Consider the following 126,161-nt stretch of genomic DNA (forward strand, 5'->3'; position numbering starts at 1 on the left):
AGTGTCGTAACTGTATGTCTGAAATCCCTCGCTCTTTAACCTTTGCTGTCAGCATTAACGTTATTGAAACCCTCCACCAAGACTACCGTGGAGAAGGTCAAGGGAATGTAACAGCACGTGCGCCACCCCTGAAATGCTTGGTGGTATTCAACTGCAGGGCTGTAACAATCACGTGACCTCTCCGCTGGCAACGCAAGTTTTTGGCAAGTCGCACGCCCTTGGACGCACATCCATTTGAAAGCTATTGCAGTGCCGAGAACATTTGGGGTTATGTTTAAGGGTAAAGAAGGTAGAATTGACCCTCAGGTTGCTGTTTAGGTTTAACTCAGATCAAGACTGGTTCGGTCTAGCCATACCCTCTCACCGACGGGAGTTTGGCTTTGTCGATAGACCCCTATCTATTCCTATGGGATGATCATTATGTCTTAAAAGATTACCATATTGTCATGGAATGTTAGGGGAATAAATGACACTAGTAAAAGGAAAGTGATCTTTGATAACATGAAAAAAATATCAGTCTCTAATATTATTGTCATGCAAGGTGAGGGAAAGACTAAATGCACAACCATGGGAAGAGGGGGAGGAAGCCCAAACAATAGGGAAAGGGAGAGTGGAGACCCCTAGGCAGATCTGACAACACCCTGACTCCCATAACGTCCCTAAATAGGCTCCTTTCCTATCGCCGAGCAGGAAACCTAATCCCTGACTGCCCCTAGTGCTAGGCCCTAGGTAGGGAGGGAACGGGGTGATCACTAGTCAGCCCCCACTGCAACTAAAGACAAATAGATAAACAGACAAGGGAAACACTTAGCGTGAGAAGACACCAGAGCGATCACACCAACTATCCTCCAAGGGAACTCCAAGAAGGCACTAGACGACTACTAGTACTTCAAGCCTGGACAGAGGAAAATAGAGCTATCACAGGCGACTCTCTGGAGAGACTGAAGGTATTTAAACATCCAGCAAGGGTGTGTCAATTAGCAGCAGAAGGTGGAGGTCACTGCTAGATCCTAGAAGGAGAAGGATATCACTACACTACAGAGATGAAAAGATCAAGAAAGTGCCTGCAGAGTCAAGCGCAGTGACCTTCTACACTTGGAACCAGAATGACAGTCTGTCACACCTGACACACCCGTGACAATTATTCCTTCAGGAGACACATGCGACGGTACAAAATATGCATCTACTAACCCTGCCTGGATGGGTTTGAGTCATTGAGCAACATTTTCCACCTATTCACGTGGAGTTAGTATCATAATCCACTGTACAATTCCTTTTCAATGTATAGATAAGGAAGTAGATAAAGAAGAATGTTACATTTGCCTATTAGGGAAATTAATTAATACCTTAATCCTTATCACCGAGGTTTATATTCCCCCTCCCTCCAAATATACTATCATTCGCTAGTAGGGCAGCTGGTTGCCCCCTAATGTTAATGGGAGACTTCAATAAGATGGTATATTTCTCACTAGATTGTCTACGAGCTTAACTAGGGCATAGGAGGGACCTTTCTTGAGTGGCTTATTAATTAAGGAAGTCAACAGTGTCAAGACGTCCTCTAAAGCATTTGAGAGGATCCTAGTGGAAGAAGTACAGCAGGCAGAGATCCAATACATACAAAACCCCTCAGATTCCTCTAATAAGAGACTACAAGACTCCCAAAATAAATTAAAACAAAATGTAATTACAACGGCGGATAATAAACAATTCTTTACGAGACAGACCTATTATGAGGCGAGGGAGAGAGCGGGCCATATGTTGGCTATGATAACTAAGGCACAACAAAAACCCTTATACAGTGGTGTGAAAAAGTGTTTGCCCCCTTCCTAATTTCTTATTCTATTGCATGTTTTTGCCACACTTACATGTTTCAGATCACAAAACAAATTTAAATATTAGACAAGGATAACTGTCACGGGTGTGTCGCCACGAAGATCGTCACGATTACACAGCCTGACTTCTCGCAGCTGACTTTTTGGTGCTTTGTGTTTTTCGGCAGTGAGGGAGTTAATTCTCTCTCTCTCTCTGTGCTAGACGAGGTCCAGCCTCGCCCAGCTGCAATCCATGCTGCTGTAGTGAGACTCCTTCAAATGCCTGCTGGTCTGTTAGGGAAGTGTCGGTGAAAGCATTTCATGCAGACTAACAGAGCGGATCGTGGTATTTGGAGTTTCAGAGATAAGTGTATTCGGAGAGTTTTTTCCCTTCCTCGCTTTATCATTTATCTCCTTTCCCGTTGGTGTTCCCTCTGTTGTAGTTGTGTAGTTTTTGTATGCAAGGTGGTTTTGGTTTTTCCCTTGTACTGTCTCGTTCGTCTAAGTACTGTGTGTGGGCATATTATTACTTGTCCCCTTTTGTTGTGATCGGGGTCCTTCTCAGGACTAGATTACTTAGGTGCAGGGATCCTCAGGAGGTAGGGGTTACGCTGGCGGCCTGGACCTCTGTACCTTTAACAGTACCTCCAGGTTGAGGGATTAGTCAGGGCCCCAGCTTAGGGTCAGCTTAGGCCCCCTACCTCCAGTATACAGAGATAGCGTGACATTTTCACCGACCACTTAGTTTTTCTCCAGCTACCATGGATCCAGTAGCCGGTCTAGCTCGGCAGTTGCAGAGTTTGTCCATGGAGCTGGCGGACGTTAGGTCCAAGGTTTTGTATCCTCAGGAGCAAGCCGGACCAGAACCTAAAGTGGCTCTCCCTGACAGGTTCACTGGGGGGGCGGGACAAGTTTTTTGTTTTCCGGGAGGCATGCAAGTTGTACTTTCGGCTGCGGCCTCGGTCATCGGGGAGTGAAGAACAAAGGGTGGGAATTGTCATCTCGCTCCTACAAGGGGACCCACAATCTTGGGCGTTCTCTCTTCCCCCGGGCTCCCCGGCTCTCCAGTCAGTGGATAGGTTTTTCGCTGCTCTGGGACTCGTATATGATGACCCAGATCGGATCTCCCTTGCTGAGTCTAAGTTACGTAGGATCCAGCAGGGAGATCGTCCGGCAGAGGAATTCTGTTCGGAGTTCCGTAGGTGGGCCACGGACACCCAGTGGAATGACCCGGCTCTTAGGAGCCAGTTTTGTCAAGGTTTATCCGACAAATTACAGGATGTGTTGGCACAGTATGACTCTCCCGCGTCACTGGAAGCCGCTATGGCCCTTGCTATTCGCGTTGACAGACGGCTTCGGGAGAGGTGCGGGATAACTCTACCCCCGGTGATGACTCCACCTCCTACAAGGTCCCCTCATATGGTGGTTCCCCTGGTCAGTCCAGAGGAGCCTATGCAATTAGCAGGGACATCATTTCAGGGGAGGGGACCGGTGGTGCGCCATAAGACAGGAAGGTGTTTCTTCTGCGGGAGAAAGGGACATTTTATTGGGGGGTGTCCATCCCGTCCCTTGCAGAGTGAAGAGTCGTCGGAAAACTGTTGATCCCAGGTTGTGTGGTGGACGGCAATCTGGGAGTAGGTATTTCGTCCCTAGGTTCGTCTCAGTTTCTCGTACCGGCGGAGGTGGTGGTGGGTACGAGAACTGAGAGGATATCTGTTCTTCTGGATAGTGGGGCCGGGGCTAATCTGGTTGATGCTCGGTTTGCCCGGGTTCAAGGTATGCGATTGAGTGAGTTGGCTAAACCCATCCCCATATTCTCGATCGATGCCAGGCCTCTCGGTCAGGGAAGTTTTTTGCAAGCTGTGCATGACATAAAACTTCAAGTGGGGGCGATACATAAAGAACTGTTGTCTTGCTACGTGTTGGAGGGTCTTCCCACTCCTATAGTGTTGGGCCTTCCTTGGTTAACTAAGCATAACCCGGTTATTAATTGGCAAACCAGAGAGATAAGCCAATGGAGTAAATTCTGTAATAAAAACTGCATGAACACGGTCATCGGTGCGGTTACTCCTTGGGTCTTACCTCCATTTCTGGCGGACTTTGAGGATGTATTCTCGGAGAAAGGGTGTCAGGAACTACCTCCTCATCGCGAGTATGACTGTTCTGTAAAACTGCTCCCTGAGGCCAAGTTACCTAAAGCTAGGTTGTATAACCTTTCTGGTCCTGAGAGGCAGGCCATGAGGGATTATATTTCTGAAAGTCTGGCTAAGGGGCATATTAGACCTTCATCTTCACCGGTGGCCGTGGGTTTCTTCTTTGTGAAGAAGAAAGATGGAGGCCTACGCCCTTGCCTGGATTTCCGTGAACTTAATCGGATTACGGTCCGAGACCCGTATCCGCTCCCACTTATTCCCGATCTCTTTAATCAGATCGTGGGCGCCAAATGGTTCTCTAAGTTGGATCTCAGGGGGGCGTACAATCTGATTAGGATGAAGGAGGGGGATGAGTGGAAGACGGCGTTTAACACTCCGGAGGGGCATTATGAGAACCTTGTCATGTCATTCGGTCTGACTAATGCCCCGGCGGTGTTCCAACACTTTGTTAATGACATTTTTCGCCGCCTGGTGGGACAGTTTGTTGTCATATATCTGGATGATATCTTAATTTACTCGCCGGATCTGGTGTCTCATCAGGAGCACGTTAGGCAGGTGTTACAGATCTTGCGGGATAATAAACTGTATGCCAAATGGGAAATGTGTGTGTTCGTCGTACAGGAACTCCAGTTTTTAGGCTTCCTGGTTTCAGCGTCCGGTTTTCGTATGGACCCTGGGAAAGTGCGGGCAGTTCTTGAGTGGGATCGGCCAGAGAATCTTAAGGCACTACAACGTTTCCTGGGGTTTGCTAATTATTACCGGACGTTCATTCGTAATTTCTCGTCCATGGTTAAGCCTCTCACAGACATGACTAAAAAGGGGACGGATTTTTCTAGGTGGTCTGACAAGGCTTGTCAAGCATTCTCCTCCTTGAAAAAATGTTTTGCCTCGGCACCCATACTCATTCAACCGGATGCGTCACAGCCATTCATTGTAGAGGTAGACGCTTCCGAGGTAGGGGTGGGAGCAGTATTGTCACAAGGTTCGTCCCCTGGTAAGTGGCATCCGTGCGCCTTTTTCTCTAAAAAATTGTCGTCCGCTGAGAGGAATTACGATGTCGGCAATAGGGAACTCTTGGCCATTAAGTTAGCTTTTGAGGAGTGGCGCCATTTTTTGGAGGGGGCAGTCCATCCGGTCACCGTCATCACCAATCACAAGAACCTGCTATATCTGGAGTCCGCGAAACGTCTGAATCCCAGACAAGCTAGGTGGTCATTGTTTTTTACCAGGTTTAATTTTGTCGTTACATATCGTCCTGGGTCAAAAAATGTAAAGGCGGATGCCTTATCTCGTAGTTTCCCTGGGGCCGGGAATACGGACGACCCGATTCCTATCCTTCAGGAGGGGGTGGTGGTTTCGGCAGTATGCTCTGAGCTGGAGGAGGAGCTATTGGAGGCTCAGGGGGACGCCCCTGTTGGACCTCCGGGGAGACTGTTTGTTCCAGATCAGTTGCGACAAAAGGTGATCGAGGCACACCATAACTCAGTTTTTGCAGGACACCCGGGGAGTAGAGCAACTGTGGATCTCCTCTCGCGTCGGTTTTGGTGGCCTAACTTACATAAGGAGGTGGTAACTTTTGTCGCGTCCTGTGGGGTTTGTGCGCGCTCTAAGACCTCACATACCCGTCCGTCTGGGGCCCTCTTACCTTTGAAGATCCCGGAGCGTCCTTGGACTCATCTGTCTATGGACTTTATTACGGACCTCCCTCCGTCTTCGGGTAAAACGGTCATACTCGTTGTAGTGGACAGGTTCAGCAAGATGGCACATTTTATCGCTCTTCCGGCTCTCCCTAATGCTAAAACTCTTGCGCAGGTGTTCATTGGGGAGATTGTGAGGCTTCACGGGGTACCCTCCGAGGTGGTGTCTGATCGGGGGTCTCAGTTTGTGTCCAAGTTCTGGAAGGCGTTTTGTGCACGGCGGGGTATGCATTTGTCGTTCTCATCGGCTTTTCATCCTCAGACCAATGGTCAGACGGAACGTATGAACCAGAGCTTGGAGACATATCTCCGGTGTTTTGTGTCAGAGAACCAGGAGGACTGGGCTTCTTTCTTACCTCTGGCAGAGTTTGCTCTTAATAATAGGCGGAGCGAGTCCACTGGTAAGTCCCCGTTTTTTGGGGCATATGGTTTTCACCCCCAGTTTTGTACTTTCAGTAGGGGGGGCTCTTCGGGGGTTCCTGAGGAGGAACGATTTTCCTCATCACTCGCTTCAGTATGGAGAGGGGTGCTGAAGAATCTGAATACTATGGGGAACCGATACAAACGTATGGCTGATAGGAGGAGAGTGTCTGGTCCGGACCTAAGTGTGAACGATCGGGTATGGTTGTCTACCAGGAATATAAAACTTAAGGTTCCCTCCTGGAAACTGGGTCCCAGGTTCATCGGGCCGTACAGAATCAGTTCTATTATTAATCCGGTGGCATTCCGTCTTGACCTCCCCCCTACGTTTAAAATTCACAACGTGTTCCACAGATCGTTGCTTAAGAGGTATGTGGCGCCGGTGGTACCGTCACCTTTACCTCCCCCTCCAGTGGTGGTCAAGGGTAACTTGGAGTTCCAGGTATCGAGGGTCATCGATTCACGCTTTAATCGCCGGTCCCTTCAGTACCTGGTTCATTGGAAAGGGTATGGTCCTGAGGAGAGGATGTGGGTTCCTGCGTCGGATATTAACGCAGACCGATTAGTTCGGGCCTTCCACACGACTCACCCGGATAAACCTGGCCCTGAGGGTCCGGAGGCCCCTCGTAGAAGGGGGGGTACTGTCACGGGTGTGTCGCCACGAAGATCGTCACGATTACACAGCCTGACTTCTCGCAGCTGACTTTTTGGTGCTTTGTGTTTTTCGGCAGTGAGGGAGTTAATTCTCTCTCTCTCTGTGCTAGACGAGGTCCAGCCTCGCCCAGCTGCAATCAATGCTGCTGTAGTGAGACTCCTTCAAATGCCTGCTGGTCTGTTAGGGAAGTGTCGGTGAAAGCATTTCATGCAGACTAACAGAGCGGATCGTGGTATTTGGAGTTTCAGAGATAAGTGTATTCGGAGAGTTTTTTCCCTTCCGCGCTTTATCATTTATCTCCTTTCCCGTTGGTGTTCCCTCTGTTGTAGTTGTGTAGTTTTTGTATGCAAGGTGGTTTTGGTTTTTCCCTTGTACTGTCTCGTTCGTCTAAGTACTGTGTGTGGGCATATTATTACTTGTCCCCTTTTGTTGTGATCAGGGTCCTTCTCAGGACTAGATTACTTAGGTGCAGGGATCCTCAGGAGGTAGGGGTTACGCTGGCGGCCTGGACCTCTGTACCTTTAACAGTACCTCCAGGTTGAGGGATTAGTCAGGGCCCCAGCTTAGGGTCAGCTTAGGCCCCCTACCTCCAGTATACAGAGATAGCGTGACAATAACACAAAGATAATCATTTTATCACACAGGGCCCTGTAGGTTTGGATTTCTTTTTCCCTTAATAATAAAGACCTTTATTTAAAAACTGCATTTTGTGTTTACTTGTGTTATCTTTGTCTAATATTACATTTTTTTGTGATCTGAAACATTTAAGTGTGACAAACATGCAAAAGAATAAGAAATCACGAAGGAGGCAAACACTTTTTCACACCACTGTATGTTGGCACCATAAGAGGCCCATCTGGGGAAGTGCTAACCTCACCTCCGGATATACTCAGTGTTTATGAGGCTCTATGCCTCTCTATACACCTCTAAGACACGATCTACAATTGAAGAACTTGATGGTTTTCTCTGCCCCCCAAAATGTCACAAACAGATTCTCTATTTTTACATGGCCCTCTTTCACTGGAAGATTCTTTGTGTTATGTTCTGCAACTAAGAACTAAGGAATAGGAGGGAAAAGCTGTCCCTGCACTCAGCAGACTCAGCATAAACCCTACGCTGGGGTGGGTGTCCTATTCCTAGTGAATAGCCCCACCAACACTCCTGCACTGAACTCAAACGAAGACCTGAAGGAAGGGCAAAGGGTGTCCCTAAAAGATCTAAGGACTGGGAGCAAAAACAGGAGACCTCCTAAAAGAAAGGTTAGTTGCAGAAACGAAGATTAAAGGAAACAAAACTGGTGGAACAAGAAGTCAGATCACAAAAATAGAATGTATTCATGGGTATGTAAACACGTCTCACATCGAAAAACCCATTTAAAAGATAACTTTTAATAGATTGCGTTAAAATAATGTCTTACAACTCACAAAAGACACCAAATACCATAGAAACAGACACAAGTAAAATGTGATCCATCCACTGGCAAACGACAGATATATCACTTATTATAAAGCAGTTTGAGGCACACATGCAGATGACACAGAGAACCACTAACAAAATATCTCTCAATCAAAATCCGTCCACCTCTACCAGTGATAGATCACAGACATAAAAATACCACCAGGAATACCATCAGTAGATAATGCTGGTATGTTGTGGCTCCAAACATAAATCAAGTAACAGATAGCATAGCAGCTATATATACACGATACTTAAGCACACCGATTGTGCGGAATATTCATATTTATATTTATATCTAATCTCTTGCCAGGAGTATAGATAAATACTTCCCCGACTGAAATACGGTGCCAAATAATTTCCCACATATGTTACAATAAGAGATTACATACAGACACAGTAAGGGTTACCCAGCTACTTTCATCAATCATTGGAATACGTAGCCAGAAGCTGATAAAGGTTGCACATGGGTCCCTTCTACCATTCACATTAAACTACTAGATTTGCCCAAGCAGTTTGCCATACAGTTAGGGTGCAAGATTTTCAACTTATCTCAGTATGTGGGAATCCTGCCTCCCCTATCAGTCGTGGGGTTCCACAATCCTCAACGCATTTCCCCATATCGTTTTAGGTTCATCAGGAGGAAAAATTAGAAAAAGTTTGATGAGGTGTCCTGCCGATAGCCTGCAGTCCATTTAATTCTGTCCCTCTCCCTCTTAATATATCCACCTCTACAGGTGTATTTAATTAGAGTCCACTCCCCCAAACACAAAGGTAAGTATCCCCCCGTTGATATCAATCGCGTGCTTATCCTTCCCTCCTCTAGTGCGCATGTCTGTAAACCCGACATCCACTAGAGGTACTTTGGGTGTACTGCGCAAGCGCGAGTGCCGTGTCTGACGTCAGGCATTCAAACACGCCTCCACTCCAGAGGAATTCACGGGATAGCCGCACACAGTGAAGTCCGCGCATGCGCACCCGTCCACAAAGATAAAGCGGACGGAGAACACTGCGCAGGTGCCCCAGCGTGGTGCAGCCACACATAATGGATCGAGGCACCCCCACAGACGTTGGATTAAGGGGAACAGTTGATTACCACCCCAGCATTATATCACAAAGGTCTATGGTGTGTGTGTGTACCAACCGATATTCAATTCTAAAAGGCAGGCAGAAAATAAGGGGAATTAATTCCAGCAGTTCCAAAAGCCGCATAGCAGGAAAAGGGGGATAAATCATGCATTCCATTAATTTATATAAAGGGGAATATATGTGGGAACAGGAGGGTTAAAGAGGGCATGTACTGGGTGTCTGAGTTATAATAGAACCTCTGATATAGACAGTGATAAACAATAAACTTATCCACGATAGTCAAAATAGAATTATACATTTAACCATGCTGGCTGGTGGTAGTAGTCCCTATCAATCAAATAAAGCAGCAATAATTCTGTTGTTCATTAAGACCATTCGGAGTCAAAGCGCCCAATCTAAAAATCCATTGGCATTCTTTTTGGAGTAACAACCTGTTCCAATCACCCCCCCTCTCATTTTTTCGGATCACCTCTATAACACAGAAGGAGACCGCATTTACGTTATAGAGGTGATCCGAAAAAGAATGCCAATGGATTTTTAGATTGGGCACTCCAGGCACTCCTCGTTTCATGGTACAGTGGGATCACTAATCACGCTCACGCCAGTCAGTCCGGGCTCGAGCGTAACACGGACTACTACAACCAGTCTCTGAATCAGTCCTGTCTGAGTCTCCGTGTCAGTAACCGTTCTGCAGTGTATCCTGAACCTAGTACTCTGACTGGAGCCAGAGTCTGTGTAAGCAAACCGTTCTGCAGAGGATCCAGAACCTGTTAGTCTGAATGGAGCCCTAGTCCCTTCTGTGTCTGCGTACCTGACCCCTAGAGTCAGCAGCTGCCTTATCGGGGACTGCTTTGGAGTGGTACCTGGCAGCTACCTGCAGCAAAGCCTGTCTCCGCCATCAGGAGATCTAGTGAACACCTGGTAGCCACTTAACTACGCCCCTCCTAGGTAAGCCCGACCCCGTGGCAAAGTGGGTCCACGAACCACGTGCGTCACCTGTATGCGTAATATCCTCCCGCAGCTATTAGAGATTTTTAATAATGCACTACACTAGGGTAGATCACCACCATCCATGAATGAGGCCACCATTGTAGTGATGCCAAAAGAAGGGAAAGACTTGCTACTTCTGGAATCCTATCACCCTATCTCACTTCTCACCATTGACATTAAGATCCTAGCAAAATTACAAGCTAATAGAATTAATTAAGTGATAACGTCTATCCTCCATCAATACCAGGCCGGCTTTATGCCGAACATGTCAACGGCGGTTAATATCCGCAGACTATTTCTAAATAATTTATCTTGGATTAAACATCGGTACTCAGCACCTCCCAGGCTAGGATTCGGGTTAGCAATCTTATTTCAGGATCTTTCACTCTGCAGAGAGGCACGAGACAGAGGTGCCCTTTGTCCGCGGTGCTGTTTGCGGCGATCCATGTTTCCACAGTAATCCAGGTCTTCTCACACTGGAAACATCAAGAAAAAATTGCATTGTATGGAGACGATGTGCTTCTTTTTTTTGACAACTGGCCGGTATCACTGGCAACAGCCATGGACATTATTAACAAATATGGCTTGCTGTCTGGTCTTTCTGTTAACTGTAGCAAATCGGTACCTAATATAATGGGAAAGAAACCCCCCAATGAGTTGGTAGCTGCAGGACAACTTATTTAAATACTTGGGCATAATAGTGAGTGAAGACATTTCGGACTACGAATCCCTCAACATTGACCACCTCAGACTAAAATAAGGGCCTGGTGTAAACTACCTCTATCGGTGGTGGGAAGGGCCAATTCAATTAAGATGATCTTTATGCCACAGATGCTTTTTTTTCTACATAATGCACAAATATGGCTTCCTCTATGGATTTTTTACAAAATAGACAGCATTTTTAAAAGAATACAACTTGAGACCCTTCAGAGGCCCAAAGAGGATGGAGGCCTGGCCAGTGGCCACCCCAGATCCTCTGATGTATTTCCTCTTCTCTCGATTGTAGTTTGGCCTGTGCGTTCTCAAATGCCAGGATTAAATTTCAGTCCTAGCCAAGCCCTGGCTGTAATACTATAAGATCAGCAGAATACGGGGTGTGCACACTTCATTTCAGGGTAAATTATGAAATCAAGAGACAGATAAAAAGAGAAGAGGTGGCTCATAAGTGGGGAAAGAAGCAGATTTCTCTAATAAGATATATTATAGCATTTCTAATATTCGCTTGTACTTTTGATTTATACTAAGTTGTGAACATAGCAGTGGCCATGTAACTACCTTATTAGTGTACTAGATGGTGGCCCGATTCTAACGCATCGGGTATTCTAGAATATGTATGCGGCCGACCGGGCGCAATCAGCAGAACGTTGTTTAAATTTGCCGCCAAAGTCGCTGATTGGTCGCGGCCGGCGACCGCGACCAATCAGCAGAGCGTTTTTTAAATTTGGCGCCAATAATGCTGATTGGTCCAATCAGCAGAGCGGTGTTTAAACTTGGTGCCAATCTTGCTGATTGTTCCCGGCCGGCGGCCGCGACCAATCAGCAGAGCTTGTTTAAATTTGGCGCCAATCTCGCTGATTGGTCCAATCAGCAGAGCGGTGTTTAAACTTGGCGCTAATCTTGCTGATTGTTCCCGGCCGGCGGCCGCGACCAATCAGCAGAGCTTGTTTAAATTTGGCGCCAATCTCGCTGATTGTGTTGTTTAAATTTGGCGCCAATCTCGCTGATTGGTCGCGGCTGGCGGCCGCGAACAATCAGCAGAGCGTTGTTTAAATTTGGCGCCAATCTCGCTGATTGGTCGCGGTCGGCTGGCAGCCGCGACCAATCAGCAGAGCGTTGTTTAAATTTGGCGCCAATCTCGCTGATTGTGTTGTTTAAATTTGGCTCCAAAATCGCAGATTGGTCGCGGCTGGCGGCCACGACCAATCAGCAGAGCGTTGTTTAAATTTTGCGCCAATCTCGCTGATTGGTCGCGGCTGGCGGCCACCACCAATCAGCAGAGCGGTGTTTAAATTTGGCGCCAATCTCGCTGATTGGTCGCGGTCGGCTGGCAGCCGCGACCAATCAGCAGAGCGTTGTTTAAATTTGGTGCCAATCTCGCTGATTGGTCGCGGCTGGCGGCCGCGACCAATCAGCAGAGCGGGGTTTAAATTTGGCGCCAATACTGCTGATTGGTCGCGGCTGGCGGCCGCGACCAATCAGCAGAGCGGTGTTTAAATTTGGCACCAAAATCACTGATTGGTCACGGCCGGCCACCGCGACCAATCAGCAGAGAATGGTTTAAATTTGGCGCCAATAATGCTGATTGGTCGCGGCCAGCGACCGCGACCAATCAGCAGAGCGGCGTTTAAATTTGCCGCCCATATCGCTGATGACCTCGCGCCGGTCATCTCCCTGCTGCATCGCCGCTGACCTCCGTCCCGCAGATGAGCCGCTAACGGCCGCCATCTTTTTTCAGAAATCCCGCGTTGCTGATTGGCCGCTGCCGGACCAATGAGCGATGCGGGATTTCCAGGACAGACAGACAGAAAGACAGACAGACGGGATAAGACGATTATATATATAGATTCTTAGATAACAGAGTTAGGGTCTCCTATTCAGGACCCTCATATAATAGTCAGAGATGAGAGCGGCTGTAACCAGTCGTGTGTAACCAGTGTGACTGGCCATTATATCACTGGACAATGCTTCTTGTCTCATCCTAAAGATCACTGAATGTAAATTCAGAGCTCTGACAGTGATAAATGATCCCCTCGTCCCTCTGATTGGTGCTACTATCACTCAGTGTAATTCCAGCCATATAATAGAGTCCAGTGCGGGACCCTCAAATCCCCCGACTGAGTCCTAAGAGGAGGACGACTGAGCAGCATTTGACTGTAAGTAATATTATTTTCTCCTTTGTCTATCACTGTCCTTATCAGCCTAGATTGCTATTGTCGACTTCTCTCACTGCTATGGTTGGGCACTGTATAAGGGGCATTGTACAGTAGGCACTGTATATAGGGCATGGTATAGCTGGCTCTGTGCATGGGTACAGATATGGTGGTGAGTGCATGATAAGGTCATACATCACTGATTGATAATCTCTGAAGATGTGGTATGATGTCTCCTTGGCTGTATGCTCTCCTCAGAATTACGCTCCCCTCCCCCAATATCTGCTACTGCTCGTGCTGTGTGGTATTCCATATTTTTGTATTATTGTGGCCTATAGGTGCAGTGATGTGCAAATAAGAAAGGGGCTTTCACGGGGATACTGCAACAGAGTGGAGTCAGACAATTGCAGCATCTGGTGACACATACACCTGCGGTAGTTAGAACGGCTTCAACGTCCTATTAGCAGTTTTGGCTTTCTTTGCTCTGTTTCTGCAAGGGTTAAACTGCTTAGTTGGACTCCTGGAGTACTCGGTCTTATTGTATGAGCTGTTCAGAGTTGGTTACTCCCTGCAGGTGTAAGAACCCTCCTCCTTGCTTCTTTCTTTGCCAGTGATAGCTTACCACTTCCTGGTTTGGAGTTAAAGGAGAGTCCAGAGTTAGGAGCAGATGGTTGGAGTAGTTTTTCAGGAGATTTCTGTGTGTATTCGGTTTGTGTGCGTTCCTCCTTATCCTTTTCCCATTTGGTTCATCCCACCTACTCTTCCCTTATTTCCCACAGTTTTGTGAGTGTATATTTATGATTGTGATTTTCCTTTATCCCTGTCTGTTTTCCCCTTTCTGTCTGGTTTGTGTTATTCCATACACTTCTGTCCCATTCCTCCCTGGGTGGGGGAGGAAACAGATAGGCATTCAATCGGTTCTTCTCTAGGATCTGCTCATTCGATTCTTCACTTGGGTCTAGTCATTCTGTAATAGTGAGGAAGGGTGTAACCTTCCCCTGGGACTGAAGTAGTTAGAATTACATATCCCCGTAGTTAGGCACTCTCTGAATTGCTATTAGGTCAAGTTACGGTGTTAATTTCAGTGACGCAGTCAGTAGAGTAAGGGGGAAACATAGTGACAGTGATAGACATTGGGCATGTCTAGAGGTTAGATATAATTCCTTGTGGGGCTGCAGTACTTTTTATCAGCCACAAGATGCCACTGCTGGGCATAGTTGTCAGTGAGAGGCAAGGCAGTTGCTAAGCAGATGGCTTAGTGGGTGGAGCCTCTGGGTGTGCTAAAAATAGCTGCAGACGTTATTTTTGAGTTCAGTTGAAGCCCTGTCAGGGATGTGACAGGAACTCTTACGTGTGGACGTCCAGGGAAATTGGCTGCTAGGGTAGATGGGGGCTCTCTACCCTCAGACAGTGAATCCGTAGTGTGAATATCTCCTCCCGCAGGAGTCCCATTAGCCGGCCGGAGAAACTCAACGGAGGTATTGAGGACCCGGGGCACTTATAGTCTGCAGGTAGCAGAGGAAAATAGGACTCCAGGATAAGCCGTGAGGGAGATAAAGGATCTGGGCACACTGTCGCTGGTGAGGAACCGTCTCTTAGGCTAAGGAATAGAAACAGAGAGCTTCACTTAAAGAGGGCACCAGGGCTGAAGATGATTTTAGCACCTGTATGGGAGACAAGAACCTGTTGGGCCTTATCCAATATACCAGGCTGTAAATATTGTAATTACTCCTTTCCCCCAAGTAAAACCCCAGTTATGGTTAATAACTTTGTCTCCTCTGAAATTATTACTGCCCTGGCCCAGAAGAGAAATGTCTGGAGACAGCTGCGACCGGATGGTGTGAAGTAAGTGAAGAATGTCACATGCACAGCCACACATCAGAGGAAGGACACAAATTGTCTGTAAGGTGCCAAAGTGAGCAAGGGCCACAACTCGCCCACGACTACCTCGCTGGGGCACCTTACATTTTGGTTCTTGTCTGGTCACTCGAGTCTGGTCATTCATAATGGTGGCTATAACCCAACCTCGCTGCACCATGCGTCTGTCCTGCTACAGATTCAAGTGCCAACTCCTCAACTTGACTGCCCTCCTGGGACTTTTAAAATTACTAACTGCGCCACAGCTATCACCTGACCTGGTTTCTCCTCCAATCTCTTTCCCAAGGGAACATGCATTTCAATCTTCAGTTCCTGCTGATGTTCTCTGCTTTCCCTTTTCCTATCATCTTTGATCAGCAGACACTCTGTTAGACATAAACAATGTGAGCCTTCTCACTTTTCCATCTCCTTACAAAGACATCACTAAAAGTTGGCAAGTATGATTGTAACATACCTGGCGGCGTCCTTGCATAGTGGTCCATCTCCCACTGTGCAAGAGCGCGCACTTGATCTCCAGTCCAGACTGCCACTCTGGCGTCTTTCCATGTTGTCTGCTTTGCTCTTGCTGTTTAGGGCGACGCCCGCTGAACTTCCTGTTTCTTGTAGCTGCTGCTGACACTCCCCTGATGCGTCCTCAGCCTATTGCTGTCTGTCACCTGGTATTTAACCCAGCTCCTCCTTGGAATCCTTGCCTGAGCATCTTGTTCTGTCAGTTGGCTTCTTGTCACTGATGTGCCAGGTCCTGTCTATGTTTCCTGCCTTGCGGTATCAGTTCCCGTGTTTGAACTGTGTCCTGTCTGTGTACTCTAGCCAGCTGTCTGTCTGCCTTCCTGAGGCTGTATTTCCAGGCCTGTCAGAACACGCTCCTAGCCTGTTCGTCTCACCCTCTGGGGGGCGCATACCCAGACTCGCTCCTGTATTTGTTGCAGTACAGTTCTTGTCTGAACTGTCTCCTAGCTTCCTACCTGCTTGTCTTTATGTCTGTTTGTTCCCTTTTTCTGCAGTGTCTGAACCAGCACTTGGCTTTACCTAGGCTCGTTCCTGCATTTTGTTGCAGTAACTGTTCTTGTCTGAACTGTCTCCTAGCTTCTTACCTGTTTTGTCTTTATGTCCGTTTGTTCCCTTTTTGTGCAGTGTCTGAACCAGCACTTGGCTTTACCTAGGCTCGTTCCTGCATTTTGTTGCAGTAACTGTTCTTGTCTGAACTGTCTCCAAGCAGCTTCTTACCTGTTTTTATGTCCGTTCGCTCCCTTTTTCTGTAGAGTCTGAACCTGCACCTAACTTCTACTCGTTGTCATTGTACTTCCGTTTGAGAGTTGGAGTCCTTTCGCTACTTCTTTGCAAGTACCTTGTGTGTATCTGGTTCTGCCTTTCTTTTCCAGTCTGTTCCGTGTGAACAGAGCTCTGTCCCCTTTGCTTTGTCTTTGTTTACCTCTACGGCGATTTATCTCAGCCCTGTCCACCGTGTCTGCGGTTTCGCTCTGCTCAGCCTTGTCCACCGCGTCTGCGGTTTCGCTCTGCTCAGCCTTGTCCACCGCGTCTGCGGTTTCGCTCTGCTCAGCCATGTCCACCGCGTCTGCGGTTTCGCTCTGCTCAGTCCTGTCCACCACGTCTGCGGTTTCGCTTTGCTCAGCCTTGTCCACCGTGTCTGCGGTTTTGCTCTGCTCAGCCTTGTCCACCGCGTCTGCGGTTTTGATCTGCTCAGCCTTGTCCACCGCGTTTGCGGTTTCGCTCTGCTCAGCTTTGTCTACAGCGTCTGTGGTTTCGCTCTGCTCAGCCTTGTCTACCGCGTCTGCGGTTTCGCTCTGCTCAGCTTTGTCTACAGCGTCTGTGGTTTCGCTCTGCTCAGCCTTGTCTACCGCGTCTGCGGTTTCGCTCTGCTCAGCCTTGTCTACCGCGTCTGCGGTTTCGATCTGCTCAGCCTTGTCTACCACATCTGCGGTTTCGTTCTGCTCAGCCTTGTCTACCGCGTCTGCGGTTTCGCTCTGCTCAGCCTTGTCCACCGCGTCTGCGGTTTCGCTCTGCTCAGCCTTGTCCACCGCGTCTGCGGTTTCGCTCTGCTCAGCCATGTCCACCGCGTCTGCGGTTTCGCTCTGCTCAGTCCTGTCCACCACGTCTGCGGTTTCGCTTTGCTCAGCCTTGTCCACCGTGTCTGCGGTTTTGCTCTGCTCAGCCTTGTCCACCGCGTCTGCGGTTTTGATCTGCTCAGCCTTGTCCACCGCGTTTGCGGTTTCGCTCTGCTCAGCTTTGTCTACAGCGTCTGTGGTTTCGCTCTGCTCAGCCTTGTCTACCGCGTCTGCGGTTTCGCTCTGCTCAGCTTTGTCTACAGCGTCTGTGGTTTCGCTCTGCTCAGCCTTGTCTACCGCGTCTGCGGTTTCGCTCTGCTCAGCCTTGTCTACCGCGTCTGCGGTTTCGATCTGCTCAGCCTTGTCTACCACATCTGCGGTTTCGTTCTGCTCAGCCTTGTCTACCGCGTCTGCGGTTTCGCTCTGCTCAACCTTGTCCACCGCGTCTGCGGTTTCGCTCTGCTCAGCCTTGTCCACCGCGTCTGCGGTTTCGCTCTGCTCAGCCATGTCCACCGCGTCTGCGGTTTCGCTCTGCTCAGCCCTGTCCACCACGTCTGCGGTTTCGCTTTGCTCAGCCTTGTCCACCGTGTCTGCGGTTTTGCTCTGCTCAGCCTTGTCCACCGCGTCTGCGGTTTTGATCTGCTCAGCCTTGTCCACCGCGTTTGCGGTTTCGCTCTGCTCAGCTTTGTCTACAGCGTCTGTGGTTTCGCTCTGCTCAGCCTTGTCTACCGCGTCTGCGGTTTCGCTCTGCTCAGCCTTGTCTACCGCGTCTGCGGTTTCGATCTGCTCAGCCTTGTCTACCACATCTGCGGTTTCGTTCTGCTCAGCCTTGTCTACCGCGTCTGCGGTTTCGCTCTGCTCAGCCTTGTCTACCGCGTCTGCGGTTTCGATCTGCTCAGCCTTGTCTACCACATCTGCGGTTTCGTTCTGCTCAGCCTTGTCTACCGCGTCTGCGGTTTCGCTCTGCTCAGCCTTGTCTACCGTGTCTGCGGTTTCGCTCTGTTCAGCCTTGTCTACCACGTCTGTGGTTTCGCTCTGCTCAGCTTTGTCTACCGCGTCTGCGGTTTCACTTTGCTCAACCCTGTCCACCGCGTCTGCGGTTTCGCTTTGCTCAGCCTTGTCCACCGCGTCTGCGGTTTTGCTCTGCTCAGCCTTGTCCACCGCATCTGCGGTTTTGCTGTGCTCAACCTTGTCCACCGCGTTTGCGGTTTCGCTCTGCTCAGCTTTGTCTACCACGTCTGCGGTTTCGCTCTGCTCAGCCTTGTCTACCGCATCTGCGGTTTCGCTCTGCTCAGCTTTGTCTACCGCGTCTGCGGTTTCGCTCTGCTCAGCCTTGTCTACAGCGTCTGCGGTTTCGCTCTGCTCAGCCTTGTCTACCGCGTCTGCGGTTTCGCTCTGCTCAGCCTTGTCTACCGCGTCTGCGGTTTCGCTCTGCTCAGCCTTGTCTACCGCGTCTGCGGTTTCGCTCTGCTCAGCCTTGTCTACCGCGTCTGCGGTTTTGCTCTGCTCAGCTTTGTCTACCGCGTCTGCGGTTTTGCTTTGCTCAGCCCTGTCCACCGCGTCTGCGGTTTTGCTCTGCTCAGCCTTGTCCACCGCGTCTGCGGTTTTGCTCTGCTCAGCCTTGTCCACCGCGTCTGTGGTTTTGCTCTGCTCAGTTTTGTCCACCGCGTCTGCGGTTTCGCTCTGTTCAGCCTTGTCTACAGCACCTGCGGTTTTGCTTTACTCTGTTTGATTACCGCATCTGCGGCTCTGAACTCGTCTCCCAGTCTGTACTGGACCCTACCCAGCCTGCGCTCTAGCCTGCCTGTTCCTGTATTCCCCGGTGTGGGTCAACAGCCGTGTCCGGAGTCTGACCTGGAGTAGACCCTGGTCGTTGCTCGGTTCCTCCCTGGTGCACTGGCGTCGTATGCCGTCGTGCAACCTTGGTCGGATCGAGCAGATACTTAGTTACTCCCCTCCAGGCACTCTCCGGTTCATGGCACAGTGGAACCACTAAACACGCACACGCCAGTCAGTCCGGGCGTGTGCATCACAGCATGCTCAGGCCATGGTTCCCGTTGAGCCCCACAGCCTTTGCCCTCTGAGACCTTTTTCAGCGAATACTTGCATCTGGAAGAAATATATTTATTTATTTATTTTTTTGCTATAAGCTGAGTTCCAGGCGAATTACGCACCCGTCCAGATGGAGCTTTCTGCACTCGTTCCTATGGATCCGCCACGGTACTATGGGGATCCAAGACTGAGTCGTGCATTTGTGGAGCAATGCATGCTACACTTCAAGTTCTACCCTCTTTGTTTTCCCACCGATCGGGTTAAGGTGGAATTCATGATGTCTTACCTTGCGGGTGATGCCTTGAAGTGGATCACCCCCCTATGGGATGCACAGGATCCTATCGTCCTGGACATAATGGCCTTCCTGGTGGCCTTTCTAATGGTCTTCGATGAGCCTAACCCGAAGGCTCCTGCTGAAACTTCACTTCCTAATATCCCGGAGCAGCCCCGATGGGTAATGTGTGTGGGTAGCGCACTAGTCCTCCTGCCCGATGAGACTACTGCCCACCCAGAATCCACACAGGATGACTACGCTCTCCGGAATACTTCTCCCAACCTCAAGAGGCAGACCAGACGTGCTAGGCGTAGAGGCAAGCCGTCATGCCAGGGTCTGTCCTCCCAAAGACCTCCTGACCCCAACCTTGAAGTCCCTGCTGAAGCTTCACTTCCCAGTATCCCGGAGCAGCCCCGATGGGTAATGTGCGTGGGTAGCGCACCAGTTCTCCTGCCCGAAGAGACTGCTGCCCACCCAGAATCCACACAGTAGGACTTCCTGCACCCGGTATCTAATGCCTCGCCCGCTTCGTCCAGTGAGTCCGACCTAGTGTACTCCGAAGCAGAGGTTACCCCCGAGTCTCTACACCCCTCCGACCAGGCAGAGGACCTCCAGTTGTCTCCTGAAACCTTCAGGGTGCTACCTGGTAGCGAATGGACAGAGACTTTCCTATACTCGGTACCTGATGCTTCGTCCAGTGAGTCCAACCTAGTGTACTCCGAAGCAGAGGTTACCCCCGAGTCTCTATACTCCTCTGGCCTGGCGGATGACCTCCAGTTGTCTCCTGAACCCTTCGGGGTGCTACCTGGTAGCGAATGGACAGAGACTTTCCTATACTCTGTACCTGATGCCTCACCTGCTTCGTTCAGTGAGTCCGACCTTGTGTACTCTGAAGCAGAGGTTATCCCTGAGTCTCTGCATTCCTCCGACCCGGCGGAGGACCTCCAGTTGTTTCCTGAATCCTCCGGGGTACCACCAGATAACAAAGGGACAGTGACTTTTCTACACCTTGTACCTGATAACTCGCCTATTTCATCCTGTGAACTTGACAAGATGTACCCCGAAGCAGAGGTTACCTCTGAGTCTCTGCAGCCCTCCAACCCAGCGGAGAACTTCCAGTTGTCTCCTCAACCTTTTGGGGTGCTACCTGATAATAAGTGGAGAGAGACTTCCTTGTGTGCTGTTCCTGGTACTCCACCCGTTTCGTCTGGTGCTGAGGATGGCTGGATAGGAGGTAGCATCCTAGCTACCCTGATGAGACCAGTTTTGTTTTTTCCTGTGGACAGTAGAAGTAATCTCCTTGAGGAGAAGGATTGGCCCTCAAATTCCCTGCGGAAGATTCTGGCAGGCCTGAAGAAGAGGGGGCGTAAGGGGGGGTACTGTAACATACCTGGCGGCGTCCTTGCATAGTGGTCCATCTCCCACTGTGCAAGAGCGCACACTTGATCTCCAGTCCAGACTGCCACTCTGGCGTCTTTCCATGTTGTCTGCTTTGCTTTGCTCTTGCTGTTTAGGGTGATGCCCGCTGAACTTCCTGTTTCTTGTAGCTGCTGCTGCCACTCCCCTGATGAGTCCTCAGCCTATTGCTGTCTGTCACCTGGTATGTACCCCAGCTCCTTCTTGTAATCCCTGCCTGAGCATCTTGTTCTGTCAGTTGGCTTCTTGTCACTGATGTGCCAGGTCCTGTCTATGTTTCCTGCCTTGCGGTATCAGTTCCCGTGTCTGAACTGTATCCTGTCTGTGTACTCTAGCCAGCTGTCTGTCTGCCTTCCTGAGGCTGTATTTCCAGGCCTGTCAGAACACGCTCCTAGCCTGTTCGTCTCGCCCTCTGGGGGCCGCATACCCAGACTCGCTCCTGTATTTGTTGCAGTACAGTTCCTGTCTGAACTATCTCCTAGCTTCCTACCTGTTTTGTCTTTATGTCCGTTTGTTCCCTTTTTCTGCAGTGTCTGAACCAGCACTTGGCTTTACCAAGGCTCGTTCCTGCATTTTGTTGCAGTAACTGTTCTTGTCTGAACTGTCTCCTAACTTCTTACCTGTTTTGTCTTTATGTCCGTTTGTTCCCTTTTTCTGCAGTGTCTGAACCAGCACTTGGCTTTACCTAGGCTCGTTCCTGCATTTTCTTACCTGTTTTTATGTCCGTTTGCTCCCTTTTTCTGTAGAGTCTGAACCTGCACCTAACTTCTACTCGTTGTCATTGTACTTCCGTTTGTGAGTTGGAGTCCTTTCGCTACTTCTTTGCAAGTACCTTGTGTGTATCTGGTTCTGCCTTTCTTTTCCAGTCAGTCCCGTGTGAACAGAGCTCTGTCCCCTTTGCTTTGTCTTTGTTTACCTCTTCGGCGATTTATCTCAGCCCGTCCACCGCGTCTGCGATTTCGCTCTGCTCAGCCTTGTCCACCGCGTCTGCGGTTTCGCTCTGCTCAGCCCTGTCCACTGCGTCTGCGGTTTCGCTCTGCTCAGCCCTGTCCACCGCGTCTGCGGTTTCGCTTTGCTCAGCCTTGTCCACCGCGTCTGCGTTTTGCTAAGTAAACTACAGGCATTGTCATGTTTGGGCTGCTGCACTGATTAAAATTATACCTGAGGTGAAGAATTCTGTTTTTGTGTAATCAGAGTTTGCAGTTTTTGAGTTAATGAGATTCTTGTGCTTCCGGGCTGGACTGTAGGCAGGGTCTTATCCTGGTGCTTTAGGCAAGAACAGCAAGAATAGACATGTCCACAGGCTGCCCTGAAGCACAAGTATGTTCCTCATCATACAGACAGCCAGAGACAGAGAGACAGCCAGAGCCAGAGAGACTGCCAGAGCCAGAGAGATAGCCAAAGCCAGATATACAGCCAGAGACAGAGAGACAGCCAGTACAGCAGCCCCAACATTACACTGCCTGTAGTTTACTTAGCAAAATCCTGCTGACAGGTTCACTTTAAGAGAAATTGATGACTTCCTTTACTGTAAATAGGAAATTCTCTTTTAGTGATGTGCATCCTGACTTGAAAAAGAGTGAAATGATTTATCTAAAATAATTCCGGTGGAATGAACCATGGAGAAAATTGGGAGAAAGCAGAAAGGTCAATTATGTCATCAATAAAGGTCAAATATGACCGTGATATATGAGAACATGAAAATGAGACGCAGAACTACAATGTCCTGCTGATTTACAACACTGACTGCCAGTGTCAGAAAATATCATTACTCATCTGTCCACTAGGGGCGCTGTTGTTAATTCTGTGTTCCTGGATGATGCTAGAGCAGGGGTCTCAAACTCAACTGGGTATATGGGCCGCACACGGAAAAACATTTAATTTGGGGGGCCACATTATTTGCATGACAAAGTGACATTTTTAGTGATACCATTTTATTTTCTATACACCTTTTGAACTGGTCCTCATCTTGCAGACATGGTCTCCCATCCAGGTCCCCCATATTGCAGACATGGTCTCCCATCCAGGTCCCCCCATATTGCAGACATGGTCCCCATATTGCAGACATGGTCTCCCATCCAGGTCCCTCATATTGCAGACATGGTCCCCCATATTGCAGACATGGTCCCCCATATTGCAGACATGGTCTCGCATCCAGGTCCCCCCATATTGCAGACATGGTCCCCATATTACAGACATGGTCTCCCATCCAGGTCCCCCATATTGCAGACATGGTCCCCCATATTGCAGACATGGTCTCCCATCCAGGTCCCCCATATTGCAGACATGGTCCCCCATATTGCAGACATGGTCTCCCATTATGGTCCCCCATATTGCAGACATGGTCCCCCATATTGCAGACATGGTCCCCCATATTGCAGACATGGTCCCCCATCCAGGTCCCCCATATTGCAGACATGGTGCACCATATTGCAGACATGGTCCCCATATTGCAGACATGGTCTCCCATCCAGGTCCCCCATATTGCAGACATGGTCCCCCATCCAGGTTCCCCATATTGCAGACATGGTCCCCATATTGCAGACATGGTCCCCCATCCCGGTCCTTATTTTGCTGGCATGTCCCCCCCCATACTGCACACAGGGTCCGTCCCGTCCCCCCATAATGTGCACAGGGTCCGTCCCGTCCCCCCATACTGCGCACAGGGTTCGTCCCGTCCCCCCATACTGCGCACAGGGTTCATCCCGTCCCCCCATACTGCGCACAGGGTCCGTCCCGTCCCACCATACTGCGCACAGGGTCCGTCCCGTCCCCCCATACTGCGCACAGGGTCCCCGTCCCCCCATACTGCGCACAGGGTACCCGTCCCCCCATACTTCGCTCAGGGTCCCCGTCCTCCCCTACTGCGCACAGGGTCCCCGTCCCCCCATACTGCTCTCAGGGTCCCCGTCCCCCCATACTGCGCTCAGGGTCCCCGTCCCCCCATACTGCGCTCAGGATCCCCGTCCCCCATACTGCGCTCAGAGTCCCTGTCCTCCCATACTGCGCACAGTGCCCCCACCCCCCCATACTGAGCACAGGCCCCCCCCATACTGAGCACAGGTCCCCCCCCCATACTGAGCGCTGTATTTCACATGACAGAGAAAAAAAAGATTCTCACCTGTCCTCCGTTCCCACGACGTCCTTTCTGCACCTGTGGCCCGCAGGCACAGACCCCATAACGATCGCGGCACTCTCCAGCCACCGCCGACATCAGCGCTGTAATGCAGTGTATTGCCGCGTAGAGACCGGCTCTCTGCTCAGCAATACCAGTGCCAGCCGCCGGCCTATCAGAGGCCAGCAGCTGACATCTGCGCATGGCAGTGACGTCATACGCCGCTGCGCTGAGACCCATTCGTCAGCTGCTGGCCTCTGATAGGCCGGCGGCTGACACTGGTATTGCTGAGCAGAGAGCCGGTCTCTACGCGGCAATACACTGCATTACAGCGCTGATGTCGGCGGCTGCTGGAGAGTGCCGCGATCGTTACGGGGTCTATGTGCCTGCGGGCCGCAAGAAGCAGCCAAAGGGGCCGCATGCGGCCCGCGGGCCGTGTGTTTGAGACCCCTGTGCTAGAGTCTCAGTATAGTGGGACACCATGAACATGAGTAGTTGTCTTCTCACACGTCACACTACCGTCTTCCAGATATGACTTCTGCACAGTTTGCTGGATGATTATGGCTGTTTTACAGCAATTATCCTCTTTTACCAACAGTCCAGATTTTGCTGGTACAATCCAATGAAATGCATCTCAGGGGTGGGGTTTGTGTAAACCCCTCATAAAAGCGCAGGTTTTTGGGGGTGCACACAGTTGTTTTTGAGCCATTTCCATGTTGATCTGCCAGCGTTGCACTAAAATGCCATATGTGAATGACTCAATAATGCCTGACACAGAGGCTCCAAAGTGCCTGGTACCAGGGATGTACCAGGTCGCTGTCACACTTGGGTCCCCATACCTGAGGAAGCCCAATAGTCTCATTTTATAGTTGAAGGCCTCAGTAACAGAATTAAAATTGGTGTCCAGGATCTTCAAATATTCACAATTTGACAACTGAGGCAACTGCAGGCAGGCAATGCCACTGCTCTGTGCTATAGCTAGGTTCTCTTGAGTCCTACTTTTGGTCGTTCACATCCAAGAATGTTTTTGGAGGAACTTTTTATGGCAGGGAACATTACCGAATTCTCCTGCTGTCATCATAATGGTGGGATTGTCGACTTTTTCCATGAGCTGTGATCTGTGCGATCATCCGGTGCTTCTAATGCCTCCAACTTCATCTCTTATCACACTGAGGTCTTTTGTAAGATTTATATAAAACCTATGAAAATAAATTGTGGCCATCAGATACAACGCCATGTGAGGACATCGTACGATGGTGTACATAATACTGTACAGAGCTGTAGGGAGTCACCATAGAGGGTCTTACACATGGGTCTCCCGAAATGTCCAAAGTAGAATGAGATCTTCCCCATTACATTATCACTATACAATGCCCGCTGTACCCATCTCCCGCCTGTACTACCTGATGATGTCCATCTATGGGGCATAAACCACCTCTTATATACATGCACTTTTGTTTCTAGAGATATGACTGACAGAGTACTGGTGATCGGTGGTGGAGAGACTGAAGAAAGTCTGTGCTGGGCTGTGGCACAATCTGCTTATGTAAAGCAGGTTCTCTGTGCACCAGGGACTGAAGGAATGGCCGACACTGGGAAGATAGGTAAATCAGGTAAATGGACGCTGGTCTTCTGTATCAGGAAGCACTAGAGGATGCAGTAGATCCTCCCAGATTGAACGGTCTTTAAAAAAGTCATCAGAACATGTGCTTTGATATGTGGTGTATTCATGTATATATATGGTGTCATTATAGGGTATGTACACGAGGATACATATACAGTATATACTGCATATATATGATGTAGGGTGTTGATGATCGTCTTCATATCTTGTGTTTTATGCCCCACAGCGGTGATAACCAGTAACCCAGCAATCCTAAAGCAGTTCTGTCAGGAGCACAACATCAGCCTGGTTATTATCAGTTCTGTGTCTCTTCTCACTGCCGGTGAGTATTACTATTCCTGTATAATATATTAAAGAGCTTCATTTGGAGCCACAGTTGTCATTCGTGAGCCTCAAGCATAACATGGAAACCACTCTCCATATATTGTGAAGTCTTCCGAGCATGGACTCAAGCATGACACGATCTCTGCAGGTTTCTGTGGTATCTGCAAGGACGTCAGCAGCCGATCCTCTTAAGGCCCCGTCACACTTAGCGACGCTGCAACGATCCCGACAACGATACGACCTGTCAGGGATCGTTGCTGCGTCGCTATGTGGTCGCTGGTGAGCTGTCAAACAGGCAGGCTCACAAACGATCAGGGAAGCAGCAACATTGTGGAAAGAATCTTTCCACAATGTCCTGCTCCTGGTTACCATCCTGCTGAAGCAGGAGCAGGCTGGTAACTATGGTAAACATCGGGTTACTAGGGGCACACGGGCTCCTAGTAACCCGTTGTTTATCATGATTACCACTCTGCTACAGTGAGCGGGAGGTTACCGCTCACTTTAGCAGGCTCGTAACCATGATAAACAACGGGTTACTAGGAGCGCGTGTGCCCCTAGTAACCCGATGTTTACCATAGTTACCAGCCTGATCGCTGCTCCCGCTGGTCACACACAGCGATGTGTGCTGACCAGCAGGAGAGCAACGACCAAAAAATGGTCCAGGACACTTTGCAGCGATCAGCAACCTCACAGCAGGGGCCTGATCGTTGCAAAGTGTCACACATAGCGACATCGCTGGTGAGGTCGCTGTTGCTTCACCAAAACCGTGACACAGCAGCGATCTCGCTAGCGATGTCGCTATGTGAGACGGGGGCTTTAGTCCTGTAAGTCTGTGGGGAGGGACCTTTGAGGATTGGACTTGTTTCCTCCACATCCCACAGATGCTCCATCTCTGCAGTGTAGCAGGGGCATTATCCTGCAGAAAGACGGCACTGCCTTTAGGGAATACCTGTGCTGTAAAGGGTCTGTAGAATGATTAGAAAGGTTGTAATGTCACATCCACATGATACCAGGACCTAAGGTTTCCCAGAACACTGGTCAGATCATCACTCTGCCCCCACCAACTTGTTTTCTTCCCATAGTACATCCTGATGTCACCCAGCAGTGTAACTAGTGTCCAATGGGTCCTGATGCAAAATCTGGATCTGGGCGCCCCGTACATGGTGGTCAGATGTATGGGCCCTTGTATCTTTCTAAATCCTATAAAGACATAAGTGTTTGCCCCCCCCTTTCATTATGTAGTAATGTCCCCCATCCTGTACTAATGTCCCCCATCCTAGGCCCCTTCCAGGTATATATGTCTGTCCATCCTGGGCCCTTTCCAGGTATATATGTCAGTCCATCCTGTGACCCTTTCTGGTATATATGTCCCCCATTCTGGGACTCTTTCTGGTATATATGTTCCCCATCCTGGGCCCCTTCCCGGTATACAGTATATGTCCCCTTTCTTGGTATATATATATATATACCCTTGCAGGTATATATGTCCCCAATCCTGGGCCCTTTCTTGGTATATATGTCCCCCATTCTGGTATATATGTCCCCCATCCTGGGCCCCTTTCAGGTATATATGTCCCCCATCCTGGTATATATGTCCCCCATCCTAGGCTCCTTCCTGGTATGTATGTCCCCAATCCTGGGCCCCTTCTTGGTATATATGTCCCCTATCCTAGTATATATGTCTTCCATCCTGAGTCCATCCAGGTATATATGTCTCTCTTCCTGGTATATACAGTTGAAACCAGAAGTTTTCATATACTATATAAAAAGATACATCTGCATGTTTTTCTCAATATCTGACATGAAATCAGAATAAACCTTTCCCGTTTTAGGTCAATTAGGATTACCATAATTTTTAATATTTGTCAAATGCCAGAATAATGAGAGAGAGAGAATGATTTAAGGGATTTTTATTACTTACTGCAAAGTGAAAAGTTTACATACACTAAGATTACTATGCCTTTAAACAATTCTGGACTGCCCATATGATGAGGTCATGTGTTTGGAAGAAATCAGCCAAGATATTACGAAGAGAATTGTGGACTTGCACAAGTCTGGCTCATCCTTGAGTACAATTTTAAGATACCTGAAGGTGCCTAGTTCATCTGTACAAACAATTGTAAGCAAGTACAAACAAGATGAGAAGATGATGGGGGAAGCTGGTAATATTGTGTCAATATCCACAGTGAAATGAGTACTGTATCAATATGGGCTGAAAGGCCACTCAGCCAGGAAGAAGCCATTACTCCAAAAGAAACCCAAAAAAGCCAGATTAATGTTTGCAAATGCACACAGGAACAAAGACCTTAATTTTTGGAGACATGTCCTGTGGTCTGATGAATCTAAAATTGAACTTTTTGGGCATAATGACCATCATTACGTTTGGAGGAAAAAGAGAGAAGCTTGAAAGCCTAAGAACACCATCCCAACTGTGAAACACAGTGGTGGCAGCATCATGTTGTGCGGTTGTTTTGCTGCAGGTGGGACTGGTGCACTTCACAAAATAGATGGCATAATGAGAAAAGAAGATTATGTGGCAATACTGAAGTAACATCTCCAGACATCAGCCAGGAAGTTAAAGCTTGGGCAGAAATGGGTCTTCCAAATGGACAATTACCTGAAGCATACTGCCAAAATGGTAACAAAGTGGCTTAAGGATAACAAAGTCAATGTTTTGGAGTGGCCATCACAAAGCCCTGATCTCAATCCTATTGAAAATTTATGGGCAAAGCTGAAAAGGCTGCGAGCAAGGCGACCTACAAACCTGGATCAGTTACACCAGTTTTGTCAGGAGGAATGGGCCCAAATTCCGACCAACTATTGTGAAAAGCTTGTGGAAGGATATCCCAAACGTGTGACCCAAATCATTCAGTTTAAGGGCAATGGTACCAAATACTAATGAAATGTATGGAAACTTTTGACTTTGCAGTAAGTAATAAAAATGCCTTAAAACTCTTTCTCTCTCATTAGGCTATGTGCCCATGATCCAGAAATGCTCTGGATTTTTCCTGGGCGTTTCTGCATCTTCCTGGCAGAAAAAACGCATGCGCATTTTACATGCGTTTTTTCTGCCAGGGACAAACTTTTGTGAAGCGTTTTTAGCATGCGATTTCGCATGATTTTGTCAATCGCTTTTCCAAGCAATTTTAGAATCACTTGGAAAAGTGCTTGAAAGTTGGTCACACAATATAAATCCATGTAACCGGCATGGATTTATATTGTGTGACCAACATAATGTTAAAAAAAAAAGAATTAGAACGTAAAAAATAAAAAATAACCTTATACTCACCTTTCCGGAGGCGGCCTTGATCTGCTCCCGGTATCGCTGCTGGCTCCGTGGCGGGTACCGGTAATGTAAAAGGACCTTCCATGACGTCAGCGGTCATGTGACAGGTCATGCGACTGCCAACGTCAGCGGTTGCATGACCTGTCACATGACCGCTGACGTCATGGAAGGTCCTTTTACATTACCGGTACCCACCACGGAGCCAGCAGCGACGCCGGGAGCAGAGCGGGGACCATCAGAAGGTGAGTATAAGGTTATTTTTTAGTTTAATTCTTTTTTTTACTTAGATGTACTATGGTACCCGGGTCTGGAGGAGATTCTCCTCTTCTCCAGACCCGGGTACCATCCGCGCATTAATCGCATAAGATCCGCATGACCACATGTAGTCATGCGGATCTTATGCGATCCAATGCAAGTCAATGGCGGCGATTTTGCAGCGAAATCGCACTAGAATTGGTCTTGCTGCGAGTTTTACCGCAATGCGAATTCGCAGCGGAAATTTCAGAATGATGTGCACAGCACATGCGGATTTGCATTGCAGTAAATGGCAGACCTATTACAAGCAATTTTAATGCGTTTTTGCGGCGTTTTCGCAGCGAAAATACGCTGCAAAAATGCATTAAAATCACTTCGTGTGCACATTATGGTGCCCAGGATTGTGCTGCAAACCGTGAAAGGGAGGAACCTACAACTAACCCACCCAGTGGGACTATTGACAAGTTTATTATGACATCAAAAAGGTGAGTGCACTTATTTAATATATATTTGAATCTTGATACTGCACTTAGATTCTGCGCTCTCTCCCCTCTCTCCACTTTTCTTATTTTATATGAAATTAATGTAGTTAACAAGAATTGACTTGTTTAACTGTACCACTGAGTCTGCATTTTCTGTGCTGCTGCATTCTCGCACCTGTTTTACAGGACTGACTGATGATCTCACCAGGTCCGGGGTCAGATGTTTTGGTCCCACCATGAAGGCAGCTCAACTTCAAGATAACAAGAAAATGGCCAAAGATTTCATGCAGAGGCTTGACATCCCGACCGCAAGATGGAAATCTTTCACTAACCCTCATGAAGCCTGCAGCTTCATCACCTAGTAAGATGACGCCTTCGTGCCTGGTGTTACATAGGAGTTGCACCATTATCGTGCGTCTTTCGTACATAACTAGAATTCATCGGGCCCCTTAGAGAAGATAGGAAAGGGACGGTCATCCTGGTAAGAGCTAACTATAGAAATGCAAAAGTTTATGGGTTAGTGAGAATATTCTTGGTTCGGGGTATAGAGAGGTTTATGGATTCCATACCTAGCATCATTGGTGATAGAGGGTGATGTTGACATGTGGGCAGGGTTGGACTGGCCCACTAGAGAATCGGAGAATCCTCCTGTGGGCCCTGGCTTCTTCTTCAGGAGAGTTCATAGTGCAAACCTTGCAGCTGCTATGGGGCTCTTGAATGGGGGAGAAAGGTGGGCCCTCAGAATCAAATCCTCTGGTGGGCCCCATGTTCTTCAGTCTGACACTGCATGTGGGTGCTGTACAGTGGTGGTGGTGCTGGATACAAGGTGCATGTGCTCCTCTGCGGGAAGTATTAGGTCTGTACAGTGCAATATTATTACAGTGCAGACTTTCCCGCTCTCGTGGTAAAGGCCGTGACATCCTCCTCTGGAAGAGACTTCTACATCACCAGAGATAAAGATGAAGCTTGTAGAGCCGTACAACGACTGACACAGGTAAGAGACAACCCTGTGATAATGGATCTTCATTATCTATGAGGACAGATTTTATTATCATAGTCGAAGGCCTCCAATGTGGGCTCTGAAAAAAGGAAAAACCAGGGTCCACACTACACACAGAGGAAAGTAGAGACCTACATTCTCCTGTCAACCATATCTGAGGCCACCAATCATTCCATATGCCCATCAAATATATGGGGGGCGAGATTGTGGAGCAGAGTGAAATAGTCGAAGGGCCCCGACCATTTATTTGTCTGTGTGGGACCCACATATTAGACTGTCCCCATAGAGCAGACACTTATGGTGCACCCTATCTGAAAATCTCTGAGACCTATTAGCTGGTACAGGGCTATCTGTAGCTATCACTGGGTCATATTCAGTAAAAAAGACGAGCCAAAGATGCCTGGGCAGAAAACTCTGCAGAGTTGACACGTAACTGGAAGAAGACTTCATAGTGGTCTGGGCCATATGGAAGAGTTGTGAAATACAAATAAATACAATAAGATTATCAAATATTTTTCCTTTATTTGAGACTTTCTGTACTGGGATCAACTGGTGGTTCACATGGTGCTAAAAGTTGGTCATGGTGTCATAGTATTATTTGATCACAGTATGGCAGTAGTATATGGCTATAGTATGATAGTGTTTGTTTTTGTTTTTTTTCGGTAAACCCATGCATAAGTCTGTCCCATAGACATGAGTAGAATCTATGGACTGATCCACCGGGATCCATTAATTCTCCATATGGTGGTGATATTTGGTGATTTCTTTGCAGGACTGGATACTTGGAACATCGATCACCTTAGTAGTTGAAGAGCGTCTAGAAGGAAAGAATTACATTGTGAGTCTCCATTATATTAGTCCCCGCCTGTCATGACCTTCTGATGGCATTATACAACCAAACAATAACAATAAGTCTTCTCATATGATCTCCTTAGGAAATGAAGAAGGAAAGAAAGTCTTCTCTAACTCTGTCTTTATAAATGTCTTCTAGTGTCTGTGTGTGACTGACGGCGTCTCGCTGGCCCCATTGCCCTTTGTGCACATCTCCAAACATTGTATTTTACAACCTGCATCGCCGGGAGTCATCCAAGTAAGATCTGATAGACACAGAAAAATAAGAAATACAGAAGGTAGACATGATAGTCTGTACACTCAGTCCCATCATATGCTTTTGTAAATCCACATCACTTGAGATCGCCAATGCAATGGCTTCGACTAGGAGAGCACAATCTGAGGCCACATTGTTAGGGTCCATTCGCACAGCGGCTTTCGTGTACATTGGAGGAAGGCTATGTTGGAAGGAACAGGAGAGGCTACAGCCTGTGCCTTACATAGCTGCATGCGTGTCACCGGCAGTGAGCAAACGGTGCAGAGATGTGGCTGAGGGGTCATTGGCAATGATGCAAAAGTTCAGCTTGACCCACAGTTTGATCCTCACCAAAATCTCTCTATAAATTTATGTATATATGAGTAAAGGTCAAACACACAGACGTATTACAGCTGCAATATGGCTCTGAGAGCGCTGAGTGCGATCTTACTTTACCTCCTTATGTCTCTGCTTTCATGTGAAGGAATACAAAGGTCTTCACTTTTCTATGTGAATCCTTCAGGAATCAAAAATGATGTCTTCCCCATCACATGTCGTATTATAGAGGTATTATAGGGAAAACACCTGCATGGTACAATGCTGTACATACCAGATATTAGTGGTTATTTCCTTCTAATATGACTTTTTTATTGTAGTTTTGCAAAATTTCAGACCCCAGCATTAAATAAGCCCATTCCAAACCTCAAATTAAAGGGGTTGTCCACTACTCGAACAACCCCTTTCTTAAATACTATATTCCTCAATGTAAAATAAAAATACCCTATACTCACCTCCCATACTGGCACCTTTCCAGCGATGTCAGGGCTGGGTCAACCAAGCTCATGTGACATTGTTATGCCCCTTTAAATCCAAATCCTAAAATAAATTTGGACCCCAAGAGCGGACCCCAAAATGAATTTAGACTCTAGACCGTATGCCAAAGTTAAATCAAATCCCAAAATAAATTAGGAGAGAACTAAAATGAAGTCAGACCTAACCCTTACCCTGGGTCCTGATGCTTATAGCTACCTCACTGGTACCCTAGTGCATGTTTCCAAGATTGGAAAATTACATATCTAGCCGCACTGGGCATGGGTGCTGATGACAATCTATGACGCTGAGGAATACGATTATCACATGTATAGATACATTTTTAATATTATTATTATTATTATTTTAGTATATTTGGCTAGTCATCAATTGGACTAACGTCCTCTGTTTGGTAGTTGTCAGAAAAAAATTCTAAGAAAATTCAGGACAACATTCTGCAGAAAGCGATAGATGCCATGAGACAAGAGGGCTGGCATTACAGAGGTAAGAGTCCCAGGCTGATAGAGTCCCCTTTATGCTAATGAGTGTCTCCTATATTAATGCTGAGCTCCGCATGGTTATACCCGTCTGTAATGATAATTACCCCGTGTCCACTGGTGCAGGAGTCTCCTCTCCCCAGGAACTGCAGTTATAGCAAGAATGAGGAATTGGTCCAATGATCATGAAAAGTGAGTGGCCGGGTGACCATGGTCTTCTCTCTCATGTCTCACAGTAAAATAATTTTATGCTTTGAATGGAAACAGAACCCTCCAGGATATCCTTTAGTTTATTTTCCCTCCATATATTTGAGATATTACTTTTCTTCCTCTTAACTTAGCTCTACATGTTCGGGCCGGTGAGCTTGTGCTTGTGCATGGCAGCCAATCTGAGCAAGCCGTAAACCTAACCAATGCTCAGACAGACGCAATCAAATCATTCAGTGAGATTATTCATTTTTATTGATCAATCAGGATACCAAAAAACAAGAAAATAAAACATATACATATAAACATACAAAGGACAGTTTAAAAACACGGGCAACACGGTGTATGCAGCAAGAGGTACACATGATAAGCAAGACCCAGAAAGAGTAAATCAAGCCAACAGGTTCTGTGATAAATACACAAACACTATGTCACTCCAGTTAATCAAAAGGAGCACATTAGCATATGTAAAAGTCACTATAAGGTGCAAGTGCAATTAAAGGATTTATTTACCCTAAAGTGACTCAGTGCTATGTATTTAACCCAGCTGAGCAACAAAGGCCTCAAATGGAGAGTAAATAAATAATAGTCTATGGCCAAACAGAATAATTAATGAGTGAACAGATCTAAAGTGGCATAGTGCTAATCTGTGTTTATCCAGGCTTTCACTTCTCAAAGAGGAACCACACTGTCACAAGGTAAGTCTATCCATGGATGTAAAGTGCAATGCACATAAAGTGACATGGTGCAAAAATGTCTCACAACTTATGAGACTACATGTCAAATATTAAGTAATATACCTGAATTCATGCCGCAAGCACCGTGTGCAATGATAGCCCACACCCCAACGCGCGTTTCACAAATACGCTGCCTCAGGGAGTGATACTGAGTAAAGGGTGTGTGTAGTCTAATATATAACTTGTATGAGTCATGTGATCCATAACCGCAGATGCTTTCTGTCGGGCGCATGATTGCATCCTGCTGCCACGGCTGCGCGCCCACCGCAAGCACAGCCAGTCGCCCGCGACGACGCATGCCGAGCACGCGCGAGCACGGCGGAAGGAGGACATGCACATGCATCCCGGAGCCATATTGCTAGAGGGCAAGCAAAAGGGCAAACACAATCAAGCTGAAAAAAGGCAGGTACATAACCATATGCATACAACAAATTGTCATTAAATAACCCAAAGCCTAGGCATAGGAGAGATCTTTATTTTATATAAAATAACAAGCTAATGCCCCATCTAATGATCAGCATACAATATACTAGGTCCACATAGGAATTTTTAATTATTTTGCTTAGAATTGTGTGTAACATAGTTTTTACATAGTTTTTACATAGTTTTTAAGGTTGAAGGAAGACTAAGTCCATCTAGTTCAACCCATAGCCTAACATGTTGATCCAGAGGAAGGCAAAAAAAAAACATGTGGCAAACACTAAGCTCCACATTTGGGAAAAAAATTCCTTCCCGACTCCATACAATCCAACTAGTTCCCTGGATCAACGCCCTATCAAGGAATCTAGTATATATAACCTGTAATATTATACTTTTCAAGAAAGGCATCCATGTCCCTCTTAAATGTTAGTAGTGAATCACTCATTGTTACGGATCCCGGTGGTGGAACCTCTGTGCTGCGGTGCAAGGAGGGACCCAGAGGGGCGTAACTAAGTACCAACTCGGACCGACCTAGGTCGTACGGCGGATATCGACTCCATGACCAGGGAGGAACCGAGCAGAGGGACCAGGTGCTACTCTGGGGACGACCTTGTAAGAGAGCAGGTGACTCCCACGGGTCAGATGGCTGGGACTGACCGATACTGCAGATGGGCACAGCAGGCAGGCTGATGAGTGATCCAGGTAGAAGAACTGGCAGAGACAGCAGGCGACAGGCGGGAGCCTCTAGGTAGGCAGTCAATTGGTCACGGGAAGTGACGGGAAGGAGCCTCCAGGTAGGCTGACAGGTGGTCACAGCAAGTGACAGCAGGAGCCTCCAGGTAGGCACGGCAGGTAGCAAGCAGGGGCCTCCAGGTAGGCACGGCAGGTAACAGGCAGGTGCTTCCAGGTAAGCAGGCGGGCAAAGCCCATAGACAGACTGGCGGACTGAACGGAAGACAGACTGTCGGGCTGGAGAGTAGTCAGGCTGGTGGACTGGACTGAAAGTCAGGCTGGCGGGCAGGACTAGTAGTCAGGCTAGCAGCGGGACCTGAGGGCTGAAGCAGAGGTAAGTACACTGTGCATCAACTATTGCTCGGGCACCTCCATATTGGAGGAGGTGCTTTATATATGGGAGTACCTATGGCCATTGGCCGGGGACTCCTTAGGGCGGCGCGCGCGGCCCCTTTAAGAGGGAGGGAGCGCGCGCACCCTAAGCACAGTGCCGGGAAGCTGCGCGCGCCGGCAGAAGCAGGAAGAGGAGCGCTGGAGGACTCTGGGCGGGGTGTGCGGCAGTGAGAGGGACAGCGTCTCTGCCTGGCAGAGGGCAGAGATGCCGATGCTACAGTACCCCCCCCTTTACGCCCCCTCTTTTTTAGGCCAGAAAGAAATTTTTCAAGGAGAAGCGGGGCATGAATGTTCTCCCTGGGTTCCCAAGTTCTCTCCTCAGGGCCAAACCCCTTCCAATCCACCAGAAAAAAAGTTTTTTCCTCTTACCCTCTTGGTGGCCAGAATGTTCTCTACCTCAAAAACGTCCTCAGCGGAAATCGGAGCAGGGGGAGTACCTGGATTGTTGGAAAAAGAATTAAACACAACTGGTTTGAGGAGAGATACGTGGAAGGAGTTGGGAATCCGTAAGGTGGCTGGGAGTTTTAACTTGTAGGCCACTGGGTTGATTTGTTTGAGGACTTCAAATGGACCGATGAACCGAGGGCCCAACTTGTAGGAGGTTATTTTGAGCCAAACATGTTTGGAGGAGATCCAAACCTTGTCTCCCGGACGGAATTGAGGCGGATCCAGACGTCTCTTGTCAGCATATCTCTTCATCCGCTCGGACGACTGAAGAAGTGCGGACCTAGTATTCTCCCAAATGGTGGAAAATTCGCTGACCAGAGACTCCGTGGCAGGGTTGTCCACAGAAGCGGAGATGGGAAACGGAATCCGGGGATGTTGACCATAGACTACAAAGAACGGGGACTTGGAAGTCGATTCGCTCTCATGGTTGTTGTAGGAGAATTCGGCCCATGGGAGGAGGTCCACCCAATCGGTATGGTGAGCATTAACAAAGTGCCGGAGGTAGCTGGTAAGAATCTGGTTGATATGCTCCACTTGGCCATTGGACTGTGGATGGTAAGAGGAGGAGAAATCCAGGGTGACATCCAGCAGCTTACACGTAGCCCTCCAGAAGCGTGAGGTGAACTGAACCCCTCGATCCGACACAATGTGGAGGGGTAGGCCATGGAGACGGAAGATGTGAAGGAAGAAGTCCTTAGCCAGCTCTGATGCAGACGGGAGACCAGGCAGAGGGATGAAGTGGGCCATTTTAGAAAAGCGGTCGGCAACCACCCAAATGACTCTACAGCCGGCAGAAACAGGGAGATCTGTAATAAAGTCCATAGCAATGTGTTGCCAAGGGGCAGCAGGTACGGGAAGAGGCAAGAGGTGACCGGCTGGAAGATGTCTGGGAACTTTGTTGAGGGCACAAGACGAACAGGCCGTGACAAAGTCTACCACATCCTTGCGCATGGTAGGCCACCAGTAATGCCGGGTAATGAGCAGGAAAGTTTTCTTCTGACCGGCATGGAGGAGGTGCTTTATATATGGGAGGACCTAAAGCAATTGGCCGGGGACTCCTTAGGGCAGCGTGCGCGGCCCCTTTAAGAGGGAGGGAGCACGCGCGCCCTAAGCACAGTACCCGGGAAGCTGCGAGCGCCGGCAGAAGCAGGAAGAGGAGCGCTGGAGGACGCTGGGCGGGGAGCGCGGCAGTGAGAGGGACGGCGTCTCTGCCTGGCAGAGGGCAGAGACGCCGATGCTACACTCATTACAACATCATGCGGCAGAGAGTTCCATAGTCTCACTGCTCTTACAGTTAAGAATCCCCGTCTGTGATTATATTTAAACCTTCTTTCCTCCAGACGTAGAAGATGCCCCCTTGTCCCCGTCTCAGGCCTCAGAGTAAAAAGATCAGAAAGGTCTTTGTACTGTCCCCTCATATACTTGTACATAGTAATAAGATCACCCCTAAGCCTTCTTTTTTCCACAGTAAATAACCCCAAGTGTAATAGCCTGTCTTGGTATTGCAGACCGCCCAGTCCTCTAATAACCTTTGTCGCTCTTCTCTGCACCCGCTCTAGTTCAGCTATGTCTTTCTTATACACCGGAGACCAGAACTGTACACAGTATTCTAAGTGTGGTTGCACTAGTGACTTGTATAGAGGTAAAATTATGTTCTCCTCATGAGCATCTATGCCTCTTTTAATGCATCCCATTATTTTATTTGCCTTTGCAGCAGCTGCCTGACACTGGCCACTAAACGTGAGCTTGTCGTCCACCAATACACCCAGGTCTTTGTGTGTGTCTGTCTATATTTTTTCTAATGCATATTTTTTCCTCCAGTAGTGTGGCTAGGATTTATGGCCATGTTTCTATAATGGTTCTCCAGCTATTCCTTTATTTTCCTGATATGATTTTTTTGTGATGACGTTATGTTGATGGAACCACCTATTGGATTCCCTGTGCTTCTGACAACATCAGGACAGCTGTAGCCTTGTATTGCTGACATCTGATTTCACTCCCCTTCCGTGGATTGCGGCACTGTTCGACCTATGTGGACCTGATATATTGTATGCTGATCATTAGATGGGGCATTAGCTTGTTATTTTATATAAAATTAAGATCTCTCCTATATATTTATATATTATTATTAAGCCTAGGCTTTGGGTTAATTAATGACAATTTGTTGTATGCATATGATTATGTACCTCCGTTTTTCGGCTTGATTGTGTTTGCCCTTTTGTTTTCCCTCTAGCAATATGGCTGCGGGATGCGTGCGCATGTCCTCCTTCCGCCGTGCCGGCGCGCTCTCTGCATGTGTCGTCACGGGTGGCGCGACTGGCTGTGCTCGCGGTGGGTGTGCGGCCGTGGCGGCAGGATGCAATCATGCACCCGACAGAAAGCATCTGCGGTTATGGATCACATGACTCATACAAGTTATATATTAGACTACACACACCCTTTACTCAGTATCACTCCCTGAGGAAGCGTATTTCTGAAACGCGCGTTGGGGTGTGGGCTATCATTGCACACGGTGCTTGCGGCATGAATTCAGGTATATTACTTAATATTTTACATGTAGTCTCATAAGTTGTGAGCCATTTTTTGCACCATGTCACTTTATGTGCATTGCACTTTACATCCATGGATAGACTTACCTTGTGACAGTGTGGTTCCTCTTTGAGAATTGAAAGCCTGGATAAACACAGATTAGCACTATGCAACTTTAGATCTGTTCACTCATTAATTATTCTGTTTGGCCATAGACTATTATTTATTTACCCTCTATTTGAGGCCTTTGTTATTCAGCTGGGTTAAATACATAGCACTGAGTCACTTTAGGGTAAATAAATTCTTTAATTGCACTTGCACCTTAGGGCCCCGTCACACTTAGCGACGCTGCAACGATCCCGACAATGATACGACCTGTCAGGGATCGTTGCTGCGTCGCTATGTGGTCGCTGGTGAGCTGTCAAACAGGCAGGCTCACAAATGATCAGGGGAGCAGCGACATCGTGCAAAGAATCTTTCCACGATGTCCTGCTCCTGGTTACGAGCTTGCTGAAGCAGGAGCAGGCTGGTAACTATGGTAAACATCGGGTTACTAGGGGCACACGCACACCTAGTAACCCGCTGTTTATCATGGTTACCACTCTGCTACAGTGAGCGGGAGGTTACAGCTCACTTTAGCAGGCTCGTAACCATGATAAACAACGGGTTACTAGGTGTGCGTGTGCCCCTAGTAACCCGATGTTTACCATAGTTACCAGCCTGATCGCTGCTCCCCCTGGTCACACACAGCGATGTGTGCTGACCAGCGGGAGGGCCAACGACCAAAAAATGGTCCAGGACACTTTGCAGCGATCAGTGACCTCACAGCAGGGGCCTGATCGTTGCAAAGTGTCACACATAGCGACATCGCTGGTGAGGTCACCAAAACCGTGACACAGCAGCGATCTCGCTAGCGATATCGCTATGTGAGACGGGGGCTTTATAGTGACATTTACATATGCTAATGTGCTCCTTTTGATTAACTGGAGTGACATAGTGTTTGTGTATTTATCACAGAACCTGTTGGCTTGATTTACTCTTTCTGTGTCTTGCTTATCATGTTTACCTCATGCTGCATACACCGTGTTGCCCTTTTTAAACTGTCCTTTGTCTGTATGTTTATATGTATATGTTTTATTTTCTTGTTTTTTGGTATCTTGATTGATCAATAAAAATTAATAATTTCACTGAATGATTTGATTGTGTCTGTCTGAGCATTGGTTAGGTTTACAGTTTGCTGCTTGTTTTGCTTGGACTATGCCATTAATAGCATTATACAATATAAGATGATGATTGGGGTTTGCAATCCTTCTTTATGTTTGGTATTAATCTGAGCAAGTCGAGCTGCAGAACTTTGTGTGGGCATTACAGAACCTGTGTAGGAAGCTGAGCTCCTTCCACATAGCAGATGAGGAAGGGGAGGTAGAGTATTATCTTTCTTGGATCTTCATCCAGCCTTAAATTGAAAGCAGTTGTCCCCTGGTGGAGATATTATTGCTGGAATTTTACATTTTGGAACTTTTTGGAACTTGGACCTCAACCGGATGTCTAAGAGAGATGTGACACCAAATGAACCAATGACATGGGCTCAATAAACTCACGGTGTTTCCTAAGTGGTGGTCCACTCTCCATGACACCCACATGCCCTAAGAGTCATAGTTAAGTGTGCACAATGGAGCCATGCAGAACCTGTGACCATGTGGACATGAGGCCACCTATCTCCTGACACGAGGCAAATGCAGTGAGGACACTTAGTGAGGATCTAGTGATAGATGTCCCAGAGGTATTGTGCCCCTATGTGGTTCAGAGCTACACACAGAGACACTCCTCATCATCACATATACTGTAACCAGGAGAATTGCTGATGGCTTTGTCCATTATGTCCCCAGGTCTCTTTGGAGTCAAAATCATGATGACAGGAAAAGGTCCTATTGTCCTTGGATTTATATGTACCTTTCAAGATCTAAAGAACCAGGTAAGGTAAACCCATGTGAGTACTGGAGAATCATACCCTCAGTATCCCCGCCAAAGAGTTCTGATGCCATCTGTATACAGAGGGCGAGGCAAATTTAACTATGGAGAAGTAATAGTATTTGGCATCAAAGTGAGAGTCCAATTCCTACCAAAAAGTCAGTGTGAAATTGGCCTGTGGATGAAGGGAGTGGACCAATAACCATAGTCTTCTTTTGGACACTCTCGGCAAAGTCAATATTCTATTTTAACCCTGTGCCATGCTGTTGGAATATGTTTAATGCAACAACTCCATTCTTGTGTATGTAAATGTTCTATTGCTAGGTTTGTGTATTGTCTATAAAGTTAAAAAAAAAAAACTCCCAGAGGCTCACACACAGAAAAGACCATGTGACTGTGTTCAGTTTCCTGTGTCTGTGCATGAGAGGAGAAGCAGCCGCTGATGCTGCACAGAGACACTTAAGATCTGTATATTCCTGATTCCACAAAGCCTATCATATCTGTACCTGTTTATAGCTAATTAAAGCTTTGTTCTGTTGTCAACACGCTTTGACAGTATCCTGAATAATCCGCTGCCAACAAGTTATGGGCCCAGCGTGACACAGAACCCCAGGGAGTGACACAGAAGAGTAATACAGCAACAGAAGTCCAAAGCAAAAGCAGCACAGAGCAACAGAGAAGATGTCCACAAGCAGGGATCACTGCAAGTTCTCAGTGCAAAGTCTCACCAATCAGAATTATCAATCTTGGAAATTTAAGGTGAAAATGCTGCTCATAAGAGAAGGTGCGTGGAAAAAATACGCAGGAACAAGTGCCTCATCCATTACCAGATGAATGGCTAGAGAAGGATCAGAAAGCACAAAGCACTATCTCCCTCAGTGTAGATGATGATCAGATTGTGCATATATGTAAATGTGCGACTGCAAAAGAGATGTGGGATGAATTACAGAAAGTGCATGAAAGATCAAATCTCAGCAATAAACTTTATCTCATGAGAAAACTGTATCGGTCTAAGCTAAGTGATGGGCAGAATATGCAGGACTATATAAGAAACACCCTAGAGATTGTGGTGCATCTCAGGGGCATTGGAGAATAAATTAGAGACTTTCATGTTGCTGCACTACTATTAAGTGGTCTTCCAGAAAGTTATGACACACTTGTCACTGCACTAGATGCACGGCCAGATGATGAGCTCACACTAGAATATGTCAAAGGCAAGCTTGTAGATGAATTCAAGCGAAAAACACACAATGTAAGCAGCAGTAATGAATCAGAGTAGAAACAACATTAAAGACACAGGACTTTCCTAAAAATAAGAGCAATCTAAGGGAAACTCGTGAATGTTTTGTCTGTAGACAGCCCGGCCACCTTAAAGCAGACTGCAGAATTTGGAAAGCAAGAATGAGTCAGCTTGAAAAGCAGAACAGTGATCAAAAGGTGAAAACAGCTGTAGAGGAAAAATCTGCATGTGTTGAAACTGCATTTGATACCAGTACAGGCTCATCTGCAAAGCATATGTGGTGTATAGACTCTGGTGCTAGCAACCATATGATGAATAACAACTATGATGACTTCAGAAGAAGTAGGAGACGGCTATCTCCACTGTCCAGTTTCCTCAGCGCAAAGCAGAAAGATCCCAGTAATGGATGTGTAGCACCCTGAGGATTCGGCTGCTACAGGGGTATTGCACCTCAACCCAGAGGTGTGATATTCCACTCCCGGGTAAGGATGGAGTGTGGAACTGAGCTCGGTAGGCTGCATGCACTACACACATCCCATTTCCGAGGAGCAGGCCGACGGTACTCCCACTTAGAAATGTGCAGGTACGACCGAGTCTGTTCCTGGCTGGAGTGGGAGGGGGGTGGTACATCCCAAGTAGTGTAGGGGCAGATAGGGGGAGCAGCCTGGGTAAAGATAGGAGCTCATTGGGTGCTGGTCACCTGAGCTCACACATAGAGGGTGTATATAAGGTGGGCACCATCAGAGAACAGTGTCAGTCTGTCAGAGTAAGAAGCAGAGGAGCAGAGCAGCCCCAGAGAGAGAGAGGAGAAAGCAAGAGAGACCCAGAGGGGGAAACAGAAGAGAGGACTCTGAGACCCCAAATCCAATCACCGGGTGAAGAGTCGGCATCAGGGTACCGGAACCCAAGCTGGTGGGGGCAAAAGCACACCCCAGCCAGAGACCGGAGGCCGTGGGCAGCGTCTGCCACGGTCACCCACCACATCCACCCCGAAGGCATACCACGTGGAGGGTCAGGGAACCCAAGGCCAAGGGTCTCCCAACAGAAGGCCCGAGGGAGCTGGACCTGGGTGGATCACTAGTGGGGACGGCCAGAGAAAGGACAGAAGGAGAGCTCAGGGTCACGCTCCAGACTCGCTTGGGGGTTGGCTGGATCCAGGACCTGGTGGATGCAGCACGGCTCGGGAGGTCACTTGAAGCTGGAGTGACCGGAACATCAGCAGTGAGTAAATACCCTAAACTGCATAACCCGACTCTGTCTTCCTTTAACACCTATGCTGCACCACCACAACCCCCATCCTCTGCACCTGACCCCCTGAGGCTATACCCCACCCGTTGGGGGTTATACCATCAAAAGCTGCACCTACACCATCAGCCTCAGCGGACCCTGCTGCAGCGGCGGCCATAGTGACCGCAATACAACGGGTGGCGTAGTCGACAATAAAGAACTTAATAACATCTGTAGGACTGCCACATACAACTGAGTTTGACACCCTGGGCACGGACCGGGTCACAGCCACTCGGAAGACTACAACTCCCATCTGATCCGGCTCCGGATATTCCCCCTAAAGAATATGGCCCAGGGGGCGCGTCAACTTTGGCGTAGTCGGCAGGATTACGTGCCCGCAACAACCGGGTACTGCGTGCCTGAAGAAAAGAACGAGTTTACCTCAAAAAGAAGTCTCCTGCCGGTTCCGGAGGGTCCCCGCCATCGGACCCCATCACAGGTCGATTCCAGCCGGTTGTCCGCCATTAACCGCGTTTTCCCGCCATCTGCAGAGTTTCCCGCCACTGGGAAGCGATTCCCGCCATTTCCAAAGGTTTCCCGCCTTGGAAGAGCGGACGCCATTATGGGCGTGCCAGAGGGTGGCGAGAGGCCACCTCCCATCGTGGGCCAGGACCGAAAATGGCGCCAAAAGTGGAAACCGCCCCCACCAACAGAGACTGTGATGCTAGAGGTGTCTGTCAGCGTGAAAGAACTGCCCCTGGAGCTGACAGTCACCAAGTGGCCCCGGGACCGCCCTCGAGGTGGGAGGAGACGAAAGGAGAGAACAAAGATGGGTGTCGCTTGGAGCAGTCTAGAGCGAGCGCACCCGGGGGCAAGAGGCCTGGAGAAGAATATCGGAGGAGCTTACCCGGAGATGGCGAGAAAGCAGAGCAGCACCGGCCCGTTGGCCAGGAGCCTGCTAGAAACAGAGGAGGGAGAGCAGAGCAGCACCGGCCCGCTGGCCAGGAGCCTGCTGGAGACAACTGTAGGAGAGCAGAGCAGCACCGACCCGTTGGTCAGGAGCCTGCTGGAAACAACGACCCCACTAGGCCTAGTGGAGGTCCTAGCACAGCTTCCCCGAGACCGGGAGTGTGCGCAGACCGCTCTGGAGGGCCTCGCAAGGAGGATGGCCCGGGTGCAGCAAGAGACGTTGGCGGCGTGGAGCCGTGAGATGGCCCAGCAGACCGAGACCTGTCAGCGGAGCACGCCACCCGAGACGAGGAGACAGACCGCCTCTGAGGATGGCGCGGGAGGACTGAAGGCCGGAGACGGCGCCGAGAAGGGAGCCGAACGAGTGGAGGCAGGTAAAGGGGACGTCTATACCCCAAACCGGGAAACCGCGTACCTGCCCCAGCTCCCCGTCGCAGAGCCCGAAGTCTATCCTGCCGTGCCCGTCGCTGCAACGTCACCGCCGCAGACTAGGCCTCAAACGGGAGCCGCGACCCCCTGTGACGTCACACGCCTCGACCCCGAGAGTGACCAAGCAGGAAGTACCACCAGCCTGGTCGCAAGGCCTAGTACCCCCGGGCGCCGCAATACCAACAGCGCCCCCTACCTCCGCGGAGCCCCCGGCCTGGTCGCAGGGCCAAGTAGCCCAGGGTGCCGCCGTCCTTACGGTGCCCTTCACCTTCCAGATACCCCAGGCCTGGCCGCAAGGCCCGGGCAACCCGGGCGCTAACACCACCGCGCCCATAAGACCAAGAGTGCCGCATCTGGGAGAGGACCTGTTTACCCAACACACGTGCCCGGATGGGCAGCCTTTCATCTGGCCCCAGGAATATCATGAACTGGAACGGCAGAGGAAGGCTGGGGCCATGTGTGCACCCCTGATCCCGGCTCCAAAGCCCGTAAAGAGGATCTCGCCCCCGCTAGAAGAGGCCCAATTTGAGTGGGACCCCACCGGAGAAGATCTCATGGGGTTCACTCAGGAGACTCGGGCAGCTGCAGCGGAGCGTGCTGAGTGCTGCCGCCAACAGCTCGAGGTCTTCGAGAGGGAGCGGAGAGAGAGGCGGGTCCGGGAACAGCAAGCTCAAATAAGGAGCGCGGAGCAGAAGAGCCGGGCCAGGAGAGACCCCCGTGCAGCGCATAGTCCCCGCACCACCGGGACTGTGATAAAGTTTAACCTGCAGCATGGGTGTGGCTTCATCCGAGACCAACACACCCTAGCCAGAGACCGGAGGCCGTGGGCAGCATCTGCCACGGCCACCCATCACATCCACCCCGAAGGCACACCACACGAAGGGTCAGGGAACCCAAGGCCAAGGGTGTCCCAACAGAAGGCCCGAGGGAGCTGGACCTAGGTGGATCACTGGTGGGGACGGCCAGAGAACGGGACAGAAGGAGAGCTCAGGGCCACGCTCCGGACTTGTTTGGGGGTTGGCTGGATCCAGGACCTGGTGGACGCAGCACGGCTCGGGTGGTCACTCGAAGCTGGAGTGACCAGTACAACATCTGCAGTAAGTAAACACCCTTAACTGCACAACCCGACTCTGTCTTCATTGCCGTCTGCACCGCACCACCACAACCCCCATCCTCTGCACCTGTCCCCCCTGAGGCTATACCCCTCCCGTTGGGGGTTATCCCACCAAGCTGCGCACCCACCATCAGCCTCAGCGGACCCTGCTGCAGCGGCGGCCACAGTGACCGCATCACAACGGGTGGCGTAGTCGACACAAAAGAACTCTTAATAACATCTGTAGGACTGCCACATAACACTGAGCTTGACGCCCTGGGCACGGGCCGGGTCACAGCCGCTCGGAGACTACAACCCCCCCCATCTGATCCGGTGCCGGGTATTCCCCTCAAAAAGGAATATGTCCCAGGGGGCGCGTCAGATGTTCTCTATGCTCCCAGTCTTGAAAGCAATATTCTGTCAGTAAAGAAGCTTACACAAAAAGGGAATGTAGTTACTTTTAAAGATAACAGCTGCAATATATCAAAGAAGGGTCACACCCTTGCAGAAGTAAAAATCCAAAATGAACTTTATCAGCTAAAATGCAAAGAAAGAGTGTACAGTGCTAGACAAGACCTGCATAAGAACTGTATCCATATATGGCACAGACATCTTGGGCACAGAGACCCAGAAGCAATAATGTAGTCAAATGATGAAGTGCACTAGCTGTCTTAAAGGGAAAATGTCCAGAAAATCCTTTACTAGAGTAAGCAGCACTAGATCTGCACAGCCACTGGATTTGATACACAGAGATGTTTGTGGTCCAATGAGTGTTCAAACTCCAAGCAAGAAGAGACATTTTCTCACAGTTATTGATGACTACTCCAGATATACAGTTGCCTACCTGCTTCACAGTAAGGATGAAGTTCCACAGAAACTTGAATAATATCTTGCTGTAGTATTTAGCAAATTTGAAAGAATGCCAAAAGCCCTGCGTGCAGATAATGGGACTGAATATACAAGTGGTAAGGTGCAAACCATTTTGAAAATTGTGTCCCAGACTACCATCCCATACAACCCAGAACAGAATGGCATTGCAGATAGAAAGAACCGCACTCTCTGTGAAAGTGGAAGAAGTATGTTGTTTGATGCGAATCTACCTACAATGTATTGGGGAGAAGCCATCACGACAGCTTGCTATCTTCAAAACAGACTGCCCGGTAAAGCCACAAATAAAACTCCATATGAGCTATGGAACTGTGAGAAGCCTAAACTGAAGCACCTAAGGATATTTGAAAGCAAAACGTTTGTGTATGTTCCCAAAGAAAAACTTTCCAAGTGGGAATCACATGCAAAGCAAGGAGTCCTGGTGGGCTATAGCAAAACTCAAAAGGGATACAGAATCTTGCACCCAGAGACCAACACAGTAACAATCAGCAGAGACGTAGTGATTGATGAAAAATCAGTTTCGCTCAAATTCCATGAAGTTATCCCAGTCATTCAAGCCTAGAAACAAGAACAAGAATCACCAAACCCAGACACTGAAAAAGAAAACACTTAAGTCTGGATAAGCTCTGAAGCCAGCAAGAAAGAAACAGAAGAACCAAGTCAATGTCCAATCAGGAGATCAGAAAGACTAAACAAAGGTATCCCAGCTAGATGCCTTTCTTATATGGTCAGAACACTTCCTGAGCCAGAGCCATGGCAAGAGATGCAAGAACTGCCTGTCCACGAGAAGCAGAAGTGGATAAATGCCGCTAATGAAGAGATGGAGTCCCTTCACCAACTCCAGACATGGGAGCTTACGGAGCTACCACAAGGAAAAAGAGCTATCGGATGTAAGTGGGTCTTCAAAAACAAATATGACCCAGAAGGTAAAGTTCCCCGGTTTAAGGCAAGATTAGTCACAAAAGGGTACTCGCAAAAGTATGGTGAAGATTATGATGCTACATTTTCTCCAGTTGTTAAGCAAACTACATTCAGAACTTTAATGTCCGGAGCTGCAGTTCAACAGATGACAGTGAGACATTTTGACATAAAAACAGCCTTCCTACATGGTGATATTGAAGAAGAGTTGTACATGAGCCAACCCGAGGGATATATTAAAAAGGTGTTTGTAGAATGCAAAAATCTTTCTATGGACTTAAGCAGTCAGTTAGAGCATGGAACTCAAAAATGAACAAAGTTTTAATGGATGAAGGATTTAAAGGGTCTCAAGCTGATCCATGTTTGTATATGAAAATTGTAGCAAAGGAGTGGATGTATATTCTCCTATAGGTAGACGATGTAATCATGTCTCATCGAGATGAAAAGGAAATTACAAAGCTAGGTGAAATTCTCAACCAGCACTTTGAGACTAAGGACCTTGGAAATGTGACGTGTTATTTTGGAATCCAAATCCAGAGAAAGGAAGATGGGAGTTTTCTTCTTAATCAAAGTTCTAAAATTTCTGCAATCCTGAACCAATTTGGACTGTCAGAAGCCAAAGGTGCATCAACACCAATGGATCCATCCTACTTAAAGTTGGAAGGAGAAGATCTGTTACCCACCAATGAGAGTTACAGACAAGCAGTGGGGGCGCTTCTGTATATAGCAACCACAACTCGTCTAGATATTACAGCCGCAGTTGGAATTCTCTGCCGACGTGTAAGCAAGCCACGCCAAAGAGACTGGAACGCAACTAAGAGAATTATACAATATCTTAAGGAAACTCAAAGGCTAAATCTTAAGAGATCTGCATCAGGAGATCTCACTCTCAGAGGTTATGTGGATGCAGATTGGGCTAGAGATACAAGTGATCGGCAATCAACAAGTGGTTACTTGTTCAAGTTAGGAGAAAATTCAATTTCTTTGTCCAGCAGAAAACAAGTGTCAGTCACATTGTCTTCTACAGAAGCAGAATATATGTCAGCTGCTTATGCAAGTCAAGAAGTTATTTGGTTGAAACAACTTTTGGAAGATTTCGGCAAGCCACTAGCTCAGCCAACAGTTATCTATGAGGACAACCAATGATGTATTAAACTTGCCAGCAGTGAGAAGATTAGCGCAAGGACTAAACACATCGACTTTAACCCCTTTGCAACCCATGACGTCTTAGTAAGTCATAGGACTCCTCCCCCGGTTCAGTGAGGGCTGCGGCACTGAGCCCGCACTGAACCGAGCACATGTCAGCTGATTCTTACAGCTGACATGTGCCCGCAACAGCCGCGGGTGGAATCGCGATCCACCCGCGGCTGTTAACATGTTAAATGCCGCTGTCAATCTCCGACAGCGGCATTTAACGCGCGTTTCCGGGAAGCGCGTCCTAAGCCCCGCCCATCGGTGACCCCGTCACATGATCGCGGGTCACCGATGGGTGGGCATGACAACCCAGGGTCTGCAGCAGACGCCTGTGGCTGTCATGATCTGGTCGCTATGAACGCCACCTAGTGGTCGGCGCTCATAGCACAGGACCAATTCTGCTATATGCAGGGGATCTGCTGATCATCTGTATGTAGCAGAGGCGATCGGACAGTTGCTGCTTCTAGTCTCCTATGGAGATTATAGAAGCATGCAAAAAGTGAAAAAAAAAACGTTTTTAAAAATATAAAAAAAAATTAAAAAATATAAAAGTTTAAATCACCCCCCTTTCGCCCCATTCAAAATAAAATATAAAAAAAAAACCCTACATAGACATATTTGGTATCGCCGCATTCAGAATCGCCCGATCTATCAATATAAAAAAAGAATTAATCCGAACGGTAAACGGCGTAACGATAAAAAAATTCTAAACGCCAGAATTAAGTTTTTTGGTCGCCGCAAAACTGCAATAAAATGCAATAACGGGCGATCAAAACATCGGATCTACCCCAAAATGTCATCAATAAAAACGTCAGCCCGGCGCGCAAAAAATAAGCCCTCTCCCAGTCCCAGATCCCAAAAAATGGAGACGCTACAGGTCTTAGAAAATGGCTCTATTTTTTTTACCAAATTTTGGAATTTTTTTCACCACTTAAATATAAATGAACCTGTACATGTTTGGTGTCTACGAACTTGTAATGACCTGGAGAATAAGAAGGGCAGGTCAGTTTTAGCATTCAGTGAACATGGTAAAAAAATAAAATAAAAAACAACTGTGGTATTGCACTTTTTTTGCAATTTCACAGCACTTGGAATTTTTTTCCCGTTTTCCCATACACGATATGGTAAAACTAGTAATGGCGTTGAAAAGTACAACTCGTCCCGCAAAAAATAACCCTCACATGGCCATATTGACCAAAAAATAAAAACGCTATGGCTCTGGGAACAAGGGGAGCAAAAAACGAAAACGCAAAAACGGAAAAAGCTCTGGTCCTTACATCACCACTTACGTGACTTAGTAGAATGTGGTGTACTAGAGTTTGTTTATTGCGAGTCTGACAAGATGTTAGCTGATGGTATGACTAAACCATTGCCAAGAGCCAAGTTTGAGGACTTCAGAACCACAATGGGACTAACAGGATAAGTAGTTGTTGAGTGGGGGTGTTGGAATATGTTTAGTGAAACAACTCCATTCCTGTGTATGTAAATGTTCTATTGCTAGGTTTGTGTATTGTCTATAAAGTTAAAAAAAAAAAACTCCCAGAGGCTCACACACAGAAAAGACCATGTGACTGTGTTCAGTTTCCTGTGTCTGTGCATGAGAGGAGAAGCAGCCTGCTGATGCTGCACAGAGACACGTAAGATATGTATATTCCTGATTCCACAAAGCCTATCATATGTCGCAGAGTGCATCTTCTTACAGTCACCGCTGTACTTACGAGAGCTTCAATCTGCAAGATATCTTGAGTAAACAGTATTTACTTCATACTGGTTAAACATGAGACACATTCAGGAAAGAAAAGAAAGAACACAGGAAGTAAAAGCAACCAACAATTGAGAGCTTTCCTCTCCCACATTTCAGCAAGCATATAACTATATACACTATCGCCATCTGCTGTCTGGTTAGTATAAAGTCCTCCTTTCACTTATAATAAGTTCTAATCTGTTGCATATGCCAACACCCTTTCTCAACAGTAAGGACTTATTCAATCAAACCCAACTTTTTTATTAGTCTCTGATGTTTATCAGCATTCAACGCCTTCGTGAAGATGTCTGCTGTCATTTCTTCAGTAGGACAATACTCTAACTTCAAGACTCCTTGTTCCTGATGATCTCTCCAGAAATGATATTTCACATCAATATGCTTGGTTCTTGGATTGACTCTTTCCATCTGAGCAAGAACAAGACATCCTTGATTGTCCTCTTTCAGTTTTGTTGGTTCCAACTGTGGTTGTCCTAATTCTGTCAACAATTGTCTTAACCACAGTACTTCTTGACTCGCATGTGCTGTGGCAACATATTCTGCTTCTGTTGAAGACAGTGTCACAATTGACTGTTTCTTACTTGTCCAACTTATTGGTCCACCTGAGAGAAAAAAAATATGTCCACTGGTAGATCTTCTGTCAGTTGGATCTCCAGCCCAATCTGCATCAACATATCCTGTTAAAATGCAATTATCACTTGTGGGTAATTTCAGCTTAACATTGCTAGTTCCTTTCAAATAACGCATTACTCTCTTCACGGCATTCCAATCAGCTTTATTTGGTTTTGATACCTTTCTACTCAGGATTCCTACTGCTGCTGCGATGTCTGGTCCTGTAACGGTCGCTAGATACAGTAGTTTTCCTATTGCTGTTCTGTATTCTTCATTATTTGGTAGCATATTTTCTCACTGTTCATCTCTTTGAGATAATTAGTTTCCATTGGAGACTTTACTGTTTTTGCATCCTTTAATCAAATTTTTCTGTTATGTCTAGAATCATGTGATTTTGATTCAGTAGGAAACTTCCGTCTTCTTCTCTTTCTACCTGTATTCCTAGGTACTGTTTTACATTTCCCAAGTCTTTGATTTCGAAATGTTGCTTCAGGATTTTTAGAATGTTTTCTTTATCCCTTTCTTGTTTAAAACAAATCAAAATGTCGTTTACATATATGAGTACATAAATCCATCTATTAATCAGCCTTTTTGTGTACAAGCATGGATCAGCTTTGCTTCTTTGAAATTTTTCATTTGTAAGTACTTCCGTGATTTTGTCATTCCACGCTTTAGCTGCTTGCTTTAAACCATATATGTGTGGCACCCCAGGGGTCTGGTTGCCACAGTAATAGAAATATTATGTCTGAGAGCAAGTGGGAGGTTTCTCTGGTCAGGAGCCCTAAGCATGCAACACGGCCCACCCAGACCGGGGAGGGGAGGAATCTGCCCTTATAAACTGGGTCTGGGGCGGGATTAGGGAGTGAAGTCCCAGACAGAGACGCAGTCTGGTCTGGAGGACAGCAGACACAGGGAAAGCAAGAACTAGGAGCTCTGTAGGAGCAGGAGCAGAAGACCAGGGGCTGGAAGCAGAGACTTAGCTCGCCCTGAGAGAGCAACTTAGTAACCGGACACCGGAGTCCGAGGCTGTGGGGACTGATAAACACCCAGCAGCAGAAACCAGCCGGCAGGGGATTCCAGGTCCTCTGGCCTTAGAAGCCCGGAGGCTCAGTCACAAAGAAGGGACCAGCGCCGCCATCCAGGAGCGGAAGCTAACAGAAGGCCCCAAGTCACCAGCCATACGGGTGATCACCACACGGTATACTCAGGGACGTGGGCTACTTGTAACCGCTTACAGCAAGGTAGCCAGGAAGAGTGCAGATAAACGGGGAGGCCTACAACTCCACCTGACCAGGGGAACTCCTGCTTGCTCGCAGACTGACCAGGCCCCTTATACTAGCCAGTACTCCTGGGAGGGTCTGCTTTATACCATCAGTAAAGACCCTGAACTGCACCACACGTCTCTGTGATTCCTCGCCGCACCAGCACCATTAGTACTGGGACGCTCACACCATCACTCCCATCATCCACATTAGCTGCCCTGAGGCAATACTTCTCCCGTGGGGAGTTATCCCATACTCGGCTGCGCAAACAACATCAGCCTCAGCGGTCTGCAGCGCAGCGGCGGTCCCCACTGACCGCAATCCACAGGTGGCGTAGTCGGACACTTGCTATCACACTAAGACTGCCACTGGTTTGACCACCCTGAGCCACGGACCGGGTCACCGCCACACGGAGACTACAACACCCTAGCATCCTACAAAAAGGCCCGGTTCCGGGTTCCCCGTGCGGCCCAGGGGGTGAGTCATATGCTTTTCTGTAGTTTGCAAACTTTGTTTGGATTTCTTTCATCTTTGAATCCTGGAGGTTGTTCCATGTAAATGTCTTCTGTTAAATCTCCATTCAGAAAAGCTGTCTTTACATCCAGATGTCTCAGTTCTATCGGTTTCATTGCTGCAGTAAAGTTCTTATTGTAGTGTGTTTGACAACTGGAGCAAATGTCTCATCATAGTCTTCTCCATATTTTTGAGAATACCCTTTAGCTACGAGTCTTGCTCGGTATCTTTCAGCTGTGCCATCTGTTTGGTATTTTACTTTAAAAATCCATTTACATCCTATGACTTTTCTTCCTTCTGGTAAATCTGTTAGTGTCCATGTATTTGAATCATGCATGGATTTAATTTCTGTTTCTGTTGCTTCTATCCATTTATTAGCTTCTTCTTCAGGAAATTTAGATATGTCTTCCCAAGAGGTAGGCTCATAGATTTTTCTTATGCTTGTCTTGTATGAGAGACGTTTTGGTGGTTTTCCTTTGTTCTCTCTCATTGAATGTCTTGGTTCTGTGTCTGTTTGTAGTTGTGATTCTTCACTTTCAGTATTTTGTTCTTCATTGATTTCTACTTCTTTCTCATCAGATATTTCTTCAGTTATGTCACTATTGCTTTTCTCATTTTTTGTTTCAACTGAAATCATAATGTCTTCATTTAAATCTTCAATGAATGTCACATTGTTACTCACCGTAACTCTGTCTGTTTTGGGATCTAGGATTCTATATCCTTTGCAATTTTCACTATATCCAACAAATATTCCTTCCATGGATCTGTTTTGAAGTTTGGAACGTTTTTCTGTTGGAACTTTACATCCAAAAACTTTTAAATGATTGACACTTGGTTTCATACCTTGCCAAAGTTCATATGGAGTTTTCGTCAGTTTTCTGGAAAAAAGTCGGTTCTGTAGATATGTAGCTGTCATTGCTGCCTCACCCCAATATTTCTCTGGTAGTTTGGAATCCGTCAGCATACATCTTATCATTTCTGTTAGAGTTCTGTTTTTCCTTTCTGCTACTCCATTTTGTTCAGGTGTGTATGGAACAGTTTTCTGGTGTTCTATTCCATTTTGTCTTAAGTATTCTTCTATTCTGTGACCTGTAAATTCACCTCCATTATCACTTCTGATGACAATTGGCTTCCTTTGAAATTTGTTACTTGATCTTGTTACATAGTCTACAAGTTTATCAAAAACTTCACTTTTGTTCTTAATTAAGTATGTGACTGTGTATCTTGAGTAGTCGTCTATAAAAGTCAACATGTATCCATTGCCTCCTGATGTAGTCACTTTCATGGGTCCACATACGTCAGTATGCACCAAATCAAGTGGTCTTTCGCTTTTCATCTCACTCTCTTTTGGAATAGATATCCTTGTGGCTTTGGATTTTATACAACATTCACATCTTACGGTAATTGAGCAATCTGATATTTTTAAATCTTTTGTCAATTCTTTTCTCTGTAGTTCCCTTATACTGTCAGGGTGTCTATGTCCTAGATGTCTATGCCACATGTGAATACAGTTTTTGTGATCATGTGTACAAACCTTCATCTGTTCCTTTGGTGTGTCAAAATGATATAATTGTTCATCTGCCTTGACTTTGGTGATCACCTTATTTCCTGCAATAATTGCACACTCATTGTCTTTGAATTTTACTGTAAGTCCTTTTGCTGTTAAACGTTTCACAGATAATAATCCGCCTTCCAATTTTGGAACATACAACACATCCTGTACAAGTATCTTTGAATCTTGTCCGAACTTGTTTGAACAATTTAGCATACCTTGTCCGATACCTTGTGCGGTTATTTTGCTTCCATCTGCAAGATACAGTTATATGAAAAAGTTTGGGCACCCCTATTAATCTTAAGCTTATTGTTTTATAAAAATTGGTGTTTTTGCAACAGCTATTTCAGTTTGATATATGTAATAACTGTTGGACACAGTAATGTTTCTGCCTTGAAATGAGGTTTATTGTACTAACAGAAAATGTGCAATCTGCATTCAAACAAAATTTGACAGGTGCATAAATATGGGCACCTCCCCAGAAAAGTGACATTAATATTTAGTAGATCCTCCTTTTGCAAAAATAACAGCCTCTAGTCGCTTCCTGTAGCTTTTAATGAGTTCCTGGATCCTGGATGAAGGCATTTTTGACCATTCCTCTTTACAAAACAATTCCAGTTCAGTTAAGTTTGATGGTCGCCGAGCATGGACAGCCCTTTTCAAATGATCCCACAGATGTTCAATGATATTCAGGTCTGGAGACTGGGATGGCCATTCCAGAACATTGTAATTGTTCCTCTGCATGAATGCCTGAGTAGATTTGGAGCGGTGTTTTGGATCATTGTCTTGCTGAAAGATCCATCCCCTGCGTAACTTCAACTTTATCACTGATTCTTGAACATTATTGTCAAGAATCTGCTGATACTGAGTGGAATCCATGCGTCCCTCAACTTTAACAAGATTCCTGGTGCCGGCATTGGCCACACAGTCCCAAAGCATGATGGAACCTCCACCAAATTTTACTGTGGGTAGCAAGTGTTTTTCTTCGAATGCTGTGTTTTTTTGCCGCCATGCATAACGCCTTTTTGTATGACCAAACAACTCAATCTTGGTTTCATCAGTCCACAGGACCTTCTTCCAAAAAGAAATTGCCTTCGCCAAATGTGCTTTTGCATACCTCAGCCGACTCTGTTTGTGGCGTGTTTGCTGAAACGGCTTCTTTCGCATCACTCTCCCATACAGCTTCTCCTTGTACAAAGTGCGTTGTATAGTTGACTGATGCACAGTGACACCATCTGCAGCAAGTTGATGCTGCAGCTCTCTGGAGGTGGTCTGAGGACTGTCCTTGACTGATCTCACCATTCTTCTTCTCTGCCTTTCTGATGTTTTTCTTGGCCTGCCACTTCTGGCCTTAACAAGAACTGTCCCTGTGTTCTTCCATTTCCTTACTATGTTCCTCACAGTGGAAACTGACAGGTTAAATCTCTGAGACAGCTTTTTGTATCCTTCTCCTGAACAACTATGTTGAATAATCTTTGTTTTCAGATCATTTGACAGTTGTTTGGAGGAGCCCATGATGCCACTCTTCAGAGGAGATTCAAACAGGAGAACAACTTGCAAGAGGCCCCTTTAAGTAGCTTTCCTCATGATTGCATACACCTGGCTATGAAGTTCAAAGCTCAATGAGGTTACAAAACCAAAAAAAGTGCTTTAGTAAGTCAGTAAAAAGTAGGTAGGAGTATTTAAAACAAGAAAATGATAAGGGTGCCCATACTTATGCACCTGTCAAATTCTGTTTGAATGCAGATTGCACATTTTATGTTAGTACAATAAACCTCATTTCAAGGCAGAAACATTACTGTGTCCAACAGTTATTCCATATATCAAACTGAAATAGTTGTTGCAAAAACACCAATTTTTATAAAACATTAAGCTTTAGATTAATAGGGGTGCCCAAACTTTTTCATATGACTGTAAATGGCTTCTTTCTTATCTAAATCATGATCAGTAAAGAAATTCTTGTCACTTGTCATATGACTCTTTGCTCCTGAATCAATAAACCAACCAAGTGATGATTTCTTGTCTGTTACTTTAAATGTGCCATTCCAATTATTCTCACATGAATCGGAAATTGTGTTTTTTACTTTCTGTGTATGCTTTTTATGTTGTAATTTTTGTTGTTCTGCTTTCCATGTGGTACAGTCTTTCTTTAAATGACCTTTTTTCTTACATCTGAAGCATTCTCTTGTCTCTTTATTATAGGGTTTTTTAAATTCTGTAGCTTTAAGAGAGTTTTCACTGACCTTTTCAGTAGAAGAATCATTTCTTTGTTATTTTCTTCTCTGATATTCATCTATTAGTCTTGTTTTCACAAAATCTAATGTAATGTCAGTTTCTGGTCTCGTCTCAAGGGCATTTATCAAGGCTGTATACGAATCTGGTAAACTGCACAATAATATAGCTGCTACATGACTATCTTTAATGTCTTCACCAATAGATCTTAGCTGTGATATCACTTCCATCATTGAGAATATGTGCTTCTGCATGTCGTCATTTGCACTCAATCTCATACTGTAAAGCTTCCTTAATAAAAATAACTTGTGATTCAAGCTAGGTCTTTCATACAGTTTTCTTAATTCTTCCCACATTCCTTTAGCTGTTTCTTCATTTCTTATATGTATTAATTGAGCATCATCCACTAATAAGCTAATGGTGGCTCTCACTTGTCTATTCTTCTTATCCCATGTCTGATTATCTTGATCTGGTCTTTCTGTAACAATTACTTCCCATAAATCATCCTTAGATAACAACATCTCTACTTTGAATTTCCATAACTGATAATTTTCACTATTCAGTTTAGCTACTGTGAATTTCAGTTCTGTGTTACTCATCATCTTTATATAGTCTTACTTGTTTAGAGAGTTGTACTGAAGATATTCTCCTGTTTTTTTCTTCTTGCTGATAGTTCCTGTATGTCCTGCCTGTGTTGAATTCTCTGTAATTATATCCAGCTCCTGGGATCATGAATTCCTCTGTCACTCTGTATCTGGATTTATTTCCTTCTGTTTACAGAGCTTATCTGTGTGCTCCGTTATCTGGGGTAATAAACCAGGATCCTCTTGTAGTGCGGGCCTGTAGTGTCTGGGCTTTAGTGTCTGGGTTCCGGCCTGGGCCCATAACCTGTCGCAGAGTGCATCTTCTTACAGTCACCGCTGTACTTACGAGAGCTTCAATCAGCAAGATATCTTGAGTAAACAGTATTTACTTCATACTGGTTAAACATGAGATACAATTCAGTGTCACACAGTCCGTGTGCTGCTGACATAACACATTCAGGAAAGAAAAGAAAGAACACAGGAAGTAAAAACAACCAACAATTGAGAGCTTTCCTCCCCCACATTTCAGCAAGCATATAACTATATACACTATCGCCATCTGCTGTCTGGTTAGTATAAAGTCCTCTTTTCACTTATAATAAGTTCTAATCTGTTGCATATGCCAACATCATATCTGTACCTGTTTATAGCTAATTAAAGCTTTGTTATGTTGTCAACACGCTTTGAGAGTATCCTGAATGATTCGCTGCCAACAAATGTGCTGCACTGCACTAGACATAAGACGATGAAACAGTTTTTACAACGGAATACATTCCATTGTTCTCTGTTATCAGCCATATCAGGCTGGATGTATAGGAGTCTAGAGACATGTCTGCCCCTGACGATCATCACTTCATGTAGCCGATCTGTGGCTCTGAGAACATTTCATACATAAATGGAAGAATCACATACGTCCATGTCACGCTTAAATTGGCAGATGCAAAATTGTTGTCACTTTTTATGAATGCCAAAAGAGAAAAAAAGGGGATATCAGCTCACCCACCTAGAAGATTGCAGCACGGAGCCAGCAGTGCGACTGGAAGAACAATGAGGAACCAGGAAGATCCAGCTGAGCAATTCTTCTAAAATCAATTGTTTTATTAGGTCAAGAAAAGTTCCAGTAAGACACACATTGCAATGATTAAGAACTTATAGTTCGAAACACGTTTGCTGTTTTCCTCCCAAGGTGTCTTACTGGAACTTTTCATGACCTAATAAAACAATTGATTTTAGAAGAATTGCTCAGCTGGATCTTCCTGGTTCCTCATTTTTATGAATGCACCCGCTATAAGAATTGGTGAAGCTAAAATACACAAATTATTGCCTTGTCCCTACAGATGATCGTTCCTCTGCTGAAACCTGACCTTTATGAAGTCATCCAGGCGGCCATTGGGGAAAGACTCTCTTCTCATGTAGTGACGTGGCGTCTAGAGAAATGTGTGGGTAACACTGCCACAACGAGGAGGGAGACCTGGAGTAAGTAAAGGCTCATTACTGTGTAAGAGTGATGGACTGTGCTGTCGCGTTCCTACCCCTGAAATCACCAATAGCATTGCAACACAGTGTAAATAGTCTTATGCGTCTTTTATATATACAGTATTGTGATAGGGTAATATATAAAGTATAGAGTAAGACATAAGTTAGGTTTTATGACATAAGGTAGTGATTATAGGGTAAGACAGACTTTGGTAAGCATTATAAGTGTAATATGTTTAATGTATGTAAATGTAATGTATAATGTTTGTGAAGGAGACCTGTCAGCTACAGACTGTAGCGACAGAAATAGTTAAAGTTTGGGACTCGCCCATATTGGGAGGGCAAGCCCGCTTAAAAAGGGACTGCTTCCTGATAGGTAGTCAAATAGGGACGTTTGTTAACCAAGTTCAAGGTGCAGTAGGCTGATAGCGGAAGCAATAATCTATTGTTCGGGGCAGTGGGAGGTGGACATTCCTGCAATGTCCGCAGCTCCAGGCTCGATACAGGTGCTTTGAAGAGTGCTGCACATCCTCTGGCATACAATGGAAGATAGACGTGGGACCGCGTGTAGGGTAGGTATCGGATCCCAGGTGTATTGCCAAATTGGACGGGAAATCCCTGGGGCTGACAGACTCAGTAGAGGTAGGGATAGTCCAGGAGGAACAGATAGTAATTCTGGAAATGTACTGTATTAAGGAAAAAAGGAGTGAGAAGTGTTGAGCCCAATACTGCGTGTTACAATCTGATGAACTTGAACTGTCCAGTAAAATTTTATGTGTCGAAACGAAAAGGGTGTCCCCTGATTTATGTGTGGCTGTTCCTGCGGATGGAAGCCTGGAGGCAGCAGAGGCCTGTGGCCTACAAGTGAGTGTGACGCACCCCACACACGACAGCACATTGGGACTGGGACACAATTTTCCTGTAAGGTGTCAGGGTGCCATGGAGCAGCAGCTTGTTCACGGCTACTGCCCTCCGGCACCTTACAATTGTGCTATGCCTTTTCTATAACTCCCATTCACTTCTATGGGAGATAAGGAAGAATGTAGCACAGTCCACTCAGCTGTTTCCATAATCCCGGCCAGATGCACATAGATGCATACAGTGGCGGGAAAAAGTGCTTGCCCCCTTCCTGATTTCTTATTTTTTTGCATGTTTGCCACACTTAAATACTACAAAAGGCGGTTCATGCTCAGAAATCCTCGAATGTGGCTGGATTACAACAATTTTGCAAAGATGAGTGGCCAAAATTCTTCCGGAGCATTTTAAAAGACTCAGTTATCGCAAACGCTTAATGGTAGTTGTTGCTGCTAAGGGTGGCCCAACCAGTGATTAGGTTTAGGGGGCAATCACTTTTTTACACAGGGCCCTGTAGGTTTGGATTTCTTTTTCCGTTAACCAGTTCCCGACCGTCCACTGTAGATAAACGTCGGCGCTTGCCGGGCTCTGTGCAGCGCCGACGTTTAAAAACGGTGGGTGGTCTCGCAGCGCTCAGGACCCCCAGGGTCCTGCAAGCGCTGTGATTCCGGTGCAGAGCATTAGCTCTGACAGGGAACATCATCGGGACCTGATTAGATCAGGTCCCAGTGATGTTAACCCCTTGCTGTCTTCTATATGCTGCGATCTATAGTGATCGCGGCATATAGGAGACAGCAGGAGGAGAGGGGGTCGTCTTACCTCTCCGAAGACCTCCGTTTCCTTCCAGGACCTGGGGTTGCTATGGCAGCTGGAGGTCACATGACCACCTCCAGCTCTGCCATATATGGTGTCCTGTCTGGCTCAGCCTGCAAGCTGAGCCAGACAGGAGACTGACTGAAACAGTCAGGGAAGATCTCATGTAATGTAATATATGTCTATTACATTACATGAGATCAGTGATCAGAAAAATAAAAATTAATGTCCCACACAGGGACTAAGTAAAAATGTAAAAAAAAGTAAAAAAAAAGTTTTTAAACTATTAAAAAAAAAAATCACAAAATAAATAAAAATAAATAAATAAAATATTAAACCAATAAATCCGTATATTTTTACAAAACAAAAAAAAGTACACATATTTGGTATCGCCGCGTCTGAAACAACCCGATCTATAAAACTGTCACACTAATTAACTCCTTCTGTGCACACCGTAATAAAAATAAATAAAAAACGGAGCAAAAAAATATGCTTTTTCATCATATCGCCAAACAAAAAGTGGAAAAAAATGTGATCAAAAAACAAAATAGAAATAAAAATGGTACCGCTGAAAACGTCATCTTGTTCCGCAAAAAAAAAGCTGCCATACAGCTCCATCAGCCGAAAAATAAAAAAGTTATAGCGCTCAGAATAAAGCAATGCAAAAAAAATATTTTTTTCTATAAAATTGTTTTATTGTGTAAAAGCGCCAAAACATAAAAAAATATACAGTAAGTGTAGTATCGCTGTAAACGTACTGACCCCAAGAATAACGCTGCCTGATCACTTTTACCACATGCAGAACGGCATAAAAAAAAACCTCAAAAAACAATTCCTGAATTGTTTGTTTTTGTTAATTTTACCTCCCAAAAAACGGAATAGAAAGCGATCAAAAAATGTCACGTACCCAAAAATGGTACCAATAAAAATGTCAACTCGTCCCGCAAAAAACAAGCCGTCACATGACTCTGTCGGCCGAAATATGGAAAAATTATAGCTCTCAAAATAAGGTGATGCAAAAACTAGATTTTGCAAAAAAAAGCGTCTCTTAGTGTGTGACAGCTGTCAGTCATAAAAACCCGATATAAATCTGGTATCTCTGTAATCGCACCGACCAGAAGAATAAAGTAATCTAATCAGTTATATCACACGAGGAACGGCGTAAAAAATAAATAAAACCAATTCTTCACCTGCTACTGATTTGTTTATTATGTCTCCCAAAGATCGCAGTAAGGCTCTGCTCACATTTATCCTGTGCTCTGCGCTGAGCACTTACACCAGAGTTTCTGTGTAAATCTCTGAAATACGTGAATCAGATGGAACCCATGATGGAAGATTCCCTGTAATGAGGCAGATATAGGCCACTGTGGACGCCGTCTAGCCTGGGATCCCACGGTGTCATTTGTTTTAGGCGTGCATAAAAGTGCGGTTGGCCACAGTTTTGTGCACTTCTGAAAAAAAGGACACCGCTAAACAGAGGCCAGACAGAGTCCAGAGTAACTCTGCTGCCTCATTATAGTGAATGGATCCTGCAGGGGTTTCATCTGAATTACATCACTTGGAAATTTAGATGGAAACCCCGATGTAAGTGCTCAGCCTAGAGCGCCGGATAAATGTTACGTAAAATGTTCCCAATAAAAGCTTCAACTCAGTCCTCAAAAAAAGCTAGTCCCCACTCAGGTCCGTCATCTGTTAAAAATATAAGGGACTTCCAAGTTACTGGTAGGAGAAAGGCTCTGGAAAAGCAAAATGGCCCTTGCCCCCCAAAAGAAATTCAGAAAATTTTGTGCTGCCAAATCCAAATGCCTATTCTACAATAATTTGTTCTCCAATTGTCAAATAGCGCTCCGTCCCTCCCAGATCTCGCCGTATGGGTAAGCGGTATGATACAGCCACATATGGGGTATTGCCACTTTTAGAAGAAATTGTGTGACGCATTTCGGCACCATTTTTACCCATTGCCCTGTGTGAAAATGTAAAATCTGAGGGTAAAACATTTTTTGGTGGTAAAAATATAATTATGCTTTTTTCACTGCCCAATGGTATAAATTTAAAAATTAAAAAATACTCACTACTTCCCTAGGTGAATTCCTTGAGAGGTGTAGTTTACAAAATGGGGTCACTTGTGGGGGTTTCTGTTGTTTTGGCATGTCAGCGACTCTTCAAATGTGACATGGCGTCTGCTGCCTATCCCAGCCAACATAGCGCTTCTTTCTCTTCCGAACCCTGCCGTACACCAAAGCAGTGGTTTTCCCCCATATATGGGGTATCGGCGTACTCAGGAGAAATTGTACAACAAATTTCATGGTGCAATTTATCCTGTTACCCTTATGATAATGCAAAATTAGGGAATGAAAAACATTTTTTATGGGAAAAATGTGAAAATTTTATTTTTACGGCTCAATATTATAAACTTCTGTGAAGCAGCTGGGGGTGCAAGGTGCTCACCACACATCTAGATAAGTTCCCTAAGGGGTCTAGTTTCCAAAATGGTGGCACTTGTGGGGGGTTTCCACTGTTTAGGCACATTAGGGGCTCCCCAAATGCAACATGGCGTCCGCTAATTATTCAAACAAATTTTACATTCAAAAAGTCAAATGGCGCTCCTTCCCTTTAAAACCCTGCCATGTGCCCAAACAGTAATTTGCCTCCACATATGGGGTATCAGCGTGTTCAGGAGAAATTGTACAACAAATTTCATGGTGCAATTTATCCTATTATCCTTATGATAATGCAAAATTAAGGGATGAAAAACGGTTTTGTGGGAAAAATGTGAAAATTTTATTTTTACAGCTCAATATTATAATCTTCTGTGAAGCACCTTGGGGTTCAAGGTGCTCACCACACATCTAGATAACTTCCCTAAGGGGTCTAGTTTCCAAAATGGTGTCACTTGTGGGGGGTTTCCACTGTTTAGGCACATCAGGAGCTCTCCAAACGCAACATGGCGTCTGCTAATTATTCAGACAAATTTTACATTCAAAAAGTCTAATGGCGCTCCTTCCCTTCCGAACCCTGCAGTGTGCCCAAACAGTGGTTTTCCCTCACATATGGGGTATCAGCACGCTCAAGAGAAATTGCACAAAAAAATTTGGGGTCCATTTTTTCCTGTTACCCCTGTGAAAATAAAAAAAATTGGGTCTAAAGTAACATTTTTGTGAAAAAAGTTAAATGTTAATTTTTTTCTTCCACATTCCAAAAATTCCTGTGAAGCACCTGAAGGGTTAATAAAGTTCTTGAATGTGGTTTTGAGCACCTTGAGGGGTGCAGTTTTTAGAATTGTGTCACTTTTGGGTATTTTCTGTCATAAAGACCCCTAAAAGTGACTTCAAATATGATGTGGTCCCTAAAAAAATGTTTTTGTAAATTTTGTTGGAAAAATGAGAAATCGCTGGTCAACTTTTAACCCTTATAGCTTCCTAACAAAAAAAAATTTTGGTTCCAAAATTGTGCTGATGTAAAGTAGACATGTGGGAAATGTTATTTATCAACTATTTTGTGTGACATATCTCTCTGATTTAAGGGCATGAAAATTCAAAGTTTGAAAATTGCAAAATTTTCAAAATTTTTGCCAAATTTCCGATTTTTTCACAAATAAACGCAAGTTATATCGAAGAAATTTTACCACTATCATGAAGTACGATATGTCATGAAAAAACGATCTCAGAATCAGGGGAATACGTTGAAGCGTTCCAGAGAAATTACTTCATAAACTGACAGTGGTCAGAATTGAAAAAATTGGCCCGGTCACGAAGGTGAAAACAGGCTCTGGAGCGAAAGGGTTAATAATAAAGACCTTCATATAAAAACTGCAGTTTGTGTTTACTTGTGTTATCTTTGTCTAATATTTAAATTTGTTTTGTGATCTGAAACATTTACATACGACAAACATGCAAAAGAGTAAAAAATCAGGAAGGGGGCAAACACTTTTTCACACTACTGTATTACCAAGAAGCTGTGATAGTAATCATCCTTTAACTATGGGGGTTGATAAGAGGCCCATGTTCATTATTGTACAGAGAACTGGAGTGCTTGGTCTTCTGAAAAGCATAGAAATCTTTACCAGGTAAAAAAAAAATACTTTATTTTTAGGTTCCGTTGACATTGCCAAAGCCAAAGAGCCAGGTCCAGAAGATGGATATAGAAATACCAAACTGACATCTGATGAAACTATGTCCAGTGGAGCAACAGCCGCTACTCCCATTGTAGGAACCAAGTGCGGCAAAATTGTGGCTTTTCTCGGAATGGCCTACAGGAAAGATTATCCATCTCCTCCTCAGAAGGATAAAGAAAGGTGCGGAGTTCTCCTAGTTGTACTTGTTTTTATTAATACTGAGAAACTTCTATGAGACGACCATATAAAATTGGATTGTAAAATAAAGGGGTGGTCTTCTAAAAGTAAATTCCCAGCACGTGGTGGAAATGTGAAACTGAAAGTCTGGTGTGGATACGGTGGTCTTCTTAAAGAGGTGGTCTTCTGAAGAGGGGAGGGTAACTGTATAATGTCTGTTTACAGGGGTCATCTGGATTCCCTGTCATTGACATATGGAATCCCCATAAATTATGACAATTTGAGAAGGAAGGATTTGCCATGTTGGATTTCAGCACACTCAATCTCTCTGCCCTTCTCGAGAGGGGGTGTGTTTATGGGCGGACATAAAATATTTTTTTTACAGACCAATATCTCTTCTGTACGGACTGATTATTCACATGAGATTTTTGCATACTTGGCAACTTTTTAAGGCAGTTTTCCAGAAAATGGAGGGAAAGAGTCTTACAAAGACCGAATCATAATTTATATATCCATAGGCAAGCCCCTTTCCAAAAATCTATGCCCTATTCCCACCCTGTGTATTCACTTATGGTCACTAGCACTCAATGAAATAGGTTGAGATGCATTTTCTGGGGTTTCTGAGATGTTCTTCTGGGAGTTCATAAGGTTTAATGGGATCTGCAGAAAACCTGTCCTGTTGATAAGAGAGAGGGGGGATTATGAGCTCACCACGCTATGTCTTGTAATGCTGAAGTGGAGAAACTGCTTGACGGGGGCCGGTCCTGCTGGTGAAGTTCAGCCAAAGATTTGAGGAAAGGAAAATAAGAGGCACATCAATGAATGAATAAAAATTATTTCATGCTTTATTGAAGCTTCTCAGATCTGTCCTGTTGATAGCTTATTTTCGCCAGACAACCCCTTTAACGGCTCAAACATAATATTGACTGCATATTCCAAAAATTCTATCAGTTTAATTCTTGTTAACTTGAAGGAATAATAAACACATAAAATAAAAAATATTCAATTTCTTTCTTAATCTCGTCTTTTTCTTTGATCCTCATCTAACAGTTAATACTGTGAAATATATGAGGGAATCTCTGGAGCTCAACCATGTCCCCCGCATGTCAGCTGCAGCAGGAGCCTCTCCCCTATGTCCTGTTTGTAGTAAGACGAAATATAAAATAAATAAATAAATATGTATAAACCCGCCCATATTATGGGGGGGATGCAGGCGGCCGTCAGACAAACATTGACCTGATCAGCGGGAGATTAACCCCTGTGTTCTCTGTGGGATTTCTACAAGACTGTTTCGGGATCACTCAGAAAAAGCTGCAGAATAACAAACCTAGAACCTAGAAATGAATGTGTAAAGGGATCGATAGAAATACTTATAAGGTTCTTCTCTCTTTCCTCTATTCCTAAAAATAGACGTAAATTACTTTGCGCTGATGAGTCCCAAACGACAAATGACACAACTTCAGATGTCATCCAGCCTGGACCAACAGGTACAACTTCTGGGATGTGTAATGTCAGATGTATCACTGTTCTCTAACCAGAAGGTAAAAGAAAAAGGTAAATCCAGAAAATATTTAGCCACAGTCCATAGTATGACAATAAGGACTCGTGAAAAAGCTTCATGTGGACCTATAACATTGATACCCTGAAGTCTCTGCTTTCCTGGTGGAGTTGGACTTACCAACGATCAGCTGTAATCTGCGTGGCCCTGAGCAGAATAATGGCCACATATTAATGCGTCTACGAGTCCTAATAAAAAGGCCTTATTTAAGCTTAAGATACTGGTAGTAACCTGGTGGGGGCCACTGGATGGTGAAGTAATTTGCCCCTTTAACCCTCCCTATGACCTGGTCCTGACCACCATCTCCCTTGCACTCTGATGAACTCTAATCTCCAGCTCTGTAGAGAGAATTGCTGGGTTATTTAGTGATTTGGTTACTTCCCAAGGGGCAGTGCAGTTGTTGTCTCCTCCCCCGAGGAGCTTTATTATTGTTATTACTATTATTATACAGTATTATCACACACCGGTGATGTCACGGATCTCATCTCTCTTACCAATTTCTTATTGTAGTGATGGGAAATGTTCATCAATCCCTTAGAAGAAAAGTCAGATCCTTTGATATAAACACGGCTCAGTACAAGGATCCGGTGTTTGTCTGCTCATCCACCAGCATTGGAGACAAAATAGAGGTGAGAAGATGAGTTATAGAAACATTTATCCTTATAATACCAGGAAATGTGTGGATTTAGGTTTGTATAGGAACTTTGGACAATTTACTTCACTTTCCATTTTAGATACAATTACAAAACAAAAATAATTGAACATTGGCTTTTAAGGGTTTTTTGTCCAGAGATCCATTCATTAACACCAAGCAGAAATTTTGAAAATGACAAGAAATGAAAGATGGATGTATAATATAACTGTGTCTATTGTTCTGCGTTATTCTAGGTGGCCCTGGCTTGCAATCTGCACAAATCAGCAGCCCAAAGTCTGGTGACCACTTGCATCAATGAGCTTTTGGCACAAGGAGCTCAGACTTTGTTTTTCATGCCACATTGTGCTTCTGGGCAACTCTCAGCTGATGTGACTGAAGCTCTAGAGGAAGGACTGGCACGGGGCTGCAAAATAACTGGGGCCACATTATTAGGTAAAAATCTAGAATTTAGCTGCTTATTATGAGCTTTTCCTAATGACTGAGATGTGGAGTATTAGTCATCTGCCCCTCATCTACTGTCCTTGTGTATAGACGGGGCTCAGATTCGCAGGAGGCGATCTCTGTTCCATCATAGAAAGTTACAAGTTATTGAACACTTTATAATTCATTTTCATCTATTCTGTTGCCGTGTACAGATGACAGATTTTCGGGTGACTTTTCAGAATAAGCTGTGCTGTATGTGTACAGGAGGAATAATAGTATATCTGGCCATTATATGATGTGCATCCTGCAGTTTCACCAGTTTTCTCCTTTGCTGGCTCTATCATTCATTTTCAGTTGTCTCTGGGCTAGTGGGGGAGAGTAACTACTATTATGTTTCCCATACACAGCACAAACAGAGGCCGCATTGAAGGCATTATTTTGCATGTAGGGATTCTACTCACTCGGTTATGCTTTGAGTTAGGCACGGGAAGCGGTTTCAGTAAAACGTCAGAACTGGTTTATTAGGACTCCATAAACTGATGAGGACAGGGTAAGAAAACAAAAACTGCCTTTTCCAGCAAAAAGTGAAACATAAAGTAAATAGACCATACAGTAATGCGGGTTCACCCTCTCGGATTAGTGCCCAGCTATTTAGTCCTTAGGCAAACAACACTGGAGGTCTGAACACCTCCACTCACAGACACCGAATGAGACAACTGGTCTCCTTTTAATCTGCCGTACCATGCCCTGGGGTGGGGATATGTGAGCCGCCAGTCCCACATATCTCTCTGACTGCTTGATATAGGGAAAATATATATTCTTGTACCGTGTTAGCCAGTGGATAGAAAAATATTTATATTTGGGAGTCCTCAGTGGTTGATACCTTTTAATGGCTAACTGAAAATATGGTAACAAATTGCAAGCTTTCGAGACTACTCAGGTCTCTTCATCAGGCATAGTATACTATGCCTGATGAAGAGACCTGAGTAGTCTCGAAAGCTTGCAATTTGTTACCATCTTTTCAGTTAGCCATTAAAAGGTATCAACCACTGAGGACTCTCAAATCTAAATATTTTTCTGACTGCTTGTAAACTGAGCCCTGACACACCCAATTAACTCTCTCACATTGTACTTTAGGATAGTGGTAACTTTAGGTTGATATTTTTTGCGATATTATTTGTGAAAATATCGGAATTTTGGTGAAAATTTTGCAATTTTCAAACTTTTAATTTTTATGCCCTTAAACCAGATAGCTATATCGCACAAAATAGTTGATAAATATTTTTTTCCTCATGTCTGCCTATATGACAGAAAATACCCAAAAGGGACAAAATTTTAAAAACGTCACCCCTCAAAATGCTCAAAACCACATTCAATAAGTTTATTAACCCTTCAGGTGCTTCACAGATATTAACCCCTTTACTCCTGAGGGTGGTTTGCACGTTAATGACCAGGCCAATTTCTACAATTCTGACCACTGTCACTTTATGAGGTAATTACTCTGGAACACTTCAACAGATCCCGCTGATTCTGAGATTGTTTTTTCGTGAAATATTGTACTTCATGGTAGTGATAAAATTTCTTCGATATCACTTGCGTTTATTTGTGAAAAAATCTGAAATTTGTCGAAAATTTTGAAAATTTCTCAATTTTCAAACTTTTAATTTTTATGCCCTTAAATCAGAGAGATATGTTACACAAAATAGTTAATAAATAACATTTCCCACATGTCTACTTTACATCAGCACAATTTTGGAACCAACATTTTTTTTTAGTAGGGAGCTATGAAGGTTAAAAGTTGACCAACGATTTCTCATTTTTACAACAAAATTTACAAAACCATTTTTTTTACAGACCACATCACATTTGACGTGACTTTGAGAGGCCTTTATGACAGAAAATACCCAAAAGTGACACCATTCTAAAAACTGCACCCCTCAAGGTCCTCAAAACCACATTCAACCCTTCAGGTTCTTCACAGGATTTTTTGGAATGTGGAAGAAAAAAATGAACATTTAACTTTTTTCACAAAAATGTTATTTTAGACCCAAATTTTTTTATTTTCTCAGGGGTAACAGGAAAAAATGGAACCCAAATTTGTTGTGCAATTTCCCCTGAGCACGCAGATACCCCATATGTGAGGAAAAAACACTGGGCGCACGGCAGGGCTTGGAAGGGAAGGAGCGCCATTTGACTTTTTGAATGTAAAATTTGCTTGAATAATTAGTGGACACCATGTTGCATTTGGGGAGCCCCTGATGTGCCTAAACAGTGGAAACCCCCCACAAGTGACACCATTTTGGAAACTAGACCCCTTAGGGAACTTATCTAGATGTGTGGTGAGCACCTTGAACCCCAAGGTGCTTCACAGAAGATTATAATATTGAGCTGTAAAAATAAAATTTTCACATTTTTCCAACAAAACCGTTTTTCATCCCTTAATTTTGCATTATCATAAGGGTAATAGGATAAATTGCACCATGAAATTTGTTGTGCAATTTCTCCTGAACACGCCGATACCCCATATGTGGAGGCAAATTACTGTTTGGGCGCATGGCAGGGTTTGAAAGGGAAGGAACGCCATTTGACTTTTTGAATGTAAAATTTGTTTGAATAATTAGCAAACGCCATGTCGCATTTGGGGAGCACCTAATGTGCCTAAACAGTGGAAACCCCCCACAAGTGCCACCATTTTGGAAACTAGACCCCTTAGGGAACTTATCTAGATGTGTGGTGAGCACCTTGCACCCCCAGATGCTTCATAGAAGTTATAACATTGAGCCGTAAAAATAAAATTTTCACATTTTTCCAACAAAAATGTTTTTCAGCCCCCAATTTTGCATTTTCACAAGGGTAACAGGAGAAATTGCACCATGCAATTTGTTGGGCAATTTCTCCTGAGTAAGCTGATACCCTATATGTGGGGGAAAATCACTGTTTGGGCTCATGGCAGGGTTTTGTAATGGAAGGAGCGCCATTTGACTTTTTGAATGTAAAATTTGCTTGATTAATTAGCGGACGCCATGTTGCATTTGGGGAGTCCCTGATGTGCCTAAATAGTGGAAACCCCCACGCCAGTGACTCCATTTTGGAAACTAGACCCCTCAAGGATTTTATCAAGGGGTAGAGTGAACATTTTGAACCCAGAGGTACGACAGAATTTGATAACTCTAGGTTATCATATTGAATAAGTTGTCATTACACTGTGTGCAGAATTATTAGGCAAGTTGTATTTTAGAGGATTATTTTTATTATTGATCAACAACTATGTTCTCAATTAACCCAAAAGACTCATAAATATCCAAGCTTAATATTTTTGAAAGTTGGAGTGGTTTTTTTTAGATTTGGCTATCTTAGGAGGATATCTGTTTGTGCAGGTAACTATTACTATCCCGAATTATTAGGCAACTTAATAAAAAAACAAATATAATCCCATCTCACTTGTTTATTTTCACCAGGTAAACCAATATCAGTGCACAAAATTTAGAAATAAACATTTCTGACATGCAAAAACAAAAACCAAAATAATTAGTGATCAATATAGCCACCTTTCTTTATGATGACACTCAACAGCCTTCCATCCATAGATTCTGTCAGTTGTTTGATCTGTTTTCAATCAACATTGCGTGCAGCAGCCACCACAGCCTCCCAGACACTGTTCCGAGAGGTGTACTGTTTTCCCTCCCTGTAGATCTCACATTTTATGATGGACCATAGGTTCTCTATGGGGTTCAGATCAGATGAACAAGGGGCCCATGTCATTTTTTTTTCCTTTTTTAGACCTTTACTGGCCAGCCACGCTGTGGAGTAGTTGGATGCATGTGATGGCGCATTGTCCTGCATGAAAATCATGTTTTTCTTGAACGATACTGACTTCTTCCTGTATCACTGCTTGAAGAAGTTGTCTTCCAGAAACTGGCAGTAGGTCTGGGAGTTGAGCTTCACTCCATCCTCAACCCAAAAAGGTCCCACAAGTTCATCTTTGATGATACCAGCCCATACCAGTACCCCACCTCCACCTTGCTGGCGTCTGAGTCGGAGTGGAGCTCTCTGCCCTTTACTGATCCAGCCTCTGGCCCATCACGAGTCACTCTCATTTCATCAGTCCATAAAACCTTTGAAAAATCAGTCTTAAGATATTTCTTGAACCATTCTTGAAGTTTTATCTTATGTTTCTTGTTCAAAGGTGGTCGTTTTTCAGCCTTCCTTACCTTGGCCATGTCCCTGAGTATTGCACACCTTGTGCTTTTTGATACTCCAGTAACGTTGCAGCTCTGAAATATGGCAAAACTGGTGGCGAATGGCATCTTGGCAGCTTCACGCTTGATTTTCTTCAATTCATGGGCAGTTATTTTGTGCCTTTTTTGGCCAACACGCTTCTTGCGACCTTGTTGGCTATTTTCCATGAAACGCTTGATTCTTTGGTGATCACGCTTCAAAAGTTTGGAAATTTCAAGACTGCTGCATCCCTCTGCAAGACATCTCACAATTTTGGACTTTTCAGAGCCCGTCAAAACTCTCTTGTGACCCATTTTGCCAAAGGAAAGGAAGTTGCCTAATAATTAAGCACATCTTATATAGGGTGTTGATGTCATTAGTCAACACCCCTCCTCATGACAGAGATGCACATCACCAGATTTAGTTAATTGGTAGTTGGCTCTCAGGCCTATGCAGCTTGGAGTAGGACGACATGTATAAAAAGTATCATGTGATCAAAATACTCATTTGCCTAATAATTCTGAACACAGTGTAGTCTTGAGTGCAAGTGCTCGCTATTTGAGTTTGCATTCGGCGCTAAGGTATGCACCAAGTATAGCGGGTGCTCAAGTGACATGCTCGAGTCCCTGCCCCGCATGTTTCACGGTTATTAGACACCCAAAAAAACCCATGCGGGGATCGCTCGTGCATGGCAGGCAATCCCCCACAAGTTTTATTGGGTGTATAACAGCTGCAAAATTTTTGGGGCGGAGACTCGAGCATGTCACTCGAGCACCCGCTATACTCGGTGCATACCCGAGCACCCGATGCAAACTCAAGTAGCGAGCACTTGCGCTCAACATTAGTCGCCATATTGTCGTCATTTTTTTTCTTTACTTCTGAAAAAATCCCAACCCCAACCCTAACCCTAGTCCAACCCTAACCCTAGCCCAACCCTAACCCTACCCTAACCCTAGCCCAACCCTAACCCTAGCCCAACCCCAATCCTAGCCCAACCCCAACCCTAACCCTAGCACAACCCTAAGCCTAGCACAACCCTAAACCTAGCACAACCCTAAAGTTTATTTTTTGCGCCATTCCTCGTGCGGTATATGTGATTAGACATCTTTATTCTTTGGATCGGTGCAATTACAGCGATGCCAGATTCATATTGGGTTTTTATGATTGACAGCTGTCACACGCTAAAAGATGCATTTTTTTGCAAAGACTAGTTTTTACATCGCCATATTTTGAGAGCTATAATTTTTCCATATTTCGGGAGACAGAGTCATGTGATGGCTTGTTTTTTGCGGGACAAGTTGACATTTTTATTGGTACAATTTTTGGGCACGTGACATTTTTTGAGCGCTTTCTATTCTGATTTTTAGAAGGCAGAATGAACAAAAACCAACAATTCAGGAATTGTTTTTTTTTTTTATGCCTTTCTGCGTGTGGTAAAATTGATAAGGCAGCTTTATTCTTCGGGTCAGTACGTTTACGGCGGTACTACATTTATATTTTTTTTTATATTTTGGCGCTTTTACACAATAAAAACTATTTTATAGAAAAAATAATTGTTTTTGCATCGCTTTATTCTGAGAGCTATAACTTTTTTATTTTTCGACCGTTGGAGCTGTATGATGATAAAACATCGTTTTATGTTTCGTTTTTTATTTATTTTTTTTACCGTGTTCACTAAAGGGGTTAACTAGCTTGGCTGTTTTATAGGTCAGGTCGTTCCGGACGCGGCGATACCAAATATGTGCACTTTTATTGTTTTTTTGGTTTTTTTTCATAAGATTATTTATGGGTACAATATATATATATATATATTTTTATTTATTTTTTTTCATTTTTTTTTAATATTTTAACTTTTTTTTTTTTACTTTTTTTTTCACTTTCTGACATTTTTATTACTTTTTCACATTGTCCCACTATGGGACTTTCACTTTTTGCAGCCTGATCGGCTGCATGGCATAGAGAGCAGCAGCTCCCTATGCCATGCAGCCTGTCAGCGCTGCAGAGGGAGAAGTTACTTTGGTTGTGCACTGCGCATGACCAAAGCAACTTCCTGCCTCCTGGTGACCCGGATGTTGTCATGATGACGTCGAGTCACCGGCAGAGAAGGTAAGTATAGCGCTTACCTCCTCTTGCCACCGGAATGCTGCCATCGATTTCGATCGCAACATTTCGGGGGCTAATGTGCCGGGAGCGGTGCGGGACCCCTCCCTGCACATAGCACCGAGTGTCAGCTGTAACAATCAGCTGACACTCGACGGCGATCTCGTCCGCACAGCTTGTGTGCGGGCGAAATCGCCAGGGCGTATTAATACGTATCAGGCCCATAAGGCCCAGGGCACTGATACGTATTAATACGCTCTGGGCCAGAAAGGGGTTAAAGCAATGTGGAAAGCAATAATGAAAATTTGACTTTTTCTCACAAACACAATGCTTTAGCCCCAAATTTTGTATTTTCACAAGTGTAAATGGAGAAAATGGAACATACAATTTGTTGTGCAGTTTCTCCTGAGTATGCCAATACCCCATATGTGGTGGTAAACTACTGTTTGGATGCATGGTAGGTCTTGGAAGGAAAGGAGCACTATTTGACTTTTTTAGCATAAAATTGACTGGAATCTATAGCTGATGCCATTCGTGTTTGCAGAGACACTGATGTGCCTAAACGGTGGAAACCCCCCCACAAGTGATCCCATTTTGGAAACGACACCTCTAAAGAAATTTATCTAGATGTGCGGTGAGGACCTTGAACCCCCAGATGCTTCACAGAAGTTTATAACATAGGGCTGTGAAAATACAAAATCACATTTTTCCCACAAAAATGTTCTTTTAGCCCCAATTTTTTTTATTTTCACAAAGGTAACAGGAGAAAATGGATCCCAAAATTTGTTGTGCAATCTCTCATAAGTATGTTGATACCCCATATGTGGGGGAAAACTACTGCTTGGTCACACTGCCGAGCTCCAAAAGGAAGGAGTGACGATTTGGAGCGCATACTTTGATGGAATTGTTGTGGGTGCCATGATGCATTTGCAGAGCCCTTGAGGTGCCAAAACAGTGGAACACATCCCCCCCCCCCGCAAGTGAGCCTATATTGGAACTAATTTATTGTTTTCCTGGTATGTGAATTTTATAATGTGGTGTCATATGTGAGTTATATAGAGTACATCCATATGTGAGTTGTGTAGTGTATATCAGGGTGGCATATGTAAGTTGTGTAGAGTACATCAGGTTGGCATATGTAAGTTGTTTAGAGTACATGAAGTCGTGCAATCGTGTACAGATTGAAACAGTCTTTTATGTGACGCGCCCCCTGGGCCGTGGGGTACTCGGTGTCGGGCCGGTCGTTGCTAGGGGAGATGTCATAGTGGCGGTGACCCGGTCCGTGACCCAGGGCGGTTAGTAAAAAGGGGATATTTACAGGGGAATTAAAGTTCTTATATACAGTTCGTGACGCCACCTGTGGTATGCGGCTAAAGGGAGCCGCCGCTGCGGAGCAGGTCCTCTGGAGCTGGTGTGAATGCAGCAGAGTTGGTTTAGCTCTCCACAGGTAGAGCTTAGCTCCAGGGCAGTGTAGATGTTGTAGATGTTGTAGCTGATGCTGGGCAGTATGGCGCAGGTGATGGCGCAGATAATGATCACAGAGGCAGTAAGGTGCAGTCCTCAGGGTTTACTCACGGTTTCTTAGACTTCCAGTTACCAGTACTAGAGTAACCTCCCACGGCGTCCTGTGCTTACTCAGGGAGGGGTTCAGCAAACTCCCAGGTCTCTCCAGAGTACGTAACGGGACCCCCTTCTGTGTGTTTCTTCTGACCATCTCCCTGCACCTCACACCCAGTGTCTCAGGCCAGTGGCCGCGGACCTTGCCCGGCGACGTCTTCTCTGTCCCCTGGGTCCTCTATGGCCACCTTTCTGGTGATTAGATGTGGCTTTTGGCTGCAGTACCTGAAATACTGCAGCCTCCGGTTTCCTAGTTGAGGCTTAAAGAACTCTGCTAGTTTAGGGACCGGTCCCCTCTGTGCTACCTGACCCCTCCACCTCCTGGTAGATTCGGGCGTACAGGTGGCCTCCAGCACTACCCGTACCCCTGGGGTCCCTTCCATGTTCCTGGAGCCTTTCTCCTGCTCCTCTTTCTCTCTTCAGTCTTGGGCCTCTCTGGCTAGGCCCTACTCCTGAGCAGAGCTCCTACAGAGCTCCTGCTCCCTCTACTTCTCCTCTCAGTCTGTCTACACTCCCAAGATGGCTTCTCTCTTTATATTACTTCTCTCAATGCTCCCCCTGAACTTCTTCCTCCTCCCACACCCACTACATGGTTCCCCCTCACTTTGGTTTCCCCCACTCCAGCCAGGGACAGGGCTCAGCAGGAAACGAAGCATCTTGCCCCTCCTGCTGGTCTGGAGTAGTGTAGTGTTGGATGCAGGTGTTAGGGTCCCGGGCAGTACTCCTTCTTTACCTAAGCATGAGATACCACACCTCTGGGTGAGATGCAGTACCTCTGTGGCAACTGAACCCGCAGGGGCGCCACATATGCATATGCCAGGTTTGTCAGGGCAGGTGTCACACTGAAAAATGGTGTCTTTCTTATCTGCCTTCTGTAACACACTTTAGACCTTTTTTGTGACCTTCCTCTCTTTGCAGTTTGAGGGACCTCATCTGGGAAATGTTGCCCTGATGCTATATGGGCACCTTCAATTCCAGAAGTCCTGGGGCCTTCCCCTTCCTGACTTCCAAATATTAGGGCTTTGATCACTACCTCCTGAAATTGAAAGACTGTGCCGGTTTGGCCTGCACATCATGATAGCACGTAAGCGTTATACATTGCCATCTCTATGATGTGCACAGCCAGCTTTTTGTATAACTCTGTAGGGCTGGAGGACTTGAGCAGAGAGATCAACTCTTCCCATGTTCTTATTATACCCCAGGACACAGTCTGGTTTTGGGGACCTGTGTAGTGTTAGCTCATACTCGGGCGGGGGTGCTGCCATTACCATGTATTGTAGTCAAGAAAAGGACATGCCTCTTGTCCTTATACTTGACCACCAGCATGTTGACGCTACATTGGGCTCTGCTCTCACCCTTTCTGAGCAGTTGCCCAATTAGAAACCTAGGAATGCCTCTCTGGTTTTTGCGGACAGTACCGCATTCTGTGGTAGCTCTGGCAGAGAGGGATTTGAAGAGTGGGATGCTGGTGCAGAAGTTATCTACCTAGAGATGATAACCCTGATACAGAAGTGGGTGCACCAGATCCACACAATTTTCCCACTCAGGGGGTTGAATCTGGCTGTCTCTCCCTGCTTAAACCCTAAATCTGTGGGTGTACCCTGAGGTACTCTTGCACAGTTTGTAGAGCTTAATTCCGTACTTCGCCCTCTTACTGGTCAAGTATTGCCGTAATTTAAGCCTCCCCTCGAAGTGTATTAGGGACTCATCTACGCAGATGTCCCTTTGGGGAATGTACACCTAAGCAAATTTGTTGCTGAAGTAATCAATGACTGGCCGAAAAGTCAGTCAAAGTTGGGATCATCTCAGGGTGAATACTGTGCATTATCATTGAAATGCAAAAATTTGTGAATGGCCTCAAAGCATTTCTGGGTCATAGCCATGCGGAAAACTGGAGTGTTATATAAAACATAAACACTCCAATATTGCTGAACTTCTGACTTCTCACTATTCCCATGTGAAAGACAAATCCCCAAAACGTCATAATTTCTCCCGCATCTACAGGTGTCCAGTTAGCAAAGTGGGATTTTGAGGAAGAAATTGTTGAACATATAAATTGTCTGGGCCACCATGAGATTTACCAAATTCTCAGAGAAAAACACTCTGAAAAAGTAATTTTCTGTGAGGCAAGCAGTGTCAAATTGGATTTCTGATTGGGCCACAAAACCAGGAGTCTGAGGTTCATAATCTTCTGGGGGTGAGGTCCATAGGCAGGGTCGGTCTGGGCTGGCGGGATACCGGGAAATTTCCCGGTGGGCCCCGCCCCCTGCTGCAGAGTAGAGGGGGGAGAAGAGAACAAAAAAAAATCCTGCGGTTTTAAGGGGCACGGGCCCTTTAAAAGCGCAGGCACAGTGTATGCAGGGACGTCGCACGCAGCGTTCATTACCTGAACCACCGCGGCTCACGTCCCAGTGAAGCAGCTGAAGCTGCGTGTCTCCCTTCGCCGGCCGGCTTATGACGTCATCGTCATGCGCCTGCTGTGAAGGAGGCGCGCAACTCAGGAGAAGGAGGACACCGCACGGGATCGCAGGAAGGTAAGAGGTGTGTGTGTGTGTGTGTGTGTGTGTGTGTGTGTAATGGTCTGGACACACAAGGCGGGGGCCAGCAGGACACACAAGGGGGGGCCCAGCTGGACAGACCCACAAGGGGGGGGCCCAGCTGGACAGACCCACAAGGGGGGGCCCAGCTGGACAGACACACAAGGGGGGGCCAAGTTGGACAGACACACAAGGGGGGGCCAAGTTGGACAGACACACAAGGGGGGGGCCCAGCTGGACAGACACACAAGGGGGGGCCCAGCTGGACAGACACACAAGGGGGGGCCCAGCTGGACAGACACACAAGGGGGGGCCCAGCTGGACAGACACACAAGGGGGGGCCCAGCTGGACAGACACACAAGGGGGGGTCCAGCTGGACAGACACACAAGGGGGGGCCCAGCTGGACAGACACACAAGGGGGGGCCCAGCTGGACAGACACACAAGGGGGGCCCAGCTGGACAGACACACAAGGGGGGGCCCAGCTGGACAGACACACAAGGGGGGGCCCAGCTGGATGGACACACAAGGGGGGCCCAGCTGGACGGACACACGAGGGGGGGCCCAGCTGGACGGACACACGAGGGGGGGCCCAGCTGGACAGACACACGAGGGGGGGCCCAGCTGGACGGACACACGAGGGGGGGCCCAGCTGGACACACGAGGGGGGCCAAGCTGGACACACGAGGGGGGGCCCTGGCTGGACACGTAAGGGGGGAGCCTTGGCTGGACACGCAAGGGAGGGGAGCCCTGGCTGGACACACAAGGGGGAGCCCTGGCAGGACACACAAGGGGGAACCAAGGTGGACCCAGGCAAAGGGGGGTGGGCAGGATGGGTATATGGGGGGCAGGCTGGACACATGGAGGCCAGGATGGATATATGGGGGGCAGGATGGATATATGGGGGGGGCAGGATGGATATATGGGGGGGCAAGATGGATATATGGAGGCCAGGATGGATATATGGGGGGGGGCAAGCTGGACTTATGGAGGCCAGGATGGATATATGGGGGAGGGGGGGCAGGCTGAACACATGGAGGCCAGGATGGATATATGGGGGGGGACAGGCTGGACACATGGGGGGCTAGGATGAATATGTGGGGGGGGCGGGCTCGATACACATGGGCTAGCATAAATATATGGAGGGGCACGCTGGATATATGGGGGGTGTCAGGATGGATATATGCAGGGGGTAAGGGCAGTATGGATATATGAGGGGAGAGGCTGGACACATGGAGGCCAGGATGAATATGTAGAGGGCAGGCTGGACACATGGAGGATATATGGGGGGGACATATGGGGGCGCAGGCTGGAAACATGGAGGCAAGGATGGATATGTGGGGGGGCAGACTGGCACATGGGGGGGCTAGGATGGGTATATGGGAGGGGGCAGGCTCGATACACATGTGCTAGGATAAATATATGGAGGGGTCACACTAGACAAATGGTGGCCAGAAGGGACATATGGGGGTGCCTGGCTAGACAAGGGACTTAATTACTGTTTGGGAGCCAGATTGAGGAACATACTTTATTAGTTTATGGTGACCAGTGGGGAACATTATTACTTTAGATTCCAATTATTATTACATTATTACTTCTGTAATATAATTTACTTTTTAGGAAATTGTTTTCCATGGGATGGGACAAAAGAGGGGTCCTGTTACTGTGCAGGACGGCACTATGTTGCTTTTTTTCTTCAACTGGTGTAGTGTAGAGGTCGGGGGGGGGGAAGTGGGAATATTCTCTAGAAGAGATCAGTTATTAATAACTGTGTGTTATTTTCTGCAGAGATGATTCCTGGCTGGAAGAAGTGATGGCTGTCTGTGCCAGATGAAGAAGAAAAGCGAAGATGAAGGACTTCACCTAGAGACATCACTGGTGAGTCAGTGTATTACATGTACACTTACACTACACACGTGGTCAAAATTGTTGGTACTCCTCGTTTAATGAAAGAAAAACCCACAATGGTCACAGAAATAACTTCAATCTGATAAATTACAAATTTTTGAAAATGAAGAGATGAAGGTCAGACATTGATTTTCTGCTTCCACAGAATTTAAAAAAAAATTAACCTCATGAAATCGGCCTGGACAGAAATGATGGTTCTTCTTCTTAACTTAATATTTTGTTGAACCTTTTGAGGCAATCACTGCAATCAAACGATTCCTGTAACTGTCAATGAGACTTCTGCGCCTCTCGACAGGTATTTTGGCCGACTCCTCATGAGCAAACTGCTCCAGTTGTCTCGTGTTTGAAGGTTGCCTTTTCCAGAATGTTTCAGCTCTTTCCAAAGATGCTCCATAGGATTTAGGTCAGGGCTCATAGAAGCCACTTCAGAATAGTCCAATGTTTTCCTCTTAGCCATTCTTGGGTGTTTTTAGCTGTGTGTGTTTTGGGTCATTATCCTGTTGCTAGACCTGCGACTGAGACCAAGCTTTCTGACACTGGGCAGCACATTTCTCTCTAGAATCCCTTGATAGTCTTGAGATTTCATTGTACCCTGCACAGATTCAAGACACCCTGTGCCAGGTGCAGCAAAGCAGCCCCAGAACATAACAGAGCCTCCACCATGTTTCACAGTAGGGACAGTGTTCTTTTCTTGATATGCTTCATTTTTCCATCTGTGAACATAGAGCTGATGTGCCTTGCCAAAAACTTCAATTTTTGTCTCATCTGTCCATAGTACATTCTCCCAGAAGCTTTGTGGCTTGTCAACATGTAGTTTGGCAAATTCCAGTCTGGCTTTTTTACTATTTTTTTTTTCAACAATGGTGTTCTCCTTGGTCGTCTTACATGAAGTTCACTTTGGATCAAACAACGGTGGATAGTACGATCTGACACTGATGTTCCTTGAGCTTGAAGTTCACCTTTAATCTCTTTAGAAGTTATTCTGGGCTCTTTTGTTACCATTCATATTATCCGTCTCTTTGATTTGTCATCAATTTTCCTCCTGCACCCACGTCCAGGGAGGTTGGCTACAGTCCCATGGATCTTAAATTTCTGAATAATATGTGCACCTGTAGTCACAGAAACATCAAGCTGCTTGGAGATGGTCTTATAACCTTTACCTTTTAACATGCTTTTCTATAATTTTCTTTCTAATCTCCTGAGACAGCTCTTTCCTTTGCTTCTTCTGGTCCATGTTGAGTGTGGTACACACCATGTCACCAAACAACACAGTGAGTATCTGTAGCCCTATATACAAGCACAGTGAGTATCTGTAGCCCTATATACAAGCACAGTGAGTATCTGTAACCCTATATACAGGCACAGTGAGTATCTGTAACCCTATATACAGGCACAGTGAGTATCTGTAACCCTATATACAGGCACAGTGAGTATCTGTAACCCTATATACAGGCACAGTGAGTATCTGTAGCCCTATATACAGGCACAGTGAGTATCTGCAGCCCTATATATAGCACAGTGAGTATCTGTAGCCCTATATACAGGCCCACTGACTGATTACAAGATTGTAGACACCTGTGATGCTAATTAGTGGACACAACTTTATTTAACATGTCCCTTTTGTCACATTATTTTCAGGGGTACCATCATTTCTGTCCAGGCCGATTTCATGAGTTTAATTTTTTTTTTAAATTCAGTGGAAGCAGAAAAGCAATGTCTGACTTTCATTTGTTCATTTTCATAGATTTTTAATTTATTATTACTTTTGTCAGATTCAAGTTATTTCTGTGACCATTGTGGGTTTTTCTTTCATTAAACAAGGGGTACCAACAATTCTGACCACGTGTGTATATAGTATATACAGAACTCCTGTGTATGTCGCTGGTGATCACTATATTATGTATACACTATATACAGAGCTTCTGTGTATAATGTCACTTGTGACCACTGTATTACCTGTGCAATATATACAGAGCTCCTGTGTATAATGTCACTGGTGACCACTGTATTACCTGTACACTATATACAGAGCTCCTGTGTATAATGCCACTGGTGACCACTGTATTATCTGTACACTATATACAGAGCTCCTGTGTATAATGTCACTGGTGACCACTGTATTACCTGTGCACTATACACTATGTACAGAGCTTCTGTGTATAATGTCACTGGTGACCACTGTATTACCTGTACACTATATACAGAGCTCCTGTGTATAATGTCACTGGTGACCACTGTAATACCTGTACACTAAATACAGAGCTCCAGTGTATAATGTCACTGGTGATCACTGTATTACCTGTACACTGACACTCTATACAGAGCTCCTGTGTATAATGTCACTGGTGAACCCTGTATTACCTGTACACTGACACTATATACTGAGCTCCAGTGTATAATGTCACTAGTGGTCACTGTATTACCTGTACACTGTACACTATATACAGAGCTCCTGTGTATAATGTCACTGGTGATCCCTGTATTACCTGTACACTGACACTATATACAGAGCTCCTGTGTATAATGTCACTGGTGATCCCTGTATTACCTGTACACTGACACTATATACAGAGCTCCTGTGTATAATGTCACTGGTGGTAATAACAGTGTTGTTAGTATTGTGGTTTGTATTCATGATCAGTATTGTAGTATTTGGTCACTTTGGGGTGGTAATATGTGGTCTGGTCATGGTGTGGCCGTATTTGTTCCTTGTATGTAGTATTATTCGGTCACTATGTGGTGGTAATATGTGATCTAGTCATGGTGTGGCGATATTTGTCTCTTTTGTATGTGGTATTATTGGTGTTGATATAGTGGACTGTGTTGTGTATGGCAGTCATTTTGTTCTTGCTGATATTAACTAGGAAAAGATTTTTTTCCATTAGGCCACAGCCCCACCATCAGTATTCGGTCAGTATTTTTTCTCAGGAGTAGCTGCCAAAACCAGGAGTGGGTGATAAATACAGAATTGGTGACTTGTTTCTATTATACCTTTTCTCTGATTGTTCCTCACCTGGTTTTGGCTCCCACTCCTGAGAAAATTACTGACCAAATACTGATAGTGGGGCCGCAGCCTTAGAGATTAAATACTTGGACCAGAGCGGCAGAGATGCACTTACAGGGGTTCTCTGGTGAAAACAAGTAATCACCTCTCCACAGGATCAGTGATGATATTGATTGGTGGGGGTCTGACTGCTGGGACACAATCGGCAGAATGTGGAGCTTTTCTCCCCATTAGACTGGAGCGGCATGTGAGATGCGACCACTCATCCAGTCATTCCCTCAGTGACTGTGAGCGCTGCTCTTTTTTGGAAGCTGCATTTTAAAATGGGGATAAGTGTCCTGTCAGGGATGAAACTTCCCCATTCTTCTGATAGGCGCCTTTTCCAATGTTCGGACCCAAACGATCAATAAGTGATCACCGATCCTGTGGATCCCATGGATCGGTGATAACTTGTTTTAACCAAAGAAGCCCTTTAATGCAAACTACCGTAATTGTACATCCCAGTTATAGTGGTGCACAGTAGATGTGCAGGAGCCGCCAGTCAATGCTCCACTATAACAGGGATAGCGGATAACAGATATCTGCATATGGCTGTAGGTGGGCCCCTAGAGTCAGTTCTCCCTGTGGGCCCCAGACACCCCAGTCCGACCCTGTCCATAGGGGTCACTAATGATGGGCGCTGGCTCATTTACTGCTCTGGGACTTCTGCGTGGAGGTTCATTATCACTCGAGTTTAAAAAGGAGAAGGAAAAATAGAGGAAGGTGGCATCCTCTTCCCCACTATCGGTGTCAGAGGTAAGGAAGGCGTATGCCTCTGTAATGCAGGTGCCGGAATGCAACACACAGAGACACAAGGCGAGGACAGTCAGAGATGAATATAAACAGTTTATATATAGATATAACAGGTATTCTGAACAAGGGAATGACAACAGAGGTAATGAATGGTAATTTGAAATATTAATAAAATGCGAAGTCTCTCAAGGTAGTGTGGTGCACCCAATCATGAGAATCACCATGTCAGTTCTTTAATCTGTATATGGCCCTAGTGGGAGTCACCGTTTATTCCCGCTAGGCTGAAAGTCTTTTCCGGACAAAGTCAATGAAATAACGTTTAGCTTCTTCCACCCCAACCGTTCCCCTCCCAACCTGAGTACCTAAACCCAACTGGCCCCTGTACCGTGAGTGAACAGTAGAAGTGACGGCCCTGTTCACGTATGCAGCTCTTCTGCTTTCACTGGTGTGACTTTCCTGGCCCAGCCGTCTCCCAACTCCTCTCTTCCTGGCCGTTGGAGGCTGTTTCTCAAGCCGTGGATAGGGGGGCCAGACCTCGTCTGTCGGCGGGCGACGTCGGGTTCTGCAAACTCACTCAGCACCGCAAGCAGGTTCCGACTCTCCTTAGTAGGCACAGCACTCGGGGCACATCTGTGAGGGATCCGGAGCTCTTCTACTGGTACCCGGCTGTGGCACCTCACAGACCTCTGGCTTAGTCCTGTCACACGGGGCTTCTCAGCACGTAGAGAGCACTCTGCGCCTCTCTGCTGGTTGGTGCCAAAACCACCTCAGGCTTGGTGCGCTGGCCTCTTATACCAAGGAACTCCTTCCTGGAAGTCACCTGACTGGGTCCAGCGTCTAAATCTGCTCCCCCTTCAACTTCCTTTGCACATCTTGGTTCCGCTTGACTGTGCCTGACCAGCTGATGGCAATCTCTCTCCATTTTTGAAGCATCCTGTAAGAATTCTCTTAAAGGCTCTCTTACCTCTACTACACCTCCTCAGTTGAACACAATCTTTGGGAAGTGTGGGACATTTTATTTTTCACGTGTATGTCCTGTTTTTCACATGTTAAATTTAGAATAGAAAGAAAAGAAAAAAAACAATAGATGAAAAGAATCTAAAAATAAAAAAAATAAAAAGGACAATATAAACATTTGGTAAAATGAAAAAAAAAAAAAATACTAAAAACAATTACTAAGCGTCCACAACTGAACCATAATTCTATGCAGTAGAAAAAAACTGTAGTATAATTACTACAATAATTTTTCAGTAAAAGTCATAAACTACAATTACTAAACGGACATCAGTAAAAACTAATTACTGAGAGCCAGCAATTTTCAGCAGCAGATGGAAGGAAGGGAGACACAGTCATTACTAGTGGGTAGGCGGAGCCCACATAGGATAGAACACCTCAGATTAAAAAAGAGTGTTGTCCGGCCCCTCCAGCTTGGGCTCCTCCTACTCCAGCTCTCCAGTCTAAAATTTGAGGTCACAGAGGATGGTCGCTGCTGGAAGCAGCTCCTCAGAAAATTTTTTTATTTTTATCGGACAGAGACTTGGACCCCCGTGGTCTTGAGGTCTCAGGGGTCTCAGCGCTGCTGGACCCCCACCCCTCCCTTGACGGATCTGCATTACCCTTTGAGAGAGGTCCCTGCAGAACCCTGCCGGCCCCGGGGGGATGAGGGATGCTTCCCTGGCGGGGACGCAAACCGCGCATCTGGGGTCACTGCGTTCTCCGCCCTGGGGGGAAGCTTGGGCACAGCGCCACAAATCCCTGGGGGTCCCTGTGGCGCTCAGCTGGGTGAGTACTCAGCATGTTAATGTGTTTTGAGTGCTTCAGCGGCTGCTGCGGCAGCCGCTGCTACATGTATTCAGGTGGTGACTTGTGTTTTTTTGTCCGCAGGTGGATGCCTGCAGGACATGGAAGCGGGGCAGGAGCGGAGAGCGGAGGAGTCGCGCGCGCTTTTTTTGAAGCCGGCGGGGGGCGTGGCTTCCCGCCTTCCCGGTCTTTCGCGGGCAGGAAGCGCTCTGAGCGCGCGCTTTCTCCTGCCCCTCCTCTTCCGGCTTCTCTCTCCTCACACGCGGCGGCCATTACTGAACGGCTTCCATCGGGCTCCTCACTCTCCTCTCCTCCCGACAGACCGAAGGAACACTGCACCGCGGCTAGCTGGGTGAGTCGCTTCTGCCTGTCAGGGCAGAAGCTTAACCCCTCACCCCCTCAGCGCAGGGCACCTTTCTGAGGCACAATAAGGTGGCAGACTGTGCTGTCCTGCAGCTATTACCTCATATAGAGGTTCCCTTTTTTGTCTGGGGCTCACACATCCTTTTCATTTCACAGAGGTTGTGGGGAGTCTGCGGCATTAACCCCTTATTAGGCGGTTATCCCTTAATTGGGGGTCAGCTGGGGTAGCTCTCTCTTTAAGAGCTTTAACCCTTCAGCTTTCTTTTAAGAAACCACACTGTCCTACTTATTGACAGGTTTAACCTGCCATATACTGTGTGAGGGCATGTCAGATCAGGGTCCAGGAGGTGCGGACCGTCTCCCAGGTCCGCTACAGGATCAGTCTCGCGTGTCTGACACGCAGGAGTCCTCGACGGCGTCAAGCGCAGCGGTCGGGGGTTTCGGTGATGGGGCAGTGGTCAAAATGGAGGCCCTCACTCGTTCTATTGATGGCCTGTCTGACCTTCTAGGTTATTGGGTGTCAGCTAGATCCTCTCATGGCAGGAAGCGCCACAGGCCGGTACTGCCCTCCCCACGCAGCGACTCGGAGATCTCTGTTATGGAGGGTTCCCCTTCAAGCTCAGATGGGGAGATGTCCGATTCGGATAAGGAGGATCGGCAGGGGCACTCTGCCTCTTTTTTGGGCCGTGCAGAGGCTTTTATTGGAGCCATGAGGGAGGCGTTACAGTTTCCGGAGGAGGTAACTAGACGTCCTGGTAAGTCGGCCCGGATGTTTCAGGAGTCGCATAGGTCGCGCTTGGCATTACCATCTCTGGATGAGCTTAATGGGGCAGTGGAGAAGGAACGCCTGTGTCCAGATAAACGTTTTCAGGGGACACGGTTTTTTGAGGCACTGTATCCGTGTTCCACGGAGTTGATTGATAATTGGATTCCTTCTCCTGAAGTGGATGTCCCTTTATCCCAGCTGAGCAAATCCTCATTACTGCCTGTTAAAGGGAAGGCGAGTCTGCAGGATCCGCTGGACAGAAAAACGGAGATGGCGGCGAAATCCATCTACGAGGCCGCGGGTCATGGATTCAGAGCGGTGCTAGGATCCATGTGTGCTTGTAAAGCTTCCCTAAGCTGGTTGGACCGTCTACGGACGGCGTGGCAGGATGGATCCCCGCTATCCGAGGTAGATGGGCTTTTCAAGTTGTTGGAGGATGCGGCCCGATATGGCAGTGATGCAGGTTTGGATACCGCGTCACTGCTGTCCAGGGCGCAATCCTCGGCGGTCACAGTCAGAAGAGCACTGTGGCTCAGACAGTGGACCGGGGACGCGGTTTTCAAGCAAGGTTTGCTATCTTTAGCTTACAAGGGTGGTCAGTTATTTGGATCTGACCTCACGGAGCTGATTGTCAAGGCAAAGGCAAAAGAAGCGGCCTTACCACAGCGAAGAACTGTGACTTCTGCGTCGGGCAGGCCTAGTGCCGGTAGTAGTCGGCGGCCCTTTCGGTCCAGGGGACGGTCCGGTCAGCCCTCTTGGGGATCGGGTCGTCCCTCTTTTTCAGGAAAAAAGGCTTCTCAGAAATCCCGCACTCCCTGGAAACAGAGCTTCCGTCAAGACAAGCGGGAAGCTGACAAAAAGCCCGCTAAGGCGGACTGACGCCAGGTTTTCTCTCGAGGGCTCTCGAGTGGGGGGTCGCCTGCTCCAATTCGAATCGACTTGGGCGTCCCGCGTTTCGGACGCCTGGGTGACGCGGGTTGTGTCAGCAGGCTACTTCATAGAGTTTCTTTCTCGACCCCCGGACAGGTTTTGCCGATCTTGCATTCTGTCAGAGCCCGAGCTAGTTGCCGCTCTACGGCAGGAGGTCGATTCCCTTCTGCAGAAGGGTGTGGTGGTACCGGTTCCGCCGGAGGACCGGGGAAGAGGGTTTTATTCAAACCTCTTTGTGGTCCCCAAAAAGGAGGACAAATTTCGCCCCATTCTGGATCTCAAAAGATTGAATCGGCATGTCCGCACCCGGAAATTCCGCATGGAGTCGCTTCGCTCGGTTGTGGCGGCCCTGTCGCAGAACGACTTTTTGTTGTCAATCGACATTCGCGACGCTTATTTGCATGTTCCCGTCGGAAGGGCCCACCAACGCTTCCTTCGTTTTGCCATAGGTCAGGACCATTTCCAGTTTGTGGCCCTACCATTCGGGTTGGCCTCGGTGCCCAGAGTTTTTACAAAAATTCTGGCACCTCTCATGGCGATCTTTCGAAGACAGGGGGTTACGGTTCTTCCCTACCTGGACGACCTTTTGATTGTGGCGTCCTCAAAGGAGGAGGCGGTGACGGCTCGCAATCTATCCCTTCAGCTCCTGGAGGACTTCGGGTGGCTGGTTAATTGGAAGAAGTCGTCTCTGGAACCGTCGCAGTCAATCCTGTTTTTGGGGATGCATTTCGACACGGTACGAGCAGTGGTGTCCCTGCCTCCAGACAAGCAAGCAAGTCTTCTTCGACATGTACAGGTTATGAAGTCTTCGACAGCAATGTCCCTTCGAAGGTGTATGCGCCTTTTGGGTTTGATGGTGGCGTCAATGGAGGCACTTCCGTTTGCCCAATTTCATTCCAGGACTCTCCAAATGCTCATTCTGAACCGTTGGGATCGATCACAGGCTTCGCTGGATCGCAGTGTCATCATCTCCCACAGGGTGCGAGAGTCTCTAGAATGGTGGTTACGTCCGGAAGCGTTATCCCTGGGGAAGTCCTTCCTCCTTCCGAGGTGGTCGGTCATAACCACCGATGCCAGCCTGTCAGGCTGGGGGGGTGTCTGGAACGATCTCTGGATTCAGGGAGTATGGTCGTCGGAAGAGTCTGTCCTGCCGATCAACATCCTGGAATTGAGGGCGATTTTCCTTTGCCTCCAACACTGGACGGTCCCTTTAAACGGTCTGCCAGTCCGAGTGCAGACAAACAACGCGACGGCGGTCACGTATATCAACCATCAAGGTGGAACGAGGAGCTCCAGGCTCATGATGGAAGTGTCTCGGATCCTGGTATGGGCCGAGGCTAAGGTGCCAGCCATCTCTGCGATTCACATTCCGGGTGTTCAGAATATCACGGCGGACTTCCTCAGTCGCGAGAAGGTGGATCCCGGAGAATGGAGTCTTCACCCAGAAATTTTTGCACAGCTGTGCTCCCGTTGGGGAACTCCTCAAGTGGATTTGATGGCATCAAGGTTCAACACCAAGTTACCGACGTTCATGTCCAGGTACAAGGACCCGAAGGCTGTGGCGGTGGATGCTCTGGTGGCTCCGTGGGACCAATTCGAGCTAATCTATGTGTTCCCGCCGATATCCTTACTTCCTCTGGTGTTGCGTCGGATCAGACTGGAAAGAGTCCCGGCTATGTTAGTAGCCCCAGACTGGCCAAGGAGGACGTGGTTCTCGACGCTGGTGTCGCTTCTGGCTGCGCCTCCACTTCCTCTCCCTCTTCGCCCGGACCTGTTAACCCAAGGGCCCGTTCGTCATCCGGACCTGAAGTCTCTGCGTTTGACGGCGTGGCTCTTGAGACCGAAATCTTGACTCGTCAAGGTTTTTCAGCCGAAGTCATTGCCACTCTGCGAGCTGCCAGGGGTCCTGCCACTACTAGGATCTATCACAAGACTTGGGAGGCCTTCTTTTCATGGTGTTCGGGTTCTTCAAGGAACCCGAGGATTTTTTCCATTCCCAATTTGTTGGCCTTTTTGCAGTATGGCCTGGACAAGGGTTTGGCAGTTAGCACTCTGAGGGATCAGGTTTCTGCTTTGTCCTTGCTGTTTCGGAAGGCTATCGCCTCGCGTAGGGACGTTCGTTCCTTTTTTCGCGGGGTAACCCGTCAGTTTCCGCCTCGGAAGGCGCTTGTGTCCCCTTGGCGGCTCAATCTGGTCTTGGAGGCTCTTCAACATGGGCCTTTTGAGCCTATGGACTCCGTTAGCCTTTCTTTGCTTTCTTGGAAGGTTGCCTTTTTAGTGGCAGTCACCTCTTTGAGAAGGGTTTCTGAACTGGCGGCTCTTTATTGCTCGCCTCCTTTTCTGGAGTTTCTCCCGGATCGCGTGGTGCTTCGCACACGGGGCGACTTTCTACCTAAGGTGGTGTCACAATTTCATGTTAACCAGGATATTGTGTTGCCCTCGCTCTGTCCGGAACCGAGGAATGCGAAGGAACGGGCCTTGCACTCATTGGATTTAGTGCGGGCTGTGAAGTTCTATTTGTCTATTACTCAAGGTTTTCGGAAATCAGACTCTCTGTTTGTGATTCCAGCAGGTCGTCGGCGTGGTCAACGAGCTTCCAAGGACACTATAGCTCGATGGATTCGGTCGGCCATTTTAGAGGCTTACCGACTCAAGGGCGAATCTTGTCCAATTAAGATTCGAGCTCACTCCACGAGAGCTGTGGGTTCATCGTGGGCTTTTCATCAAGGGGCCTCGGCAGCTCAACTCTGCCGGGCGGCTACCTGGCGCTCCGTCCACACTTTTACAAAGTTTTATAAGGTGGACGTCAGTGCTTCCGCTGATGCAGCCTTAGGACGTAGGGTCCTGCAGGCGGCTGTAGTTTAAGTTATCGTTAACTTGTATTTAGCGCTAGTTGCGCATTTCTCTAGGTTGTTGGGATTCTGCCTCTGTTGGTTTTTTCCCACCCTTAATTTTTGGACTGCTTTGGGACGTCCCACTAGTAATGACTGTGTCTCCCTTCCTTCCATCTGCTGCTGAAAGACGGATTTTGGTAAGACCTTACCTGTAAAATCCTTTTCAGCGAGGGAAGGAAGGGAGACACAGCTCCCTCCCATGGCAGAAGTGTGTTGTTGTGTTTTCAGATGCAGCGTGACCCTTCTCTGATAGCGATTATCTGGGCTGAGGTCGGCGCGCTAAGGCTCTGTTCCAGCATTGCCAGCTCATCGCAGTGGTCAGGTCCAGTGAGTAGTACCTGGGACTGTGTGGTTTTTTCTGTTATATGCATAACCTGTCTCTTGTTTTTTCTCTGAAGTTCTTCAGAAGGGGTTATGTTGCTCCGCTGGTGATATTTGCTCTTCCTTAGCTTGTGTACGGACTGGAGAGCTGGAGTAGGAGGAGCCTAAGCTGGAGGGGCCGGTCAACACTCTTTTTTAATCTGAGGTGTTCTATCCTGTGTGGGCTCCGCCTACCCACTAGTAATGACTGTGTCTCCCTTCCTTCCCTCGCTGAAAAGGATTTTACAGGTAAGGTCTTACCAAAATCCGTCTTTCTGCTGCTAATTTACCGTAGATTCTATATATTAGCAGAAAAAAACTGTAGTATAATTACTACAACAATTTTTCACAAAAATTCTGAAACTACAATTACTAAACAGATGTCAGTTAATGTAATTACTGAACGTCCCCAAGTATCTAATGCTACTTGTGATTATCGTATTTTTCAGATTATGAGATGCATTTTTCCCTCTCAAATTTGGGAAGAAAATAGGGGTCAGTCTTATTATCTGAAGGTAGCTTACTGGGGGGTGGGGAGGGTGGGCATCTGTGGTGGAGCGGGGTCACAGGAGACAGGGCGGCCACTTCAGGAGGACGGCGGCAGCACTAGTGGGGAGATGCTGCTGGCCCTGGGCTGGGAGGAGGGGATGTCCCGCCGCTGAGAGGCTGCAGGCCCTGGGCTCTCCTAAGATGTTGGCGCTGACTGGAGTCCTCCTTCCCATTGATTACCCTGCAGTGGGCTTCGGGTAAATGGCCACTGGAGGCGGCGCATGCATATATTGAGATCTTGGCTATTTTCCTGAAGCCCACCACAGGGTAATCAATGGAAAGGAGGTCTCCGGTCAGCACCAGCATCTTAGGAGAGCCCAGGGCCTGCAGCCTCTCAGCGCCGGGACACCCCCGTCCTCCCATCCTGGGGCCCACAGCATCACCCCACTCCTGCCACCGCTGCCGTCCTCCTGAAGCAGCGACCCTGCCTTCTGTGACCGCGCTCCACCGCCACCAATCCCCCGATAAGCTGCGTTAAAATGGGACTATAAGACGCACCACCATTTTACTTAAAATTCGGGGTGCGTCTTATGGTCTGGTGCGTCTTAAAGTCCGCAATATATATTTTTAGTAAAAAATACTGTAGTATAAGTGATTTACTACAGTATATTTTTACTGTGGATTATACTGTCCTCAATCTCACTTCATCAACTAATCTAAATTATTATATTTATTTGATTCTTTTTTTTACGCAAAAAAAACAAAACAAAACAGCTGCTCAGCTGTAAATGTAAAAATAAATTGACAACTGGGTGTTACCATTCCCTTTGTCAGTGAGGTGAGTCCTTACACGCTCTGTCCAATCAGTGCAGATAGTAGACATGCCCTATTGACAAGGGGAATGGTAACACCCAATTGTCAATTAATATATTTCAAAGAAGAAAGAGGAGCAGCATAACACGGAGTGAAATACGCTCTCGAATATTTATCTAATGAGAAATACGAATATTTAGTAACACAGAAATGCTGTTATGGTATTTTCTTTTCAATGGATTATTTATTTTTTTTATTAACATTTGAGTAAAAATTTATAGAAAGATTCAAAATAATGGACAAGTCTGTGCCAAGAAGAGAGGCAGTCTATTGTGCAGAACTTCCTGTGACAACTTAGTACAACTACATATACTCAATAGGTTGTCAAATAGGCTGTTAGTCAAGTAGTCACTAAGCAACCAGAACTCCCACACCCTGCCGTACTGGGCCTGATTTGCTTAACTTGCCTAACACTAAGGCCGACTTTTTTGCTCATAGCAACCAATCAGAGCTCAGCTTTCATATTTTCTGAGCAGCTTGAGAAATAAAAGCTGAGCTCTGATTGGCTGCTATGGATGATCTGTAAATGTACATGGGAGATGCAGGCCTGGCTACTAATATGGCTGAAGAGTGGTTTTATAGTGTATTTATATATATTTATGATCACTTTTTCCTGTTTGTCCCTTTTTTTCCCTCAGAAAAAGAATGTCCCCAGCCTCCCAGCTTATATACTGATGGCAGCTACAACGTGTCTGGTTTCGCCCTGGGTGTATTAGAGAGGGATCACCGGTTACCACGTCCAGATCTAATGAAAGCGGGTGATCTGGTTATAGGAATCCGATCACCGGGATCATATAGCAGCAGCAACCTGTCTCTTCTAAAAGGCGTCATGGAGAATCACTCCTTACAATACACATCAGTATTGCCCATGGGGGATGGGGTAACAGTTTGGGGTACATCTCCATAGTGGCCTCATTATAATTTCTAGGAACACTTTTGGTCGTCCCCAGTGGTGGCAAAATGGCTTCACCTACAATGGGGTATTTTTGGTATACAATGTCCCATAATAAATCATCCACCATAGTAATCCCTGTTCATAAAAAGAATGAAAACCCGACCACAGTGGCCGGAGATGTCACTATGGAGAACATGTCACCATGGTCGGGGGCTCGGGCATCACCATCACAAAGGTCCAGCCAGACACCAGACCCACAGTACAAAGGTGTCCACTCTGCTCAGGTTTCCATTTACGATATCCGCCAGATATATACAGCAGATCTGTGCACTGCATGTATAAAGAAAGATAATCGTGATTGCGGCATTTAAGAGGTTGGAAATGGGTGAAAACATCCCATCTGATGCCCGTCCTACTCTCCTAACCGTCAACATGAATGTCTGTCATGTTTGATCACCTATAAAGCCATGACTGTGTGTGGGATAATTTTACTAGAATATTACAATATTTCAGTGTACTACACTAGTGATCAAGTGACTGCAGGGTCAAGTTGTTATGATCTGCAACATGTACTAAGGAAAGATAAGGGAAAACTGTCTCTACAGTAAAACTAAGCCGAATCCCTATGATGTAGCGAGCTGCCTGTTCCTAGCGAACAGACCCGCCTTAGTCCTCGGCTAGTCTGAACGAAGACCTATAGAATAAGGGGAGAAGTCCCTAAAAGAACTAAGGACTGGGACAAAAATGGGACACCTCCTAAACAGAAGTTGTTGCAGAACACAAAAAGACAAACAGACAAAAAAGTACTAGAGGTCCCAGAAGGACCAAGCGAACTGACAGAGAAAGGCACCGAAGCACCTGGCTAGAGAAACAGTCAAACACTGAAGTCCAGCACAGCCAAAAGGGCGGAGCTGGAATATAAAGGCAGATGGTCACATGACCGCAAAACACAAGATGGAAAAAACAAACAGGAGGGTTCTAACACAAGTCTCCTTGGAAGGTAAAAAAAAAAAGAAAAGAAATAAAAAATGAATAAAAAAATGTATAAAACTTCATATCACCTTTTTCCGTTAATGTAAATAAAAATCTAAAAATACAGATATTGCCAAAACTTTAAAAAAATGCAAAATTGCTGTTTCATGATCAATCTGCCACCCAAATACGGAATAAAAAGACATCAGAATTTCATATGTAACACAAATGGTGATGATAAAAAGTACAGCTCGTACCACAAAAAAACAAGGCCTAACACAACTCTCTAAACCAAAAATTTTAAAAAATTATATCTCTCTGAAGGTGATTAGAAAAATTAGCAAAGTATGATTAAAAACAAGAAATAGGGAAATAAATATCCAACATAGCAAAATACACATACAAGAGGTGGGTGAGGCTGAAGAGGTGACTGAAATATGATAGTTACCCCAGAATGTAATAAAATCATATTTTCAATAAAGATTTACATCATTTGTATTTACATTCATCCTAGCACTTCCTTTTCCTCTCCTTTTTTTGGGGGGGTTACAATTCTGTTTATGAAAATTAGCAAAGCATCCTCCCTGCACCAGGCATAGTAGTAGTAGTGTAAATGTGAGGAATCTGCCAGGATCTCAACCACACATATAGCGAATCTTACATCAAGGTCGCCCCACAAATGTTCTCCAATCATCCATTTCTTGTATCTCTTATGTAGGGGAAATGATAATGAATTCCACCATGGTGTTTACCGCAGCGGTTCTCCGTGCTCTCCAGTCCGGTGACATCAGCGCCTGCGTTCCCATTACGGAGGGTGGACTGGTGGGAAGTATCTTTCATTACTTACCTGAGAACATGGGGGTCATCATAGGTAAGGTCTGCCACTAATGCTGAGCCGGGATTGGGCATGAATAAACTTTATTCATTATTCATCTATCAAGCCGCCATGGCTCGAGATCGAGCCTAAAGCCGTTAAAAAAACAAAATTATATGGATATCAGTAGAAGTATTTCTTATTGATAGCTGTAGCCGACAATACATCTCCTCAATAACCTGTACCTGGGCCATAGAAATAAATATGGTAGCCACAGCTAGTGAGACTTTGCAACCAGTTTGCTTTGATATATTTCTGTTCCATCCAATTTTTTTAGAGCAGTGCCTTAGTAGGATATCTAGGAAATTCATAATTTGTAAAAGGAAATTCCTCATTCTGGTGCTCTATTGGCCAAATTGGAGGACCCATCTGTACGTGAGAAGAACAGCCCATTGATCACATAATAGTCAAATTTCCCTGTGGTGGTGCTCGAGGGGAATCAAAAAGTTGCTGCTAGGTCCTTGAGTAGATAAGAGCTGGATCACTGGGAATCCAAGCAGGGGGGAAACCTATAGTTAGTTGATCATATGGGAACCCTTTTAACAAAATGGCAATTCCCGAAACAGAGAACCCATTTAAGGAGGGAAAAACTCTGAAAAATATTATTTATTGACTAATTCCTGTATCCTGTGCTCTACTAACTCCGTCTTGAGGTGGGGAGCCATCTGTCACTAACCTTGTAATGTTCCCATCCTCTACATGTGGATCCCAGATGCTCTGTGTTGGAAGATCCCAGTCATTTTCCCCTGGTTGTACAAGGTAGGAGAACTTTCTGAGCAGGATCTGGTCTATAACTTCACCTGTGGAATAGGAGCAGTGCTGATAGCTCAGAAGAATGTGGCCCAGAAGATCTTGGCTGAGATTCAACATGATGAGGAGGCATGGATAATTGGGTCAATACTTCACCATCATGCTGGTTAGTTTTTCTAAATTTTTTCATCATTTTTTTGTTTCCTACCATCAGGCTTGTGTTTACCCTAAACACTGTGCAACAAATAACTTGCATAATGAATGGAAAGCTGTACATCCTCACAAAGAAATGGCTGGGACAGCACAGGCAGCTTTCTCCATTCACTTCTATAGGAGATCCAAAAACAGCTAAGCAGAACTTGTGGACATGCCATAAATATCTAACAATGGAATAGGCTTTTAAGTCAGAATTTTGGTGTGTCTTCACTTTCTTGTCTTCTAGTGTGATGTCACTTTCTTGTCTTCTGGTGTGAGGTCACTTTCTTGTCTTCTGGTGTGACGTCACTTTCTTGTCTTCTGGTGTGTTTTCACTTTCTTATCTTCTGGTCGCTTCACTTTCTTGACTTTCACGCCCTTATCTAACTATTGTTAAACATCTCTGCCAACTCAAAAGTTCAATGGTGTCAGTACATTTTCGGACCTCCATTCATTATTTTCCGGCTTCCAGCTCCAGTCTCAAGGGGAATGAGAACTGGCACAGAGATGTTGTCTCTGCAGGTGCTGCAATGTTAGCAAACATGGAGGTGAAAAATGTACTCTAGTCATCCCATGGGAGGGGGACCCCGGGATCCCCATATCCTGTTAGCGGCCATTGCTCTACATTTTCTGGTACAATTTCTGTGTTTTCACCTTAGGTTTCTTGAAGCACAATTTTTCAGATCATCATATTTTCTCTTTGTAGATTCACCTCGAGTACAAGTCAGACATTTTTTGGAAGCTCTAAAATTGAACAATTTCCAGCTATTGAAAAACGTAATTTTCTATAAAGCCCCTGTGAAAATCTCAAAGCTGGCTGTACTGACATCTACAGCAGGTACACAGCGTGTGAGCGGTTTCGTGTGTAAAGATTCATTATCTTTTTATGTTCTGCAATTTTCTTATATTTTTGCTCAATTCATCAACAGTTTTAAGATCTCTGCTTAGAATCAGGGAATGGAAAAATGTATTGTTCATATCCGGAGGATGAAAATCTGTGCACTCCATGTTCTGCTCACACAGCTGAGAGATTAAATGATCAATCTTCATTGCAAAAGGTTCATTGCACGACTCATTAAAGGGTTGATTGTGACTTGTAGGATTGCTGCTTCCAATAGGTGGTGCTACAGAGTTCAAGTCCTCTTTTTCTCTGAAGAGGCAATTTGCACATTGCAAAAGGTGAAATCCACCGTCAAAAATCGACATCATCCTGATTTTAAAACCGCATCACAAATTAATTTCTGCTGCAGATATTCTCTAGAGCAGTGATGGCGAACCTTTTAGAGACAGAATGCCCAAACTGCAAACCAAACCCCACTTATTTATTGCAAAGTGCCAACACAGCAATTTAACCTGAATACTGAGGTTTTAGTCTAGAAAAAACAACTCATACAGAGAGTAGACGGGGACAGCAGAGAGTAGACGGGGCAGCAGAGCAGGCAGAGGCAACAGAGAGCAGGCAGGGGCAACAAAGTGCAGTCACAGACAGGAGCAGGGGTACCAGACTGCAGATATAAAAGAATATGCTCCCCCATCCTGGTATATATATCCCCCATCCTGGTATATGCTCCCCCCATCCTGGTATATGCTCCCTCCATCCTGGTATATATATCCCCCATCCTGGTATATGCTCCCCCCATCCTGGTATATGCTCTCCCATCCTGGTATATATATCCCCCATCCTGGTATATGCTCTCCCATCCTGGTAAATATATTCCCCATCCTGGTATATATATCCCCCATCCTGGTATATGCTCCCCCCATCCTGGTATATATATCCCCCATCCTGGTATATGCTCTCCCCATCCTGGTATATGCTCTCCCATCCTGGTATATATATCCCCCATCCTGGTATATGCTCTCCCCATCCTGGTATATATATCCCCCATCCTGGTATATGCTCCCCCATCCTGGTATATATATATCCCCCATCCTGGTATATATATCCCCATCCTTGTATATGCTCCCCCCATCCTGGTATATATATCCCCCATCCTGATATATATATCCCCCATCCTTGTATATGCTCCCCCCATCCTGGTATATATATATCCCCCATCCTGATATATATATCCCCCATCCTTGTATATGCTCCCCCCATCCTGGTATATATATATCCCCATCCTGGTATATATATCTCCCATCCTGATATATATATCCCCCATCCTTGTATATGCTCCCCCCATCCTGATATATATATATCCCCATTCTGGTATATGTACCCCATCCTGGCATATATATCCCCCTACTCACCTTCCCCGGCCGCGTGTCTTCATCTTCTGAAGCCAGCAGCTGACTTCAGCATCCAAGCAATTGGGGCGCATGGTGTTACTGCCATGTGCCCAGTCACGTGCATGGAGACGTCAGCTGCTGGCCTCTGATTAGCAGGCAGCGTGTATTGCGGTGCACAGACCTGACAAGTTTGTGTGCTGCAATACACTTCAGCAGGATGTGAGTCAGCAGTAGGGGCTGGCGTCGGGGGGCCCCGCACACTCCCGGGCTGAGGCGACAGCACGCCTCTGCATGCCCCAGGTTCGCCACCGCTGCTCTGGAGTATGAGCGTTTATAAGTTGCCCATGTGATACAGATGGATCCTAGATACAGCTGTGTGCATGAAATCTGCAGATATCTCTGGAATAATTCTTGATCTATGGACTGGGAGAAAACTTATGATGCTGGGATGTTTAGATTTTTGTGGTTCTATAACAGAATTTCTCCATTTTTTAAGGTCCTAAACTGAAGCTTATGATGGACACTATTAGCCAGCTGGGCAGCTGTGCCAGGCTGTCCCTAATAATCTCCAATAATAGCTCTGTGGAGGAACTCAAGAAGGCTGCTGGAGCTGGGATCCCCTCACGGGTAGGGCCTACATTACGCCATATTTATGTGACTAAGAAAGTGTAATACCCAATGCTAACTATGGAGGCACTGCAGGAAACTGAACACTTACTGGCAGGATTCCTCTAAGATTATAGCTGATCACTGGGGATCTCAGGAGGGAGCATTCTGTGATCAGATTATTGTAGAGGGTCCTAGCTACCCAATTGGGATTGTACATAGTGGAGGATGTCTTTAATTAATGCTGAGTGTTTAGGAAGGGGTTAATGTGTCAGGTGCAGTGTGGGTATAAGTTCTAGTAGTGATGGAGCAGAAAGTCGCACAGCATGATAGATACTGAATAGTAATACTGTACATGCACATTTTTTGCACCTTTTTTTGTAATCTTATTTTTAAGAAAGATTCCCCAAAAAATTAGCTGATCACTGGGCATCCGACTGATGAGACCCTGAGCAATCAGCTGTAATCTGTAGGGAAAACATTATAACAAGTGTTCAATCTCCTGCAGCGCCCCCCACAGGGAAAGTGAAGCATTACATGGTGTATACTGAGATACACTAAAGTCGTGGCATGTATGTCCTTCGGGGTCTCAGATCATGATTTTCTCTTTAGGGCCTCTCTCTATTCTGACAAATAGATGAAGATCACATACAGGGGGCGCCATTTAGTAATACCTTCCTTTTGGAATCAGTTTTCATTTTTGTTTGCTTTTCTCTCCTCTTCTTAGGGTTCATGCAAACATCCGTGAAGTTCAGTCCGATCACGGACCACAATACACAGGGTAGTCGCGGGACTCCCGACAGGAGCATGGCAGCCCCATAGAAATATATGAAGCTGTCATCTTCTGGTCGGGAGACAGGCGGCCAGTCCGTGCATTGCAGTCCACGATCAGATCAAGACCCACAGAAATCTGCATGAGCCCTTACAGGAACCGCAAAATTTTTATTCCTCCCCTGCCCCAGCAAAAAAATAAATTTTTCCATTGCAGCTAAAAGAATTGACCTGACCCTTCTTCTTGCACACACTACTTTATATACAGTATACAGTTTTAAAACAATATGGGCACCAAAGCCATCAAGAAAACGACTATAAAAACACGAAAGGAGATGCTTCGGTAAAAAACAAACAATCTAAGCTAGCTAAAATCAAAGCTAGCTCAGGTTGCAGCTGTTAGAGGTAGAAGCTGGCTGCAAAATACAGCCGGCACACTCTGTGGATAGAGTGGATGATACAGCTCTTTTTTTGCCCATGAATAGTACCAGCACCTGACATGTGATGTGCATTTACATCAAATATTGAGAAGGGATTTACACCAGAAATGGTACCAAGAGAAAGATTATTACAGAACATTCAGATCAGACCCGCAGAGGAGGAGCACTAAGTGATACGCGCCAGAGGCAGCATGCACCATATTAATTCATTCATCTCACTCAAATACTGTATTTCTATATTCCCGACCTTCAGATCTCATCTCCTCTTACACTAGGTTTTCCATCACACAATGTTCGGATGTCGTTCAGAATTTGAGAGCACGGTGTGCAGAGTGTTGGAGGAATTCTCTATCGATCTGATCTGCCTCGCTGGGTTTGGACGGACATTATCAGATCAGTTTCTGATTGGATGGAGAGGTAAAGCACAAAAAATGCATTAAAAAGTTAAAGAGGTTATCCGGAATTATTATTTTTCTTACTATTGGCCTAACAACTTACAGGCAGGTAGTTGCCAACCTCTGCCCAGCGCCGATCTCTGAGAGCAGTCATGGCCGAATCCTGCCGGCAATTCCGCGGCTTCCGGTGACTTCTCGTCTACAGAGTAGCTTCTCGTCTTCTGCTCTCCTCTGTTGACAGGGCGTGACTGCCGACATCATACTGATTGACAGCTGGCTCCCCACAGTTAGGCTGGGAACCAGCATGATGTTGGCAGTGAATAGAGCAGAAGAGGAACAGCCGCTCTGTTGCCATGAGGTCAAAGGAAGCAGAAGCAGCAGAATCGTCGGCAGGAGTCGTTCATGACCAATCTCAGCCAGCACCGAGCAGAACAACCTGCCTTTTAGTTCTTGGGCCCATATCAAAAAAGTAAAATAGTCCCGGATAACCCTCTTAAGTTTATGTAAAAGTCTGCAAATTTTTCCAAAAACAGCACCACTCATGTCCATGGTCTGTGTCTGGTATTATCTCTCATGTAAATGCTGCTATACCGGTCACGTCCAATGGAAAAGTATGGCACTCTTTCTGGAAAAATCTGTTAACTATAGAAGAACATTATTAATGGAGGGAGAGCAGTAAACCCACCATGTGGCTTCATTATGCAACCAGGGAAGTAATTACTTCATGATCAGAAGGGAAACAATTATTATAGATCCACATGAGAGCAGTAATAATTGTGTATGAGTATAATAGTGATGCCATGGACAACGCAGATCATAAAGGGGCTCTCCAAGGTGATACAATCGATAGTGGGTGGTCTCTTATTGGCCAGGGATGGTCTATAAAAAGTTGTATGACACCAGGCAATGGTTAGGACATGTATCAAGAAATAGAGACCATTGGGGGACTGGACAGAATCAGGGAACTTGGTGGACGTAAAAATAAAAATGAATTTTCTTCGCCATTAAAACCCCTTAAATAACCGGTCACTGCAGCTCAATGCCAGACGTGATCCTCGCAGTAGTAAAGCAGAACCAATTAGACAAGTTATAGAATATACTAAACGTTGTAATACAATGGCCGCCCGCACATTGCCGTCAGTGGTTGTTACATCTTGTGATATTTTACCTTTAGGGAAGATTATGAAACTGTTCTCCTCACTAATCCCATCAATGAAAATGGAGACATCACCAGTGACGGGATGGAGAGTCCACGGCTGCACGGTGTGCTTCATGCTGGTCCGTGTGTTATATGTATCCGCTGAGTTTATGGACTGGACGCAGCGCTGTATGGAGAATGGATTTACTCACATCATTACATACATATGCAATAAAGCAGGGGAGCAGGAGTAGGGGGACACATGTGACCCCCGGGCAGTCATGTGGGTGGTGGGCACCGCAGCTGCCTCTGGGAACTGCAGGATACAGTATACGCTTTATAATAAGTCACATACATTTTGGGGGGCCGTGACAAGGTGATTTTTTTGTTTTTGCAGTTTCAATTCCTCTCGCCCTTCTTCCAAGAACCACAACTTTTTTTTTTTTTTTTTTTCCATTTACATAGTCATATATAGGTTAGATATTTCCAGGGCGAGTTGTAGTTTTGAATGACACCATTGATTTTACCATATAACGTACTGATCAGTGAGGTAAGAATCCAAGTTAGGTGAAATGATGAGAAAAAACACCCGTCAGCGTTCATTGTGCAGGTAAAATGACCTGATAACATGATTCTTCTGGTCAGTACGATTACAGCGACGCCAAACTCGTATATTTTTTATGTTTTAGTGGCTTTAAAAAAAGAACTTTGTAAAAGTAAAACTTTTGGTTTGTGTTGCTGTATTCTGAGATCTATAACTTTTTTGTTTTTTTTATTCAATGAATATGTATGAGAGCTTTTTTTTCTGAAGAGAGCTGACTTTTTATTGATACCACTTTGGTTTAAATTTTACATTTTAATCGTTTTTTTGGAGACGGTGGGAAGACTGAAAAATGGCAATTGTGGTGTTTCGATTTTTTTCTCTTTATGGCTTTCATCATACAGAATAATACATTTTATATTTTGCAGCATTGGAGTTTTATGGACATGTCAATATCAAATATGCTTATTTTTTAAGTTTTTCATTTCTTTACTTTTAACCTAAGAAAAGTTTTTAATATATTTTTGAAAGCATTTTTTTAATTTTTTTTTTAGTCTCTTTAGGGACTTGAACCTGAGATTGTTTGAACTCTTGTTTTATATAAAGCTTTGTATCAGTACCACAGGATACAGCATAAATGATGAGCTTTGCCAGGTTGCCATGGCTAAGTGCTGTGGTAAAGCGACTTGCTCGGCTCTCCAGAGGTAGACACAGGACACACGGTTTGGGTAAACTTTCTGCGGGTTTATTGTGCAGCATAAACTCCAGCAGCATCCCCTAAAAATAAACAGTCCCTCTAGGGGTTAACGGGAAAACAAAAGATAAAGTGTAATAGAGTCCTTTAGCCAGCGAAGCTCTGCCCGCTCCAAGTAGCACAGTGAAGTCTCAGCAACACCAATCCTCCGGTGTTGCTCTCTGGCTTCAGCCCAACACAGCCTGGAGACTTCCCTCCCAAGACCACAAACTGCAGACAGGAAACAATAGTGACTGAGCATTTAAACCCTGCTCAGCCACCCCTAAGGGGAGGTAGGGGAATGGCCTCCCACCCTCTTTGCCATTCCCATAAAACCACACCCTTTAGAGAGTTAACCCCCAGCATATAACATGCAGGCAGAAATTTAGTAGGTTTCAGTTCACACAGGAGAGCAACCTGAGTGACACATACCTCCCCCCTCGTATATCAGACCAGTGACTCTGTCACAGTGCCTATTAAGCCGGGCCGAAGTCAGAGCCACTAGATTGCCTGTCAGCTTTTTACTGTCAAGTCCTAATGCCTTGTTATACTAAGCGAACCCATCTGTACTCTACTGTATAGGACGGCAGCTCCCCCGGACCGACTATACTGCAGGAGATGGTGGTAGACGATCCAGAGGTCCCTGCATGCACGCAAATGGGAGAAGCTGAACAGAGAGCAGTGGCCAAGGCCGTACACCTGGTAGCCACTGGAACTGTCACCTTAGGAATGGACGGCTGTGTCGTATGGAAATCTGGGGACTGAAGGCAGGTTTATACTGAGGTGTGACTCCCTGGCTGAGCTTTTATAAATACAACACAATAAAGGGGGAAATTTATCGAAACTGGTGGAAGTAAGAGTGAAGCAGTGACCAGGAGATCAGCCCTGATGTGTACCTGCACTTTACGCCATTATCTATAAGAATTGGTATTGCTGCACCTGTAATAACCTGAACTATCAGATTTACACATTATTTCTCCTGCAGAATTATTGCTACAAAAAACGCAAGACTTGTACCAGAGAGGCATTTCCTTCTTCATCCCTCCCCTAAAAACAGATTTAACAAACTTAAACAGATTTAAAATGAACCAAAAAGTTTGATGCGTCACAAAATGGTACCAATGAAAAGTACATAAAATGTATCAACTCAAACCTGTGATCTTAGGGGGTTAAATATAAAATGCTTATCCAATCAGATATAAAATAAATCTACTACTCGCACATGATGGTGAATGGTCCTGTTTATTGCTGGTAGATGTCCTCTTAGGTTCCTCTATGCCACTCGTGGTTGGTGTGAACTCCACCGAGGGCAGAAGATGACAAGTTGCCATTCTCTAATTGTGCTTATCCGTCGGCACTCAGGAGAGGAAAAATCCCCTGTAGGGGAAACCTCTAGGGAACCATGGCCTAAGGAGAAGTGCTCTTCTCTGGGAGCATGAGGCAACATGTCATCTATAAGAGCTGGTCCACGGTAATTTTACTGAATCCTAGTAGGATTTTCATGGTCTCCAGTTTCTTCTTGTATTTGGACACTCCAGAGCATCATTATGCAGCAAAAACATCATCCCAGATTACAGAAGGTAGGAGGAATGGGTATGGTTGCATATTACACTGCAGGTCACGGTCCTCAGGATACTCCTAGTGGTGATGGTGGAATAGGAACCAGTGAACAGTAGTTTTCAGAGCTGTTCACTTCCAGCGTTTTATTCTCCTCCGGATCCTATGGAAGGCGTCCTTCACAATACTGCCAAATGTTCTGCCAGGAGAGATAATAGGTTAGAAACAATTCTTATATCCCAATAAGACACGCGAAATGGGGGTTTTCGTAATAGGAAAACGCCTCCAGGTTTTCCCTGAGGGCCCATCAGCAGATTGTAAGCGGCAGTCAGTAAGAGGCTTCCACACTACACTCTGCTGAGAGATTCATATGATTAGAAAGGAGCCTTAAAAAGCTCCTTAATTCCTGTCCCATTTACACTGACTCACCTGCGATGGGGTATTACAGGTCCTCGATTAAGTATTACAAGTTTTAGTATTTTCTTTGTGACCTTCCACTCGTCACTGGCAAATGTGAATCCACAAAAGAGTTTTTGATCTGTTTAGGCCATTTATGGTTTAATAGCTTCAGTGGAGGACATGACGTGTTTCATTATATCTGATGTCATCACTAGAGATGAGCGTTGTTCTACTCGAACTGTTCGCCAATCTCAAATTCGAGCTGTTTTGGGCGGTGTTCGAGCCGTTCGGCGAACACGAACGATTTGAGAAAAATTCGGCTGTTCGAGGTTATGTTCGATAACTGTTCGTGCACCAAAATCATAACTGGATTTTTTCTCAGTAATGATGAAAATTAATGTTAATACGCAGTTTGAGTGTACAGCGGGGCGGGGGGAGGGGCAGGGGATGGATCTCTGCAGGAACAATGAAGATCTCCATTTTTTTTCTCTTTCCCGCATTTACAGTGGGGAGGTGCAATCTGTCAGCCTATCAGCAGCGCACACACGGAGCGAAGTGCTTTTTTTCACACAAGCAAGGGCATGTGTCATTGGCAGTGTATGTCACATGTCCTTGCCCTATAAGACCCAGCCATTTTCCCCGTCGCCACCATTTTCTCACTGCTGCAGCTGCGTGTTAGACGGCACCGCTGTTGCTGTGTGCGCTATACCTTGTTAATTTCAAGCCAATTTTCGCACAAATCTACAGATAGCTTTGGAGTAGGGAATAGTTGTGATTGCAGTCCTTTTAAGGACTAGGTTACAGCATTTCCTACGACTTTTATCAGGCAGGTCTGTGCTCTTAAATAGATAGATTGTGAGAGTAAAGACTAATTGTAATTGCAGTCCTTTTCAGGACTAGGTTACATCAGTTCCTATCAGTTTTTGCCAGGCAGGTCTGTGCCAGTGCTGTGCAAGTTTTTTTCACAGCATTTGGCTGAATCTAGCAAAGCTAATCCTTTTTGGCCTATTGCAGAGTGTGTTAGTCAGTGGAGTAGCCTATCTGTGTTGCAAGATATACCACCTGTGTATAGAATACCAATTTTTTTACTGCACCTAGTGAAGTAAAATCTTTTGGGCATAGCATCATTCTATTAGTCCATCTATACTGACCTCCATCAGGTTGCAAATTGAATATAATTTTTTTCTGCATCTAGCTCTGAAAAAATATTTGGGCTTCTAGCAGTGTGTGGGACTTGTTCTATTAGTCCATCTATACTGACCTCCATCAGGTTGCAAACTGAATATAATTTTTTTCTGCATCTAGCTCTGAAAAAATATTTGGCCTTCTAGCAGTGTGTGGGACTTTCTCTATTAGTCCATCTATACTGACCTCCATCAGGTTGCAAATTAAAAATAATTTTTATCTGCATCTACCTCTGAAAAATATTTGGGCTTCTAGCTGTGTGTGGGACTTGTTCTATTAGTCCATCTATACTGACCTCCATCAGGTTGCAAACTGAATATAATTTTTTTCTGCATCTAGCTCTGAAAAAATATTTGGCCTTCTAGCAGTGTGTGGGACTTTCTCTATTAGTCCATCTATACTGACCTCCATCAGGTTGCAAATTAAAAATAATTTTTATCTGCATCTACCTCTGAAAAAATATTTGGGCTTCTAGCTGTGTGTGGGACTTGTTCTATTAGTCCATCTATACTGACCTCCATCAGGTTGCAAACTGAATATAATTTTTTTCTGCATCTACCTCTGAAAAAATATTTGGGCTTCTAGCTGTGTGTGGGACTTGTTCTATTAGTCCATCTATACTGACCTCCATCAGGTTGCAAACTGAATATAATTTTTTTCTGCATCTACCTCTGAAAAAATATTTGGCCTTCTAGCAGTGTGTGGGACTTGTTCTATTAGTCCATCTATACTGACCTCCATCACGCTGCAAATTCAAAATAATTTTTATCTGCATCTACCTCTGAAAAAATATTTGGCCTTCTAGCAGTGTGTGGGACTTTCTCTATTAGTCCATCTATACTGACCTCCATCAGGTTGCAAACTGAATATAATTTTTTTCTGCATCTAGCTCTGAAAAAATATTTGGCCTTCTAGCAGTGTGTGGGACTTTCTCTATTATTCCATCTATACTGACCTCCATCAGGTTGCAAATTAAAAATAATTTTTATCTGCATCTACCTCTGAAAAAATATTTGGGCTTCTAGCTGTGTGTGGGACTTGTTCTATTAGTCCACCTATACTGACCTCCATCAGGTTGCAAACTGAATATAATTTTTCTCTGCATCAAGCTCTGAAAAAATATTTGGCCTTCTAGCAGTGTGTGGGACTTTCTCTATTAGTCCATCTATACTGACCTCCATCAGATTGCAAATTAAAAATAATTTTTATCTGCATCTAGCTCTGAAAAAATATTTGGCCTTCTAGCAGTGTGTGGGACTTTCTCTATTAGTCCATCTATACTGACCTCCATCAGGTTGCAAATTAAAAATAATTTTTATCTGCATCTACCTCTGAAAAAATATTTGGGCTTCTAGCTGTGTGTGGGACTTGTTCTATTAGTCCATCTATACTGACCTCCATCAGGTTGCAAACTGAATATAATTTTTTTCTGCATCTACCTCTGAAAAAATATTTGGCCTTCTAGCAGTGTGTGGGACTTTCTCTATTAGTCCATCTATACTGACCTCCATCAGGTTGCAAATTAAAAATAATTTTTATCTGCATCTACCTCTGAAAAAATATTTGGGCTTCTAGCTGTGTGTGGGACTTGTTCTATTAGTCCATCTATACTGACCTCCATCACGCTGCAAATTCAAAATAATTTTTATCTGCATCTACCTCTGAAAAAATATTTGGCCTTCTAGCAGTGTGTGGGACTTTCTCTATTAGTCCATCTATACTGACCTCCATCAGGTTGCAAATTAAAAATAATTTTTATCTGCATCTAGCTCTGAAAAAATATTTGGCCTGCTAGCAGTGTGTGGGACTTTCTCTATTAGTCCATCTATACTGACCTCCATCAGGTTGCAAATTAAAAATAATTTTTATCTGCATCTACCTCTGAAAAAATATTTGGGCTTCTAGCTGTGTGTGGGACTTGTTCTATTAGTCCATCTATACTGACCTCCATCAGGTTGCAAACTGAATATAATTTTTTCTGCATCTAGCTCTGAAAAAATATTTGGGCTTCTAGCTGTGTGTGGGACTTGTTCTATTAGTCCATCTATACTCACCTCCATCAGGTTGCAAACTGAATATAATTTTTTTCTGCATCTAGCTCTGAAAAAATATTTGGGCTTCTAGCTGTGTGTGGGACTTGTTCTATTAGTCCATCTATACTGACCTCCATCAGGTTGCAAACTGAATATAATTTTTTTCTGCATCTAGCTCTGAAAAAAATATTTGGCCTTCTAGCAGTGTGTGGGACTTTCTCTATTAGTCCATCTATACTGACCTCCATCAGGTTGCAAATTAAAAATAATTTTTATCTGCATCTACCTCTGAAAAAATATTTGGGCTTCTAGCTGTGTGTGGGACTTGTTCTATTAGTCCATCTATACTGACCTCCATCAGGTTGCAAACTGAATATAATTTTTTTCTGCATCTAGCTCTGAAAAAATATTTGGCCTTCTAGCAGTGTGTGGGACTTTCTCAATTAGTCCATCTATACTGACCTCCATCAGGTTGCAAATTAAAAATCATTTTTATCTGCATCTAGCTCTGAAAAAATATTTGGCCTTCTAGCAGTGTGTGGGACTTTCTCTGTTAGTCCATCTATACTGACCTCCATCAGGTTGCAAATTAAAAATAATTTTTATCTGCATCTACCTCTGAAAAAATATTTGGGCTTCTAGCTGTGTGTGGGACTTGTTCTATTAGTCCATCTATACTGACCTCCATCAGGTTGCAAACTGAATATAATTTTTTTCTGCATCTAGCTCTGAAAAAATATTTGGCCTTCTAGCAGTGTGTGGGACTTTCTCTATTAGTCCATCTATACTGACCTCCATCAGGTTGCAAATTAAAAATAATTTTTATCTGCATCTACCTCTGAAAAAATATTTGGGCTTCTAGCTGTGTGTGGGACTTGTTCTATTAGTCCATCTATACTGACCTCCATCAGGTTGCAAATTAAAAATAATTTTTATCTGCATCTAGCTCTGAAAAAATATTTGGCCTGCTAGCAGTGTGTGGGACTTTCTCTATTAGTCCATCTATACTGACCTCCATCAGGTTGCAAATTAAAAATAATTTTTATCTGCATCTACCTCTGAAAAAATATTTGGGCTTCTAGCTGTGTGTGGGACTTGTTCTATTAGTCCATCTATACTGACCTCCATCAGGTTGCAAACTGAATATAATTTTTTCTGCATCTAGCTCTGAAAAAATATTTGGGCTTCTAGCTGTGTGTGGGACTTGTTCTATTAGTCCATCTATACTCACCTCCATCAGGTTGCAAACTGAATATAATTTTTTTCTGCATCTAGCTCTGAAAAAATATTTGGGCTTCTAGCTGTGTGTGGGACTTGTTCTATTAGTCCATCTATACTGACCTCCATCAGGTTGCAAACTGAATATAATTTTTTTCTGCATCTAGCTCTGAAAAAAATATTTGGCCTTCTAGCAGTGTGTGGGACTTTCTCTATTAGTCCATCTATACTGACCTCCATCAGGTTGCAAATTAAAAATAATTTTTATCTGCATCTACCTCTGAAAAAATATTTGGGCTTCTAGCTGTGTGTGGGACTTGTTCTATTAGTCCATCTATACTGACCTCCATCAGGTTGCAAACTGAATATAATTTTTTTCTGCATCTAGCTCTGAAAAAATATTTGGCCTTCTAGCAGTGTGTGGGACTTTCTCAATTAGTCCATCTATACTGACCTCCATCAGGTTGCAAATTAAAAATCATTTTTATCTGCATCTAGCTCTGAAAAAATATTTGGCCTTCTAGCAGTGTGTGGGACTTTCTCTGTTAGTCCATCTATACTGACCTCCATCAGGTTGCAAATTAAAAATAATTTTTATCTGCATCTACCTCTGAAAAAATATTTGGGCTTCTAGCTGTGTGTGGGACTTGTTCTATTAGTCCATCTATACTGACCTCCATCAGGTTGCAAACTGAATATAATTTTTTTCTGCATCTAGCTCTGAAAAAATATTTGGCCTTCTAGCAGTGTGTGGGACTTTCTCTATTAGTCCATCTATACTGACCTCCATCAGGTTGCAAATTAAAAATAATTTTTATCTGCATCTACCTCTGAAAAAATATTTGGGCTTCTAGCTGTGTGTGGGACTTGTTCTATTAGTCCATCTATACTGACCTCCATCAGGTTGCAAACTGAATATAATTTTTTTCTGCATCTACCTCTGAAAAAATATTTGGGCTTCTAGCTGTGTGTGGGACTTGTTCTATTAGTCCATCTATACTGACCTCCATCAGGTTGCAAACTGAATATAATTTTTTTCTGCATCTACCTCTGAAAAAATATTTGGCCTTCTAGCAGTGTGTGGGACTTGTTCTATTAGTCCATCTATACTGACCTCCATCACGCTGCAAATTCAAAATAATTTTTATCTGCATCTACCTCTGAAAAAATATTTGGCCTTCTAGCAGTGTGTGGGACTTTCTCTATTAGTCCATCTATACTGACCTCCATCAGGTTGCAAACTGAATATAATTTTTTTCTGCATCTAGCTCTGAAAAAATATTTGGCCTTCTAGCAGTGTGTGGGACTTTCTCTATTATTCCATCTATACTGACCTCCATCAGGTTGCAAATTAAAAATAATTTTTATCTGCATCTACCTCTGAAAAAATATTTGGGCTTCTAGCTGTGTGTGGGACTTGTTCTATTAGTCCACCTATACTGACCTCCATCAGGTTGCAAACTGAATATAATTTTTCTCTGCATCAAGCTCTGAAAAAATATTTGGCCTTCTAGCAGTGTGTGGGACTTTCTCTATTAGTCCATCTATACTGACCTCCATCAGGTTGCAAATTAAAAATAATTTTTATCTGCATCTAGCTCTGAAAAAATATTTGGCCTTCTAGCAGTGTGTGGGACTTTCTCTATTAGTCCATCTATACTGACCTCCATCAGGTTGCAAATTAAAAATAATTTTTATCTGCATCTACCTCTGAAAAAATATTTGGGCTTCTAGCTGTGTGTGGGACTTGTTCTATTAGTCCATCTATACTGACCTCCATCAGGTTGCAAACTGAATATAATTTTTTTCTGCATCTACCTCTGAAAAAATATTTGGCCTTCTAGCAGTGTGTGGGACTTTCTCTATTAGTCCATCTATACTGACCTCCATCAGGTTGCAAATTAAAAATAATTTTTATCTGCATCTACCTCTGAAAAAATATTTGGGCTTCTAGCTGTGTGTGGGACTTGTTCTATTAGTCCATCTATACTGACCTCCATCACGCTGCAAATTCAAAATAATTTTTATCTGCATCTACCTCTGAAAAAATATTTGGCCTTCTAGCAGTGTGTGGGACTTTCTCTATTAGTCCATCTATACTGACCTCCATCAGGTTGCAAATTAAAAATAATTTTTATCTGCATCTAGCTCTGAAAAAATATTTGGCCTGCTAGCAGTGTGTGGGACTTTCTCTATTAGTCCATCTATACTGACCTCCATCAGGTTGCAAATTAAAAATAATTTTTATCTGCATCTACCTCTGAAAAAATATTTGGGCTTCTAGCTGTGTGTGGGACTTGTTCTATTAGTCCATCTATACTGACCTCCATCAGGTTGCAAACTGAATATAATTTTTTCTGCATCTAGCTCTGAAAAAATATTTGGGCTTCTAGCAGTGTGTGGGACTTGTTCTATTAGTCCATCTATACTCACCTCCATCAGGTTGCAAACTGAATATAATTTTTTTCTGCATCTAGCTCTGAAAAAATATTTGGGCTTCTAGCTGTGTGTGGGACTTGTTCTATTAGTCCATCTATACTGACCTCCATCAGGTTGCAAACTGAATATAATTTTTTTCTGCATCTAGCTCTGAAAAAAATATTTGGCCTTCTAGCAGTGTGTGGGACTTTCTCTATTAGTCCATCTATACTGACCTCCATCAGGTTGCAAATTAAAAATAATTTTTATCTGCATCTACCTCTGAAAAAATATTTGGGCTTCTAGCTGTGTGTGGGACTTGTTCTATTAGTCCATCTATACTGACCTCCATCAGGTTGCAAACTGAATATAATTTTTTTCTGCATCTAGCTCTGAAAAAATATTTGGCCTTCTAGCAGTGTGTGGGACTTTCTCAATTAGTCCATCTATACTGACCTCCATCAGGTTGCAAATTAAAAATCATTTTTATCTGCATCTAGCTCTGAAAAAATATTTGGCCTTCTAGCAGTGTGTGGGACTTTCTCTATTAGTCCATCTATACTGACCTCCATCAGGTTGCAAATTAAAAATAATTTTTATCTGCATCTACCTCTGAAAAAATATTTGGGCTTCTAGCTGTGTGTGGGACTTGTTCTATTAGTCCATCTATACTGACCTCCATCACGCTGCAAATTCAAAATAATTTTTTTCTGCATCTAACCCAGCCAATAGTTTTGGCCTAATACCACAGTTTGGCCACTCAGCTCTGCTCGGTTCCCATCCATTGATTTTTTGTGCAAACAACTCCAGAGTTGTGAATTAGTTAACCACCAAAATGAGTGGAAAAAGGCCTGCTGCTGGTGGAAAGGGAAATAGGCGTGTTGGGAAGGGGAAAAAAGGTTGTGTCCGTGGGGTAGGTGTTAAAGCAACAGTAACATCTGCAGAAGAAAGACCATCTTCCAGCCAAACTAAAATGTCTACTTCTTTTAGCGGACAATGTGATAAGATCCCTTTCTTACGGCCACTCCAATCGCTACAAATTCCAGATGAGGCACAAAAACAGCAGGTGCTTTAACGGATATCAAGTGCTCCTTTAAGTGGGCTCTCCTCCACATCAACTTCAACATCACAAATACTCCAGTCCTCAAAGGTGTCACCCCAATCGCACTTGCTTCCTCACAGCTCCCAAATCTCCAGCTGCCCGTCTGAGTATGAGGTAGAACAGATGGTTGAGTCTGCAGAGCTGTTTACTCATACTATAGCTTGGGAATCAGAGGTCGACTCCAGCGCTTCTGTGAATCCAGACGAGGAAATGATCTGCACTGATGCCTAGAATCGTTATGAGTCGGATCCAGGACCAGACGCAGAAGGTTCTGACCATAATGTAGACCCTCATTCCCAAACTGTAACTGCTGTTGGTGGAGACAATGAGGAAGACGATGATGAGACTCAAATACCTGATTTGAGCGACAACTTTAGTTTTTTGTCAGGGCAGGAACAGGTTGGCTCTGAGGACGACGGGTGTGATAACGCACAGGGTGATGATGATGAGGTTGGAGATCCCACTTACTGTCAACCCACAGTCAGCCAAGAGATGAGGTCAGCAGAGGAGGTGGAGGAAGATGCTAGTGACGACGAGGTCAGGTTGCGCCTTCCTGGACAGAGACGTAGTACTGGAAGCACGTCAACAACTGCATCCTCAAACACAACTCTGCCTCTCACCACAAGTCGTGGTGGCTCTTCAGGTCGCATGGGTGCTAAGCCTTGCATAGCCTGGGCATTTTTTCAGATCAATAAAGATGACCCAACTCGTGTTATCTGTAACATTTGTCAGCAAAAGCTAAGTAGAGGCCAAAAAATACATAGTTTGAGTACTTCATGCATGAACCAGCACATGGACATGAAGCATAATTGTAGTGGGAAGCTCAGTATGCTACAATGCGGCCTAGCCGGCCGGGCCAACCACCGTCTGCCATATCTTGTGCATCCGCGGCCTCTTCATCCTCTGTGACTGGGGGGACAGCAGTCACACCTGTTTTGGGGCGCAGACCTGCCACCTCTTTACCCGCAACAGCCAGCGTGATTGGCAGGTCATCATTTTCTTTGGAGGTGGTAACACCAGCTGGTGTTGAGCGCTGTCCGACATCGATAGCACCACCTTTGGATCAAGGCAACCTAACATGTCCACCTGCATCTTCCTCACAGACCGGCAGTTTGCCGGGGACACCCTTATCAACCCCGTCTAAGCACAATAGCCAGCCCTCGGTCCCTCAGATGTGGACAAGTAAAAGACCATTTCCTCCTAGCCATGAGAAAGCTAAGAGGTTGAATTTCACCATCTGCAAGCTCTTGGCTACAGAAATGCTGCCTTTCCGCCTGGTGGACACAGAGGATTTCGAGACCTTATGTCCGTCGCAGTGCCCCAGTACCAGATGCCCAGTCGGCACTACTTCTCAAAGAAAGGTGTGCCTGCGCTCCACCAGCATGTCGCACACAACATCACCGCTTCTTTGAGAAACTCTGTGTGTGACAGGGTGCATTTCACCACAGACACTTGGACGAGTAGGCATGGACAGGGGCGTTACATGTCGCTGACTGGGCACTGGGTAACTATGGTGACAGCAGGACAAGGGGCTGCTGTCCAAGTCTTGCCGTCCCCACGAGTTGTGCGTCAATCCTCTTTATGTCAAAGTTCCTCCACTGCTTCTGCCTCCTCAACCTCCTCTCGGTCTTCCACCTGCACCCAAAGCCTGTCTGGTCATGCCACAAGCTTTCTAACTGCGCAGAAGGGATCCTGCACACCTCCTTACTATGCTGGCAGTAGGGCTCAACGTCATCAGGCGGTTTTTACTTTGAAATGTCTGGGAAATGTGAGTCACACAGCTGAGGAGTTGTGGTCAGCTCTGGAGAACCAATTTCATGAATGGTTGTCTCCACTGGACCTGAAACCAGGGAAGGCCGTGTGCGACAATGCTGCAAACCTGGGTGCGGCCCTTCGCCGGGGCAATGTCACACACGTGCCTTGTATGGCTCACGTGTTAAACCTGGTTGTCCAGCAATTTTTAGCCCACTATCCCAGACTAGATGGCCTTCTGCAGAGGGCACGGTCGCTGTGTGCTCACTTCCGCCGTTCGCATCCCGCAGCTCAGCGACTTACATCTCTACAGAAGTCGTTGGGCCTGCCACTTCACCGGCTAAAATGCGATGTGCCTACCCGGTGGAATTCAACTCTGCACATGTTGCAGCGACTGTGGCAGCACCGACAAGCCCTGGTGCAATACGTTCTGACGTATAGCCTGGGCCAACGAGATCCAGAGGTGGGGCAAATCACGTTGGAGGAGTGGTCTCAGATCAGGGACCTATGCACCCTTCTGCACAGTTTTGAAATGGCGACGAAGATGTTTAGTGCTGACGATGCCATTATCAGCATGACTATTCCGGTGATTTACATGCTGGAGCACATGTTAAACAGAATTCGGAGTCAGGTGGTGGCACAAGAGGAGGTGGAGGAAGTAGAGGAGGAGGAGTTGTATGCGGAAGGGCTAACATCTGCAAGGTCCAGACGGTCGGCAGCACCAAGGCAGCAGGCATGTGAGGGTGGGGGAGATGGTTTTACCAGGGCGCATGGTAGCAGCCAAACTAGTGAGGAAGGTGCAGGAGCCCAGGAAGAAGTGGAGGACGAACTGATGGAAGACTCATCAGATGAGGGAGACCTTGATCACATTTCTGTTGTGCGAGGTTGGGGGGAGAGGACAGAGGAAGGAAGCATGATTGTTACCTCGCCACCAACACAACAGGGACTTGGTGCTCCTGGATGCGCAACACACATGAGTGCCTTCTTGCTGCACTACCTGCAACATGACCCTCGAATTGTGAGAATTAGAAATAATCCTGACTACTGGGTTGCCACACTGTTAGATCCCCGGTACAAAAGTAAATTTGCAGAAATTATTCCTGCCATAGAAAGGGATGCACGCATGCAGGAGTATCAGCAGAGACTGTTGCAGAATCTTACATGTGCTTTTCCACAAAACACCAGTGGTGCACGTAGTGAATCTCACAGTTCCAACTTGCCAACCGTGGGACCGTCAAGTGTTCAGCACTCAAACCGTAACAGAACCACAGTATCTGCTGGTAACATCAATTTTGCGGAATCATTTCACCACTTTTTTAGCCCATCCTTTGCAAGGCCACAGGAGACAAGAAGTCTGACACATAGTCAACGCCTAGAGACGATGGTACAGGAGTATCTCCAAGTAAACATTGAAGCCATGACTGTGTCACTGGACCCTTGCTCTTTTTGGGCTTCCAATCTGGATAAATGGCCGGAGCTAGCCACTTACGCCTTGGAGATCTTGTCATGCCCCGCAGCCAGCGTTCTGTCTGAACGTGTGTTCAGCGCTGCTGGTGGTGTGCTGACAGATAAGCGCACGCGGCTCTCCACTGATAATGTAGACAGACTCACGTTCATAAAGATGAACTAATCATGGATCCAAAACGACTTTTCTACCCCTGTGTCATCCTGGGGAGAGTTAAAGCTTGATGATTGGTTAAAATCACCCTACCAAAAATTTTAAGCTTTCAAATTACTAATCATGTTTATCTGTATCTTGGCTGGAAAATAATTTGGGCTTTGTAGCAGTGTGCAGCACTGATTCTATTAGGCCATCTATAATAAGCTCCACCAGATTTAAAATTACTAATCATGTTTATCTGTATCTTGACTGGAAAATAATTTGGGCTTTGTAGCAGTGTGCAGCACTGATTCTATTAGGCCATCTATACTAAGCTCCACCAGATTTAAAATTAATAATAATTTTTAGCTGCATCTAGCCCGGAAAATAATTTTGGGGCTCCGAGATGCGCAAGACACATAAGTGCCTTCTTGCTGCACTACCTGCAACATGACCCTCATATTGTCAGAATTCGAAGTAATCATGACTACTGGGTTGCCACACTCTTAGATCCCCCAAACTTTTCGATCAACCTTTTCATTTTAATAAAGACCAAAAAAATGGTCATTTTTGAAATTATAAGCATGAGCAGGTTATTAGAAACTGAAATCAAACAGTTTCCAACTCAAAACTTTATTCTAGGTGATGTTACATTTTCACATAGGACCCCTTGTTCGAAAGGAGCTTCTGAACTCTCTCGTCCATTGAATTTGTCAGGTTTTGGATGGTTTCTGCTTCAATTGTTTTGCATGAGGACAGAATACCCTCCCAGAGCTGTTGCTTAGATGTGAACTGCCTCCCGCCATCATAGACACTCCTTTTAATGATGCTCCAGAGGTTCTGAATGGGGTAGAGGTCAGGGGAGCATGGGGGTCACACCATAAGTTTGTCCCCTTTTATGCCCATATCAGCCAGAGATGCAGATGTTTTATGTGCAGCATGAGATGGTGCATTATCATGCAAAAAAATGATCTTGCTGTGAAATACACGGTTCTTCTTCTTGAACCATGGCAGGAAGTGCTGTTTGAGAAAATCCACATACATTATGGAGTTCATCTTTAGCGCCTTCAGGGATCCTAAAGGGGCCGACAATCTCTCTCCCCATGATTCCAGCCCAAAACATTACTCCACCTCCTCCTTGTTGGCGCTGTAGCCGTGTTTGCGTGGGGTGTCCATCAACCAGCCATCCTCCACTCCATCCATCTGGACCATCGAGCGCTGCACGGCACTCATCCGTGAACAAAACAGTTTTGAAATCAGTCTTCATGTAATGTTTGGCCCACTGGAGCCGTTTCTGCTTGTGTGAAGTGGATAGAGGAGGTCGACAGGATGGCGTATGCACAGCTGCAAACCTCTGAAGGACCCTGCATCTTGTTGTTCGGGGGACGTTGGAGGCACCAGCAGCTTCAAAAACTTGTCTGCTGCTATGACAAGGCTTTTTTGCCGCTGCTCTTTTAACCTGACATAATTGCCTGTAGGAAAGAGTCCTCAATTTGCCCTTATCAGCACGCACACGTGTGTACTGTGAATCAGCTACATACTTCTTGATTGCCAAGACACTTCATCCTGATCATCGCACAATGTTGATTGTAGTCATGCCTTGACCTAAACACTCCACAATTTGTTGCTTCTCAGCAGCCGACACATCCTTTTTCTTTCCCATTTTGGCAGAAAATGTAGGCTGCTTAATAATATGAGACAGCCTTCTTAAGTAGTCTTGCCTTTCATTGGGCACACCTGCCAAACTAATTAGCACAGGTGTCTGCAATTGCTTACAGTGATATAAAGAGCCCTGACACACATCACCATCAATGAGTTTAACTGACAAACAAACAAATTCTTCCCTTATCACTCCTAAACACTTTTTGCATAATAATTTGGAACACAGTGTACATGTGCTTTTCCACAAAACACCAGTGGTTCACGTAGTGAATCTTACAGTTCTAACTTGCCAACCGTGGTCTGTATGGAGTTGTTCAATAAAGGGCCCAAAATTAAGATAACATAGATGGGAGAGGTCTCTATGAATAGGAATTCCTAAGTATTTGATACCCTGTGAGGGCCAGGCAAAGGGAAAGTTGGACTGGATGGAATCCTATATGGATTTGGGGAGGGAGACATCGAGGGCCTCAGACTTCGCTGCATTGATTTTAAAATTTGACCATGTAACAAAGTGATCTATTTCAGCCATAACAGCATGGATGGATATATGTGATTGAGTGATATATACTAGGACATCATCAGCAAATAGAGAGCACTTGTACTCGGTGCCTCCCACCTCAATCCACCTAATATTGGGGTTATGGCGAATTGATGAGAGCAGGTGCTCCGTCACTAGGATGTATAAGAGAGGGGACAGAGAACATCCCTGCCTTGTCCCATTGGTGATTGTGAAAGGTGATGAAAATGTTCTGACGCGCCCCCTGGGCCTTGGGACACCCGGAGCCGGACCCTTTTTGGTGGATGCTGGTGGTTGTAGTCTCCGTGGCGGCGACCCGGTTCCATGGCTCAGGGCGGTCAAACCAGTGGCGGAACTATTTATGTGGTTTTGATGTTTAAATGTCCGACTACGCCACCCGTGGATTGCGGTCAGAGTGAACCGCCGCTCCAGGGCAGACCGCTGAGGCTGGTGTTGTGGGTGCAGCAGAGCGTAGCATAACTCCCCACGGGAGGAGTATAGCCTCAGGGCAGTGTATGCGGAGGATGGGGGTGATGGTGCAGGGCAGCAACAGTAACGACACGGAGTCAGTGATGCAGTCCAGGGCCTTTACTCACAGTTCTTATTATCCAGACCATGTCTGCAGGTAACGGCTGCCCACGTCGTACTGTGCTCACAAAGTGAGGGGCTCAGACAACTCCCAGATAACTTTGGAGCGCTTCACAGGACCCCCTTTGTGTGTCCTTTGTCTGGCCTTTCTTACCAACCCTTCTGTCCGGCTGCCTCGGGCCTCCTCTTGGTAAACTTGGCGCCAGTTTCCCTGACCCTATGTGGTGCCTTCCTAGCGGGTGTAGCGAGGGGCTGCGCCACATAAAATGTCACAGCCTCCTGTTTCTAGCTGAGGGTCGTTTCCTGCCTCCACTAGTTTCTGGGACCGGTCTCCCACTTTGGCCTGACTCCGCCACGCAGATGGATTCGGCCGTGCGGTGGCGACTCGCCCGTCCGCACCCCTGGGATCCCTTCGTTCCTCGTTCCTGGAGCCTTCTCCGCTCCTCTTCCTTCCTTCTCCCTCTTCCAGGCCTGGGCCTCTGTTACTAGGCCCGCCTCCGGAGCAGAGCTCATGCAGAGCCCCTGCTCCCTGCCACTTCTGCTCAGACTTCTCTGCACTGAACTAAGATGGTGCCCACCTTTTATACTCCCTTCTCAATGCACCCAGGAACTGCTTCCTCCCTGCTCCTGCACTACAGGGTTCCCCTTCCTCAGTGTTCCCTCCCCCCACTACAGCCAGGGACAAGGACTGTCGTGCCCATCTCAGGGGCATATTGGTCGCCCTGCCCCACGGCAATGTGGTGTAATGCATGCAGGTGTCGGGTCCTGATCCACACTCCATCCTTACCTGAGAGTGAGATATCACACCTCTGGGTGAGGTGCAATACCTCTGTAGCAACCGAGCCCTCAGGGTGCTACAGTTCCATTTATCTTCAGTCTAGGTGACGTATTGCGATACAGGGCCGTGATTTTGGCTATAAAAGGGTCCCCTAGACCCCTACCCCAAGCTTTTTAAGAGAATCATATATGGCGTGCCAGGAGACTCTATGGAATGCTTTCTCAGCATCCAACGAGAGTATCTAATTACAAATTTTTAACTGCATCTAGCCCAGGAAATACTTTGTGCCTAGTAGCAGTGTCTGCTAGTCAGCGGATTATCCCGGCTGTTAAGCAAGCTACACCACCTGTAGTTTGGACACTTAATTTTTTCAAAGGAAATGCTTCGGGACCACGGGATACTCAGTGAAGAGCATCAGGAGGCACCCCAAGGCATAGGGGCTGGGACTGGCAGTAGGATGCCTTGCGGTGGACAGCCGAGCTCGATCCTTATGAAAGCTTTTTAACTGCAGCAGCTTTAGTGGACGCTACTGGAGCTGGAATTACGCGGCTGCTGGCATGAGACTTGCCCTCCAATAGATCCTTGTAAATGGATTTAAAGTGTATTCATTCAAATTAGAGGGACAATTTAAATTAAAAAGCTTAGAGCTGCCTCCACCACAGGGGGGCTCGCTCGACCCACCAGCGGACAGGCACCAGTATTGGGAGAGGGGGGCTGGCCGTCAGGGTTCACCGCGGCTCTGGCACAAACCCGGCGACACGGAGGTGGCACGGGCAGGAGCGGACTGAACGTGTCGGCTTCTCACTTTTTGGATTTTAGAAGGGCATGACATGCCTATATCTGTGTCTCCCCCTCCTTTTACTCCTCCACCTCTTTTCTTTTCGCATGACTATATGTACTTGTCACTTTTCCATGTGTTAGTTGTGTCTTCAGAGCAGTTTGTCAGCTTTTGGACACCTTTGAAGGTGTTTTCTATGTGTTTCTATGTGTTTTTGTTTGCCTGCCATTGGTTTTAACGGTGTTCGAAGGTGTTCGACGAACAGTTCGACGAACAGTTCGGCGAACACACGGGTGTTCGATGAACCGAACCGAACTCGAACACTACGAGGGTGGCTCAACACTAGTCATCACTGGTGGCTGCAGAGAGAAGATACAAGAACCAGCGGTCATAAAGAAGACACACAATAGAGATGTACAGCTGCCACCATCTTCTCTGGGTGATATACTTAGAGGTTGTAGTTGGAATGGTGGATGTGCTCCACCTCCCACTATATCTGTCCAGTTGATCTCCATAAAGAATGGATAATCCCTGATGTTGTCCACAGCTACCTGCCGAATCTCTGGTGACTTATCCAAGAGCTGGAAACAAATAATGAAAATAGAAATTCAGTCTCCAATCGTTTTCCAATTTCATTGTTGTGTTTTTCATCATATTTAGTCTCTGTATTACTGAGATGTGTATTTATACTCACCCCCTCTATGATAGCTTTGGCTTGGGGGTCTATTTCTTTTGGTAAGGCGGGATCATCATTGATCAGTGCCTCTATGATGGTGTCCAATTTACCTATGTAGAATGGTATCTACCAGTAGGCATCTCATATATCACCACACCAGCAGAGAACCAGTCCATTGCCGAGTTATAGGGCTTCTCTTGAAGAATCTGTGAAGACATGATAACAATAAGAACTTTGTCCTGACAGCAGAGACATGGAAATGTTCAGCCTTGTACTCAATGATAACTAAAGGATATGTAGATGATTCCTTACCTCAGGAGCCATGTATAAAAGACTCCCGACCCAATCTGAAGTCTTCGCATCACCAAAGATGTTCATCACTGCCAGACCGAAATCAGCGATCTTCGAGTGACCGGTGCTGTCCAGTAAAATGTTCTCTGGTTTTATGTCTCTGGTTGAGGAAATAGTTTATAAAATACCATAATTGTTAGATTAGCCAGGATGAGGATCCCATGATGGCCTGAGACCAAGTGCCTACAGGGGGTATGAGGATTATGGTATGGGAGTATTTATACCAGGTCTACACAGAAGACATACTTCACTTACCTATGTATGATGCCTCTAGAGTGGAGAAACTCCAGCCCACAGATTATCTCAGCCGCAATAAATCTGATGGAGAAAAAAATAAAAAAACATCAACATCCAACATTTCATCCACTAAACTAAGAGACTAATAAAGCCGGTTGTTCCTGACAACCATCGTCTTCATCTAATATATCCATATTCTGTATTACCTGGTGGCATGGGAAATGGGGAATTTGTTGCCATGACACCTCTAAGATCTCCTCCTCTGAGATATTCCATGACATAGAAGACGTAGTCCTGTGATAAAACACAGGAGATAATAGAGGTTATTAGTAGTGTTGAGCCACCCCCGTAGTGTTCGAGTTCGGTTCGGTTCGTCGAACACCCGTGTGTTCGCCGAACTGTTCGTCGAACTGTTCGTCGAACACCTTCGAACACCGTTAAAACCAATGGCAGGCAAACAAAAACACATAGAAACACATAGAAAACACCTTCAAAGGTGTCCAAAAGCTGACAAACTGCTCAGAAGACACAACTAACACATGGAAAAGTGACAAGTACATATAGTCATGCGAAAAGAAAAGAGGTGGAGGAGTAAAAGGAGGGGGAGACACAGATATAGGCATGTCATGCCCTTCTAAAATCCAAAAATTGAGAAGCCGAGACGGCCAGTCCGCTCCTGCCCGTGCCACCTCCGTGTCGCCGGGTTTGTGCCAGAGCCGCGGTGAACCCTGACGGCCAGCCCCCCTCTCCCAATACTGGTGCCTGTCCGCTGGTGGGTCGAGAGAGCCCCCCTGTGGTGGAGGCAGCTCTAAGCTTTTTAATTTAAATTGTCCCTCTAATTTGAATGAATACACTTTAAATCCATTTACAAGGATCTATTGGAGGGCAAGTCTCATGCCAGCAGCCGCGTAATTCCAGCTCCAGTAGCGTCCACTAAAGCTGCTGCAGTTAAAAAGCTTTTATAAGGATCGAGCTCGGCTGTCCACCGCAAGGCATCCTAGTGCCAGTCCCAGCCCCTATGCCTTGGGGTGCCTCCTGATGCTCTTCACTAAGTATCCCGTGGTCCCGAAGCATTTCCTTTGAAAAAATTAAGTGTCCAAACTACAGGTGGTGTAGCTTGCTTAACAGCCGGGATAATCCGCTGACTAGCAGACACTGCTACTAGGCACAAAGTATTTCCTGGGCTAGATGCAGTTAAAAATTTGTAAGTAGATACTCTCGTTGGATGCTGAGAAAGCATTCCATAGAGTCTCCTGGCACGCCATATATGATTCTCTTAAAAAGCTTGGGGTAGGGGTCTAGGGGACCCTTTTATAGCCAAAATCACGGCCCTGTATCACAATACGTCACCTAGGCTGAAGATAAATGGAACTGTAGCACCGAGGGCTCGGTTGCTACAGACGTATTGCACCTCACCCAGAGGTGTGATATCTCACTCTCAGATAAGGATGGAGTGTGGATCAGGACCCGACACCTGCATGCATTACACCACATTGCCGTGGGGCAGGGCGACCAATATGCCCCTGAGATGGGCACGACAGTCCCTGTCCCTGGCTGGAGTGGGGGGAGGGAACACTGAGGAAGGGGAACCCTGCAGTGCAGGAGCAGGGAGGAAGCAGTTCCTGGGTGCATTGAGAAGGGAGTATAAAAGGTGGGCACCATCTTAGTTCAGTGCAGAGAAGTCTGAGCAGAAGTGGCAGGGAGCAGGGGCTCTGCATGAGCTCTGCTCCGGAGGCGGGCCTAGTAACAGAGGCCCAGGCCTGCAAGAGGGAGAAGGAAGGAAGAGGAGCGGAGAAGGCTCCAGGAACGAGGAATGAAGGGATCCCAGGGGTGCGGACGGGCGAGTCGCCACCGCACGCCCGAATCCACCTGCGTGGAGGGGTCAGGCCAAAGGGGGAGACCGGTCCCCGAACTAGTGGAGGCAGGAAACGACCCTCAGCTAGAAACCGGAGGCTCTGACATTTTATGTGGCGCAGCCCCTTGCTCCACCCGCTAGGAAGGCACCACATAGGGTCAGGGAAACTGGCGCCAAGTTTACCAAGAGGAGGCCCGAGGCAGCCGGACAGAAGTGTTGGTAAGAAAGGCCAGACAAAGGACACACAAAGGGGGTCATGTGAAGCGCTCCAAAGTTATCTGGGAGTTGTCTGAGCCCCTCACCTGGTGAGCTCAGTACGACGTGGGCAGCCGTTACCTGCAGACGTGGTCTGGATAATAAGAACTGTGAGTAAAGGCCCTGAACTGCATCACTGACTCCGTGTCGTTACTGCTGCTGCCCTGCACCATCACCCCCATCCTCCGCATACACTGCCCTGAGGCTATACTCCTCCCGTGGGGAGTTATGCTACGCTCTGCTGCACCCACAACACCAGCCTTAGCGGTCTGCCCTGTAGCGGCGGTTCACTCTGACCGCAATCCACGGGTGGCGTAGTCGGACATTTAAACATCAAAACCACATAAATAGTTCCGCCACTGGTTTGACCGCCCTGAGCCACGGAACCGGATCGCCGCCACGAAGACTACAACCACCAGCATCCACCAAAAAGGGTCCGGCTCCGGGTGTCCCAAGGCCCAGGGGGTGCGTCAGAACATTTTCATCACCTTTCACAATCACCAATGGGACAAGGCAGGGATGTCCTCTGTCCCCTCTCTTATACATCCTAGTGACGGAGCACCTGCTCTCATCAATTCGCCATAACCCCAATATTAGGTGGATTGAGGTGGGAGGCACCGAGTACAAGTGCTCTCTATTTGCTGATGATGTCCTAGTATATATCACTCAATCACATATATCCATCCCTGCTGTTATGGCTGAAATAGATCACTTTGTTACATGGTAAAATTTTAAAATCAATGCAGCGAAGTCTGAGGCCCTCGATGTCTCCCTCCCTAAATCCATATAGGATTCCATCCAGTCCAACTTTCCCTTTGCCTGGCCCTCACAGGGTATCAAATACTTAGGAATTCCTATTCATAGAGACCTCTCCCATCTATGTTATCTTAATTTTGGGCCCTTTATTGAACAATTCCATACAGACCACGGTTGGCAAGTTAGAACTGTAAGATTCACTACGTGAACCACTGGTGTTTTGTGGAAAAGCACATGTACACCGCGTTCCAAATTATTATGCAAAAAGTGTTTAGGAGTGATAAGGGAAGAATTTGTTTGTTTGTCAGTTAAACTCATTGATGGTGATGTGTGTCAGGGCTCTTTATATCACTGTAAGCAATTGCAGACACCTGTGCTAATTAGTTTGGCAGGTGTGTCCAATGAAAGGCAAGACTACTTAAGAAGGCTCTCTCACATTATTAAGCAGCCTACATTTTCTGCCAAAATGGGAAAGAAAAAGGATGTGTCTGCTGCTGAGAAGCAACAAATTGTGGAGTGTTTAGGTCAAGGCATGACTACAATCAACATTGTGCGATGATCAGGATGAAGTGCCTTGGCAATCAAGAAGTATGTAGCTGATTCACCGTACACACGTGTGCGTGCTGATAAGGGCAAATTGAGGACTCTTTCCTACAGGCAATTACGTCAGGTTGAAAGAGCAGCGGCAAAAAAGCCTTATCATAGCAGCAGACAAGTTTTTGAAGCTGCTTGTGCCTCCAACGTCCCCCGAACAACAAGATGCAGGGTCCTTCAGAGGTTTGCAGCTGTGCATACGCCATCCTGTCGACCTCCTCTATCCACTTCACACAAGCAGAAACGGCTCCAGTGGGCCAAACATTACATGAAGGCTGATTTCAAAACTGTTTTGTTCACGGATGAGTGCCGTGCAGCGCTCGATGGTCCAGATGAATGGAGTGGAGGATGGCTGGTTGATGGACACCCCACGCAAACACGGCTACAGCGCCAACAAGGAGGAGGTGGAGTAATGTTTTGGGCTGGAATCATGGGGAGAGAGATTGTCGGCCCCTTTAGGATCCCTGAAGGCGCTAAAGATGAACTCCATAATGTATGTGGATTTTCTCAAACAGCACTTCCTGCCATGGTTCAAGAAGAAGAACCGTGTATTTCACAGCAAGATCATTTTTCTGCATGATAATGCACCATCTCATGCTGCACATAAAACATCTGCATCTCTGGCTGATATGGGCATAAAAGGGGACAAACTTATGGTGTGACCCCCATGCTCCCCTGACCTCTACCCCATTCAGAACCTTTGGAGCATCATTAAAAGGAGTGTCTATGATGGCGGGAGGCAGTTCACATCTAAGCAACAGCTCTGGGAGGGTATTCTGTCCTCATGCAAAACAATTGAAGCAGAAACCATCCAAAACCTGACAAATTCAATGGACGAGAGAGTTCAGAAGCTCCTTTCGAACAAGGGGTCCTATGTGAAAATGTAACATCACCTAGAATAAAGTTTTGAGTTGAAAACTGTTTGATTTCAGTTTCTAACAACCTGCTAATGCTTATAATTTCAAAAATGACCATTTTTTTGGTCTTTATTAAAATGAAAAGGTTGATCGAAAAGTTTGGGGGATCTAAGAGTGTGGCAACCCAGTAGTCATGATTACTTCGAATTCTGACAATATGAGGGTCATGCTGCAGGTAGTGCAGCAAGAAGGCACTTATGTGTCTTGCGCATCTCGGAGCCCCAAAATTATTTTCCGGGCTAGATGCAGCTAAAAATTATTTTTAATTTTAAATCTGGTGAAGCTTATTATAGATGGCCTAATAGGATCAGTGCTGCACACTGCTACAAAGCCCAAATTATTTTCCAGTCAAGATACAGATAAACATGATTAGTAATTTGAAAGCTTAAAACGGTTGGTAGGGTGATTTTAACCAATCATCAAGCTTTTACTCTCCCCAGGATGACACAGGG

General features: G+C 45.8%; 1 protein-coding gene across 2 annotated transcripts; it reads left to right on the plus strand.

Annotated features, from left to right (window-relative positions):
- Nucleotides 1-9,168: 9,168 nt before the first annotated feature.
- LOC141237437 (trifunctional purine biosynthetic protein adenosine-3-like) lies at nt 9,169-103,583 on the plus strand. Of its 2 annotated transcripts, none has more exons than XM_073668341.1 (22): nt 9,169-9,317; nt 25,406-25,554; nt 25,792-25,887; nt 30,099-30,273; nt 30,795-30,906; nt 31,685-31,750; nt 31,904-32,002; nt 33,226-33,313; nt 40,661-40,746; nt 58,555-58,693; nt 64,454-64,655; nt 66,063-66,139; nt 66,721-66,839; nt 67,099-67,297; nt 92,578-92,832; nt 94,525-94,677; nt 95,393-95,596; nt 96,332-96,463; nt 98,354-98,484; nt 99,950-100,091; nt 101,244-101,347; nt 103,064-103,583. In XM_073668341.1, the coding sequence occupies exons 2-22, from the start codon at nt 25,410-25,412 to the stop codon at nt 103,244-103,246; spliced, it is 2,907 nt and encodes a 968-aa protein (XP_073524442.1). In that variant the 5' UTR covers nt 9,169-9,317; nt 25,406-25,409; the 3' UTR covers nt 103,247-103,583. The 2 variants fall into 2 exon arrangements, with proteins under 2 accessions (XP_073524442.1, XP_073524443.1); XM_073668342.1 differs by having other exon boundaries at nt 101,244-101,332.
- Nucleotides 103,584-126,161: the final 22,578 nt, after the last annotated feature.

The sequence above is a fragment of the Phyllobates terribilis genome, unplaced genomic scaffold (genome assembly GCF_046119375.1).
Source record: "Phyllobates terribilis strain yellow unplaced genomic scaffold, ASM4611937v1 Scaffold_2__4_contigs__length_985480577, whole genome shotgun sequence".
NCBI lineage: Eukaryota > Metazoa > Chordata > Amphibia > Anura > Dendrobatidae > Phyllobates > Phyllobates terribilis.

What these genes read in the sequence shown, in the direction of transcription:
- LOC141237437 (XM_073668341.1), top strand. Translation starts at nt 25,410, where the DNA reads ATGACTGACAGAGTACTGGTGATCGGTGGTGGAGAGACTGAAGAAAGT. An exon ending in CCGTACAACGACTGACACAG is followed by an intron (nt 30,907 to 31,684) that starts GTAAGAGACAAC and finishes ATTTCTTTGCAG; the next exon opens with GACTGGATACTTGGAACATC. An exon ending in AGAGGGCTGGCATTACAGAG is followed by an intron (nt 33,314 to 40,660) that starts GTAAGAGTCCCA and finishes TTATGTCCCCAG; the next exon opens with GTCTCTTTGGAGTCAAAATC.